The sequence below is a fragment of the Terrapene carolina genome, unplaced genomic scaffold (assembly GCF_002925995.2).
Source record: "Terrapene carolina triunguis isolate 2854851 unplaced genomic scaffold, T_m_triunguis-2.0 Scaffold211, whole genome shotgun sequence".
In the NCBI taxonomy this organism is placed as follows: domain Eukaryota; kingdom Metazoa; phylum Chordata; order Testudines; family Emydidae; genus Terrapene; species Terrapene triunguis.
This window is the reverse complement of record NW_020664562.1, coordinates 32160199-32287043: the sequence shown is the minus strand read 5'-3', so window position 1 is coordinate 32287043 and position 126845 is coordinate 32160199. Positions and strand designations below refer to the sequence as shown.

Here is a 126845-nt window from a genome sequence, read left to right as displayed (position 1 = left end):
CACACACACACACACACACACACACACACACACACACACACACACACTATTACATATGCCGATTTAGCATGACAGCTTGCTCAGGATGGAAGTATCTGAAGGGTCAAAAATAAGGCAGTGGTCCTACTTAATCTCGCTCTGAGCAATTGCGGGGAGTGAACAATAACAAGTGGAAATGAAACAGCCTTTCAAGTCATAGAAGGCTTAAGAACCATGGCCTATAAGCAGAAAACCTCAAAGCTGGAAGGGTAGGAAAAGGATAGTTCTACGCTGACTCTCCCATGGCTGGTGGATTGTGCCCCAGGAAAATGTATTTGAGAAGCCAGTTGTTTCAGATAGCACAATGTGTTACTGGGGATCAGTAAAGGCAACTGCTGTAGCAAAACTGTATGGGGAGCATTATAGCAATGTTAGGGGTAGCAGCTGAGGTTGTGCAAACCCGCTTCCCACTTGGTACTGGCAAAGGAGGTGATTTCCATGAGAAAATGAACCTGAAGTGGTAGGTGGTGTATGGAGATGGAGAATTGAGGAGGAGACAGTGGAGATAGCAAAGAAGTAGGAGATTCTTGCAGCAGCTGACAAACTTTCCCACTCTGTGTTGTGTGTTTGGTAGGGATGGAGATGAGGGCCCCAAATATTTTCTTCTGGTGGCCTCTTGGTCTCAGATGCATTTGGCTGTGTTCAGCTGGAGTTGATGGTAAGTCAGTAGAGGCTGGGAAGTTTTGAGACTCATTGTACCTGAAAATGTGCAGCTGTTACAAAAATATTTGCCCTGAAGCTTATTGGGATATCTGATGCTGCTCTAGTTATAAGAGGTAGTGTTTCATTGCCCATTCATTGAAGCTCTAATTTAACTTGAAAGGTTTTCTGCCTCTATTCTATCAGGCTGAAATGAGACACGTAGTCTGAACACAGGACTGAGAGCCAGTAACTTCTTCCTCTAAAAGTGAGTTGGGGCCTGATTTTCAAACCAGGTCTCTTGTTTTGGGTGCCCGACTTTAGTCTCTGAGGGCTTGACTGTCAGAGTTACTAAGTGGTCACAGCTCTAAGGCTTTGTCTATACTACACACCTGTTAGCGACACAGCTGTGCCGCTACAGCCGTGCCGCTAAAAAATGTGCAGTGTAGCTGCTGTTTGTCAGCAGGAGAGAGCTCTCCTGCCAACAAAAACTTCCACCCCCAACCAGTGGCAGCAGATTTGTCAGCTGTTCACACTGGCGCTTTTTGTCGGTAAAACTTTTGTTGTTCGGGGGGGGGGGTGTTTTTTTTAACACCCCTGAACGACAAAAGGTTTGCCACCAAAGTTCCAGTGTAGACAAAGCCTAAAAGAGATGTCAGCTAGAGTTGTGAGTGAGCGGGGTTTTCTGAAAATGTGGGCCTTACCTTCTCTGCCCAAGTTTCCACTCTGTAAAGTTGGGATCAAAACACACAACTTCTCTCATAGGGGTGCTGTGAGGATTAGTTAATGTTTAAACAGGACTTTGAAGATTACGAGTATTTGGAGTAAAATTATGTAAGAGTCTTAAGGCAAATTAGAAAATGTAGCAGTTTCTTTGATTAAGTGAGATTGATTAAGACACACAAACAGGAGTGGCAGCTGGTTCCATCTCCCTGCTTGAGGAAAAAACACCCTCCCACCAGCCGGATAGCAAGTTATAAATATGATATCTTCAGAACAAGCTCAGTGGCTGATCAAACATTGAGTGACTCAGAAGTCATTTTATACTAATGCTTCATGACAAGGTTAAAGGCTAGTTTAAATGCTGGAATCCTCACTCTCCTGGCCAGCCCTTATTCCTTTCCCAGTGTCTGTAAATCCTTCAGATATGTGCTTCTAGCCTCTCATCACACCAGCAACCTTGTTAACCAGCCAGTCACTCAGACTCCAAGCTTTGCACTCTCTCAAACTGACCTTACCAGGCTTCAGAGGAGCTCTTGTTTACCAGCAGACAGAAACTGAAACCAATCAAAATCCAACATATACATGTGAGGGTTGGTCCAGTGTGATTTGGGGTTGTAACGGAGATGACTCAGTGGAAGATTGAGCAAAGGAAACATATAAAACGAGCAACAAGTTGTCACACTAGCATCATTTCTCTCTCATCTGAATGTATGCTCTAAACCATGAATGGTCTAGAACCCCATTCATTTGAGTTTATACTGTCCTACTTCAAGTACTAATCAGAAGAAAAATTGAACAGACTCCACAGAATGTTGTTTGTGACTACTGGTAAATAAGGCATATATTACAACACAAATGTAAAATATTCCAGAGAAAACAAAGACTTCCAAACTGGCCCTTCTAAACTGAAACAAACAACCATAAGCAAAGAGGACAAAATAAAACAATTACATAAACATGACTACTTGATTATAATACTTTAGACTGAGGAGAGATTATGACTCTCCAAGCAAAGGGACAAAGAGAATTCTCACAAAGGAGACTATCAGAAGGAAATGCAAATTCTGTAGCAAAATTAGTGTTGGTGCATTCCAGGCAAAATGCTTCTGTTGTACTATGTATACAATAGATAAGTAATGGTCAACTTGAATAAAGTATTTAACAGTGACCAGGAAAAAGACCAGGATTTTGAAAGGGTTCCCATAGCTGAATGAAAAGCATGGCTGGGGGGAAAGGGGATGAGGGCAGAGATACCAAATAGGACAACTGCAGTTCAAAGAAAGGAAGGTGCCCGGTGATATACATTCCACATCAGGCAGGGGAGACTATCTAATTGCATGTTGATTTGAAAGTGATGAATAACAATAATCTGGCAGAAATGATTCAATAGGCTCATGGTAATTGACAAAAGAATTATACTACACAGAAAGAAGACAATCCATCTACCTTGATAGCTGGTTTGAGGGGGTTTGATTAGATTTGCATTGCAAGGAAGAAACTCTTCGACCAGTGTGGGGCCTGATCCTTACTCATCTAACTAGTGTTAATGTCTTCATAGGTCTGGTCAGGTGAGTAAGAAGTTAGGGTTTACAGAATCAGGCCAGGAAGAAGGAAATGGGTAAGGTGTTAATGTGATTCTGTAACCCCTCTAACATGATATTCTTAAGGCCACATTCTACTCCCAAATGTGGGTCAAATAAAAATATATAAAAATGGCTTCCTTCTCTATATCTTTGTACTATCACACTACATCGCTCATTCTCTATAATATTTCCTAGGATAAAGCTACCCTGGTGATTGGCTCTGGACTGTGGCACCCAACACTGTATCGCTAACGAGCACCCCGCTTTCATGCAAAAAAAAGCCCAATCCTGAAAAGCTGCTGAGTGACGTCAACTCCTGTTGACTTCTCTGAACACTGGTGCTCAGCACCTTGCAGGATCAAGACAATATCCCCAAGTACAGCCGCATCCATTGGGATAACTGTATTTGGTGTATGCTGGAGAAATACCATTTGAGATTTATGAACATATGGAAAAGACCACTAAATAATTTCAGCCTAACACTCTATGAATTAAATGTATTGTCTGCTTTATCTTATAAAGCTGAAATATGAAACATTAAATTACAGCGTAGCCTAGACTCTGAGCAGTACTGTCTTTAACCAGAGAGAAAAGGTGCGTGAGGTAATATCTTTTATTGGACCAACTTCTGTTGGTGAAAGAGACAAGCTTTAGAGCTTACACAGGGCAGTTCTTCAGGTCTGGGCAAACAAACAAACATAGCAGGGACATAAGTTATACTAAGGCTATTATCTACGAATACTAAGGACAGCTTGGATAAACCCTTAGTTAAGAATACTAGTTTTCTGCCAAAACACAAGACAGAGAAATCCAAAATTCAGGGACTTCTGTCGATTCACTGACATGTCCCTGTTTCAATTTCATAGTAACAGATCCACTTGTCATAGTTGTTGTTCAGCCTGTCACCATAAGTACCGATTGTGTTTTTGTAAGCAGCAGGAGGGTTCCAAGCTGACTGTCTAATAATACATGATGCACTGAAAACCAGACCATGATAAGTCCTTTTGCATTCTTTATTAATGCTTGATTCCTGGTTATTCATTAGGGCATCTTATTTTTTTAACTATTAAAAAAAGTTTAATATTTCCTCCCAGCTTAATGCTTAGCCTTCATACTGGTACAGAGAGTTCTGTGCACTGGTTCTAAGCAAAGGAAGACAAAATATACAAACATTGGATGTTACAATCTACCGGAAGAAGGCTAAAAATCTTATTGATATTGCAACTTCTGTATTAGATCAAAAAGCACACCCACAATATTCAGAAAACATTTATCCAATCTTTTACAAAACTCTAGTAATTAAACTAATTCCCCCAATTACTTTATTCCATATGTTAAAATTTGTGCTGTGTATAGAAAATTATGTATTTCTTCCTTCTCTTGCTTTTGTAGCAGACAGTAGCTCAAAAAGCCCTTGGAGTGTCTAGGCCTTGGAGTGTCTATTCTCTGCCAAAGCTGGTACTGTATACTGTACCTCAGTAATTTCGCCTCTTAATTTCGTCATGTCTAAAGAATATAAGACGAATATCAACCTCTAACAATTTACATGTATAAGCTATGTCATAAGCGACAAAGAGTCCTGTGGAACCTTATAGACTAACAGACGTATACTTGAAGCTATGTCATGTTCCTGTATCATTTTTTGTTCATCCTGTGTTGAGCCTTGTCTATTTCTACATTTTTAATTTTTTTTTCAAAGGTGATCAGAACTAAGCACAGTATTTCATATATGGCCTTATGACTAGTAAGTACCTTTTGTAGTGCTAGAAAGATTGGTTCTGAAATATCCATTACCTTTATTTATGCTTCCCAGATTGGGGAGAGAACCAAGAAATAGATATGAATAAAACAGCAGACTCAGCAGATCTTACCTCAGTATTTTCCCTTGTTTTCATATGCCCTTCTATTTCCATGCAATATTTCATTTTTGTATGCATCTGTCACTGTTTGCTTCTGTCAGAAGTTCAAAGGCAGCCCGATTTCATAAAAGGGAGATAGTATTGACTGATCCATAATATTGTTTCTATCTTTTGTTGTTGTTGTTGTTGTTTTGACCAATCCTTGATGCACATCTCCAGTTTTGAAAAGCATTTCATGACTCACTGGGCAGTTTGAAAAATCTATAGCATGAGCTCATTACCATGTTGGCTGTTGAGTATTTTCCATTGGTAGTGTTTGCAATGCAAAACTGGTTTCACCAGGCTCTTTTTCTCTATGGGGAAAAAAATGTTAAAAACTAATATATACATACATAATAAAACATATGGGAGGTGATATCAATGTGATGGATTACATTTATCATGCAGCTTTGACTACCCCTGTGCTCATTAATCCACTTCTCCCACCAACTTCCCACACTCAGAACACCTTCATACAGCCATAATGTTTAATCAACTCATCAGAAAAAGATTTTCTTCTTCCCCCTGAAATGTGGAATTCCCAATCATCCCCCAAAATCACACTGGCAATATTCTGTCCTGCACCAGTGACAAGCTCTTTAAAACATGATATCTCAAGAGCCTGCAGAACTAGATATAGAAGTTTTACACTCTTGGGGTGAAATCCTGCCCTTAATGAAGTGAATGGGAGTTTTACCGTTGACTTCAATGGGGCCAGGATTTTATCCCTGTAGAGGGAAAAATCCCAGCTTTCATAGAACCACATAATTTGCTTCTAGCCCTGGAAGTGCTCAAAATATGAAACTTTAAAGAAAACACAATTTTAGGTAATTTTTAAAGGTATTTTGCATGTTGAGCAAAAAAATTTCTCTTATTCTCAGCACCATATGGGACTTTAAGACTAAGGCACCTAGCTTTAGGGGCATAAAGATACAATTTTTAAAAACTATTGGGTCTGGTTTTGTATCTAAATCATTTTTGTGACTCATTTTTCTGTAGAATACATGGCACTTACAGAATGCATGATGGTGTGGTATAAAGGTGTTTTCAGCATTCATTTTGGATGACCTGTAGAACTCACCTAGAGCTTTCCCACTGATGATGTATTCTCTCCCTCTCTCATTCCCTTTCTCTCCTTTGCACATGATGCTAGACAAACAAGAACTTTACTTTCTTACTGCCCCTTAAACTGGGCGCACAGCAAGCAGAATTACTACTTCATCATAACACTCACTCTTTTACAGCAAAAGACCCACACTAGCAGCAAAAGAATATCACAGAGAGCCACAAAATAATTAAAGATTTAAGGCTAGGTTCTGGCTTTGATGAGATTGAGGCACATGTGAGCAGCTGGAGCAGCTGTGTGGCAATGGCTTGGAGGCATTCTCCTTACAGAGGGCAGACACAGACAGAATGCCTCCAGGGTATTGTGAGAGGGATGGAGGAGCTGCATGATCAGAAGTGGCATTGGCTATACCTACACAATGGGAGTAGCAGCTGCCCTTGCCAGTGCTGGCCTCCAGATACTAGGCAGTGTGCATACTGGCAATGTCATGGCCTCAGTCCATGAGGCATCCTTTTGGGCACCAGCAGCAATGCTAGCCATTGTCAACCCCCAAACTTGCACTCAGGGGGGCATGTGTGAACATTAGCATTTTGGATGTCTCCTACTGGGGTGCTCTTGGGGGGGGGGAAGGAAAAGAGGTTCTCCCTCGACAGCACCCACCCCAGGGCAGCCATAATGTGGCATTTGCTGTGTAACAAATTTATAGGCAATAGTTAATGCACTCATCTAAAAAGCTAAGTAAAGGTTACAATACGAGCAGAGTTTCTTTAGCTATCAGTGAGAGATCTCTGGCATTTCCAAGACTGTTATTGGGTTTTAGAAGTTTGCTTGTCTGAATCACTGCTACCTACACGTGTTTCTCAGTCTGTCTGTTTTCATGTGCCATTTTCGTTTTCTGCCTTGCCTGTAACCACTACATGCAGGTCAGGACATCATGCAACTTCTAACTCAGCCCACAGATAATACCAAGGTTTAAAGTAAAGAGGGTGTGTGTGGTGGGGGGTGGGGGAAGCTCCCCTTCCTCTCACAGGCCCGACTGAGCAGCATTTACCCTCCCTCTTTTTGTACTGTGGGGAGAGCACCCTCTTCTGTTTCAATCTACATTAACCCCTTGATCTCATAGTGATGGGGGTCATATGAGTACAGAAATAGAAACTCATAGAAAGAGACACGTGCAGGGTGATGACAAGAGGTATGTGTGACACTGGTCTAGCACTTCAGACTGAGCATTACTGACCTAGACCACGGTGAAACATGCCCTCTGAAAGCAGCAAACAAAATTGTTGATTGATAAAACACAGTTCCTGTAATGCTTGGTGTGAACAGGGGACTGTGGCAGAATTCAGAATGATCAGAAATCCATTTCAGTATCCCTTTCATTTAAAAAAGAAATGATGACCAGATAATTCACTTGCTATTGAATCAGGCGAGTCAGATGAACTTTAAAATGTTTTATTCCAAGTTGATTAAGTGTTTATGAACTCAGCCCATATTCTTCTACTTCTTGCTAGCCTAATTATTAAATTTAATGTGTGTGTGCATATAACTATATATCTATGCATTTAGGTAGACACAAATACATGCTCTTAAATAGAAAAACCCACAAAGCTAAAATGATTAATTTATGGAAACTTAAAATTAAATTAAGTATCTGGGCAGTTTTCCAGTTGATTTATAATTTTCCCTGGACAAACCATGCTTACACATAAAAACTACTGCAGAATTTACTTTACACTACACTATTTGTGTCGCTGCTCATTTGACTGCCAAGATTAGTGTTTATGACCAGGATGGCAATCTAATTAAATATCTAAGAATCAGAAAACTGGACAATATTCAAGGCCAACTCAGCATTAAATTAGAAAATTTAGCCTGGCTACTCTATCAATATATTCAGCTACCAGCCCAGCTACTATCCCAAACTATATGTTTAATGAATTTGGTCAGCATACTGTGTCACAGAGGTCTAACATACAGCCATGAACCTAAATCATCATAAATAAGATGCTTCAGTTGGGCATGGCAAAATATATTAGGCGAGCAACCTGCTTGCTGATGGTTGAGAAACAGTACTGTAAAATGCATGAGCTGCCTTTTGTAGTTTTTTGCAGGAAGCCTTGGAGAGCCGCAGATAATTTGCTTTCAATGATTCATCAAGTTGGCCCTTTGTTTCACTAATTTGAGTGTCAAGTGCAACCACATAATAAAGAATTACCAAGACCTGATAAGATTATTCTTATACTGCTGCTCCTGTCTTAACAACTGGTACTATTCTAACCTAAACCACAAATGGAATAAATAGCAAGTATACTTGCAATGCCAGCAATCTTCTTTGAAATGACAAAGCATGTTTACTGCCATCTCCACTGATGTAGCTTACATTTTTGTTTCTGCTAATAATTTCTACTTTCTTAAAAAGCATTAAATGCTGAATGCTGTGCCATAGCTAGAGATGACATTTGTTCCACTGTTAGTCTACCAATGAATTAGTAAAGATGAAAAATGGATTTCAGTGACAATTTCAGCCTTGAGAAAGATATTATTGTGAACATGGTTGAGTTAGCCTGATGAGCATTTTCTCCTTAATGTAGACTTTAATGTTATATTGGTATAGGTTAGATGTGAAATCATATATTAGAACTATTATTTTTGATGAATAATTTCAAGAGAAATATGTTCATAATTAAGATATAATTTTTTTCAAAATGCTATACTGTCATTTTAATAACTTCATGAGAAACCAACCTGAAAATGGGTTGTTTTGAAGGAGCGCATAGATAAATATGGAATTCCTAGAGCAAGAAATTCATGTAATTTAAGTTGCGTTATTAAAGTTTTCACAATTGAACTATGCATCATTAATATGGCAAAATCAAAGAAGGAAACAGTAAAGGACACCAGAGGACTGCTTATAAACTGAGAATAGAACGACTTTTATTTCCAGCAACCAGAAAGATGGCATTAGGAGCAAGAGTACAAGAAACTACAGCTCCACTTACTAGTGAGAACAGCGTGTGTTTACATTTTTTAAAACTTATTATGAAGGGTTGTTAGATAATAAGGAAGCAGGAGACTCTAAAAGTTTAGTTAATACTATACTAGAAATAGAGGGTGTTAAAATATTTGCAAAGAGAAAATGAAAATTATTTAGATGAAAAATTGTTGCCTCAAAACCACAAGGCTCAGAAAACCCAGTTAATGCTTAGAGAGTGTTGAATCTTCCTCTAGGCAAAATGGAAATAAGGTAAATTGAAGACTGTGTCTTGGTGTTAAAAGCAGGATTTAAAAAAAGGCAAAGCTAGCCTCAGCCTGCAGGGATATAATGCTGTTGTATTTTGAAAGCGTTTCATTTATGTTGATCAGAATCCCACTCACTGATTAAATATGACATTGTGCAGAAGACTGTAGAATTGTAGAGTGTGTTTCTATCCCTCTCTGCTGTTCTGTTTCAGAAGAGGGGAAAGTGGCTGCTGTGTGTGCTGAGATGAGGTTTCTTTCTGAGGAATAATACGACCTAACTTATGTCTTCCTTTAACTTCTACTTATCCTGAAACTGACTCTGTGTAGGAGACGAGGAAGGACCCGGAGTAGTTTAGGACCCAGCAGACAGTGGCAGGCGGCAGTTGTGTAGATCACTGAGAGACTAAGAGGGTCCAGTCCAGTTTTAATTCTGTCTCTAATCTCTGCCACAGCAGTGCTTTCCCCAACAGCCCCAGCTCGGGCTCGGGCGTCTCTCTCTTTCTCTCTCTCCACAGCAAAAACATGTCACTGGCTTCCTCACAATGGAAACCCTAGAGGGAAAAGTGGCCCCAGATGCGCAAGCCTGAGGATTCGGTACAAAGAGGTGCACAACATGAAGACCCTGATGGTAAGTCAATTGTTGGACCTAATTATCCCAGGTCACCCGGGGACCAAACGAAAGCAGCCCGGGTGGGGAAGAGGACGAGGGTAGTGGAGCGGGGCTGGCCAGGGCATCAGACATATGCTCCAGCCTTTCCAGGGCTGGTATCTTCTCTTTTGTTATATTTTACTAAAGGGAACAAAACGGAGGCGGAGGAGAACTTTCCACCTGCTTTTCTTTTATTCATGTGCAGGGTTATTGTTCAGAGCGTGTAGAAAACAGATCGGCTTAAAGGATGAGTCTGGCTGTAACTTGGCTAGTGCAACAATTCCTAACAGTCATTAAAATGCACGGATGGAATGGCTAAAGGGGAATGACTGCATGGGGAAGAGCGGAGGGAGAAGGGGAAGCCTGGGAAAGGGAAGGAAGGAGAAGGGAACAGGGAAAGAGGGGAAGGGCAGAGGCGGAAGGAAAAGAAGAAGGAAGGGATGAGAGATGAAGGGGTGGAGAAGAGAGGGAGGTGGCGGGGGGTAGAAGGGGGGGATTATTGGAGTTCTCTAGCCGCACTTTTGCCTGGTCTTAATTGGTGTCAAACTTGCAGGAGCTGCAAAGGGAAAGGCGCGGCGATTGCTGCCAAAATAGACACCTAACCCGAGCAGCTGCGCCCGCCCGCCCGCCAAGACACTGCCCCGAAAGTGAAACAAACTGGGAGCCCCACCTTGGCCGCTGGCCCCGGCGAGGTGTAGCCACCTGTAATGTGATGACAGGAAGAGAGGGGGGCAAATAGGTCGCGCTGCATGGTGTGTGTGTGTGTGTGTGTGTGTGTGCAGAGCAGGAGACCCAGACTTCAGCCGGTCTCCCCCGCTCAGGATTTGAACCATCCCCCTCCGCTCGCCTCCCTCCAGGATGTCCAGTCTTCTCCCACCCTGGGGGGAACTGCGCCCTCCCCCGTTAGGATCAGCCCCGTCCCTCTGTCCGTGGGTCTGTGCCCCTGGCCCTGCTCTTTGCTGTTGGCAGGGGGGCTCAGTGTCTCTTTGTCCCCTTTGCAGCGCCATGGGCTGGCGGGGTGTTTAGTGCTCACCACCATGGGCACCAGCTTGTTGCTCATGTACAGCAGCATCGGCGGCGGGGGCCAGAAAGAGCCGAGCCAGCGGCAGCAGCAGGTGGCGGTGGCGGCCAGTGGGAAGCCGGAGACCGAGCAGCAGCGCCAGAGGCTCCCTGTGGGGGCTGGGCTCCTAGAGGGCTACATCAGTGTCCTGGACCACAAGGTGAGGCGACGGGACCCCGGCCTGGACACGAGGGCAGGGGGGATGGAGCACCCCATGCAGGTGCAATGCCCTTTGGGGATCTATGGGTGCCTCCCACATGGTTCCTCCCAGCTCAGGGCCTGTTCTCAGAGACCCAGCAGAAGCTCTGGCAGGTCCTGAATGATTGGCTCAGACATGTAATTTGGCACCATTCCCCTTGGAGAGGGGTGGGGCAGGGGCCGTGGTACTCCTTGCCCATGGGGTAGCTGTGACTCCTGCACCCCTTGCCCTGGTGTGACTCTAGTACCCTTTGCTTAATGGGAGGCAGGGCTGTGACTCCTGGTGGCAGGAATGTCATTTTTGTTTTCTGCTTGTTCTATGTGTATGTGGCGGGTGGGCAATGACAGGTACCCTTAGCCATTTATTTGTGGTGGTACACCAGTGTTTTCATTGTTTCTGGACTGATGCCTGTCACCCTATTCTACTCTTCTCTGCTCTCGTTTGTATTCTGCACTCATTACTGTAGTATCCGAGCCCCTTCCAATAGGGCAGAAAGCAGTGTGGCTGCACATCTGTTATGTGTTTGTTCTTTCCTCTCCCCGACCAGTGTTTTATTTTGGATTTTTAAAAAATAATATACATACCCCTTGCTATATGTTTATGTTAGAGATGGCAAGGTCAAAGAACTGGGCCTTGACTTAGAGTGGAAGGTGGTGCGGCTTGCAATGGTCCTTAGTTCTTGTAAGAGTTCATGCCACAGTCTGGGACTGGCCCCCAAGAAAGCATAGATGAGCTTCACCTTTATTGTAGAAAGGTCCATAGTGCCAGAGGAGTGAAGTTGTCGACCACGGTCTTCATCTTGGAGGCATGCTGACTGTGGTGCATCTCTCTGATTATGTACATTGCTGCCCTTTGATCTCAGGTGAACAAACACTGGTGTTCTTCAGCCATTCTGGGTAAACTGTGGTATCCCTTCCCTCAAGTTCCGCCGACTGTGGTGCTCAAAACCCCAGAGTGGGCTGACTGGTAATACTTGCACCTGGGATCTCAGACTTCCGTATCCTTTGCTTAAGGGTGGACAGATTCTGGTATCCATCACCAGTGCTGTGCAATCTTGGCTGTCCCTCACGTAGGACAGATCTTAGTGCCCGTTGTTTGGTGTGGGTGGATCCTGGAGTCCCTCACAGAGGGCAGGGAGGTGGATGGACTCTAGTGGAATCAGGGCTCTCTTATATAGTATCTAGATTCTGGAGAAGAAATATACAAAAGAAATATATTGGCACATATAAAGGTTGTATTTTGTGGTTGTAGTGGCATTTCCCTTCAGGGATAAAATTTAACAATTATTCACAGTACTAAAATGTCACAGGCTACAGTATGTATGGCTACTGGCAGTAGTGGGCCAGTACTAGTTTACTACCGAAGTAAATCACCTTATGCTTGAGGAGAATATTTTCCAGAAAATCAAGGCATTGGGCCTTGTTGAGCAAAGTATCACATAGGGAATGTCTACACTGCAGTCGAAGGTGTGGTTGCAGCTTAGGTAGGCATACCTGCACTAGCTTCAAGCTAGCTAACACAGCTACAAATAGCAGTAAAGATGTGGTGGTAGAAGCATCAGCATGGGATGTAGGAGCCTGCCTGGAACCCTGGGTACGTACTCATATTGCTTGCGTGTATTGAAACCCCTGCCACCATCTCTGCATTGGTCTTGTTAACTGTGTTAGCTAGATTAAAGTTAGTCAGGTATGCCTATCTGAGCTTCAGTCACACCTCCAATCAGGGGCGGCACCAGAGCACCAAGCGCATGTCTGGGGCACCAAGCCGCGGGGGGCGGCCTGCCGGTCACCATGAGGGCGGCAGTGAGGCAACCTTCGGTGGCATGCCTGCGGGAGGTCCGCTGGTCCCGCGGCTTCGGCAGCAATTCGGCGGCGGGTACGCCGAAGGCGTGGGACCGGCGGACCTCCCGCAGGCATGCTGCCGAAGGCTGCCTCACTGCCATGCTTGGGGCGGCAAAATACATAGAGCCGCCCCTGCCTCCAATTGCAGCATAAACACACCCTACATTTCAATTATCACCTACTATGCTCAGATTACCTACTACATTCTTCTTTCATTTCATATACAGTCAGAATAGTAGTTCCAGGTCCACTCAGACATGATGGCCACACAGCTTCTGAGCATATGGCTAACATATCTAATTTCCTAGTCACTGTTGAAGAATGCTTTGCATGAGCCTCTCAGCACCTAGTGAGATTTGAAACTTTTTTCTTATTAGTCTTTGTTTTCATGCATTTTACCTTTATTCTGCATCACAGCCAATGTTCTTAGCTTCAGCAGCCTTTTGCACTTTAGAAGCTGTATAATAGTTTTTGTTGAACTGAGCTCTTAAAAATAGTGAAAAAGGCTGAATGGATCTGGATCTGGTTCTCAGCATTTCACCTTTAGCATCTCAGGCCAACAGTGGTTGAAAATCATTGCCACCTGATGACTGAAATGAGTGGGACATCTCCCTTTAGTTCCTAGTAGCCAGGTGTTTACATTATAAAAACTATCAGGAGTGGCACAGAATCACTGTTTGTTGATAGCTGCTGCTGAGAGGTCAAAGACTGAGGCAAATAGCAACCACCTTGCTACTCCTAGAAGCTCTTACTTCACAGCAAGACTGCGGCACATTGGCAGGCCAGCCTGGAGAAGCTTTCACTGCTTCTGTCTGTTCTGTACTTGTTCCATGACTAAAGAGAGGACACTGGTCTCACAGACTATCAAAGCAGCACCTTTCATGACTTCTGTAGTCGACAGGAATTTTCATATTGATTGCCATAGAAGCAGGCTCTCTACCTGCCTAGTCATCAGATAGGGGATGTAACTTTTTGTTAGTTTATCAAAATGATGAAATGTTAGCAATAAATGGCAGTGCTAATGTTTTATGAACAATTACTGCATGTGAGTAGGACAGAATTTATGAAAACAGAAAGGCTAGCAGTATTCTAAATCTTGCAAGAAATAAGTATTTAACCATCCGATTATTCTGAAGTGAACATGAGAACATGACTCTGGATAGTTAAAAAACTTTTTACCCAGTATTGACTCAACAGTGGTTACTACCAATAACACGTGAGAGTCCTGCCACAGATGTAATTGGAAAAAATTTCAGACCACCAAAGATTTTGCATTCCCTCTCCCCCCCAAAAAAGTACCATAACAAGACCAACCTTGCAAACAAAATGTATGAGTTCTTAGGCCTTTGTTGAAGCACTCAGAGAACTTGATGACCAACCCACTAATTTACATGGATCACAATGATATTTATATATATAATTAAACAGATCAGAGAGTAGTACAGTTAATCAAGTGTTTGAAGAACAGTCATTCTGCAAATAGTCTTATAGCTCCATAATCTCTCAGACCTTAGTGCTGGGACTTTACTCCTACATGGAAAAAATTATTCTGCTTTCTTCTTTACTCAGTCCACCTAAACAGGCAACAACTTTGACATGTTTGGGGTGAATGGCTCATAGCGTCATGACATTAACCATTCTTATCTGGAAAACTATGGGGATAAGGAAAATGAGTCTGAGGGTTCAGTCTATTCCATTTTGTTATATCACAAAATCATACAGCATTTTGGAACAGAGTAGTTAGTTGCTCCTGAGGAGATCAAGGAGAGTTGCTCCTGGTGAGAGGGGGATCAAACATTGAAGTTGAGCTGTAGTGGAGACTTTCGAGGCATGTTACTAGCAACATGAATGAAGTCCTCTCCCCGTACAAGTTCCACTGAGGAATGGAGGCTTTATTATGCAATAAGCATCTTGATGACGCCATTATGATGTAACAGATCCACCAGGGGGAGACTTTATTCTGGAATAACCTTGTCAGGGGAGAGTTTGTCGTGACGTAAATCTCAGCAGTATGTATTTATGTATGAGAGAGGGGTTCTGGCTTCTTTTCATGGCACTGCCCCTGTATTTTGAGATAGTGGAATTAGTCTATATATATAGCACATATAGTTATTAAACACTAATACAGTTAATAGATTAAAAAATGGAAAAAGTCTTTAATGTTTCCATCAAACTTTGAGGGAGAAGAAAGAGTACAATTGGATACAGTGTTTGATTTTAACAAGACTTGGAAAAGATTTAATTGGGTGAAAAAATATATACACATAGTAGAGAAATGTGTTTTACCAGGCTTACATTTGGAGCTGTTTGAAAGTGTTATAATTAATTGGATGCTGACTATCTTGTGTTTATATTTTGTTGCTTTTGTGCCACCAGCAGTGATCTCTATTTTTCTCATCTTAGCAAATCATAATACTGGTTCATTGCATTTTGATTATCCTTGTTTAAAGTTTTTAGCAGCTTCTGTGTGCAGTAAGTGATAACATTCAATTTGCATTACAGAGCATGCAACAGAGATAGAAAATGGTACCTTTCGCTGTATTCCAGATTGCAGGCACCTTTGCACACAGCCAGCAGTTCTGGCTTGGCACTGTTACCATCTGTAATCTCTCAAAGTACTGTACACATTACTGTTGCTGATTATGTATCAGACAGCTCAGCGTGTTATGCATTTACGGTTTTGACTTAAAAATACAGGGTCAGATTTGTGTTGTCCTTAATTGAGCAAACTTTCCATTGACTTTATTGGTAGTTTTGCTTGAATGTGTGGACAGCAGAATTTGGCAATAGAAAGTAAAAGATAGAGAGGGGAATGCAGCACAGGTAGCTGTGTGAAGTATAAGTCTTCATAATATAAGAGTTATCTAAGGTGGAATCTGGCTGATGGAGATACTGACTATGGATATGCGGTATAATTACACAGGCCAGGAATTTAGTTAATTGATAAAATACGTTAGCAGAACATTTTTATCAAAGCAGAAACACATTTAAAGAAATGTAGCTACCTGATAAGCCTGAGTATCTAGTGTAGCTGAAGAAACTTGGTCTCTGGTCTCTTATTTCATTATGCACCTAAGGTATGAAGTTGTTATACATAAACTCACACCATGCAATGTGTAAAACAGGGGTGGGCAAACTTTTTGGCCCGAGGGCCACATCTGGTTGGGGAAATTGTATGAAGGGCCATGAATGTAGGGCTGGGGCAGGGTGTTGGAGTACAGGAGAGAGTGCGGGGTGCAGGAAGGGGCTCAGAGCAAGGGGTTGGGGTGCAGGAGGCGTTCGGGGTGTACGAGGGGGCTCAGTGCAGGGGGTTGGGGTGCAGGAGGGGGGACAGGGGGGGGGGGGCGGGGGGCTCAGGGCAGGGGGTGTGGGGTGTAGGAGGGGTTCGGGGTGCAGGTTCCGGGGTGGCAGCAGCACGCAGTGGGGCTAAGGCAGGCTCCCTGCATGCTCTGGCCCCGCGCTGCTCCCAGAAGTGGCCAGCAACACGTCCCTGCGGCCCCTGGGGAGAGAGGGGGGCAGGGGCCCTGCGCTCTGCCCTCACCTGCGAGTACCTCCCCTGAAGCTCCCATTGGCGGCGGTGGTGTAAAAGCTTGTACTAACACACACACAAATAATGGGATTCTGATAACATCCCTGGTTACTGTGATCATAAATATCAAAGGCAGATCCTAAACTGGAGAAAATTGTCATAGCTTCAGTGAAGTCAATGAAGCTATGACAATTTACAGCATCTGAGGATCTGTCCCCAAGTAGTTTGGATGTCATCAGAACTCAGAAATGTGTGTGTAGCTTCATTCACTTTTTTTTGCTTGATGGATTTTATATATTTGAAGAATTTTAACAACTAAAACTAGTTTTTATTAAACTCATCTCTTTGCACTGAACTCATCCACATGTTCAGTGTTTTTAAAATGTTCTTTCATAGAAACCCAAACAACACGAAACTACTTTGGAGATAATTTTTTTTTAGTCCTACAGATTGATTTCAGTACAGTTATGAACAATGGGAGAGGTGGTCAGATTGAGACAGAGCTAACTCAGGCTAATTCAGCTAACAGTGGTTAATTTGCATATTGCAGTGCTTTTTGGTTTGAAAGCTGTAAAAGTATTTAGGCTTTTTCTCACACTTTCAAAATGTCACATTTCATGTGTATTATGTGACAGCCATGAAATGTGCCATAGTGCACTGATCCCTTCTTTACAACAGATTAAGGTAGGAAGTTCTTTTTCTTTACAGGCTTTGTGGAAAATAGCAGAACTCATAGGAGGACTCTAAAAATGCAGGATCCATTTTTTGTCTGTGGTTTCTCCATTGATCCTAGTTATGACCCTCACTCTGACTTGTGAACAGTGAAGCTACAGTAAATATCTCTCCACTGTGAATATTAAGATAATCATATATTAATAAATAATAGCAGCATCACACACACACACACCAGAAGGTTCACAAAATGCTTTGTTTTTCATCATTAGTTTCAGTCTTCTTATATGTATCTGTAGTATGAACTGTACTGAACTATTATATTGGATATCCTTTTAAATTTGCCATGTTGTACAGTTCTCACATGTTGAGTTTTACTTGTGGGCATTTTAGGCTATTTCATGTCTTTCAACAGAGGCAAACTGTCCTCTTAACAGACCCAATTCTGCTTCTATTGACTACAGTAGTAGCAAGGCTGAGCCAAAGGAGACTTGCCGTGAAGGAAACTGTAATGTTTGCCCACCTCTGCTTGATGACTTTCCATAAGGCACCTTAAGTTTTCCCCTTTAACCTGTACTGGAGCTTAAGTGGAAATTGGACGTCAGAACTTACAGGGATGTCTATAAATCTGTAGAACATCTGATTACAGGCGGAGCTTTCCTTTTGTTACTGACCTTCTACATTAATCCAACCTGCATTGCTCAGTACAGCACGGTGCGCCGTGCTCTTGATGCAGAGTTGGCATTGATAGTAAGGAATTCAGTGTATTAATTTCAGTTCTAATTAATGCAATTATGATCAAATCAGCAGAGCTTTGGTGCTGATATAAACTGACGTGACAGCCCAAAGGTCACTTTCAAGGTGAGATTAAACATCATAGTGTCTCACCTCATCCCTAAGTAATGTGTCTCCATTAGTCAGGGCTATTTTGTTCTAACAGTTAACACTAAGTGCTTTAAGACCAGGTTAATTAGTGAAGCTTCCTGTCAGCTAGAAAAGCAGATACTTTAAATTCAGAGACTCCTACTAACGGTTCTCAAATTCTCACTTTTGAAAATTTCCAAATGCCTGTGTAATTTAATTGTAGATAAGAGCCAGATTCTCCCCTGACCTCCATAAAACCCTATGGGCAATCTTACCCTTGCCTCATGCCCTCAGAGCCTCCTTGCAGCAGAACTGGTGGAGTTCCTTGGTGCTAATGGTGGGGTAGGGGCCACACAGAGGATATGTGCATTGTGGAGTTCCGTTCTGTTGAGAAAACCTACATGTTAGCACAGGGGATGGGACGGGTGAAGGTGGAGCTGGGATGGGGAACCTGCTACTGCTTAGAATGTACTCTGGAGGAGAGGGTTTGCCCCTATATGCATAAGAGAAGTGCATTCTATGTTTTAGGTATGTGTGTATTAAGTACAATCATAAATATTGACAGGTTTCAGAGTGGTAGCCGTGTTAGTCTGTATCAGCAAAAACAATGAGGAGTCCTTGTATGCCCAAATAAATTTGCTAGTCTCTAAGGTGCCATAAGTACTCCTCGTTGTTTTTTCATAAATATTGGATTCTCAAAGAAACATTTGTCAGTTATAATGTAGGACAAAATTAAATTATTTTATAAGTGAGTTGCAAATCAATTACATATAATTAGTAAACTTAAACATTCCACTGGTGTGTTTTGAACCCAAACACAACAGTATTGTGCTAGTGCATAAGAACCAGGAGTTGTAGCATCACTGTTTAAGAAAAGGGGACTGTAAAGGGTAAATCCACGGCATAAATGGTAAACAAGCGGCATAGGTTAATTTCAGTTTTAATAATCTAGAGTGTTGTTAATAACACGGGTTAGAAATTTCTAAAAAAAAACCCATGATTTATACTTACATGTGCCCCTTTAAAATACCATTGCAGTTATAGTCAAAAATAGCATCACAGAAGAGATACTTTGATAAGAAATAGTGTGGAATATTCAAAGGATAATGACTCTCAATTAGTAGTCTCTGAACTCTGAATTGGCTTTCCTTTTTAATTCCAGTATTTGATGTTTTGCTTTGCCAGCACTTCACAGTGTCATACCAAATAATATCATGTTTGTAGTTTAGTACATTATTAGCATCCTTAGATATTGCCATGGCTTTAATACTCAAGAACAAAATATTCTATAAAGTTCATATTATTAGCCAAAGTTAATGTAGAATATGTTTTGCCCTCAGCTGTGGGAGGTCAGGAGTAGAGAGAACAGTTATAGTAATAGTCAGCAGAGCATCCGTCCCAGTAGTTTTCTCTGAGGAAAAGAAAAATTCAGCAGTGAAGGTCTGTGCAAACATGTACATACACTTCGGGCACAGCATATAGGAAGCTTAAGGGAAACTGCTCTTCTTGGGAAACTGTTCACTGAGAAATAATCAGGAATAAAAGGACCAGGTCCTTCTGGGACTGCGTTCATCACCAAGAATGTGTTTCTCTCCACATAGTGATAAAACCTTTCCTTCTGGTTTGGAGGCTCCGGGATATGCCTCCTCTATAGTGACATGGGTTACACGCAGGCTCATTACTCTTCTGAACTTGTATTTTCTTTTCCTTGCATTACATTCTCTATGGACAGACACCTATTCCGTAATGATGAAATTTGCCCTCTAACCCTGCACAAAAACATAAGAAGACTATAGAGGCACAGAACGCACTTCTCCAGCCCACTGCCAGGAAAATGGACTGTGGTCATAGACTGTGGTAGTCACCAAAGCCCCTCCACACTCCTTAGGTGAGGGCTTTGGGCCGCTTATTATACGTAAGCACAGATCTCACGACCTGTTCCCATCCTGCAGCAGCCCCATACTTGCCACCCTATTCCGGGCCATACCCATTCCACATAACACAGAGGATCATAGGCACCAGGTGCAGCCATAGAACCTAGGACTTCTCATCTGAGCTCCACTGCAGAGTTTAAGGGGCACAGGGGGTCCTTGTGTGAGCCATCCACATTTGGCTGAACTCACCCTCAGAGATTATAACAATTACACCTGTACTTTTAAATATTGCTGTCCATTTTATTCCTAAGACTGCTGTAAAAGGGTTGGTTCCAGCTGTGTCGGCATATTGGTTGTCTCTAAAATAGGAAAATAAAAACTCAAAAGAGAGTCAGTGGTGTGACGGTAACTGGCAGGGAAATGCTGAATTAAAACTGCCACTCTTTTCTCAATTCATCTGCTTGTGCTCGGCTATTTGTTGGGATCCTTCTTAGGAAAAATCCCTCTTCCAGTGTTCAGATCATTTTGTTCATCATTTTTTAATTGATAATGATCCAAAATACATTTTAAAAATTAAAAACATGTAATAACTCCCTGCTCTGCTAGTTCCCCATCCACACGCACATTCTTTCTGATATTGCCTCACTTGCTCTGCCTTTGAATGGGACTGTCCAGTTTTGCCTTTCAACACTGTAATGTGTACTTTGCAACTAATACAAATAGTGGGCCAGTTTGTTGTAACCTTAGTTACATTGAATCGTAGACATTGACTACGAAGTCCCATTGAAGTCAATGGGACTGATTGTGGAGTAGGGTACTGCCAGATATGAGTAAGGGTCTTGCAGTCCTACCCAGTGTCAGCCTGAAAGAGTGTCAGTAAGGCTCTTCCTCCTCCATGCCACTGGGGGTTCCATGTATGTAGCGGTAGGAGAACGTGATGCAGTGCTCTAGCTCCATGCAGCATGCATACCGTGCAGCAATACATTATTCAGTTAGCTAGGATTTTACATATTACAAATGTTACTTGGCTCGGAGTAGTCGTATTAAACAAATCTTGGTAATGAGAACAGTGTGTCAGATGTTTGATAGACTTACTTAAAATACCGTCTGTCTAACTTTTGCATTTCTGTAACACCTAACGGATCTATCTACCTAATCGATTGAGACTGACAAATGGCATTGATGGCCACATTTTCAAACCTGAATGCCTAAAGATAGGCATCTAGATCAGAATTTAGGTATTTAAATCACTGTTAGAGACATTGACATCCTGATTTAGACACCTACATCTGCACATTTGTGTCTAAAACAGCTTTTTAGGTGTCTTCCTTTAAACACCCAAGTTTGAAATTCTGGCCGAGTATTGTCAGTATAGCTAGGTTATTACTCTACGTATTGACATGTCACTTCCTTTGCTGAAGTTTGCGATACACCTTATGGTGTTCTTACTACGTAAAATCCTTTTAAAAGGTTGACAACAACATGTAAGTCTTAGTTCACGAAGTCCCCCCCAAAACAATAGACGTTTTGGTAGTAGCCTTTCAGTCCATCTAATCGAGGCCTGCTAAGAAATATGTTAAATACTGTTAGGAAACATACATATTCACATGCATAATTAACCCCTAATTAGATTTAAATACCTCTTTTCTTTCAATCTGTACGAACACCCAAATAGCCACAGTTTGTAAAAAAAAAATTAGAGCCAGATTATTGACCTCACCTGTGTCTGCTTTGCACTTCTGCAGCAGCACAAAGCAGCTCAGGTTCCTGCAACTTGTAGCATTGTGGGCAGGCATGGCATTGATGAAGAGGGTTGGGGCCTGGAGTGGCTGCTGCTGTGTGCCTGATGCCCAGCCAGTGGATGACCCAGTGGGACTGCTGCAGTTGGTGCAGTTTGTAGCAGCCTGGTTCTAAATTATGCTGGGGACTACTTTGGCCCCAAGGGAGTGGAAAGATGCCTCAGAAACACCTTTCACTCCCCACTCATCTGAGTCTAAACTCATCGCAGCTGGGAATCCAGCTCTCAGTGTCTAGATCCTGCTCCTGTTCTCACTGAAGACAATGGCACAACATCCTTGGCCTTCAGTAGGAGCAGGCCCTGAATCTTTCCATCAATATGCTCACAAAGCTCATGTTGACTTCAGCATGGAATGATAACATGATATGTCTCCTGGCCTTTTTTTTTCCCGCTGGAGAATTGCAAAATGTGTTTGGAGCTAATGTAACCTCTTAACATTGCTAAAGATTTTGAAATGCAGTTTGTATAAAAGAAACTATGCAGACAAAGCTGTGTATTATACAAAAATTAAACTACAGGCCACTAAAATATTGTTTTTTTTCCTTCCACCATCTGTTTTTAATAGGGGGGGGGGAAAAGGCCATATCTCTTTACATCAAAATCTGGAAAGAAAATTCACACCTGAGCTGAAAACCTATCTTTATACTGTTGTGGAGTACAGTAAAAGTGCTGACTTAAAAGCATCTTAGAAATGGGATTTATGACAGAACACTGACAAAGCCCTAATACCTATAGTGGTACTCCCAGACACTTCTAGAATAAAGTGATGGATGATAAGGAGACTCAGCTCTCATTAAAGTTTCTCATAACTGATTTGTTATAATTATGCCTCTTCCTGGGTATTTTTTCAGTGTATGTGATGATGCCATATCTCATTTGGATTGCACAAAGGGAAAATATTGTTTTAAAAAGACAATATCCTAACTTCAGAACTTTCTGATATGATTATGTTGGAGAGTCTACCCAGATAGGAAAAGAGGATTAATGCCACTTGAAAGCAGCAGAGTTAAACAAGGCCACATTAAATATGGTCATGCAAGCCCTCGACAAAAATTGTTCAATGCAGTGATGACAGAAAATGCATGAAAACCTTGTGACTGCTAACTGGGTAATATCTTTATTATCAAGTAAGACTTTCGTCATGTACTGTAGCTTAAATTGTGTTTCCATATCCTGTCAAGTGCGGATGACAAGGATTGTGTGTGTCTTTCTTTTCTGTTACTGGAAGTGCTTTTTGTGTAGCAGTCTGTGCAAAGCACTGCATCTTTGGACTTCAAAATATAAAGTAATGCTTTGAAGACATGAATATTGTAATTTCTTTGTTTCTCTTATACAAATAGAGATCTGTGCTTTTTAAATTTCATAGCCCATATTTTGTCATCAATCAGAGTACTGAAAATTACATTTCTGTGTTTATTAAAGTTGTGTTTCTATATAGTAATACACATACAACGTCTTATACTGCCGTAAGGATAAAGTTAAGCTCCTTTGTCAAGCGTGTTGGTCTGGCAGGGGTGTTAATCTTCTACTGTCAGAGCCTGGTTAGATATGGCCTTGGTTTAAGCAGAATCTGTGTGCAAAGAAATTAAAGAATCAACCTTTCCTATATTTATGCCTTAGCTTATTTGCACAGAGCAAGGAATAAAAAGAGAAGTTGTGTTATACATACATTCCCCTATAAGAAGATTGCATTCGGAGCCCATATTTAGCTACATGATAACTTGCTTTATGTTTATGCTTCTAAAAGATGAGGCTGAAGTTGACAAAAATGTTCAAAATTTTAAATCCATGAAAATGAGATCTACACTTGGAGACAGCTTATTGAAAAGAGGACAGGGAAATCATAACACAGCCTACTTTTCCTAATTAAAATTCCATAGAGTTGTCTACAGTATGTTCATGTTTTATTGCATCAGTAATTACCCTTACATTTTCCTTTCAAATTACAACATTAAGTCACCAAGAAAGAATGTACTGTAGTTACAGCATATTTAGACAAGGCAAGACATTAAATATTCTTACAACAAAAACTGCATGAAAAAAATGGTGAGGTTGGGAGGCAAAGTCAAATCCACAGTTAAGGGATTAAAGCTCAATTTCTAGACACAACAGGGCATAATACAATAATATTAAGGGGCAGCTGTGTTATGCTTATAAGTATTAGAGGTTTAGATCTAATCTGTGAATGTCCTTACTGGTACTGGTCTGTTTAATGATTTTAATGTTGTCTTAATGGAAACTTCCATAGGTGTCTTTTAATCAGTTGTCGTCCGCTAATGTACAATTAGTGTAATTATGCAATTTGTGTAAATATACGTAATCACAGAATTGAAAGAGGTAATTGTCAAATGTGATGATACCATTTAAATGTTTAATGATGTATACTTTTTATGACTGACGAAAAATGCAATGCACCTGTGAAATAGAGGATATTAGGTGCAATAGCGTAGCTGTCTAAAAATATTATTTTTCTAAAATGTCAAAGCCAATCAGTCTACGATTTTTGAGTTAACAGGAACAGAGAAAGCCACTGAAGAATCATAAATTCTCTCTTTTGCTCTTCTTCAAGTATAATCAAAGGATGTATAAACAACGAGGAATCCTTGTGGCACCTTAGAGACTAACAAAGGATGTATGTTTTAGAAATGTTGCGCACGCAACCACCACAGTCTATAAAACAATCCATCTTCCTCCACAGCTCATTAAATAATAATAGTTTGCACTTACATATCCCTGTGCTTCTGAGGATCTCAAAGTGTTTTACAGATATTAAAAATTGAGCCTCACAGCATCTTGGTAACATAGGGAGGTATTATTATCTCCATATTACATAGTAGGAAACTGAAGCACAAAAAGGTTCAGGCCAAATTTTTCAGACTTGGATGCCTTGTTTGGCATCTAAGGGCAGGATTTTCTGATGCGCTGAAGTGATTTAGGAGCACAAGTCCCATGGAGATGCAATAGTGCTTGTGCTCCTCAGTCACTTAGGCACTTTTGAATATCCCACTCTAAACCCATATCCAGGCACTTAAATAAGTGGCCTGATTCTTGGAGGTGTTAAGCACATGCAGTTCCCAATGACTAAAGTGGCCTAGGGAAGACTAACCCCTTGAACACTGGCATTTGGTGTGCACTCAAGGACCACATAATTTACTACATTCTAATAAATGAAGCTTGAGAACACAGGTACTCACAAGCTTAAAGTAAGCAAGTGCAGACAACCAAAAAGGAAATAGGTCCTGATCCAAAGCCCAGTAACATCAATGGGAAGACTTCTATTGATTTGAGTGGGCTTTGGATCACGTCACTGTATTAGGACCATGTAGCAGGGTGATTACCACCCAAGCTCCTCCTCATGGCCAGAGGGTGCTCTGCAGTCCCTCCATTTCCTCTTCTTGGACTCCTGAAAACTCCAGAGCACAGTCCAAAGATAAATGAAACACTCCCCCTCGGGATCCAGTTTATTTAATCCTGACACCCATTGGCTTCCACGTCCCCGCCCCAGCTCAGTGTCTCTTTTCCTTTGGGTAGGGAGTCCCCAGCCCTCCTTCCTGGAGCTGGATTATAGTTGCTTTACTCTTCGCAGATGCCAAAACTCCCTCAATGTCAGGATCTTCCTTGCAAGAGCGTTCTTACTCTCTGTAGTTTCCTGAGGTCCCCATCCCTTCTCTGCAGAATCCTACTGCTCTTATAGCGGGATCATCTGACCTCACTCAGGTGTGCCTCTTCAGGAATCCGGGTTGGCTGACCCCAGGCCTCTAGCCCTTAAAGGGGCAAGTCACCCTTTTACAGACCAACTACCTATTCTTGTCAGACATTCACCAGCCCCTTACATGGTAATAGAAGTCTTTTTTATATATTTGGAGAAGCAAATAAGTGGACTCATGTGGAAGGGGGAAGAATGCATGATCTTGCATGGCAGATTATTGAATTATTTCCCCTTTTGCCTTGCAGACTTAACTAACCCCTTTATAATTTATCTTTAAAAATAAAAAACTATACACTACTCCAAAAGGAAAATACTGAAAATGAGCATGCAAAATAAATATGAATGTGTGATTGTGAAAGATATTGGCGTTCACAGCCCTGGAGATTGAAGTCCAACATCTTGCCATAGGACAGGGACAGCATGGGGAGTGGCAGTGCAAGCTTTGCTGCCAACATGTTCCAGCATTTTCCTGGAGGGACCACCTTAAAGAGTGTGACAGGGTAGCTCATTTTTCATGCCAGTTCAATTCTTGATCTCAGTGCAAAGTCCCAAAGATTTAATTATCACTCAGTTGTGGCCACCATTGTTTAATGGGAGCTGTTTTAGGATTTAAACCACCACATTAATTTCACATACTTTACCAGCCATTACGTGCTAACAAGTTTCAGTCAGTACTAAGATGGACTGCATTGGAAAGTGGCAAGCTTCTGCAGTCCTTAAAATTCTTAGGGCATTCAGTGCCTCACTAATGGGTTAATATTTGTGTGTAACCCTAACTTCCATTGACTGAAACTTGGAAACAGAGTGAGCAAATAAACATCTGTAAGAAGTTGCTCAATTTGTTGTTACATACTGTATGTGTTTCATTCCAAAAGACTACCAGATGTGGTGCACAGCAAGAATTCAATAGGAACGGTTCGTTTTTTTGGAAAACCAGGGTTTATGCAGTAATCTGCATTGAGGAAACTAAGGTCTTCTTCCAGTCTTAAAATGATGAAACTGAAATTTAAGGACTGATTTCAGTTTTATTTTCTGTGGACCAGGAGCAGGTACCTTTCTCATCCCTTCTCTCCATTGCAGGGAATGTAAATGAAGCTAAGATAAAATTGAAATTGTTTCATTTAAACCCAGATAGTTATAGGGAAGAAATGAGAAATAGCAAACTCTGGTTATCACAAATAGCAAAGCTGTAAACTCTGTAATACTGTCAATGGCTTTGCTGCATTGCCCAGCTTTTAGAATTAAGGGTGCATTCCCCCTCTGCAGCAAAACAGACCATTCTGATTACACCCTGGAAAACACATCTTTTAGATCTGCTGCAAGTGTTTGTGGCTTAAGCTAGATACATGATTCACAAATAGTGAACCCTGACAAATAATCCATCAGGTGATGCTGAGACTCTGTCATGAGAGCCTGCCTCCCACAGCTGTGTTTTTTTCTCTTATATTATGATCCATCACTTGTTGTGCATCGTCTAACAGCCTTATATTGGCAAAGACTCTTATAACCTTCTCTCTTTTTGTTTATCTTAGGAGAACAGAAGCATAGCATTGGAAGAATAATACCATTCACACATATTGCTTTTTTACAGCTAGAGATGCACAGATAATGTGGAAGCCCTCCTTAGCCTGAAAAAAAAATCACCCTTACCAAATGACCCAATCCTGGTTCTGCCATAGCCAGTGGCACATCTCTCCTGGATTTCAGTGGGAGCAGAAGCACAATCTGAGTTTGCAGCCTGATTTGATTAAATGCCATTAGGAAGGATTCTCAATGCTGAGTTCTCAATTCCGTGAGACATTCAACCCTGCCTGTAAAGTGCTGAGCACTCTCCACTCCTACATGAGCGTGTTGATCATTTCCCGACCTACATTGAGATCAGTAGGAGATCAAGTCCTCTCTCTGCTAAATTCATATAGCTTGATGAAAAGGTTGAGAACCACTGTAATAGGGTCCAGTCCTGTGAGATACTGAGCACTTTCAGCAACATGCTGAGAGCTCTCAGCTTCCTTCAAAGGGTCTCATTGTTAAAATAGAAGGGGAAGCCTAGTATACTGTAACAGAAATAGGGATTGCTATGCTGATGCATAATTGGAATGAAGGAAATCATTATGTTATTATTAATTTTGAAGCATTTTTATGGTCCCTGAGATAAGGGGCTGAGATTGTTGGAATATGATGCCGGCTTTTATAAACAGTTCCATATTTAAGGAAAGATACAAGCTCTGCATTGCTGGCTAACCCACATGCCCCTCATAATGTCTTCTCAGCCTTCACCTGTGAGGTTTGCCTGGTTGAGAGTTGATGCATCATTAGCTCTCAGTTCTGGCCTTTATTTAACAGCAGTACCATGTTATGAGTGGTGTCAGGATTATAGTCCAGTGCTGAGGGACCACTGAAACCCTGCCTTTTAATACTCAGGTTATTGCTGAGCTGAAGTCCCAGAGGTTCACTAAAAGGCCAGAACTTTCTTTCATAAGCCACTGACCTTTCTTCTTGATTATCTTGGTGAACTGGTGCTGTCTTTCAGTTAATAGAACTTTGTAATCAAGGAGCCAAGAGGGCTGAAGTGGAAGCGACAATTTTGCTGCCAGTTAGATGTTAATGTGAGTCCTGAACATCTTTTAAATGTGTTATTATAAATCCGCCGAAGGGAGAAGAGTGCTCACATTCAGGGATATATTAATAGAAGTGGAGGGAACAGAAAAGAATACATTTGTTGAATAAGGTGGAAAGACGTGTCACTTACCTTGAAACCTGAGACATTAGTACTAAAACCTTCCCTCTATAAATGCAAACATGTGTGGGATCATATATTACACATATTTAGTTTTCTGAGATTTTAATATTTCAGTGAATACAACCCCTACTAGTAAATATGGCTACACTAGGAATGATTCTATCCATTCCTGGGCTGGGACAGAGATGGAGGCGGGCAAGGAGCAAAGTATTCTTGGACCATGCGGAGCCCTGCTTGGCCCCAGATGTGGGTTAAAGCTGCCTCAGGGTTGCTCTCATTTATACTTTGCTTCCTGTAGCCTCCTGTGGTCCTTGGGAAGCAGAGAATAGCCACTGTGCTGTGCTGTCCTTTCCGACCTTGCCCAACACTAGGGTCTGAGAGAATGGTCGCTGTGAAGAATTCTTACTCCCAGGTCCTCTGTACAGGAGCAGTTTCTACCCATTTTCAGGCTGTTACACTGCTGGAGCGGTGTGAAAGGGCCTGAGCATAAATGACAACCGAGTTTATTGAATCTGTTTTTAGCTTGAAATTATCTTTAAATATTAAAAGAGAAAAATTTCAAACCCAATGCATTTGTTCCAAGACATAGCCACCTGCTTCAGAGACAGCTGTAAGAGTTTGTAGGGTTCCACTCCTTCAGGTATTACAAGTTGTTCCCAAGGAGAACAAGATGTGAAAACTTTCTAAAAATATAGGCACATGGAACCTTTCAATGTGTGTGCTAGAACAGGAGTTGTGAGTGTGGTATCCTCTAATCTTTGCTTCCGCTCCCACTTTTCAGCACTTAATTCTCATCCCTACAGGGACTATTGAGAAAGAGTCAGGAAACAGAACAAATACTATCAGCACCTACATCTAACCAGAAATGTAATAACCCGAGAGCCGAATACTCATTTTCCTGTCTTAAGCAATTTGTTCAAGCATTTCTCTAAACTCTCACTGGGGACATGTATTTGTAGGACTGATGTTTAGCGCAGGACACATCTCCATCAAACGCCACTTACCGCATATTAAAACCAAGCATTTAAAGAAGACCTGTTTTAATCTGTCTTTAGTGGCAAGGATTTTTTTAAATTTACAGGCAGTTTGTAAACAAATAGCATGGCAGTTTCCAAGTACCAGCTTCTGTACTTAGGGACCATAAAAGCAGGCAGGTTCCTGTTAGCAAACTTTGCTATTGAACTAGCAATGAACTAGTTGGCTTTGAGATACATATGAACACATCTCAAGAATATATTTTATATTCTATTAATTGTTTGTATAAAATAGTACTTGGCACTTACACAACACTTTTTATCTGAGATTCTCAAAGCCTTTTACAAGAGGTTCAGTTTTATTACCCCCATATCACAGCTAAAAGAATGAAATCAACATCACATTTCTGCAAGATTCACCTTAAATCTTTCTTTTTTGTTTTGTGGGAGATGAAAGTGTCAAAGAAACAGACCAACAGTCTGGCAAATCCTGGATCCCCCTCTTTCCTGTGTGCTTCTTGGAGAAGCCCCAAACCCCTTTTAATCTAACAGACAGAAGGACGGGGCAAAGGAAAGTAAACAGATACAACAAAAAACCCATAGTGGGGTTTATAAACCCCACTATCTAGACCTGATAGGGGGCTGTAGGGTGTGGGAAGAAAACAACTCTTTCATCCCAGCCACCATGAGATGGAGGTGGGAAAGGGTTTCTCTCATCCTACCAGTCCTTTGCAACATTTGCATTGTGAAGTTGTATAACTGTGGGAGGCTGCTGAATCAGGGCAAAGCATTCTCATCAGTTATGGATGATGAATGGTACAGTGCCAGCATTGCCGCACTGTGTCAGGCTATCACATATTATCTCGTATATCTGTGACACCATTCAGTGGTGATGATTCTTTGCATGTTGCCTTTGGCTCTGCTCAGTACTTTAGCTGTTGGGCTTTAGAGATAACCCTGTTTAGGTAAATGGGGCCATAGATACCTCTCAGAGATTACTGTTTCAGGTTTTCAGAAGACCAGTGTGTCACTGGTTCATATTTGGAAGTTTGTCTTTGAAGTCAGAAAGGCTAGAGACATAATCTTTCAGTAAAGGTTAAATTCTGAAGAAACTCATGCTCTCAATGAGTGCCAGTATACTGTAACACCATGTATCAACTCAATCCATCCTTAAATGGAAGCATACCGTTACTGAGTGACGGGTATATTTTTGTGATAAGGTCCTCTTTCCTGAGTGTCAGTTCCTCATTTTAGTGCATGTTCAGTGCAATATTCAGTTGGACTACACCAATATTGCACTACACCATGTAATACTGGAAACCTGTACTCCAAAATTCAGTGCAAAACATTCTTCCTTTAACTTGTCTATAGTGCTAATAATAGCCTTTAAACTAGAGCGGGGCAACATTTTGTGAATGAATAGTTAAATTTGCCAAAAAATGCAGTTTTGGTCAACACGGAACTGTTTGCGAATTTGTCATGAATTTGCCCAAATAGTTTCGGACCAAAAAAAAAAAAGGCTAGATTCCGTAGGGAACTTTGGTACCAGTTGTGAAATGAAGGCATGGTATGGTGCCCCTTCCTTATAATCTTTAGTCCAGTGGTTAGGGCACTCCCCTTGGGGAGAAGACCTTGTTCAAGTCCCTGTTCCAGAGTAGGAAGTTGAACCTGGGGTGTGGGAGGAGATGCATGTTGAACTCCCCACTGTGGACTGGCTTTGAGAGCCTGAGAAAGACCTACCTCTAGAACAGGGGTAGGCAACCTATGGCACGCATGCCAAAAGCAGCACGCAAGCTGATTTTCAGTGGCACTCACACTGCCCGGGTCCTGGCCACCGGTCCGGGTGGCTCTGCATTTTAATGTAATTTTAAATGAAGCTTCTTAAACATTTTAAAAACCTTATTTACTTTACATACAATAGTTTAGTTATATATTATAGACTTATAGAAAGAGACCTTCTAAAAACATTAAAATGTATTACTGTCACGCGAAACCTTAAATTAGAGTGAATAAATGAAGACTTGGCACACCACTTCTGAAAGGTTGCCAACCCCTGCTCTAGAATAATTCCTAGTCTGTTGGGTAGGGCACTGCCCTGAGAAGGAAGATGTGGGTTCAAGTCCCTGCTCCAGACTGGCACATCCCACGTGAGTGCCCTAACCACCAGGCTAACAGTTATAAGGGGGCTGGCGGCAGCAACTCCTTCTCAGGCTGTTTTGTGAATGTTGCCTTTTAAAAATGCCTAGAAACAAAACTAACCATTTTGTGTGACCTGAAATAGACTTTTTAAAATTTGCTTAAAATCCCAACAAGTTTCAGAATTGGTTAAAAGCAAATAGTTTAAAAAAAAATGTAAACTGTCAGTGAACCCCAAAAAACCCAGTTATTCATTCACACAGCTCTGCTCTAAACTCATTGACTCGCAAGACCCATCCAGTATTATTGAGGTGCTCTAAAAAAGCCAGAAGCAGAAGAGACATGATTAAGTATATGGGACTAATAAGGAAAAATGTTCCTTTAGAAGCAACAATAGATTTATGATGGTTCAATATTACTGTTGTGGAAGACCATGGGAAGAACTCAGATTTTTAAATTAAGACAAATCTTAAGCCTCTGTAGAGCACATGAAAAGCTGGACAAAATTCAAACTACTATTTTGTACTAGTACGTTCATACTATAACTCACAACAGGGCATATTGATATGTTTCACTCCTTATACTCTGCCTTTTTCTCATTTATTTTCATTTTCTTCATAATGATTGTTTTCCTCCCCCTTTCTGTGGATTGCACTGCCTCTTTTTTCTTTTGGGAACTACTATGTTTACAATTATACTCAACTTCATTTTGCTGGTTTTGGCAACTGTAGAATCTACCTGTTCTCTGTAGACATGTTTAATATGTAGCATTATTGCTTTATTCAAGCATTTACATTTGATTGATGAGTTTATCTATGCAGGTCTTACAGAAGTCTATTAAATTTGTTTATTTGTGATTCTGATATAATCATGCTTGCCAGTATTAATGCTGTTTTCCAGAAGATTAACCATATTTTAAGGACCCTAGATTTCAGTTTTTGAATGGAAAGTGGTGATGATTTCAGTGTTTGATTTATAGATTGAAAATTAAGCTTGATAGGGCACAATCAAGAAGTAAACAGTAAGAAATAAGTGCCACCTACATTCTTGTATCCTTTTATTTGTTTGAAAATATCCAAGAATAATTTATGCTATTAGATTTCTAAATCCATCTCGTATTTTTGGACAATGGCATACATTTTGTCATCTCTTTTTCCTCCTATCTTTAACTGTATTCTCATAAATTTCCTTGTCTTCCTTTTCTATTGAAAATTGTGAAGAAATACTGAAAGGTCACCATCTTTGTCTTTATCTGAATTTTATTTTCAATAATTGTATTTTCACCCTCATTGATTGTAATAGGATATGATGTATTCTATGTATCCTAAAATCGATACAACATATAAAATAGTATTTATGGAATTATGAACTTAAAAACAAATAAAAATATCCATTATTATTCACGTAATGCTGTATTCATGTAATGCTTCATCAGCTATATAATATAATTTATCAGGTATGGACCATTGAGTCCCATTGAAACCAATGAGAAATGGGTATATGACTATTCAACATGCTCATTTGCTGTAATGTTTTTGCTTATTTAGAGCTGGTGAGGGCTTTGTTGATTACTTGATATACATTTTTGAGATGTGCAGCAGTCACCCTTAAAACCTTGCCAGTTTTGCATTAGGTATATGGATATACTGTATTTCCCTCAGCATAGGTCTGATCCCAGGCCCTCTGAAATCATTTGGAATCTTACTAAAGTAGCATAATTTACTTATCTAAGGCAAGGTTACTACCTCTTGTCCTTTTTCTTTATGGTTGGGAAGGAGTCAAATTAATAGATGAGAGGAGAAGTGAGGAGAATCAGTAGTCTTATGGTTAGAGTCTAGTCAACTTGAATTTAAATAGCCAGGATTGACTAGGCACATTATGATTTTCATAAGGATGAAGTACTACTAACATACTTTTTTGGTCAAGGAGAAATATGACTCCAGTGGGAGTGAGATTAAATCCACTGCTTCCCCTGGCCCTTCTGTATGATCTTTACCTTCAGACCCTCTCAGAGACTGTTGGTACTTTAGTTGTTCACCACTCATGGCAGAAAAACACACAGGGCCATATCCAGCCCCCTTTGTGGTGCTCCTCTAAAACACTGGTGCCTTGCAAACATTATCGGCTGAAATTGTGGTGTCTGAGGAAACATCTTCCCTTGGCAGGATTGCCTCTTGGAATGTCAAATTCTCCCTTGGGGTGAGCTCTGTTTTTTGGCGGATTGTCAGATAGCCTAATGTGTGGAACGTAGTATCAAACAAATTAATATGTACATATTCATCTCATACATACACAGCCAGAATTTATTAAACAAAGACAACTCGTGTTAGGAAGTAAAATGTCAAGGGTGAAATCCTGACCTTATTGAAGTCAGTGACACGACTCCTATTGATTTTGATAGGACCAAGTTTTCACTATAATTGTTTAGATTTGTCCGGGATATATAATAAATGCTGAAATATATAATATGTTAGTTGTTTACTCTCTCTATTACTCACAAACAATTTTTGCATATATTTACTTAGGGGCAGAGGGCTCCTTTCTTTCAGAAAAAATGGCAGGAGGTTATCAGAGGTGAGGACAATTTTGTAAGTTTCCCTTGCAGAGTTTCTCCATATTCCCTCATGTTTGGCCCCTTCCCTGCCCCTGAAAATGAGCAGATACACCTTCTTCCCCTCGAACTCACTGATAGAGTTAGAAATTCAGGTTTCTATGTTGCAAACACATACAGATATGCTGAATATTTGTAGCCCCATTCGAGTCTAAAGGTTGCTCGATTCTAATATGTGTCTGTGTTTTATTTAGCTGTGTGTGTGAACATATGTATATGTGATGACCGCTATCTTGGCCAACACTAGGAATTGAAGCAGGGACTTCCAGTGCTCAAAGCACATGCTTGTGCAGCTTGAGCCAAATTTCTCTAGCTGGAATTATAACAGACTCACATCCTCAGCAGATCAGGCACAGAGGGGGATCTGTAATACATATTCACCAGCAGGTTACATATACATACATATATATTTACATACACATACTCCTGCAGTAGACTATTCCTAATTGCATGGTGACCATTTCAGTTCATAGTTGGTCTGAGCACAGTTCAGGCAAATATATTATACTGTCTTCCCACTGATGTTCTTTATTCAGGTAGTTTTTGTTTTCTGCCTATCAGTGGAGTTAATATAGCTCCCATTCATTTGCATGAGTTGTTGGGTCATCTGCTTTTTGTGTATGAAAAGTCCTTGTTATTTTTCCTACTTAGTCTATGCAAGATCTTCTGTTGTTGCCCTCTGTTTCTCATGCATGTTGTTATTTGATATTTTTACTTTCTTTGTACAGACATGTGTTGGGATAGCTCAGTGGTTTGAGCATTGGCCTGCTAAACCCAGGGTTGTGAGTTCAATCCTTGAGGGGGTCATTTAGGGAACTGGTGTAAAAATTTGTCTGGGGATTGGTCCTGCTTTGAGTAGGGGGTTGGACTAGTTGACCTCCTGAGGTCCCTTCTAACCCTGTGATTCTGTGTTGGAGGTCTAATTTTTATGTGCGTTTTCCAGGAACAAAATGTAACTTCTGTCTGTCCTTAGTACTCTTGAATCAAAAACTGTCTCATAGTCTCTATAGAATGATAGATTGCATGCATTCATCATCTCTAGTAACTCATTTACTGCCTGATGGTCTTTTGTAATAGAGGATCTTAATCAAAAGTTTTCTTGTTCTCTCTATAGGTTGAAATCCAGTGCAGCAGGTCAGCCTCTTAAGAAAAGCTTTGTGCTCATCAGATTGGAGGCTGTTAGCTTTGCAGTTTACTATTTCAGTTTTATTCTCTGGAATCATCCTTTGTGGGATTAATGTTGATCCATTCTCCCTTCCTCAGGCATTTTCTCTTCAATAATCATCTTTCACTGCTTGCTTTAGCTGGTCTATTGATATGTGGGGTGTGCCTTTGATCCCCTCTCTTTCTTAACCCGTTTTTGATGTCAGGAAAAAAAGTTAATGAGTGTCATCTCTTTTTCTGATCCTCTCTACCAGTCACGCATCGAAGTCATGTTTGAAAGAAGCACATGAGCCCCCTTATAGTCAACTTTTCCTTTCAAAACTACTCTGGATCATTCTCCATGGACTGTACTTTCTGAAGTCCTCTGTGACAGTTTTCTTAGAGACTTGCCTACCTTGAAGTCTTTTGTCATTTGCTTCTGTCACGTTGCAATTTAATTGCCAGGCTTTAAGTAAATTCCATGTTTTCTTGCCTGATGCCCTTTCTTGCTACTTACTTCCTCGGTCTGTCAATAATCATCTTACATTATTATTCCAGTCTTGGTGTTTTGATCTTTCTAAACCCCATCCTTACTTCTATCCTAAGTCCGATTTTGGAGGTTATGTGCTGCTTAGGATTAGTATTCATGGCCTGTAATAATTCACTTTTATCCATCGCTGATAATGAGGGTGCAAATATTTGGATGAGATTCAGACTTAGGCTAATATCTTCAACTGGGAAACAGAGCTTGACGTTCAGTAACTTTAGAGAATACACACCACATCTGTAATTAAAATACTGCCTCTGGCCTAAATTTTCAAAAGTGGCTAATAATTTGGGATGCCTCAATTTCTGGGTGCCCAACGTGAAGCCCCTTAAAGGGGCCTGATTCTCAGAGAGCCGGCCCCTTCTGTGTGTCTCATGTTGGGCACCCAAAAACTGAGGCTTGCAAAATCTTTAGTAGCTTTTGAACATTTAGGCCTATGTTCTTAATGCAAGTGCAGCTACAGTTGAATTTCTTTTGGCTTAGAAAACTTTAATTTTAAAAAAGGATGGTTTGAATTTGAATGGTGAACAAATTACCAGTTAACAATGGCATCTGCACTATAATAAAACTGGAGTTATATTTGACGTCAGACACCCAAACCCAGCCTTTGTCAGTAACATGCAGGAATAAATATTGTTTGATATTAAGTATGAGGTTTTGGGTTATTGGTACCAGTATAAATATGTTTGTTTGTAGAAAGTTGTAGATATTTTGTGACAGCTGGAAAGATTCCTGCTTCATATACAGGTAATTGCATGGAGAATAAGACTTGCATTCTAAAAATTGATGATGTGAAAAGTAGTGAAGGTCAGGGAATATTGTTTTTGCTATTAACAGGATAAACGAGCAGACTGCATTTTTGCAGTTTTTCATGGGGATTTATAAATAATATACCAGAAAGGGGTCAATCCCTCTTTTTGAACAATCTCTGTATGTTCCTCAATTGAGATTGTGGTTCAGGGACTTTGCTAGTAAGAAATAATGGTGCTGAATATGCAAAATGTTTTTCAAAAGTGTAATATATTCCTTGTATTTTGTAGATCATAGAGCCCATAATCAGGAAAACAAATGGGGTCCTATTTGCTTATTTCACTCTGAGATAAAATGATCCCCACATTAAATTCAGCATTGTTTAATTAGCAATTTAATATGAAGTAATTTGCATGCTAAGAGTGTGTCATCTATTTCTGTTTTAAGTGAAGCGACTGGAGCGTGTGTGCAAGATGCTGTCTGGATAGCCTAGGAGGCTGAATTTGTTAGTCTCTAAGGTGCCACAAGTACTCCTGTTCTTTTTGAAGTTCTTTGTGCGTCCACAAGACAGCTGTAGCATAGGTAGAGAGAGTGTGAGCTTCCCTCTCTCTTCTGGCTCTCTGCTTCAATCCGGATTGGGGAGGGACTAGCCTGAAGGGCTCAGAACATAAATCAGTTTCCATGTCCGAGAACATACATTCATTCTTTGATAGAACTGGTTAAAAAATGAAAACCCATTTTTGTGAAAAATGTCAACATTACAAAGTTATTTTCATTTCAAGGGATTGGAAACAAACCCCTCTCTCGTTTTTTAATCGTTTTCACAAATTTTTTACTAAAAACATAAAATGGTTTTCAACATTTTTCAAGTACCAAAACCACAGTTTTTGATAAATAAAAGTGTTGATGACCATTCTGAGAATGTTTTCAATTAAAACATTATAAAATATTGAAAGGGCACACTCTTTTTGAAAAAATAAAAACTTTTCTATAATGTTGATAATTTTTTACAAAAACATGTTTTATTAAAAAGGGCCATTTTTCTATTAAAAGACTTTGTTGAAAAAATGTTGAGCAGCTCTAGTCTGGCTTTTCTGTTTAGAGTGCAAACGAGGACTAATTGGTAAAAATTATGATGGAGAGTTAATGTGTGGTGTAAAGATCGAGAACTCAACTTACACTGCCACTGATCTTAAGTTGCCTGTCTAACTGCTGTCATATGGTCACAACTCTGGGTCACTACCAGTAAGACCTGGATTCACATCAGTCACCGACATCTGGAAGGTATAATGATCATTTTCAAAAACCATCTAGTGCCCCAAACTGTTTTTAAGCAATTATCCCTGAAGTGCACTAATACATCTCCCAAAAGACTAAGAACAATAACTAGTGATCTAGGAGTTTGGGTAGCACTGTAAGAGATTCAAGGGGGTTCAGTGGGTAATCAGGGAAAGTCAGATTACTCTGCATGTAAAATATTTGGTATTTTTAACTATGCTGAACTTTTCAAACTCTATATATGTTTAATAACTACCATACTTAACTATGTATTCAAGTTCCAAAGATTGTGTTTTTCATGAAATATTTATTGAAGCGCAAACCTTATTGGATTCCACAGTTGGAAACTTGAAGAAACGGCCTTCATCAGAATAGTTGTAATGCCCCAGTTTGGTTTTCTAGTGCCCCCTTCACTGTGCAAATATACACCTCAGCCAAGGAATGTGTGCTACTGTGCTTTGGAAACCATGCCTTCAGTAGGTATGCAGTGCTTCTCCATTCATCTGAGTAAACCTGAGCAGGAATCTGCATGATTTGGGAAATAGTGGCTATCTTTGATAAGTTATTGGATGATTCTCCCTTTCCCGTAGCCATTCTGGGCTTTATTGCATGAGCAGACCAGACACTTTGTGGACCTGAAACTAGCAACACTGCCATCAGATGCACCAAAAAGACACTGGCAGAAAGAATGGACTATAATTACAGCTGTAGTCTACAGTTCATAAAGGTACTTAAGCATGTGCCTAATTTTAAGCATGTGAGTACTCCAGTTGACTTCAGTGAGAATATTTATGTGCTTAAATTTAGACACATGGTTAAGAATCTTGCTGAATTGGTGACATGATGAGTGATGAGCTCTTTGTTGTCCCAGTCCAATGCCAGAATGGTTTTAACTTCCCCTGGTAGTATAGAGTACCTTGAACCATTTTAGAACAGAACATGGGTCTTTCAGGAAGTGATTCAGTTTCCTCTGGGAATAAGCAGCTATTGAGACTTGTGCATATGTGGACCTTTATTAGTTATTATCACTATGGTGAAATCCATAAAGCTAGTGATGGAGCCTGTGACAAGATGAAAACCCTTGACATAAAAAGCTCTTTTTCCCCCTGCTTTTCTCATTTCATACAGTAATAAGGTAATTTTCCAGCATGTAGAAACATTTGCATTTTTTGTGCAGTAATGATCAGAATCCATTTGTTTGAAAATACCTTTTTCAGCTCAGAGAGGAGGAATACAGTCTTTACTGTCTTGGGTGTTGGGTGTCTGCTGTCCTTTTGCTGAGTAAATCTGTGTCCACCAAGTGAAGTATAGATCCTGTAAACATTATAGAGATGTTTGGAAGAGTAATTTAATTCTGGTTATTACATTTCCGTTACATGGATGTAGTCTCACTGCTATTTTTTGTCCTTCATAGAATTAGTATTTTGATTATGGGTGAAAAGGAAAAGTTTTAATTGTTCTATACAGAGAATCAGAAACACAAAAGGGAGCTGCTGCATTGTAGACGAGTTGAATCAATAAGAAATTTTTATTGTCTATTGTTATCATTTATTTATTTTACTTTTTGCTAGGCCTTGTAAAACATATAACATTATAGGCAGTCCCTGCCTTTAAGAGTTGCAGCTTAAGTGTAATATGAGAGACAAGTGGATGGATCAAACAGACAGGGGGAGCACAAGGTAAAAAGGAGACTCTTGCGATCAGTGAGATAAACAGTGGTCACAGCACACCAGTTCCCTATTCATTATTGAGTTTTTTGGAAGCATCATGCAGAGGAGACTGTTATAATTAATTCCAACCTGATACTTGTATGTTCAAATAATGGGAAAAGCAGATAATTTGACTATATCATATACCAGCAAAAAGTCAAGGAGAAAGGTAGAGCATCACAGGATAGACTAGGTAACTGAATTACTGAAATATTCAGTGCTTCTTACAAGTGCATCTACAGAGGAAATCACTGACCATATGCTATTTCAGTGGTTGTAAACTCTAATTTCCCAGAGTGACTTCTGTGCCAGTAAAACTGAGGTTTTAATTAACAGTGCATTACTTGTGCATGTGTGTGCTCTCCTGTGTCAGTCCTTGTTGTGTCAAGTATGTCTTGGAAATGTGACAGAAAATGAAATGTTTTATAAGATATAAAAGCATAATAAAAAAAATTAAGAAACAAATGATATTAATGCTTTCAGATATGAACCAGTTACTGTGCTGTAGGAGAATGGAACAATGTTTCTGTGAAGCACCATTGTCAAAGTGACATACATATCTGAGGTCTGGGGAAGCACTTAATGGGGATTTTGCCCCATATCTCAGGTACATTATTCAGCACTCAGGTAGTTCATAGGTATGTGCCTTTCTCTGTCTCAGATCAAGTGTCAGCTCTCGTGTTGGTTCTTATACATTAAGAATGCAAAAAGTCATATTTGTCATCTTTCAATATATACAGATTCTGTCTCAGAACATTAATGCAAACCTACATGGTGGTATTATTTTTTTAAAGCACATAGGAATAATCCCGATAGTTAATAGTATATATTTAGAGAAGAAAGATCCTGCTTGTCTATCCGCTTTGCTCTATTGTTGTGACATTGTGCTCATCAACTAACACCGTAAAGTACTTTAACATCTGTCAGATTGTTGTAATCTGATGAGCTATAGTTGGAACAAACCTGAGTTGATGAAACAGTCATTGAGCCTTGGGCGCACTCAAAACTGATTAGTAAAAATCTAGCCAGTCTCTGGAACATGTGGAATGCTAGCACTGTGGAGCACATTCTAATCTTGGTTCCTGGAGCTTTACCCCCGTGACCACCACTTATACTAATGGGAGTTGAGAATGTGACTCCCCCATATAAAAAGATAAGAATGTATCCCTTTCACTCTTTGTGGACTAATGGCTGTGGAGCCACTTAGATATTCACTGAAAAGTAGACCTTTGTGCCTTTCTTTTTATTGATATTTCAAGAGCCTCAAAGAATAACTCTGGTCCTCTTACCATAGATATCAGTAATGTAGTGACTACTTAATGCACAGATATGATTCATTTAAATGTATGCATGTTAATTTTCAGACTTCTAACCCAGACTCCATAAAATGAACCAGCCATCCACTGAGATGTAACTGAATTTCAAGATATTTGCTTTTACTGCTTGACAAACCTCCCTGTTGACAGCACATAGGACATACCCAAACAAAAAGCAGTCGCTGCTTTCTACATAGCTGAGATATGTCAGATATAGTAGTGCACTCAGAACACAATATGCCATACATTCCACCTACAATAAATGTAGTTTTTTAAAATGTTTCAGTTTAACAGTTGTACATCTTATATTGGAAGGATTTGTACAAACTGATCAATATGTATATTGAGTGTATCAGATTATGGACTTGGTCCTGAACTCTTTTGGGAGTTTTGCTTGAATGTGCAGAGAAGGGCCATGATGACCTGTCAGCAAAAGAGAAAGAGTATTAAAAGTAAACTGAAGTATTCGGAGTGATGTGAACCAAAATCTGTCTAATAATAACTCAATGAAATTCAAGAATGGCTTTGACACTTTACATTAGTATCAAGTAATTATCTCCAGTTAGGTTGAAATGAGGGTCAAGACTGGTTCTAACTAATAGAGCTGGAGTGCTACTTGCTTTATTGAACATGCTAATGCAAAGCTGCATTTGAAAGAGATGAAGAGGGGAAAAAATCCTCCAACGCAAATTGCAAGATAGGTCATGAGTTGTTTTTAGAAGATGTTAAAGGGCTTAAATTGTTTGGAATTAACCCTTCATATGTTGAATTATCAAAGGTATCTCAAATTGATCCAGGTGACAACTTGGGCACTTGAACTTGATATCTCGTATATAAGTTCCTGAGAATTAAAGATTTAAGCTCCTTCAGTTGGTGTTATTATAAAACGGTGATCTCTAAACAAGACATCAGATTTATAATTCTGGTGTGTTATCAAACCCATCAGAATGTTGAAAAAGAAAAATGATAACTAGGTGCCCAATTCTAATCTGATTTACACTGGTGTAAAATAAGAAATAACTGAGGTCAGAGTCACACCACTATAAAACTAATGTAAAACAGCTCAAAATCAGACCCTAGGAGTACATATTAATTGTTTAAAAATTAATATGCCACTGTTTTGGAAATGTTTATCATTTTTAATAACAAGTTCTAAACCAAATTATTTCTGCTAATGAGGAATTTCCTAGTGACCTCTATTAGTGGATATTGTAATTGAATTTAAATACTGTATTTCATATCTAAATACTGACAATTAGAATGACACCGTGATATGGTGGCTGGGAGGCAACCACTCTGAGAAGCACAAAATACCTTAAAATCCACTACATTCAATAAAAATACTGGAAATTAACACCCATAAACCCTTACCTCTGTGCCTAAAGGAAACATATTGGTGAGCTGTTCACCACCTCTTTGGTTCTGAGCTGTCTCTTTAAATTAGTGTTTGTTTGGATGTGGGTTATGGCTAATCAGTTTTTTTATAATAGACTCAGTGAATCCAAATATAAAAATATATCCATTGTTATTTACATTCCTTTTTTTTTAGCACGCAAAGAGTGTTTTAAACACAAATTATGCATCAGAATAATTCATAGAACACAATTTAGTTCAGAGCTATTTATTTGCCAACAAGCCCTCTTCCAAAATAGCAGTAATAGAATTATGGATATTACAGTCTTTTTCCAGGTTGCCTGGTTTAGAGCAGAAGAGAGAAACTGTGGCTCAGGGGAGCAGGTTTGCATTGCAGGAGTCAGTGCTAAGGGTACAGCTAGGGATAACAATAGTCAATGCTAGGGACAGCACAAAAGCAAAGGTAAATTTCCAGTGTTTGTGCAGTCTTCTTTTTGAAAAAAATCCAATCAGACTATACAGTGAGTGTGTTGATCCTAACACCTCACACACTGGCTGGAAATGTACTCCTGCTAGGAGATCTTGGAGGAAAAGATCTTAACTATACATCAGTGTCAGGACAAATTAGTTTGATAGAATTTGGTATGGGGTGTTCGGAAGCCATGGAACAGAAACATCCAGTATTTTTTACATTAAACATTACAGTTTTTGGTGTACTCCAGAATAAGTCTGGCGTTTCAGGAGCACTTCTGGGCATGTAGGATAACTTGGTTTAAGCCTCTTTCAGATTGACTACCAGATACCCTTGTCTAAAAGCCTGCCCTATAGAGATCTGCTGCTTTGCTTCTTAGATAGTTTTACACAGGGCCGGCTCCAGGCACCAAGCACCCAAGCTGGTGCTTGGGGCGGCACCTGGAGGGGGGCGGCGCGGCGCTCTGGCCGCCGGGGGGAGAGCCGAGCCGAGCCGAGCCCCAGCTGGGGCTCGCCGCCCTCCCCCCGGCGCTCTGGCCGCCGGGGGAGGGGCGGGAGAGCCGAGCCCCCGCTGGGGCTCGCGGCCCTGCCCCCGGCGCTCTGGCCGCCGGGGGGGAGACCGGAGCCGCCGCCGGGGCTCGCCGCCCTCCCCCAGGGGCTCCGGCCGCCCCCCCCCCCGGCAAAAAAGCCAGAGCCGGCCCTGGTTTTACATTGTAAACATTTTGGCTCTTATCAGTGCTGGTGGGAAGGGAACAGGCTGCTACTCTGTCTATATTGTAAATTGTATTCTAAAAATGGAAGTATTTGGAATACACACATTCTGAATAAATATTCTAAACAGCACAGTGACACAAGGCAAAAATACAAATTTCAAACTCAGACCTGCCAGGTGCTGAACTCTGGTGGAACGGGGGTCCTCAGTACCTCCCGGGAAACTCTCAGCACCTCACCAGATCAGACCCTCCTCTGGTGTTCTGTAATAACATGTGGAGAACTATTAGTTGAATATCATAGGTGTGCAGATGCAGAAGGCCCTTACCAAGAAGAAATGTTCCCAGTGTGTTTGTAGTGGTTGTTCTAGTCCTGGATGTGCAAACGAAAGGTGTCAGTCTTTATTTTGTATTAAGACCTTGATGCTTGATTCTTGATACACTTGTGGTGTAATGCCTCCTCAGTGAGGATTCGTCTGCACACAATTTCTGTACCAATTTAACTATATTGGTTAGAGATGTGATTTTTCTACTGAAATAGTTAGAATCATAGAACCATAGGTTAGAAGGGATTGCAAGGGTCATTTATTCTACCCCCCTGCCAAGATGCAGGATTTGTTGTGTCTATACCATCTAAAACAGATGGCTTTCCAGCCTCCTTTGAAACCTCCAGTGAAGGTTCCAACTTCCACAACCTCCCGAGACAGTCTGTTCCAGTGTCCTACTGTTCTTACAGTTAGGAAGTTTTTCCTGAGATTTAATCTAAATCTACTATGCTGTAGTTTGAACCCAATGCTCTACCCTCTGTGGCAAGAGAGAACAACTTTTCTCCATCTTTTTTATGGCAGTCTTTCAAGTATTGAGACTGCTATTGTATCCCCCCTGAATCTCCTCTTTTCCAGACTAACAGTTCCTTCAGCCTTTGCTCATGGGACTTGCATTCCATCCCTTTGATCATCTTTGTTGCTCATCTTTGGATCCTTTCCAGTTTCTCTATGTCCTTTCTATACATTGGTGACCAAAACTGGACACAGTACTCCAGCTGAGGCCTAACCAGCGCCGAGTAGAGCAGTGCTATCACCTCCCGTGACTTGCATGCTATGCCTCTGTTAATGCATTTGCTTTTTTTGCAACAGCATCACATTGCTGACTCATGTTGAGGTTGTGATCCACCCCAACTCCCAGATGCTTCTCAGAAGTGCTGCTGCCACGCCAGTTTCCCCCCATTCTGTATCTGTGCATTTGATTTTTCTTCCCTAAGGGTAGCACCTCACATGTGTCTTTGTTGAATTTCATTTTGTTGTCTAGAGCCCAATTCTCCAGTTGATCAAGATCCCTCTGGATTTTAAATTCTGAGTTAAATTGGTGCAATCTCCTAGTGTAGGTGCAGATAAACTGGTGTAATGGTGCCTTATACCAGTAGACCTTATTACCCTTCCCTTATGAGAATAAGGTAGAAGTACCTTTATGCTGGTGTGACTGACTGGGTTCACTATGGGAGACTGGTATTACTTTAACTGTACTGGTAATGCACTATGACATTTGTGTGCAGATAAGTCCTTAGCTACATTTTAGGACGACACATTGCTTTTAAATTGTTTTAAAAGATACCCATCTCATTTCTTTCCTGCTCCTGCATAATGATACTATGCCCTAATAGTACTATGTTACATGCATATCAGTCTCTGATGGTGCATTGTATCCTCTAGTCATTTGGCCCTCCTTGTATTCATAACGATACCATTGTCCCCGCTGAGGCACTGCTTTGAAAGACATAACAGCTTTTCTCCTGCCCTTGACCAATGCACTAACTGTTATCTTCAGCCTTCCTGAGGACAGCATTTTGCTTCCCTCAGGAATGCCAGCAAGTAATTTCCTCTGATAAGAGCCAAAAACCCAATTAAGCTTAGATTAAAGAAAAGACAGATTTATTAGTGTTTTACAGGATGAGAGAAAACAGAAAATAAAAAATAGGTGATATTAAACCACCTGAAGTGGAAACACAGAATGTCCAGTATTACTAGCTAGCATTACTCTCCGGTTTACAGAATAATTGGTAGATTTTAGCTGGTTTACTACATAGCAGTAAAATCTTGGCTCTCCCACAGCCCAAAGCCATAGCTGTCTTTTTCTGTCAGAGCTGTGAGGAATGTGACATGTCTTCTTAGAAAGGCTGTGTATGTGCCCAGGAAACCCCCAACACCAGTGGCTGGGCCTTCTGACTTTGATGTGGAAGTGTCAGTAGTAACAAAACAGGTTTATTTCCCCAGTGTACCAAAATATGTACTGACTTTTGAGTAAGACATTCCTTCTTTGGGAGTTGGACCAAATATAACATATTATAACTTCCATGTGTTAAGAATGAAGCGAGAGTCTGCCAGGGCAGAGCAGGTGTGCCATTGAGCAGCTGGAGGAACATGACCAGAAGACTCCCTCTGTTGAACATTACTGACTTAACATAGGAGACATGCACAGAGCAGCCCAGGAAAGACAGAAATGACAGAGCCTTGTCTGTGCCTTAAGTGAGGTCTGACAGCATGAGAAATATTCAGATTCGGTTTATTTGCATCTCCCTGGTACATAGTGTATTGACATGATTATTTTACATCCTCCATTATAATTTATTTCCCATTTTACATGGGGCTCATCCATTGTGGGTTGATCACCTATTTAAACAGAACATTTGGACCTTCCAAACTTGAAACACTAGAAATCAAATTATTTTCATATCTCTAGTTAACCCTCTCTTTGTCTAGGTAAAGATTGCTTTTAGCAACTGTCAGGTTACTTGACCAGTTGAATTAATAGCTTCTTGCATGTATTTCAATTACCTGCCCTTTTGTATTGCTAATGAGGCTAGGCAACATCTTCTTGAAAGCAATCTCAGTTTAGCAGTTTCATTCAGTTTCACACAGGTATAGCATCCCAGCCATGCAATTAACAATGCAGTTTGAGGTCTAGAGATGAATAGAGAATTAAAAATCAGCACTACAAGTACATCAGATAAAATTAAAATTGGACTGTTATGTTATGACTTCTCAAGCACTTTTCATCTCGAAGGATCCCAAACTGCATTACAAACATCCATCCATCACAGCCACCTCTGTAATGGGAGGGCAGCAACCAGATAGCACACTGCCGAGAAGTGGGGAGAGTGGAGAGTTTGACCAAGAGTACAGGTCAAATTCCTGCTCTTGTGAAAAGTGGCGTGGGACCTTTGTTGTCCACAACAGACAGGAGCTGGGATTTTAAGATCTCATCTGAAAGAACCCCATGTAGTAAACCACGTGAAACTCAGAATGATGAAAGGCTGAATTTTACCTTTCCAGGTTTGACCTTGTTGTTCCAGGGATTCTTGGTACTTTATAACGGATATTTACACTTCTAAACCTTTCCCTCCACCTTACACTTCTAAACCATTCCCTCTATCTTTCAAGGATATCAGAATGCTTTTCACATAGGTAGATATTATTATACCCATTTTACATCTGAGGAAAGTGAAGGAGAGAGAGGTTGTGTCTAACAATGACAGGGTCCTTGCAAGTCAGAGTTTGTGCACAAATCTCATCTATTAAAAATTATCTTAATTCTGATAATAATGGCTACATCCTCTATGTCTATTTAGGCATTTATATTATACTCATCACTGTGGTATCTGAGTGCTTGAACATAAGCACCTATTTAAATAGTATTCATAATGTGGGCAAAATCCTTCCAAATGCCATGTTTACATGGATGGAATAAATATTCTGAAATCTCAATATACTGAATACTTGAACTGCAAAGCAGTGCTCCAAGTGACAGCTGCAAAATCAGAGGGAAGAAGTTACAGTAGGAAGGTTTGGAAATGGGGCTTGGGTGTTTAAGAAGGTGTTTTATAGCAAGAGAGAGGAAACATGATTATAAACAATGCCTGCTAAGTGTGGTGTTCAGTTTTGGTCACATTACGTGCAGGAAATACATTGTAGCTCTTGAACCAGGAAGGGCGACCAGAGGAATCCTAGTATCAAATGGTAAGCAGCATAAGGGAAAGTCAGAAACACACATTTGCAAGTCAAGAGGACATTGAAGGGGATCTAATTATAAGACACAGTATTAATCGCTGTAGTTAATGACAATTCATGCTACTATTTTTGAAGTATTCTGGATGATATAACTGAAGTCATCAAATTAAGGACCAGCAAATCCAGAGCATGCTTTAGAAAGCATGAAGTAATCCTAGCCCCATTAAAGTTAATGGAAGTTTTATCACTGGCTTCACTAGGGGTTGATTTCATCCTATGTGTATAGAAACCAAGGCTCTGATCCAACAAATGTCTCCAATGGGATTAATCATGTACTTAAAGTTATGCATGCATTTAAATGCTTTGCTGGATCAAGATCAAGGCAGTATGTTCTAGCTGCTAGAGCAGGGGGCAGGGAGCCAGGATGTTTTCCAAATCTCCCACTGGCTTGCAGTATGACTTTTGCTAAGTCACGTGTTAACCATTTATGCTTCTCTTTTCCTCTCTGTTCCTCATTCTCCCCACCTGTAAAATGGGGCTAATTCTCACTATCCATCTGTATAAAGTGCTGTAAAATTTATGTATGAAAGGTGCTTTGTAAGTGCAGTGATTAGCTATTTTTAGAAAAAAATGAAGTACGAGCGCCTGAAGGAGCAGACTGGGCTTGGTGAATGAAATTGCCTGCTTTTCATTCCCAGTTGTGCATATTTATAGTTGCTAATCATACTGGCATATCGACAAATCGATGTCCAGTAGCCTTTTGATGACATTCGTTGTGTTAATCAATAGCACGTAACAGGAGCACCACATGAAGGTTATAGTCTTGCCCTCTTGATTATCTTTCAGGAGTTCTCAAGGTGAATAACATTGCACTAATCTGGACTCGGTTATTTGAACATTGCTAATCACCTCTCTTGCCATACGAAAGGAGATGTATGCACTTTAGAAAAGCTGAAGCAATATGGTATTAATTCACGGTCTGTAAAACTAAATCATGCTTTTAGTCTTCCATTTCAGTCTCATTTTCATGAAAGATACAGAACTTCTGCTGTTGTGTTTCACTTTGTGATATATTTGGTTGTTTTTCAAAGTGACTGGAGATTTATAATTCCTTATTAGTAACTCAGGATTCGAAGGGAAAAACACAGTACTTATTTACTTTTCTAGGTCAGGCTTGTGATGAAGAAGTTTAATGAACTTCTGCTAAACAGGAATTGAAGTAGAATTAACATCTTGGAATGCATGTGCCAATAAGGTTATTTATCCTATTTTCTACCGCATAGATTTTTCCTCCTTGTGAAATAGTGTTTAGGGTGCATTTTATAAGTAATTAGGAAAGAATATGAGACTCATACATAGCAGGTAATTTTAGGTCACTGCATTGATGTGATTTTGCTCTGAAATTATATAATGTCAGTAAGCCATAGTTATGTATCTGTGTGCAGGGTGGTAAGAGCTCAGTTTCAAATGTGCTGAGTCAGTGTTTGTGACTCCTGTTAAGAGCTAAACTATTGCTGAAGTGTTGCCTTTCAGATAGTGCTTGGATCAATACAGTGGGTACTTCTCTGAGAGCAGTGCATTCAAATCTAGATTCAAGAAAAACAGGGACATATCAGTGCTGCCCTGTAGGTGTGAGTGGAATACTGTATTTCATATCTTCACTGGAGATGTGCTCTTGGACTTACTTGAAATTACAGAATTAGTGATGGAAATAAGGATGAGGTGGATGTAATGCAAGCAATATATACCAAATATTCTATAACGGCACCCATGATGTTCACGAGGCCTACATAGTAGTCAACAATGTTAGTTCTTTGTTGAAAAGAAGAATTTATGATACATTCAGCTACGTGTGTGAACCAAATATTTTCATAACACTTCCATTACTCTCGTTCATGATAAAAATATTTTTGGATGTCCCAAACATTTGACTGAATATTGCTTAGTACATGGAGATTGGTCATTGAAAATATTACTTAATGACAAATTGCCATGGTTTCAGCAATATATAATACATTCATATAAAATATAATACATTAATATAGCTTAAACCATTGAGATTTGTCCTTATGTATATTTAGGCTTGGCAGAATTCAGTTTTTATAATATCAGTGTTTATCTTTAAGCATTTTTTTCCAATTTTTATCAATTTACATTTTTACAGTTATGCAAAATTATGGGTTTTAAGCTTTTTCCCCCAGTTTTTATCAATTCTGAAATTTTCACAGTTGCAAGAAATTATGGGGACTCAGGCAGTTATTTGATGACAATAGATATTGGGATTCAAATAGTTAAGCTTTATAACTGTTAAAACACAAATTGTCCACATTACATGTCAAAATATACAAAGTAAAAATCTTTAAATCAAACTCTAATAAGTTCTCAAGCAACATTTTTCTTAGTTTATCTAGCTGTAAGTTTCTATCATCATCTATGGAAATATTTTTGTTGGGGTGTGTGTGTGTGTACACTGAAATCAAAATTTACAGTTAAAAATCTAATCCTTCCAAGCCTATATTACAAACAATATAATTATATATATTACAAAAATGAAAAAAGACAAAATTGTAAAGAAAGAACCTTTTGTGGAAATTGTAATACCCTGGTGATTAGGTTAGTAACTGTGGTGCTGATCTCGCTCTGTTGTGGAAGAGAGCTAATGCCTTGATCTCCAAGCTGACTTATCCATGGAACAAGCCTGTCATGACCAGGATGAGGGAGGTCAGACCTAGTGGTCGGAGCAGGAGTCGGCAGTCAGGCTGAGTCAAGCACTGGGAGGTCAGAGTCTGAGACAAGCCAGAGGATGAATCAAGAGTCAGACATCAGGAGGCAGGCAGGCTCAGGTTACCAGGAGATCGGGGTTGGGTACCAGGTTACAGATAGCAATCAAATAGCGAAGTTGAGGACAAACCAGGGTCGGGAGGTAGTCTAGGGTCTATCACAAGCAGGGTCTGCAGCAGAGATAGGGAGGTAGTCTGTATTGTTGCTCAGACAATTCCCCTTTGTAGCTCCCAGTTAAAGTACTGGTCTTGACCAATCGGAGGCTGTGAGGGGTCGCCACTCAGGTCCTGCTGTGCGGTACTTCCTGTTGAGCCAACCTTACAGGGTGCCCTCCTGGGAGCCCAACCTAAGCCTCCCATGGCTATGTGAAGGTGTCAGCATCCTCAAACCCCCATGGGCCCAGGTTCCAGCCCTGCGGGCTCTAACAAGGATTCAAGGACAGCTCCAAACATCTATATATCCTATGGGATTGCAGGAGGCAAGGTCATCCATATGGAGGTCCCGCACCTTTGTGCTGATTCTGGGCCCCTGGTGCTCTTTCCCCACTTCCTGCCAGCATGGCTCCAGAGCTTTCTCTGGCTGCAGCTGCACCCTGGACTTTCTCCCAACTACAGTGGTGAATTTAAGAGCAAAAGCACATAACTTTTATTAGTTTTCCTGCTGATCCATGGCAGGTCCTTTAGAGAGATGATGCATATTTGGTCCAGCATTGTCTTTAGCTTTTCAACTCCTCCCTTGTCTGGATCTTGTCCCCAGTGTGGATTCCCAGACCCACTGGGGAATAAACCAGGCCATGCAATGGAGAAATGCTGTAAAAAAATCTATATGGATGAGTATCAAGAAGGTGCTGTCCCATCCTTTGCCACCGGTGGCTATACTAAGCTCTGGATAATGTAGATACCAAAATGGTCTAAACCCCATCATCTATATTGACCATCAGAGATGGGCTAGTATAGCACACCAACATAAATTCCAGCTATAATCTCATGTAGAGGCCCCAGTCTGGGGAAATCCCATGCTAAAAATTGGGTGGGAAATGATAATCTGAAAAAACTGGATGGAATACAGCATATTATATATATCCCAGTTAAGGATACTGAGAACCAGATCATACATTTACTTCTCTCTAAATACAGTACAACCCACCAATTACTGCAATATGTCAGCCTATTCAAATCTGTCACCTGCTCAACTCAGGATTTGGTGTGAAAGCACTTGCACTGTCTGAAGTGCCAAAACAGCTTGAATTTCGTAGAAAACTTTACAGTTTCCCCAGACTGACAGCTACACTGTATGAGTTCTTAATGACCCACTGAAGAGTTAATACAGATGTAATGATGACAAAAATGAAACAAAGAATTGGCAATAAATATCTCACCCCTGCAACGGAGTAGAGCAATAAGAGAAAATAAGGAATTGACTGTGGACCTCTGGTTATATCTCTTTCAACAAAAAATCATATTTAAGTTGCACTGGTCACTACAAAGACTTTACAGAATTAAAACTACTCCGTGATCCATGTTGAAAGGGTGAGGGTGAAAGAGCCATGCCTGCACGTATGTTTCAATAATTCCCTGTTGTTTCAAGCTTCTGGGATCATATTAAAACCAGAATGAACATGATCCTAGAGACTTCTCTCAACTTTTGTTTCATATACCCAGCAAATGTAGGCTATTGCAATACTGAAGGAGATGACTACTTAAAGCTTTACTGGGTGCAAGACAGTTGGAAAAGTAAACCCCCTTCCCAATGCACAAAGGCTGGTATAATGGAATGACAGGCATGGCTGCAAAGGAAAGGATCCCATGCAATAGACGGCTAACCCTGGAAAAATTGGAGTTAATTTGGGACAGTTTCCTAAAACTGGTCAACTAAAGATCCTTGCAGGAGGCCTGGCTGAAAGGAGATAAATCCATATGCTCCCTCCTTGTCCCTTCTCCTCCCTGTCTTGCTGCTCTTTACCTCTTGATTTTGATTTCCTTAGCTTTGTTTAATATGTATTGTGACAGATAAGGCAATTTCCTGCAATATCCTTGAAAAACCTTATTGTATTTAGTTTATGTATTATTGTGGGCTGTGATTGTATGTATCTTCTCTGGCAGGGAGAGATGACAGATAAGAGACCTGGGAGTTCAGAAGCTGAAAATGTGCCAGACAAGTATGGGCTTTTGGGCCAATATGTGTGATGTAGATTTCCTGGGGAATTATTAGGGAGAGGTTAATGTAAATTCCCCAACTCTGGTTATGCAAGATCCCAACCTTTCGAAGCCATGTCCTGAGGAGAGGTTGTGTGCTGATTAAGGCCCTGTATAAATAAATGGCTGATCCATTGTATGGTTTTCAAGGACTAAAACCTACCAGAGCCCTAGGTTGGAGTTGGGGGGAGGTTGACCTCTGATAAGCTTGTTACCATGGTTGTAGGTTCTTTTATTGTTTTAACATGTTTTCTCTGTAATGCTTTTACCTTAAGAATAAATGTGCTTGCTTAGAAAGAGTTGTGCAGTAAGTTATAACTGTGGGCAATACACTGGTCATAGCTTTCAGAGAGAAACCAAAGAGCAGGTGCTGGCCTTTCTAGGCTGTCAATCTTGCTGGACATATCACAGTGTAAGGCACGAACCTGTGTACTTTTAAAATCCTCAATCAGGAGGGAATGAGATTGGGGGGGGGCTCTGCCCAACAGACGTGATGGCTGGGAACTGGAAGCCTAAAATTGGAGCCCCTGGTGGATCACGGAGGGGGAATGCACGTGCAGTTGCCCTGAAACTGTATGTCATAAAAATCCATGTGCTGGGAATATCACAGTTAATACATGGCAAGCCAAGCATTGTGTAATTATCTTGGTCTTTTTTTTTATGTGTAGTACTTTTGTACTTGATTTATATGTTGACATTTAGAGTTTGTTTGGTTTGTTAGAATAAAAAATAATAATGTTTAATACAAAATTAAATTTTAATGCGAGTTCTTTGCAGGGGGAGTGGAAGGGCTTCCAACGAAGTGGCTGACCCTCTCTTCTGTGTAGCATGAACAAATTGGCAGGGGGGAAAGGGCCATGACTTGGACCTTATTTTTCTTGAAGCAAGGCTATGGTCAGAAAAGTGACTTTGGAGAAGTAGAACCTGCTGTCTCCAGAGTGCTTCTCCCTGTGAATAGGCAGAGTCATATCTGCCAGGGTCATTGCCGAAAGCGACTTGTAACTACTGTTAGAAGTGCAGAGCTGATAGACTATGGAAGAGTGAGCAGAGGGGCCAAATGATCCCCTCCCATGGAAAACCTGTGGGAGGGAGAAGTAGGGTTGCCAGTTTTGGTGGGACAGATTCCTGGAGGTCTCATCACATGACAATCTTTAATTAAAGATTAATCTTTAATTCCTGGAGTCTCCAGGACAATCCTGGAGGCTTGGCAACCCTAGAGAGGGTTCCATGAATTTAAACTCCTGGAGATTCTCCTACATTCTGCCCTCAGGGCTAATAGACTAACGGTCACCTGGAGAAGGCCATGAAACCCCACAGAGCCCAAGGATTCAAAGTCAAATCCTGTAGATTCTAGTAACTATACATAGCCTATCAGAACTTCCACGCCACTGTCTGGACTCTTCTTTGCTCTTGGCAGCATGGCTCATTCAGGCATCCTGCTGCCCTTGGCTCCCTCCCCCCACAGCTGTGTACAATCCTCCATTTGAGAGGGGATTAGAACCCTGAGGGTGGAGTTAATGCAGTAGCAATGATTTCCACTGAAAATTTGCTGGCCTCTGGTCTGACATCCATGGAGCCCCAATCTCAGTGTTCATGCAGATCGGGTTCCTTAGTTTTGGGGAAGTATGTTATGGTGTAGCTGTTTACAGTTTCCATGGGTTATTTGCACTAGGACTTTTTCTTGTGCTGACTTTGCCACCAAGCAATGGAAAGGAGGTCTTGAACCTTGAGTGAACCTTGATTCTCAGTCCGCCTCATCATCCAGATGGTCAGCTGGCACTGATTGCAAAATCTTTATTTCTGGCAATGATCTAAGCGGGAGAAAGAACTTGGCATCATTTCCAGATCCCAGGTACTGAGATTTAGGGAAAAATATAATCTTTTCACTAAACAAATCTGACATGGAAATCATTGAGAGGGAAAGCCATCCATGTCAATTTTCCAGTCACTTCTCTGGTTTGACCACACAGAACTTGGTTAGAAAGAGATGAAATATTACAGTTCTCATTCTCATAGAAAGTACTTGGGAGTAGAGCTGTAACTGACAGGGTAGAATTGACATCAATACTAATCAGGCAGAACTGTGCCACCATAAAGTGTAAACAAAGAAGGAATTAAAAGAGAACTTCAAAATATCACTGGCCAATATAAAATTATTTTATAATTAGTGTTTGCAAATCAAAGGGATCGTACAGCACCAGACATGATTTCTCATTTGTGGAACAGGGAGACATAAGAAGCTGGAAGTTTTGTGCAGTTCAGAGTGGTTGATCCAGTCTGCACTGTTGAAATGGCAACGGAAATTGTCAGGCTCCCTTAGTACATGGCTGATTGAAATAACATTATTATCAGTGTAGCTATTGACTCTGGAGGGAGGGAATCTGAGAATGTCAAAGGCTGAAGATATGGGAATAGTCTGTCTTCCTCTTTCTCTGATCAGGGGTGAGTAAAGACTTTAATGTAATAAAGAGGTAATCCTTTCAGATTTATTTAGTGGTGTGTTTTGTTCTAGCCCGAAATCTGAGCTACTTTAGCAGCTGGGTCAACTCAAATGATATCTTGAGTGCCCATCATGAAGAGTATATCATTGAACACCTGTCACACTTGGAAGCTTGCATGAATTTCATAAGCCACTAAGAGTAAAAGGTGAAGCTCACCAGTATTATTGGTTTCAAAATGAATCATACTTGTGTACCTTGCTGTAGGTCTATGTCAGGGCTTCTCAAACTTCATTGCACTGCGACCCCCTTCTGACAATAAAATTACTACATGACCCGGGGTGGAAGAGGGGAGAGGGTGGTTTGGAGCCAGAGTCGGAGCCCTGCTGCCCTGAGGGGGGGTGGGTGGGAGGGGGCTACAGGCCAAGCCCTGCCACCCCAGGTGAGGGGAGAGGGGGCCGTAGTCAAAGCCCCATTGCCCCAGGTGGGGGTGGAGCTCAGGCATCAGCTTCAGCCCTGGGTCCCAGCAAGTCTAATGCTGGCCCTGGCGACACCATTAAAATGGGGTCATGACCCACGTTGGGGTCCCGACCCACAGTTTGAGAACCACTATATGAAAGAAAAGGCAGAACCACGTGTAACACACAAACTAAATATAAGACTTTCCCCTATTAAATTGACTATTGTATTATATAGTCAATATATTCACATACAAAAGTGAATACAATATTATTTTTAAGGAGGATTATTTCTCTAATCTTCCTTTGCTACTTAACAGACCAAGTTTATTGACAAAGGCACATCCAGACATAGAAATTTACTGGGAATTGCCTTAAATCCTTGAAAGATTGGAAGTTACTACAGTGGGGTTAAATGGCTTGTGTAAGAAAGGGATTGTTGGTGCTAACACTATCATGTATTTACTGCCTAGCAAAATAAAGCAAATGTTGCTCCCTGGAGGATAACGTTTCTTTTATGCCAAAATGAAGTTAGTTCTTTTGGTGGGTGTCAGACCGAGACCCAGGGTTCTCTGCTTGTTAATAGCACTGAGAGAGGCAAGGAAACTTCCCCAACTATCCCGCCAACATAGGTGGTGAGTTAGATGGGCCCGTGGTGCGCATGCTCCACCAATATTCAGGAATGTGGGCCTGGCTCCACCAATGTTTGGGCTTATATTTTCAGAGCCGTCCGTAGAGACGGGACAGCTCTGCTTGGACCCATTCTGCGCACCACCAAAAATTATACAAACCTGGCACCCATGCCCGTCAATGGGCTTCTATTCTGCTCACTCCTCTATAAGTATATAATCACTGCTGAATGAGCTCGGGTTTGTCTAGAGTCCCCATTGCAAAGCCTTACTCTTGCCAGAGAGGTAGAGGGCAAGAAAATACAGCCCAGGTGTGGGAAGGTGGTGGAGGACCCTCAGCAGACAGGCTTGATTATCCAGTGTCCTCACTGCAAAGTAGGAAGCAAAACCTGGGCTCAAGGCTTTAATCTCAGTTGTGTATGCTAGCCCAGGCTTAAAGCTACCTCAAGCCTAGGTGAGAGTTTTTTTCTGTTTGGACAGCAAGGGGTTAGACCTTGGGATAGACCTTGGGATAACGGGGCACTGAAGACATATCCTAGCAATGAGAGATTTTAATTAGCATCCTTATCCACTCAGTCCTTAGCCTCACCACTGAGGCTGCCATGAGTGATGCCAGAAGGCAGTGGTGGTTTTGTGCAGTCTTGCCAAGTCTCAGTGACTGAGAAGAAGGTGACTCACTCCTTTGGGATGAGTTTTTAAGGCAGCTTGTAATATCTGACATTTGGCATGAAGGGGGAGTATTTCAATAAAACACTTAAAATCTCATTCAATTTTTTAAAAAAACATCCTCTTGTTTATATTGTCACTTCCTGACTGCCCCAAGTGATCTCGAGGAACTGAACAGAGGCCAGGACTCAAAAAATCCTCTCACCCATGCTGAGCAGAAATTGTGCTGGAGGGAGTGAGCTGAGTTGGACTGGGAGCCACTGGCTTCTTCCCTGCAGGGGGCAGGTGGGAGGAAGGAAGAAAGGAGCAGAGTTGCTTCTCTAACAGGAGATGAGGGGAAAGCTGGAAGCAGAGAGACAGGCCCCTGCATTCCTTGCTCTGTTTCAGGGCAGAGCTGCAGAGGCAGAACAGCAGAACTGTGGATGGGGAGGAGTAAAGCAGGTACATAGGCTCAGGTGCACTGCTTCTCCGTAAGGGGGGAGAGGGTCTGGAGCTCTGGCAGCTGTTCCAGCAGTGCAGCGGAGGAAAATCAAGGAAAGCAGAGCGGTCATGTGGAGATGAGTTGCTGAGGATTTACTGTGTCCTCCAGGGTCCAGCAGCTCCAGACAAGCCCTGCAAAGAGGTGTGTATATGGGCAGCATTCATTTACCAGGGGGCAGAATTAATTCGGTTTGGGGAGATGGGAGCCCAAAGTTTATTAATTTAGGGTAGAGGAAGAGCCTAGATTTAATTAATTGGTGAGAGAGAGAGCCAGTGGTGAGGGACTGTTTTTCCAAAACCCCAGACAAAAGTCCTGGCACCAAACAGTTACATGAGGGTATGTGACTCCAGTATCACAGCTAGGACAATGCAAAATGCCTTACTACAACTGTGATAACAGCATTTCCAACCCAGATGCTCAAAAATCATGAGATTGGCTTAAAATCATTACATTTAAAAATAATTTGGGGTTCATTTTATTTGCCCTCTGGATTTTGAGTGTTTAGGGTGCACTGGGGTCACATTTTCCAGTTTTACTTTGCAAAAGGGATAGAAACGTACTTTTTTTTTTTTTAATGGGAGCTGAGATTCTCACATAAGTCTACAACTCTGGGGGCTGGGGATTAAAAAAAATATCAAATATCGTGAGACTTGTGGTAAAATCTACAAGAGCTGGCAACATTTAGAGCCAACCCTAGACTACAGTGTTACAGTAACCTAGATTCTCTAGCAGTGCTGCCTCAGGCAAGGAAGGCCTCATGCAAGTACCCAGAAAGAAAAAGGTCCAAAAAGTCCCTGAATTTTCAAGTCTTATTCCAGGAATTGCTTCCACCCTCTTTCTGAGAGAATCACGGCACCCTGACTGGATCATGCCCTCCTGTTATTTATTAAAGTTATACTCCTCCAAACAGGGAGCAGATAAAATACTATATGACTAGGATAGGTGACCGTCATGCAGTTGTCTTAACAAATAGTGAATATCTGTGGGAAACACAATTCAAACAATCCATAAGCTGAAATTGTTCATATAAGGCATTTGGCAGCTCATTACAAATAGCAAGCACATTTGTAATGAACTGTTGATGAATAATTTGGGAACAGGAGAAAGACTGAAGTTCACGGGATAAGTTGCACACTGTGAACAGTATGCCCACCTGCCTGCACTACCATCCTGAAATTTAAGGGATAGCCTGGATTTTCATGGATTTGTAACTCTCTTGTGTTCTATAAAATGACTTTCAAGAACATTTAAATGAATTTCACATTTACTAGATGTGCATCCTTATTTGCATCACTACTGAGGCAGAATCTGTGGCAGAGAGATTTTGCTCCCTAAAGGAAACGTACACTGGGAAGTTAGCAACCATGGAAGAAATGAATAAAACTTGGACCCAGGTGAGGGTACTGTCAAAGCAGACTGTCAGCCAAGAATCAGGAGAGAATAGTTCAGTCAGCCTGGCTTTGAATGCCTGATGAAGTGGGTTAGACAGTGAGAAACAGAGTAACCAGAGAGAAGAAATCTGATTTCCTCCTGGCTGAGGAGACAGCAAAATGTAGTTGGTGCTGGATAAAGAGGAACCTTCTCTTTCATTGTATTGTTAATTTTTGCAGAGAACATACAGTGCCTTTCCTTGGACTTTATAATTCTACACTTACCTATGTCTCGGCAAATGGAAATTGCTGCTTGAGAAAATCCATCTAGTAAATGTTATTTCTGAGGTTGCAGATTTCTTGTGAAATACTGGGATTTTCTTTATCCACTATATCCATTTTATCTGACCTGCTAAGCACTTGTCATTTTTCTTCATTTAAGAAGCTTTAGTTGAATGAAAAACTGTCAATAGTTAATAACACCATCAAATAAGAGAAGCCACGCTATTAGTTTCAAATGGTTACCGGTAACGTGGAAAACTATTCAAGATAGAAATATTCTGCCTACTTTCTATTTTATCTATGCATATATACTATATTATTACTGTACATGTATATAAGAATTATGTACCTCTATGCATTATACTGTACAGTATCTACCATGTCTTTACGGTGTAAATAATTTACATTTGTTACTGAGCAGAATCAGAATTTTACCATGTCAGAAAAAAATTATTTTGAAGTCTTGTCAGCTCATCATTTAGTCTATATTACTGAATGCCTAGTAACCATTTTCACCGGTGTAAAATTCTAGACAGCCTAGCTCTTCTGAGAGAAGATAAGTTGATTGATTCCTAGAGCCAATTTTGCTAAAGATGGAACTTTTTTATGTGAGCCTTATGTAGCATTTGCTCTGGCTAAGAACAACAAATAGAATTCTGGCAATCATTGTTGTGTTGGGCTAATCCAGGAGGGGTTGAATGTTTACAAACCCCATCAGTTGGTTACAACTCTCTCCTTAAGGACGCATTTTTCTAAAGATATAGCTATAGTTTATTAAATAATAATAAGTACATCAGCAGTATGATCAGCCCTGAACACAACATGAAGAAAGAGTTTAGTGCTTTTAGAGACAGATGGACAGATTATGCAGTATAGACACATTGCACTGGATAATCAGAGGAAGATTAGCAAAGAGGGCTGCAGTTTTTTGGTTTTGTATTTATTTTAAATAGGCATGGGTTAGCATTGGTAATCCTGTACTATTACTCAGCTGTGATAAGTGTTGTAATGAACTATTAATAATAGAGGACCAGATCCGCATCTAGGGTAAAGGGGTACCACTTAAAATATGTAAGGAAAAGCTATTTTAGTATTTAAAGTAAAATACACAGAACCAGATTCCTACTGACTATGTTCACCTGTACATAGTAAATATGTATATAATTCCCATATTCAAGTTTTTATAGTGCATATAGCTCATACGTGTAATTCAGCATTTTTACTTAAACAGTTCAGGATGGCTATCCATCCAACTTCTTTCACATTCCTTATTTGCAGTTCATGAATGTAACAGTGACAAAGAGTCCTGTGGCACCTTATAGATTAACAGACTAACAGACATCTGTTAGTCTATAAGGTGCCACAGGACTCTTTGTTGCTTTTTACGGATTCAGACTAACACGGCTACCCCTCCGATACATGAATATAACAATCTCCCTTTGGTGCACAGTTCCAAAAGGAGGCTGATTCTACATGAAAAAATATGCATTGAACTTGAACATATAGTTTACAAGTGCTGCCTCTGTCATACAGATTTCCTTTCTTAAGGAACATTCACTTCAAAGTGTTATGCAAACTACCGAACTAGAGCAGCAACCAAGGAAATACATTGTGGCATGTAGTGGCTGTTACACACACCTGCCAAGTGCAGGAATCAAAGGACAATCAGCCAGCAAGCACTTTCGCTTGGAACTCAATGGAACAATATTTTCTGACAATTTAAAAACAATGAGTTGAGGCAGGAATGGCATAATTGTCCAGAATGACACTTTCTGTCTGTGGGTCCAAAGCTATATCATCTACTTTAATCCGTTACCAACGCATCAGACAAATAAACCTGTTTTCTTTGGATTATCTCAGGTGCTGTTCGCTGACAAGCTAGAGCTCTCATCCAGTTTAGCATACTGAAGTTAGTACTAAGCAGGGCTTATCTTATTAAGTCTAAAAGATCTTCACTGTTCTTTGTGCTGGCAAAGGCTAAGATTTGTTACAACATAGCATGTGAAGGAATGAGGCACACCTTACTGATAGGTGGAATAAGATGGCTTCTTCATTGCTGCTCTGTGAAATACTGGCATTTTCCTGCAGATTAGTGGACATTTGCTTGCTGAAATTTTTAATCTTATTTTTCTCTTTTATGTTTGCTCTTCACTGGCTGTTAAGGAAGGGGTGGGGGTGGGGCGCGATAGGCAGGACTCCATGGCGACAATGAGGGAGTACTTGCAGGATAGATGGCCTTTTTAGACTCCTCCACCCTGCCAGGGTACTTGGCAATGAAAGACGTATGAAATCCAGGCATATGGACTCAGCATTTAAATTTTATTTGCAACACAAAGGGCCAAATTTTCAGCTCCAACTTAACCAGGCTTCCATTTTTTACACCAAAAAAATTATTGTGCTTAGAATTTAAGCCACTTCCATGTCCTAGTCTGTGAGTACGCGCACAGATTGCGGGGAGGGGACACTCGATATCTAAGTGACCTAAATGTTACTTGCAGTCAGGGCTGTCCTTACCCATACGCAAAGCACGCAGCTGCATTGGGCACCAGGAAATTTGGGGCACCAAATTTCCTGGTGCCCTATGCAGCTGTGTGCTGTTCCAGCCCCTACTCCTGGTCCGCTCCAGCCCCACCTCTTTCCAGCCCCTGCTCCGCCTCAGCCCCGCCCCCACTCCACTCCTTCCCCATGCCTCCCTGCTCCGCCCCTGCCCTGCCTCTTCCCGCCCCTGTTCTGCCCCGTCCCCAGCCCCGTCCCCACTCCACCCCTTCCCCTGAGGACTGCAGCAGGGATCGGGCCTGCCCTGCACTCACCGGGCGGTGGGAACTGGAGCGCCGCCGGTGAGTGCTGGGGGGCAGTTCCCCCCTGCCCTCCCAAGTCCCAAGGCTGGGAGCCAGGGGAGCAGAGTGGAGCGGGCTGGGGACTGGTCACTCCACCTCCCGCTACCCCGTGAGTGTGGGGTTGGGCCTGCCCTGCACTCACCGGGCGGCAGGAAGTGGAGCGACCTGGCCCCAACCCGCTCCTCTCTGGCACCTCATGCTGGGGGGCGGTTTCCCCCCTGACCCTCAAGCCTGCTCCTGCCCCCCCTACCCCCTGTGGAGGCCTGGGGCTGTGTAGAGCACCAAAATGGCTAGGGACGGCCCTGCTTGCAGTTATTTGTACCTTGAAAATAGAGACTCTTGTCTAGAAATCTGGCCCAGAGAGAAGATTTAGGACAGCTTTGCCTGGCAGTTGAATGACATTGCTGTGAGCACTGGTTAATCAGTAGTTCATTGATCATGTCTGAACTATGCCTTTCAAAGCATTACTTTTTATTTATAAACACATTAAAAAGACATGTAAAAAGCAACAGAGAGTCCTGTGGCACCTTTAAGATTAACAGATGTACTGGAGCATAAGCTTTCGTGGGTAAAAATCCACTTCTTCAGATGTGGGTTTTTACCCACGAAAGCTTATGCTCCAATACATCTGTTAGTCTTAAAGGTGCCACAGGACTCTCTGTTGCTTTTTACAGATCCAGACTAACACGGCTACCCCTCTGATAAAAAGACATGAACACACATGTTAAACCTTGAAAATATTTGAGGATAAGGGAAGAAGAGAGGACAAAAAAACCACTTTTTTCACACACAGTTATGTCAATATTCCACAAATCATTACGATTCCTTTTTGGGTCCATACATATCATATGTACTGACTGAAGAACAAAGAGAGAACATTCATTATATTTTTCTGGTAAAATTACAATTGGCAAACACTTTCTGGAGAGACTGGCCCAGATATGTCCCTCCTTTAGGGCCACATTGACTCAGCAAATCCAGCAGAACATACCATGCCATCATCACCTTAGTGTAGGAGGATCCTGTGGTGGTATTCAGCTGGTGTAGCAGCTCCTACATTTCATCTCCCCACACACAAGTGTCCCTACAGTGACTGTAGGGCGGATGGCCTGAGAAAATGTAGAAGAGTCACGTAGTTTTCCTGTTCCATAGCAATCTCTAGCTGGTATATCAAAAGGACTATTGGCTCCAGCGTAATTTAGAGCAGTTCCCAGGCTGCTCTGATATGCCAGTGGAATAACTTGGTGCATATCCAATTTGGGATTGGGTGAGCTTAGTTAACTACCTTTCCACCCTCACAACAGAAGATCTGAGCCATAAAGCTTTCCCATCCCAAAACACCACTAGGGTTTGGCTTCCTCTGTGAATCCCATGATTTGCTTTTTTGTTTTAAACAGTGGTTGCTATTAAAATGTCATTATTGCTGTCAGTTACCACACAGTATTTGGGATACCACTGTATCCTTGATACCCAGAATAGGAACTAGCTGTGTTACTTCTTTCTAATGAGGTTATCATCCATCCATAAGATGAAATCTATGTGTTCTATTACTTAAAGTTGCATTGACCTCTAGATTTTCATGCTTGGGTGTTTTACTTTCTCATCTCATGTACAATTATATTGTTTTTTGTATATTTTAAGCCTCTACGTCATCAAGTTATATAAGCAAAATTAAAAATAATCAGAATCACAGCTCTGTGGTGATTGTCCATTTTTGTCATGACATTAGGATTTTGCCTTGAGACCACTGTGCAAAATGTCTGATACTCATACCTTAACTAATTATTCAATCAAGGATTTGGCAGATCAGTCAAAGGGAAACCCATGTACAATGGACTGAAATTGATCACACTTCATTTCCCATCAACTGTCAGGCCAAATGGTGTCTGGAATGGTAAATTAGGATCTTTGCCAGTCATTCTTGGGCACACACCTCCCTTCTTTTTGTTGAGACCCCCCCCCAGACTAATCAATGAAAGCAAGTGTCCTTTGATGTTAGTGAATGAAGCAATACAGAATTATTGCAGTCTTTAAGGGAAGGAAGACTATTATCCATTCCATAATTGTTGCTGCATAGTCCCAGAATTGCCTACCCTTGTCAGATTGTCCCCACATGGAGGCTTGATTTCAAATATGGTGATCATTATGCATCATTTACTGTCACATAGACTACAAGTTCATCTGGAAAATGACAGAATTTTGCCCTCAGAGCTCTTTAATATGTTAGGCTTTTCACCTTGATTCCTTTTGCATAGGCTTGTGACACTCGCAACTTTGTACTAGCAATTAGTAGGGGTTCATGACAGATTTATTACAGTCTTTCAAAGAATGATTAAAACAATGTTTCCTATAATGATTCCTGAATATAGGAACATAGGAATTATCATGCCAACTCAGGCCAGTACTCTGTCTAGTTCACCATCCTGTGTATGGCAGGGACCAGCACCAGGTGCATCGGAGGAAGGTGCAAGAAACCCTGAAGTAGGCAGTTAAGGAATAATCTACCCCTTAGTAATGTTACTTTCTAACTCCCATCAGTTAGAGGTTGGTTTATGCCTTGAAGCATGGCTGTTTATGCATGAGGAGTAACTTTCTCTGATGCATTTATTTCTGACATGTCAGAAAGGTCATTTATTATTTAGAAAAATGTTGGTATTGTTCCTCTGATTACACTGGCCATTTGGGCCACTGCTCTGGGAATAGTGAACACTTCAAAAAATATCCATTGGTGGCTAAAATACTTTTGCATTAACAAACTTCCATGATGTACACTACCATTTCAGTGCCTTTTGAAAATATATCAACCTGTTATTGTTTTGCCAGACATCCAGTGCTTAATTCAGGATTCTGTTTAAACAAACCTGATTTCCAAACATTTAAAAAACAAAACAAAACCCTGCATGCAAACCAAATGCATGTTGCACTAAAATTAGCTGCTTCAGCAACTTGTTCAATGTTTTTTAATTGGATGAAAACAGTGTACCCATTGCAATCTCTTTCCCCTCCTTCCCCCCTCCCCCACACGTGCAGCGTGGTTAGCTTAGAAAAGGTAGATATGTCTTCTGTTCCAAAATGACATGTAATAATTTAAAATGAAATGTGAGATAAACCTACAGTACTTATGGCAGTCTCTGGAATACACCTTAATTGCTTTTTAATTATGCTAGAGGATGTCATCTGACTTGTTTTTCTAGGAACACCTACATTTTTCTTATTCTAGATCTTCTGGGAGACAGAAGAGATATGGCAGCAATGACAAGTTATGTCTAAATAACATCCCTAACATTAAACACTAGTCTCTGAGCAGAGTTTGGCTGATGGCATGTTTGAATGTGGAGTTCAAATGTTGATTGGGGGGTGGGGGGGAGAGACTTTCCCTGGCTATTCCTTAGCAACAGGAAAGTATCCTAGAAATATGCACCACTCTTTCTAGCCCTGGCCTATATGCACACCCCTTAGAAATAGCCAACAGGCCACAGGGAAAGGACAAGCTCCCAGTAAGGACTGTAGATGTCTCTCAGCACCAGGTAGTCAGTGGAATTGGTGCAACAGTAAGCAGGAGCCATTCCTGCTCCTGCTAATGCAGTATGAGGGATGAAGTGATTTTAAAAGTCTGCAGAGGACCTCAAGTGTCAGATCTTTCTTCAATGGAAGTAAGTCAATTTATACCAGTTGAGGACCTGGCCCCTCATTCTTAAGTTCTTGGCTGAAAGATCCACATAAAGTAAGCTCCATGCATCTCACTTTGTCTCCCTCAGAAGACTGAAAGGCTGCACTAGCCCTGCTTGAGTTTGAAGTTGTGGCTCTAGAGAGTCTAGGTTTGTCAAAGCTACTGTTTAGATGACTAAATCATCCCTTTTATTTGGAGCAATAAAGTTGGAAAGATGACCTACGTGCCTGATGCAGGAAAGCTACTTTCCGGTATGCCTACTGTACTGAAGAAACTGTTCAATATCCATGTGAAACTGGTTCTGGACTGTTGCCAGAATCAGGGAGAACTACTGTATGGTGATCCGATGAGGAAGTGCTGGTTATATAATTTAAAGCTTTCTGATGACAGATTTAAGTTAGGTGTCCAGATTTCCCATTTAAAAAAAACAAACCAAACTGCCTCTTGAATGGTGACCAAAACAAGAAGGTGTTAGATTCCCCCCACCCCCCAGACATCTGTAATGTAGAGCATCTTTCTCATTGTGAAAAATTCTCCAACTCATTCTGCTTTCTTCCCCTTGTCCTCTCCTAGCTCACGGGTTTTACATCAAATTCTAGGAGTGAAATTTGGAATTATTTAAATAAAAAATTAAGATGTAATGTCACTCTTCCCTTCAAACACACTGTACAAGGGGCATTTGAGGGCAGAATAGAATCCTGAAGCATTTCCAACTTTTACAGAGGGGGAATTGGCTGGCTTCAATGGCTTTATGAAGAAAAATACCAAACTCTTCAAGCACCTTGTCTAGAAACCCTTGGAATAACCTCTGTTTTTCTGAGACTTCAGCAATAACAATTTGCATGGTTAAGACACTGCATTTGTGGCTTTATTGCATTTCAATGCAAGTGTTCGAGCTAAAGAACAAAAGTAAAGCAGTTTGATGTAATATGGATGTCTATTTGCACTCCTTTTAAGATAAACATTAGGCAATAACCATTTCTTTAGAGCCTATATATTGTTCATGTGATTCTCTCTCTCTCTCGTATAACAGCTAGTGTTCATCAACATGATACATTTCTCCCTGATTTTCCAGTTCTGTCTTTCATTGTGGATATCCTTTTCTCTTCTTTGATTGCTTTTTCTTTTTAGACCATTACTCTAGTTGATAGCTTCAGGTTATCATTGTATCCTATCTCCCTCTCCAATAAGCCTATGATTGATACTAATCTTCCTCCTGGGACACATTTATAGGATACAGGATGGAAACTATTCTCTAAATCTCAGCTTTATATGTGTGGACAATTTACAAGGTTGCACCTTATATTCACTTCAGGTGGCTTAGGGGAAAGCATCCACACCTTGTAATCATACTTCCTAATAAGAACAGAAATTTGTTTCATATACTATTTCACTCAGGATCATGCGCTGTGCTGGCTTATATTTTAAGTGACTAGTAAGGGCCACTTTTATACAGCTGGTCAATTCCCAGGAACTAAACTCATGCATTTTTCTCTCCAGTGAGAGGAGCCATATTTTAATTATTCTAACGCAAGCTTTAACTAGCAGGCAGTCCCTTGAAAAAAGTTAATGTGGCGGAAAACGCTTTGCACAAGCAAAGGACTCATCATTGACTAAAGTGCTTAACAGTACTTTCTATAAGAAAATTATCCCATTGAAAGCTATATGGAGTGCATATGGTTTTATTTTCTCTTGACGTAGGCTCATGTTTTGAAATTGAATTATATTTGTGTAAAGACTATTCAGAACTAGCTCGGGTCTGCCCATCACTGTGACATTAGGCAGATACAGACTTTGAGAAATCAACTCAGTATTAAAAACCAAGAGAATAGTCACTGCTGTGGGTGAGTTTATTCACTACATTTTTATTTTCGCTGCTTGTCATATTTATCATTAGAAAAATGAAGACAGAGTCTAGCTATGTAATGAACTCATAGTTTACTCAATGGAAATTGAAGATACTTGTGTTTCTTTAACATTTGCATGTTTAAGCTATGCAGCACAAGAAACAAAGACAAATAATAAGTAGTTGGTTTCTTTTAGCTTTTATCTTTATAAACAGACCTATTTATCTTTAAAAATAGGCCTGCCAGACCTTTTTTGAATTGCAAAGTTTTGCTGCAAATGCTTTTTGTTTGGCTGTGCATAAGGATTAACACTATCAAGAGAAGTGGTATCTCCTAACCTTTGTCTCTTTGCTCAATGTCTGTCATTGGGTCTCTGTTTTGGTGTCAGTCACTGCTCTCTGTTTATTGGATAAACAATACAGCTTTTTATGGCAGACTTTCTGAGGTTCCAAAATCTAGTTCAACAACAAATAAAATTATATTTGCTCTTCTCTGCTTTTACACAGTAGACCTCACAATACTTATAAGCGTACTAGTTACAGAATGAAAGTTCAAGGGATAGTCTGAGTTAGTGTGCACAGCCTGTAAATTAAGCTATATGCCCTCCCTGGAACTAACATCCTCACAGAGAGTTGTGCAAAGCATAACAACTGTGTTGTCAAAGTGAAGCCATATACCAGTGTGAAACAGCCTCATACTGCTGAGATCAGAATTCACAACCGGAAAGCAATTCCGTCATATACCTAAGACTAGAGAGAGATGGGCATATATCTCAAAAGGTTGAACTTGGATCCACATCTAGACTTCCACAGAAATTTGTAAGTGTTCCAATCTGGAGTTTGGGTTGCAGTTTGTTATATGAAAAAAGGTTGGGTAAAAAATTCAAATCAGGATCTGAACTTTCTCACCACTCAGAGCTGCTTAGATCTGGTGCATCTTTTAACAGATATTCAGGTGGATGGAGGCTGAGAATTTTAAGGCAGAGTTTCTCTCTCTTTTCCCACTTACTCCCTCTTTCCATGTTATTGAGAGGACTGAACCAGCATCCCTATATTGCAAACCCAAATAAACAAATAGAGGTTTCCGGGTTATTCTTGCAAGCATTTTTGGGCACATAATTGGGTATTTTGGAAATAAATTCTAGAGTGGTAGAGAGGGCAGCTGTACTTAGCCAGTAGAAAAGACAAGTTAAGCAACATGACTTGCTACATTGACTCATAGAGCAGAAGAAAATGAACTTTAGAAAAATAAAGCTTTGAGGGCCAAATTCTGCTCTACGTTACATGACTCAGTGGGAGTTTTATCCATGTAACAGAGCAGAACTTTGCTCTAGAGTTAATTGATTAATCAGCTAGGAAAATGAAGGTCAGGGACATATTTTTAGGAGCAGTCTGGGATTATGTCCTTATGCAATCATTGAACAGCAAATAATGACAGAGGTTATTCTAGACCTAACAGCTGAGAGTAAACCAGGCATAATAAACTACACTGAACTTGGAGAGAACTTAGGAGCTACTGTCATCAAGCGTGAAATGCTGATGAGGTTCTGTGGAAAGGGCAATGATTAAAAAATACTGCACATTAGAAAGGTAGACATTGAAGTAATGTGCAGTGAGTTATAGAAAACTATGTGATATTCAGTAATGCTTAGGATGTTCACAGTGGGAAAAGAGGGAACTAGCTGGGATATATTTTGGAATGCTACAACAAAATTCATGCCAGTAAAATAGAATTTAAAATAGTCTGAAATGGCTAAGAAGGGAGATGAGACCTGAGGAGCAGGAGCTGAGGAGAGCACATCTACAATAGAACAGATTAGAAAATGGTTTTGGTTCCCTTTTTTCTCTGAAGAAAATTTTGAATTTTTTTCATCTGAAAACCAATGGGGCTGGGCATTTTCCAGCACTGTTTTGCCTGAATATATATATATTTGGCAGATAACAGCTGAAAATTTTATGTTGAGAACTTGTCCCAAAACTTTGTGATTTTGTCCAGCAATTTTCAAGTTGTGTGCTTTCTGTTTTCTGATGAGCTAATTCAAAATTTCTAGGAAAGCAGACATTAGCCAACTCCCAGGTGTCGGTGTAAAAAATAAAAAATGTATAAACATTTACAAAAATTGCAATGACACTGGGAAGGGAGGGTGTTACAGTTGCTGGTTGAGTTCCCCTTATGATTGGTCACCAGACTGCTGTAGTGGACCCAAACCTTGGATCCCAAGTGCTTTTAAGCTTATTGAGTGATCACTCACTGTCCCTATATCTGGCCTTTCAGGCACCCTCCCAGGGTACAGACTTCAATCTGGTGCCCCTTCTCTGGATGTGGGACCCTGTGGTTCAGCTTCACTAGCCTCCAAGCTCAGTGCTAACCCCCCACATCTCCCCAGTATATTATGCATGGCCTCTCCAGAGCTCCAGCCTCATGGTTACTCTGGATTACAGTTCCACCCTTCAGAGACTTCATGACAAAGCAAGGGACACACCAAGTTGCAAAGGAATTTCTAAACCAATCACACTTTACTCAGACAAAGCATGAGAGATGTACAGATTTACAGAAAAATAACAAACATCTGCATGCAAGACCCTGCCTCAGTTTCCTTAGCCGACCCCTCTCCCCCTGCCTCCTGCCCAGTCTTGTCTTCTGGTTCTGGTCTGCTCTTCCTTGCTAGCAGCTTGTTTAACAGCAGACTCTAAAACCCATGTTTCTTCCTGTATCTCCATTGGGGTTTTTCCATGATCCAAACCTTGTTCTTGTAACAGTGGATTACAGTCTTTAGTGTCAATTTTCTTCGGCCAGTCCTCTCCCCTTGGACAAATCAACAAAAGCTCTTGACACCTGTATTTTTTGTTTAAGTATCAGTGATTGGGCTATCTACACCCATTGTCTGCCTTTCTGCAGACATGTAAACCCCCAAGGACTAATTCTTTGCGCCAATGTAGTACTCTCATTATGAGAGTAATGAAATAGATGGAAATATCGCTATTCATAAAAATAATACTGCTATCTCCAACATTCTGTACAGAGGGAGACTGGGAAATTATGATGCCCCGATTTAAAAGGTAGGCATTTTTTGGCTTCTTTTAAATAATAGCTCTTATTTTTTATATTGCTCTTACTTTCCACCTTGATTTGGGTGCTTATGGAGAGCAGGCAGCTGATATGATTTTTCATAAGCAAAAAAGGTCAATCTTTGGGGTCAAGGATTCTTAAGGTTTTCATTCCAGTTAAGATCTGAGCCTCGTTTTTTTGTTTGTTTTAAACAAACACTGCCAGCACTGAGAAATACCACATATGTGGAAATACTGCAGTGCAAAAGGGAATACTGTCTGTCAAGAATTCCAGCTTTGACAATGTGCTGCTAGCAGAGACCACACCGCAGAGTCACTTGAGCAGTCTGTTGATATTTTGCCCTTACAATCTCAAATTTTTAGCTGAAGATGATTTGTCGAAAAGGGTTTGGGAAATTTTGTTTAACCCTTCTGTGCCTCACTAAATGGCCCCAATATGTCAGAAGTTGATATCTATTAGGGATGCTAATGATTCTGAACTGACATACTCCCTCTACTGAACGCAGTAATAAGCGACTCTTGACTCCAGAATATGTTTCAGTCTTTTTTTACAGGGCACCATTGTCAATATACAGAAATTAATTTTTCCCCGTAGGAAGAAAATGTTCACAGAGCTAGTAGCACTGTGATCTGCACCCAGGGCTTAACAAGCAGATTCAAACACCTATGTCTCTTCCTATGCCATTGGGTACAGTTACTGAGCACTGACCGTAGGTGCTTAGTAAATAACTGTAGTATTTCCTAGTGAAGTATAATTCCAATGTTAGTTTGTTTGCTTGCCTCCTATGTTGTTGAATTCGAGACCTTATGGATATCAGCATTATTAGATATTTTGATTTTTATCACAAGGTAACTAATTACATATAAAAGTCAAAAACTTTGAAACTTTACCCAATTCCTAGAGCTCCAGGCTCAAGGCCTAACCCTCTTAATTTAGGCATCCCCACCCTTTCCCAGTTCTTAGGGCTCCAGGCGAAAAGCACCTACCTTTACTCCTCCGTGGGCTCCAGGCTCTACTCCTCCGTGGGCTCCGGCCAAATACCCTTTCCCTGTGGACTCAGAGCAAACACCCTTTCCCTGTGGACTCAGGGCTTAATCTTTTGCGGGTTTATGGGGTCTTTTACCAGTGAAAGAGCCTTACACAGTAATACACTACATAACCTCTATTTATTAACAATCACCAAAAACAGACTACACACGCTACACATACAGTGCTCACCACTCCCCATAAGACAGATGAACTTTTTTTGATGGCCAGTCAGGATCAGGTCCATCCGGGGGAATCCAGTTTCTGCACGGTGTCATTGGCAGAGTGTTGAGGTCTGGCAGCTTTGATCTTTGGGGCTGTGTCTTGGGGTTGGTTCCCAAAGAAGTTCCTTTTGGACCCCAGTTTATATAGTGATATTTGAGTCCTTTTTAGCTATACCTTAACCAACCAGTATACTAAAATTTTACTAACCAATCCTAACATAGTGTAACAAAATTCTCTAACCAATCCTATCCCACCACCATAATTAATTTACGCCTAGAAAAATTAATTATATAACAGACAGAAACAATTAAAGAACCAGACAGCGATCGTACAGATAAACAATAGGGAAGTGGGGACCATAATGACAAAACAATAAAGAAATGAGGATTTCACAACTACAACTATTGATAAGTGATTTCTTGACAGACAGGATGCTATCAAACTAAGTTTTCTTTAACCATCTTTAGATCTATTTCTTTATCTGGTATGACTGTGAGTCATTCATAGTCTAAAAATGTCCTGTACGTTATTTATTTGTGTTGTGGAAGTGCTCAAATGCCCCAACCACATTGTGCTGGGTCTGCATATGCACATCGGAAGCCATGAAACATGACTGAAAAAGCCTTCTATCTAAGAAGACAGTTGAGGGAGAGGGATACAATTAAATATATACATTTTTAGTTATGCATTATATATATTCTTTCAAAATAATGAATAAAAATATCTCTTCTATCCCAACTGTCTGCCCTTTTTTTGTGGGCTTCTCAGAGGTGAGTCTTGAGATGAGGGTAATGGCCCTCCTAAAAAAAAAAAAAAATCCATATGTCAGGGTTTGCTTAGGTTTTTAGGATCTTCCATTTATAACAGCGATAATTACCTTAACAGAGAGCATTGCATGGAATTAATGACAGCCTAGGTTTAATGACCCTTGGTTATGTCTCAGTCCATCAGCTTTTCCCATCTGGCCATCAATCCCAAGGAAATGCCCTGCACCTCCATTATTATTGCTTAGGTAGATGACAGTTCTGCTGCAACCAATGCCTTATTTCTTCCAATGAGAGAATCTTACAGCTAATACTTTCTTTCTTCTCACTTTAGTTATCTGCAGTATTACCAAGACACTTTACACAACTGGTACCCCAAATGATGAGGCTGTTGGCTGTAGATTTGCCTAGGACTGCACCTTCAGGGTCCAAGACCCAGCTCCTCAAAGGTATTTAGGCACCTATCTGCTTCTTTAGGCACCCGAGTTTACCATTTAGGCACCAGTGCCACCTAATCCTGTAGGTGCCTAATTCCCACCAGCATTTGCAAAGCTGCCTAAGCCTGATGCCACTCCACAACTAATGAGCAGCTCAAGCCAAAGCCTCAGAGGCCTCAAAGCAGAATTCTCTGCAGAATTCTCAATTCTGTAAGGTCTCCAGTGTAGCCGCTCTCCTGCCGGCATAATTAAATGACCGCAATGAGTGGCGTTAATTATGTTGGCAGGAACATAGTGCTGTCCACACCAGCACTTTTGCCAGTGAAATTAATGTCGGTCAGGGGAGTATTTATTTTTCACACCCCTGACCAACAAGTTTTACTGACAAAAGTGGTAGTATAGACAAAGCCCTAGACAGGGGATCATCTGTCTCTCCAGCAAGGCCTGATCCCATAGGTGTGCTCTGAGCACGCCTAAGACAGGGTTGCCACCTGGCTGGTTTTGTACTGCCCTGCAACAAAAACAAAAAACAAACTTGGGACATGGTGGAGTGCTTTGCAATTCACACCCCCGGTAGTCCAGATGGTGGTGTCGTTTTAAGATAAGGTACAAAAAAAGATAAAATAATATTAAAAATACATAATCAGGAGTGGCCAAACTTACCGAACCTCTGAGCCACATACAATAATCTTCAGATGTTCAAGAACCGCAAGAGAGACACACCTGCCCCACGGGGCAGCTCCTACCAGGGTTTGCAGCTTCTGTCCTGATGCCCCCTCCCTTCCCCCTGCTGGGCTAAAACCCTTAGACCCCACCTCCCTGAAGAGCAGAAGCTCCTAGTCCCATGACCCCGCTGCAGGGCAGAAGCCCTGAGCTCCCCCCTGCCCAGTAGGTGGAGAATGGGTGGGGGACTGAGCGTGGGGGCCTCCGGGAGCCACACTTTAACTGTGAAAGAGCCACATGTGGCTCGAGCCACAGTTTGGCCACACCTGACATGTATTGTGGGCAGGTTGTGGTGTTGGGTGTTGGGAGAGGTTGTGTCTGGTGTGTGTGTATTTTGTTGGGTTTTTTTGTAACATGGTTCTCTATTACTAAAAAAAAATTTTAATTACCTAGTTTAGTAATAATTAATCGGCACTGGGTCCTTTCAGTTGGTTGGGGATGGAAGGCCAGTGGTGGCTGCTATTTGTTAGTGTGTGTGTGGGGGGGCAACCAGTGGCTGGGTTATATTGGGAGGGTGGGGGTGGCTGCCAGTGGCTGGGTTATATTGGGGGGGGTGGCCGGGTGTTGCGGGGCGGGGGCAGTTCCGAGTAAGAACTGATACTTGTCAGACCCTGCAGCAGTAGGGCCAGATGCAGGCCAGGTGAAGGGACAACACAACACCCACACAAGAGTTAGCCGGGGCACAGGGACATGTAGGGTGAATGTGAGAGAGGCAAGCAGCAGTGTCAGGGCAGGAAACTAGCGCAGAGGGGTGCCAGTGAGAGACATTAACTGAGCTTGGCCTGGAAGCCTGCAAGCATCAATTTGCTTGGAATACTGACTGGACTGGAGAGGCACTAGGCCCGTAGAGCCTTGTCTCTCAGCTGTCCTTCCACAGGAACCCAAACAATTACCACTGTCGCTCACTTTGAATTGTAACTGTTAAGCTTCTGTACTTAGAGTATCTGCAACCTTTGCCTTTCTTGCCAACCCTAGTAAAATACCCTTTCACTCAGCCATGAGTCTGAGTGGTTATTTGAGCCCACTAGGGCTAGTGCCTACAAGACCGAGCTGCTGAAGCACTTTCAGTGCTCGCCTCCAAGTCATGGTACTGCTGCCACGCTCCTGGCACCTTAGGGGTTTGGTGTACTCCAGCACTAAGCAGATATAATAATTAGAGAGCTTTCGAACATGAGCAGGGGCTGGAGAGAAAGAGCGATGGTTTCGACTGCTAGAGCACGGGCTACCTAAGCAGTTGACCTGGCTTCGGAGCCTGCCTCCAGGAGAGTGTTCACTGCTGAGGTTCCCAATTAGAGAGAGGCACTTACCTCAGGCACAAGGAAGGAGACCAGGTCAGCTGCTTAGGCACCTAAGCCCCTCTCCCTGTGACTCTTCTTGGCATTTCACTCCTGGTTAGCTTAGGTGTCACCCCATTCACCTTGTTGGCTTCTGAAAATCCCTTCCTTAGGCACCTAACTCTCACCATGCATTGTAAGGGAGCCCAGGTGGATTCCACTGGGCGGGAGACCACCTAGGAATTAAACATCATAACACTGACCGGAGCAATGCCTCAGTACCTTGGAGGTTCTGGGCCCCAGACTATAGCTGTAGTTTTGAGAGTAAATGAAACTCCCAGTAAAGTCAACGGGAGTCGCTTGCAAGGAGCAGCTGCAAAAAATCAGGTTACAAGTAGTGCTCAGGAAGTAAGTGGGAAATCACTGACACATTTTTCACAAAGGAAATAGTTGGGTGGGAGCAGGAACAAGAGGGCATGTTAACAGATATGTCAACATTCATGAAAATATATCTGTTTAAAAAAAAAAGGTTTTCATGGTTCCAATGATGGTTGTCCTTGTTTCCTTGCAATTGATGGGTTCTTTGGCAGGCTTTCTAAAGAAACAAATAAGTTGTAGCTCAGTAGGCAAGAAACCAGCAGAAATTGTTTTAGGTGAAAATGCCTTGCTATGTGGATATTTAAAAGTATGTGAGTTAACATTGGTGCTGACTATATTTCCTTTAACCTCATTAGCAGTTCATCTTGCTTTCCCATGCATGACGCTGGAGAAACTAGTTCACCTTAGTGCCTTCTGGTACGTAATTCATCAAAGTGGCAGACGAGTGCTTGAAGGAAAATGCATGTAAATACTCATTAGGAACCTGACTCACAAAGGCATGAATATTTCTACCCATATCATTAGGTCCCTCAGGATTATAGTAACGCATGTGTGTGAATGAAAATGGACTTAGCTCTGTGTGAAAAATGAGACTATAACACCCCTTGGAAATACCACTACACAAATTGTTTAATTTTTTTTAGTAATTCCATTGAAAAGATTGTTTTGTTTTTTTGTTAAGATTATCTTAATAAAAAAAAATCATTCTTCAGTGGCTGTTTCCACACACAAATCTTCATTAAGATGAAGCTGAGATTGCAGTCAGTTATATGCGGTTTCAGTGGATATTACCTTCCAAGAATGGAAGAGGAAATAAGTAAATAAATAAACCCTCAATTGTTAGAAACCTAGGATGTCCCAATCTATTCTAAGGGCTTGTCTACATTACCCACTGGATCGACAGGCAGCGATCGATCCAGCGGGGGTTGATTTATCACGTCTAGTCTAGACACAATAAATCGACCATCGAGCACTTGTCCATCGACTCTGGTACTCCACCAGGGCGAGAGGCACAGGCGGAGTTGACGGTAGAGTGTCATCTGTCGACTTACTGCAGTGAAGACACCACAGTAAATAGATCTAAGTACGAAGACTTCAGCTACGTTATTCATGTAGCTTAAGTTGTGTAACTTAGATTGATCGCCCCTGCCAGTGTAGACCAGGCCTAACTTTGCTCCATATTGATGCCTTCCTAGCCTGTACCATGTCAAAGATGTGCACCACAGAACATCGCTTTTATAATGTTTTTCATATGTACATGTCTCTGTATTAAGTGTAATGATAATGTCACCACACTAACTTCTGCTCTTTTTGTGCAAGTACGTTAATAGGAATATGAGATTTATGTATGGAGACGTGTGTAATGACATGGATAATTGGCTGCCACAGGGCCAAATCTCATGGGCGCTGAGCACTCCTGTGAGGCACTGAGGCCTAGATCCTCAAAGGTATTTAGGTGAGTTGGCTGCCTAAACACGTTTCAGTGTCTGGGCCTGAATTCCCTTAGTGGTTTGCAGGATCAGGCCCTTACTTCAGGCCCTTTAGCATGTTATGTTGGAGTTTGTAAATAATAATACAAGTGTCTGTGTGTGTGTTTGTGCACATTATAGGTGTCCATAAAGGAAGCTGTGAATTACCCCAGCCACCTTTACTTACATTGGTAGTATGTTGCTCCACAAATACAGTATATTCCTGATTATCCAAATAGTGTGGGGGAGATGGACATGGATTTTATTCGGATAATCAGGAGTTTGGATAATTGAGAGGACAGGAGCCATTCAGCCCCAGGATTTCCTCCCTTGCCTCCGGGAGCTTGATGTTGTTGTCCTCCTAGTAATGCCCCTCGGGGGTCTCTGTTATCCAAATTTCCACATTATCTGAGTCCCTTTCTTGTCCCCCACCATGAGAGAGCTGCCTTCTGCAGCATGTGTCCCCCTTGCTGAGGGACAAGTAAGGGATTCGGATGATGCAGAGTTTCAAATAATAGGATTTCAGATAAATGGGGATATACTATAGACCCATTGATTTCAGTGAGGCTACACATTGTGAGTAAGGGTGGCAGAATCTGGCTCTGTACAGTTACAATTAAAACAATCTAGCTTTTATGGTCTGTGATCAAAAGTAACTGGCTGGCTATGGTAGACCTGGATAGCTAAGGCTATCTATTAGGGCACTGCTGGGAGTGCAGGGTGCAGGTAGTTTGGGTGCCTGGCTTGAGAAGTGTAACTTTGACTTTGCAGTTCCTGGCATTCTAATCTTGGGGCAGTTTGTGCGGATGGTGGTGGGTTATTTTGTTTTTTCACTTTACCATTTTCGAAAAGCACTATTATATCAGACCACTGATACACGCCTGCAACCGTAACTCCATCTTAATAAGGGTTTTGAGGGAGATTTCCTTAGTTTGGTCATTGGACTGGGGAATGGAAGAGGCTAGGTAAGGGGGTGGGGGAGCTTTGTCACCCTGGCTTCCTGAAGCCAGCAGGAAGGGACTCTCACTAATCTACACCTTCTGTGAATCTTGGGAGGGGAGCCTCTCTCTTGTAGGCCTTATAAGATGCACAAGAGTATGGGAATCAACTGCTGGGAGAGCCATGTGGTCTGGTGAGGAATCTCACAAGCCTTTATAATCCTTATGATTGTTAGGGTCCCCAAACTTCCCCCCTCACAGGCCTTGAGGTTTGTGGTTCCCGCATGAGCCCTAAGACCTATGGGGTGACTGTAAGTCAGGGAGCGGGGCTACAGGGAGCTCTGGGGAGAGTGTATTTGTGCTCATGGCTTTTAGGGAGGGGGCTGCACGGAGCAGTGAGGGCAAGGCAGGAGAGCTTAGCACTGCAGAAGGAAGGAAGGGGAAAGTACCTTCCCTGGCTTATGCAACAGATGAATCTCCTGTTGTTTACAGCAATGGGATTCCCTGCTGATGAACCACAGGTGGCTTGTTGAAAAAGGTAGTGAAGTGCTAATTCTAATGCTTCCTGCTTGACTTCTCCCCCTGCTCCTGAGTATCCCTCTCCTCACCTGGATCCTGTGCTCCTGGCAGCACCCCCTCCCCCAAACATCCATGCCTCACCTAATCCTCATTTCTCCCCAAGGCCCTGTTCTCCCCCTCATTAGCCCCAGCCAGAGACTTGTTGCCTCTCAGGTCTTCATGCACCTGTGTCCTCTCTCCTACACTCCACCCCCTAGAAACCTCATGACTTGGGGGTGAAGCCTGCCAGTTGAAGGAGGAGTCCAGGTGTGGAAGGTGCTCATGAGCAGCTTGCATGTAGGAGTCATTGTGGGGTGCACCAGCATCTTTCCTCCCTGAGGAACCTCCTGTTGTTCATCAGAGAGGAACCACAGAGCATGATCAGAGAACCTCTTGAGGTCCACAAGGTGGGAGATGGATGGGAGTGGAGCTTGAGGGGCAGGGGAAGGAGATCAATGGGGGCATTTCCCACTTCCTGCAGGAAGGGAGAAGCCCCCATTGAGTCTCCTCAGCCCCAGCTCAGGAAGCTGACCAGGCTCTTTGAGTTCTCCCCCTTGCCTCCACAAACCTGTATGAGGATCCTCAGCCCCTTTGCAGGTTGGTTGTAAGGACAAAGTCTCATTTCCGTTGACAAGCCTTCCAAGTCATGGAGTTAGGCAGTGTGAGCTCTGTCTGTGTAAGGAAAGGGCTAGAGACAAATTTGTTAAACACGGCCAGCTTAGGTCTCCAGCATTTGTGTGATGAGCTGTGCACTAAGGTCACCAGAACTGATATTCCTTAGCAGTGTTACTAAAGCCAATGTTAATTGCTCTGGTAATTTGAATTTAATCATCTACATTTTGCTCCGGGGCTCTAGATCTCAGCTAAGGGAATCCATACAAGTCGGTTAACGTGCCTTTTTTGCTATAAAGTGGGAAACAGACAAATATCATTAGAATATGTCTGGACTTGTGCTTAACAGCTCTAGTTTAGGGTTTCATAGTTCAGGAACAAGTTGTTAGACTTGCTTCAGATTTTATAGGAAAAAAAGCTAATTTACATGTTTTGAGAACAATATAGATAAAAGGTGGGGCTGAAATCAGGTTTATAACAGAAACTCAGTTGCTCTCTTAACTATGACACAATGGCTGTCACTGTTAATGACTCAGTGCTTGGTGCATCTTCTCATGTACAGCTGTAAAATGTAACATTACAGTTAACAAAGTTATTATCATTTTATTGGCACCACTTACTATAGGAAATTTTGCTATCATGATTCAAAATTTCTTCATTTTCTGAGACATTTCTAATGTCACTGCACTTGTAACAGTGACTGTTGGAGATGGTGCTAATTGATAATTTAGTACATAGAGAATTTGCATATCTCTTGCAAAAATCAGGTATAGTTATTTAATAGAATTTATTTACTGATTTCTAGAATACTCATTTCTGAGTACAGAATCTGAGATGTGATACAAATTTTAAACAAAGTTTAAAACAAAACTGTGCCCAGTGCCCACAAGAACCAGAAGCTCTTACTAAGAAAAGAATTAAAACCAGAAAGGAAGAGCTGGTGCACCATAGACAGTACAATGTTGTGCTGACCTAAATAGAAAGACTTAGCATTGAACCTTGGGAATCTGATGGACATCATCAGAGACGATGATCCATAGACAAGCTCCCTGGTTAAAAACGGCCTTATCCCCAGAGGGGAACTTGGGATGGTGACCTCAGTTTTCTTGGAGAGACAGAGGGATATGCTAAAGTACTTCGGGCCAGCATTATGCTCTTTGGAAATGTAGGGTCAAATCCAGCCCAGGACAGCACAGCAAATGGAAGGAGACATGTAGGCTACTGCATTCTCCTTAATCGAGGAGAGACAATCTAGAACAGTTCAACAAATCGTGAATGATGCTGCAAGATATCATCATTCCACAGGAGCCTATTTAAGGGCCGCATCATGAAACAGTCCTGTCTTCTTAGTACAGTATATTATCACTGCACCTTGTTGCATACTGTGTATTTGATTATCTTTAGCTTTCCTTCTTTCTTTTTCTTAATTCTCCTGGTAAACAATGGGATAAGATGTATTTACAGATTGATAATGATGGTTTATACATCTTTTAATAACCTGGCTTATTTTCATGGAAGTTTGTGGTTTTCCTCTCTCTTCCATTGCCTTGTAAACACACATTGTATGGATGTACTCCATCTCCTGTTACTGTGTATCTTTTGAAGATGACTTGAAAGACAATCTAGAAAAAGTGCAAAGCACTAGTTATCAGTGCAATTGTAAAATATGTGTATGCATTAAAGACAAAGAAATGTATTAATAAAGCACTATGATAATCTTGACAGTGATTTTGTTTAAAACGAGTGTAGTTACATGCTGTACCTGTATAACATTAATGCTGCAGATGACAACCCAAGGGAGACAATTTGCTGACATTTGGCACCAGAGAAACCTGATTAAAATATTATTTCCATTCACCAAAGCAATGTTTTAAGTAACAGAATCTGTTATAACATATAAAAATGTTAATAGAAAACAATTACCTATCCGAGAGGGTGTTTGGAAAGCACTCTGAGATCCTTGTACTAAAAGGTGCAATGTATGAGTAAACTAATTAGTAATAATTATTTTATTGCCTAGTGGATGAAAAAGTGATTGCAGTTAATTTTGAAGTGTTTATTTCTTTGCAGCCTTTGAAAATGCACTGCAAGAGTTGTGCACTGGTAACCAGTTCTGGACACCTTTTGGGAAGCAAACAAGGCAACAGAATCGACCAGACTGAGTGTGTAATACGAATGAACGATGCACCCACTCGAGGTTATGGAAAAGATGTTGGAAACAAAACTAGCCTTCGAGTCATTGCACATTCTAGTATCCAGAGAATTCTGCGAAACCGCAATGAACTGTTAAATATGAGTCAAGGTACTGTGTTTATCTTCTGGGGTCCCAGCAGCTATATGAGAAGAGATGGAAAAGGTTTGGTTTATAATAATCTGCAATTGATGAATCAGATACTACCTCAATTAAAAGTATATATGGTTTCTCGGCACAAGATGCTTCAATTTGACGACCTCTTCAAACGGGAAACTGGCAAAGACAGGTGAGGAAATTTATGAGGGTACATTTGGGGAAATTTGCATAGCTGCAGAATAATGGCGTTTACACTCATCAGTTTCAGATTAACTCAGACGGAACATCATGCCCGTTAAATGTGCTTGTGGTTGTAATATGAATTTACATGCTAAATAACACTTAGCTTTTGTAACTTAAATCCAAAATGTGTATCAAAATCATGTGCATTGAATAGTTGTCCATTAACTCATAACACTAAAAACAGTGTGTTGTATACAATTAAGCAAGGGAATTGCAGAAAGAAACAGCCAGGAGATAGACACTGTGTTTTAAATCTCACTTTGGGCTAATAAACCTGAAAACAGTTTTTTACTGGTTTTGAAAAATCAGAATTGATAGGTTTTACTTTCATATGGAGGAAATGCTACTGTTCTGTGAATTATAATGGCTACTTACTGAATTTAAGCATTCTTGAACGTTGCTGCTGTAAAGTTTCCTGTAAAACAAATACTCACTTTTTTCATATATTAGTTGCTTCTGAACAGTTCATCTTCCATTTACAGCTTGGAAAAAAAGAAATTGTTATTATAGTTAGTCTCATAAAGATGTATCTGTAACTTATAGACTGATCTTCAAATGAAATTTTTAATAAGTGACCCACTGCAGGACTGGAGTATTTATATGCATAATGTAGGTAAATGGGCTTTTAAGCCAAGGACTTTCTCAAGAAAAATACATTTGTTTTTATTTCTATGAATTCATTATATTTGTACACACTAAATATGCAGCAGTAAAAATGGTACAAGGTCCCCACTTTGATACAAATGAAGAGGTGAGTACACAGTGCAGTAAGTCATTGTGAACAGTTTTCCTCACCTAGAAACTTACTGCAAAGTCCAGCCCATGCAGCTGGTCTTAGTACTGGGGCAACCACAGGGGATGTGGGGGATGTGTCCTGTCTTCCAGGCTGCAGGGCAGGGGCAGAGGCAGAGCCACTCCATGGCAGACTATTACACCCTATTGGCTGAAGGGACCGTCTTTTGGTTCTGTGTTTGTACAGCACCTAGTATAATGGGGGCATGGTCCATGACGGGGGCACCTAGGCGTTACCACAATACAGATAATAAATAATAATGATAGGTAGCTGTCCATGCCCTTTACAAGCCCACACTGTAAGGTAAAGGACCACTGCAACCAAGATACAATGTATCCTCTGGCCCCAGCCTACCTTGTGCATTGCTACCTAAGAGTCCCCCATAGGCTAGGGCTCTGCACAGGGGATGCAGTACTGCCCCCTAAATCTTGCCCCTCCTACACTGGCTCCACTGTCAGGGAATCCTCAGTGGCTCTGGAGGTGTGGACCGGCCTTGCCGGTATAAGCATAATGTAACTATGTCTAGGCCTACTTGTTAAAGATCCTCTCACGTTCACCTTAGAGGCCTCTCTTCATTCACTGTAATTGCAGTGGGAAACGACAGCTGGGGGGCGGCTCTACCAGCACAGAAAAAACTCTTCCCTTTCCTAGTTTGCTCAGCCAGAGCAGAGAAGAAGGGGAATCTGACAATCCCCAGGGAATTGTGCATTTAACACTTTTTTGGAGGATGTATGGAATTAGCTGCATCCCCAGTATTCAGGGGAGTGAAACTTAACAGCAAGTGTAATGAAGCATCACTGTGGGCTAGATGGGGCATTTAGGCTCACGCTCTGCCTATCGGGCAGTGCAGTGCTGTATCCTCCCAGTCACAATACCTCCCCTGACCCCCTCTTGCTCTAGAGAAAGTAAGATGTAGCACCCCTTTTTGAGATGCAGGATACGTCTTGCCCTGCTGTCTGGCCAGCTCTGCTGGCTACACACGGGGGAGGGTGGAATCATGCCTCCTCACTTGCAGTGGGGATATCCTGCACGCAGCAGGGATCTGAGCAGGCTCTTTGTGTGCACAGAGTGAGGGCTTTTTACACCTCTGCAGTCACATCTGATCAGAGCTCCGTCTTGTCCTGTAGGAGAAGTGAAAACCTCCTGAAGGAATTTTGTCCTTTAATTACCCTATAGCTGAGTTTATTGGGAGCCCAGTTCTGGGCACCCTCAGCTCCCAGTGGGAACCAAGGGCACTCGGATCCTTAGCATTCGGTCTTACAAACAGGTTCTGTTGGTAAGAAGAAGGTGCACACGCCACTGTACAAGAAATGCTCCTTTAGAGGACACCTCTGACCTACTTGAAGGACTAAGAAGATTAAAACAAGAGATGAAAATAAATGAAAAGGCAGCAGAAAGGAAGGAGGAAGGAAGATGAAAGGAAATATGGGCAGGAAGGAATTTGTAGAAAAAAAAGTCAATTACAGAGCTGTGGGTGCAGGGACAGAACATGGTGTAACCCAGAATGTTCTCTACTCAGTGTACTTTTTTTTTCTATTGAGTACTACTGAGTTATTGACTGCAAAAAACAAAGGGGGAGAAATCTGATTGCAAGGAAGCAATAATCAAGCCATCCATTTCTGTCTTTAGTGTTATGAGAAAAAGGATAATTGGATGTATTGTGCTTTATAAAAAAAGGACTGATTTTTAAAACTGAAGGAGAACCTTCAGAAAATGTCACCAATGAAATAGTATGGCAAATGACAGAGGCTGCAGAGCAATATACTTTGATATTACAAAGTAGCTGTACTTGAAAATAACTTTGTAATTGAATAAGGGTACATTAAGAAAATATGATTCAGAACCAATATTACAGTAATTAGATAAAGGAAGCGTAAATGAAATAACTTCAGGAAGAGTATTTCCATAGAGATTATAAATGAGATTTTGGTGGAGCAGAAAGGCCTTTAATTGTAATTTAGTGTGCACTACAGAATTATCAGCACAGTGTGTTAGTTCATCATATAAAAGAATATCTGATAATTCCCCCTAATAAGCACATGACAGCTCTTCGTATTCTTTCATTACAGCTGATTAGAAGTAAAAACAGTAGATATTCTTTTGTTGGACTCTTGTTAAAATCTTTTATGAAAAGGCAAGACAATGTAACCCTATTTCTATACTGTAATACTGCAGAGGTGGCATTTAGAGAGATGGAAGCATTAACAGTGGTACTTGAACAGGTTTTCAGATTTAAATTCTTTATGCTCATTGATTGTCTTTTATTTAAAGTTTGTTTAAATTCCTTTATTTTTCCTATTTATTGAAACCTCGAGAGTTACAGTAACTAACATAATAATTGTCTAACCTAAAAGGGCCAGACCCTTCTGACAAATGCCCTGGGTTTTCTGAGCTGTGCAAACCCTAGACGTTGGGGGAATCTTGTCTGTTGAGAACAATCTATTTCCCCCAAATCTCTCACTTCTGTGCCATGCAAACAAATTCTCCCCCTTGAGTCCTTATCCCTTCCTCCTCCACCTCTGAGCTGGAAAATTATTATTTGTATTGCAATAATGCCTACAGGCCCCAACTGAGATTAGGGCCCCATTGTGCTAGATGCTGCCTATACACATAGTGAGAAACCACTCCCTGCCCCAAAGCGCTTAAATAGACATGGCAGAACATAGGGTAGGAGAAAGGAAGTATTACTATCCCCATTTTACAGATGAGGACCCGAGGCACAGGAAATTAAAGGTCAGATTGAGGAACAATTCCTCATATGAGCAGTCCCATTGATTTTTGCACCAGTAAACTTTAATGTAAATCGGCCTACCAATATGAGTAAGGGGCTTGGAATCTTGCCTTAAGTGACTTGCCCAATGAGACACAAGAAGTCATTGGTAGAGCCAGGAATTTGACCCCAATCTCTTGAGTCCCCAGCCAGTGCCTTAACTAGAAGACTGTCCTCCTTCTGCGATAATCTTCATGATCAACTGCTGGTGGAGTGAGGTGTGGGATGGCACGGATGGACTCCAGCAGTCCCAACCTGATACACATCAGAGGTGGTGGTAAAGTGTTGTTTAAAACACTCCCCCTATGCTAGAAGCCATAGAATGCTAGAAAATGGGCCCTGATAGCTGTGGAATTTTAGCTGGAGAGAGATTGACTTTTCATGGCATGAAATTCTCTGCCCAAATACCATGATGATGGGAGCATACATGGATGGAAGGAAGGGCTGCTGTCTTTACTGTTCTCCCATAGTGGACAAGTCCATTCCTGAGGTGAGTCAAGTAGACTAATTTATGCTAGCCATTGGCCTCCTCATCAATAGTAAGGGGTTGAGGCTAATAGATGGCATAAATGGTTCCTTGGAAGCCTCAGTAATGAACCTGTAAGTCAAATAGACACCCAAGAGTGGAATCAGCTATGCCCCTTTTAAAGACTGTCCCCAGTTTACAGATGTTCAGTTAGCCAGGGAGGAGCCAGCCACATTAGGATATCTGGGTTACTCCTCAAATGGAATCCCACATTGTTGTTCAAAGATCCCAGATGCCATTAATGACACTCAGGCTAGGTGGAGTCAGAGTCTCTGATCTTGTGCAAGAGGTGTCATGTTATGGCTAATGGATGGCAATGGCTTTAGTCACTGAAGAAAGGAGATTCCCTGCTAAGAATCACAATTAAAATTCTCAGGCATGGAACACAGAGTGGCTGAGACATGTCCACAGACCAGCACTTGCAAAAGCTCATTTTGGCTGGATTGAGCTCCTGGGGGCAAATCCTGGTCCCACTGAAATTCTGTGCATGTCTACATAGCTCTTGGCAGCGAGCCTCTGGGGTCAACAGATCTGGGCTAGTGCTAAAAATAGCTGTGCAGAAAATACTTTGAAGTTGCTTGCAGGGCCGGCTCCAGGGTTTTGGCCGCCCCAAGCAGCCAAAACAAAACAAACAAACAAACAAACAAAAAAGCCGCAATCGCGATCTAAAAAAAGCCGCGATCGCGACCTGCCGCGGCAATTCGGCGGGAGGTCCTTCACTCCCAGGCGGAGTGAGGGACCGTCCGCCGAACTGCCGCCGAATACCTGGAACTGCCGCCCCTGTCCGGAACGGCCGCCCCAAGCACCTGCTTGAGAAGCTGGTGCCTGGAGCCGGCCCTGGTTGCTTGGGTGGGGACGTGCTCGGGTCCCACAGCCACAACTTCAAAGCACTGTCTACACAGCTATTTTTAGAGCACTAGTGCAAGCCCCGAGCTGGGAGACTTGCTGCCACAGGCTGTGTAGACATACATAATGGGACCAGCTCTAAATGGCATCCTGTGTCACCATGCATTTGGGTGATGGCTTCCATTAAGCAATTATCGATACAGGGTATTTTTCTGGTAGTTAACTAGTATCAGAATATAAACACAGGTTTGGAGGCTACAGTTGCTTAAGATAAATGTCACAAAAATATTAATGTTTCTGTGCCCAAAATTAATGACAGCAAAAGAGGTGTTGGTTGCCCAATTTTCATAACCTTTCACAAGAATGGAGAAAACTGCCCAGAAATTACTTTAGATATTTCAAGAATGATTTGTCACCCTGGAAACTTAATTATGTTTTTACTTTTAGGAAGATATCCAACACTTGGCTTAGCACAGGATGGTTCACAATGACTATCGCATTAGAACTCTGTGACAGGATAAATGTTTATGGCATGGTGCCACCAGATTTCTGCAGGTAAGATGTATTTTGGAAGCATTATTTGCTAGCCAGGTTGAACATTGGAGATAAATATTGAAATCTTTAATTTTGTTTCCAAGAAATATGTCTACAGTCCTCTTGAAGCAATTAATTAACATGTCCCAGGATCTGGTTCAAGAAACAACAAACAGCATTTAATTCTGGTATATAAAATATTAAATGTTTTTATTCTTACAGTGGGAGAATTAATCCATCTTGTTGGTGTCTTTTAGCCTTTGAATATTTATCAGCTAAAACTAATGCAATAATTGGCATGAAATTAATCTGGAAAATATTAGTTTCAATCCTCCTCTGAAGGGATTTTTCATTATAGAAGGAGGGAAGCTCTGACAGTTTGACTAGTTTCTAAACTGAACGATTTATGAAACCAAAATTAAGATCCCGGTTCCCCTGACATGTAAGCCCTACACATCTGGAACACTGGCCACCTACATTGCCCCCTCAAAATCTGAATTTGCACATGTAAAATGGATGATTACTCTTGCTATTAGCTATCTTGTGCATGCAAATGTGGTTTGCAGGTGAAAGAGGCAGCACTCAGATTTTTTCCAGTGAAACTGGCTAGTGTTAGAAAGTTTGGTACAGAACATAAAAACATAAAAACATAAGAACAGCCGTACTGGGTCAGACCAAAGGTCCATCTAGCCCAGTATCCTGTCTTCCAACAGTGCCCAATGCCAGGTGCCCCAGAGGGAGTGAACCTAACAGGTAATGATCAAGTGATCTCTCTCCTGCCATCCATCTCCACCCTTTGACAAACAGAGTCTAGGGACACCATTCCTTACCCATCGTGGCTAATAGCCATTAATGGACTTAACCTCCATGAATTTATCCAGTTCTCTTTTAAACACTGTTATAGTCCTAGCCTTCACAACCTCCTCAGGTAAGGAGTTCCACAAGTTGACTGTGCGGTAACAGGTGTAAGTTCAATGAGAGGTAACTTGCTACAAAAATCAATACTGAGCCATTTCACAACTACAGTTTATCTTGGGCCACATTCAGTGTTCATATGCAACAAGGGGAAGGGATTCAGTACAACTTTTCATCGCTCACTCCCCATTTGAACTAGTGGGTACTTCATTGAATTTTCTGCTGCAAACTCACTGACTTCACTGAAGTCAGGTTTATCAGTAAAATAACTTTCAGTGGCAAGGAAAGCAAGATTACAGAGCTGCGTTGGCTCATTGTATCATGGAGGTAGAGTTTCTTTTGTTTTAATTCTTTTGAGCATTAAAAATGACCATTCAAGACCTTGCATTTGTGCTGACCATGAAGAAGTAGCAGCTTATTGACAGGATCTTTACCATAGGCAATGTCAACACCAAATTGTATGTGGTGAGAATCTTTATGTATTTCTAACAGAACATTAATGACTGTAACTTGGGCTGTCCCTACCAGAGCTCCTAAATTTCACAAAGAGCTCTTCAAGGAAAGCATCAGACGAGATCAGATACTACGGATATCATAAACAACTTCCATTACACTCCGCCTACTTGAGCTCTCCTGCCAATTCAATTGGATAAGACCTTCTTCACTTCCTACTCTAAAACTGTAAAGTTCCTGGCACCATTATAATGGCTGCCATGTCCTATCCCAGAAGTGGTTGCATTCTGGCGGTAAGTGAAGCAATCCTTATGAATTTATAAGTCATAAATCTGCGTACTACTGTAATTCAGTGTAAAGCAAGGCAACCCCTTTGAAGGAAAGATTAAGTCTGCTTTGTTGGGGTACATGCATATAGGTAAAAAAAAAGGGGCAATCCCTGGTCCAGAGAGCTTAACATCTTCACTGTGACCGTGTGTAAAATGTTCATAAGAATTAATGTACTGTAACAAAGTGGCATAATATTAAATTATAAGATACTATAATATTGATATTTGATTTAGTTAGGGATTGGTTCTGCTTTAAGCAGGGGGTTGGACTAGATGACCTCCTGAGGTCCCTTCCAACCCTGATATTCTATGATTCTCTACTGTTTATATAAGAACATAAGAATGGCCATATTGGGTCAGACCAATGGCCCATCTATCCAGTATCCGGTCTTCTGGCAGTGGCTGGTGCCAGATGCTTCAAAGGGAATAAACAGAACAGGGCAATCATCAAATGATCCAGTCCCAGCTTCTGGCAGTCAGAGGTTTAGTCACACCAAGAGCAGGGGGTTATGTCCCTGACCATCATGGCTAATAGCCATTGATGGACCTATCGTCCATGAATTTATCTAATTCTTCTTTGAACCCAGTTATACTTTTGGCCTTCACAACATCCCCTGGCAACCTTTAACCTGTTACTGAGTGACCAGAGAGGTTGAAGTGTTCTCCTACTGGTTTTTGAATGTTACGATTCCTGATGTCAGATTTGTGTCCATTTATTCTTTTGCGTAGAGACTGTCCGGTTTGGCCAATGTACGTGGCAGTGGGGCATTGCTGGCACATGATGGCATATATCACATTGGTAGATGTGCAGGTGAATGAGCCCGCCACGCCATCAGGGCAACTCCCACCTTTTCATGTTCTCTGTATGTGTATATATATCTCCTTACTATTTGTTCTATTCTATGCATCCAATGAAGTGGGCTGTAGCCCACAAAAGCTTATGCTCAAATAAAATAAAAATAAATTTGTTAGTCTCTAAGGTGCCACAAGTACTCCTGTTCTCCTTGTCCACATGTGTGTTGACCCCCTCAAAGAATTCTAATAGATTGGTGAGGCATGATTTCCCTTTACAAAAGCCATGTGGACTCTTCCCCAATTTATCATGTTCATCTATGTGTCTGAAAATTCTGTTCTTTACTATAGTTTATTTTTTTTTTTTTTTTTTTTTACAAAATTGGTGTTACATTAGCTATTTTCCAGTTATCTGGTACAGAGGCTGATTTAAGTGACAGATTACATACCAAAGATTGTAGTTCTGCAGTGTCATATCTGAGTTTCTTTGGAACTCTTGGGGTGAATACCATCTGGTCCTGGTGACTTGTTACTGTTTAATGTATCAGTTTGTTCCAAAAACTCCTCTATTGACACCTCAAGCTGGGACAGTTCCTCAGATTTGTCACCTAAAAGCAATGATTCAGGTGTGGGACTCTTGCTCACATCCTCTGCAGTGAAGAGCAATACAAAGAATTCATTTAGCTTCTCCGCAATGGCCTTATCGTCCTTGAGTGCTCCGTTAGCACCTCAATCACTCAGTGGCCCCACTGATTGTTTGGCAGGCTCCCTGCTTCTGATGTACTTTAAAAACATTCGCTGTTTAGGTTTTGTTTCTTTTGCTAATTGCTCTTCAAATCCATTTTTTGGCTGCCTAATTATACTTTTACACTTGACTTGCCTGAGTTTATGCTCCTTTCTATTTTCCTCAGTAGGATTTGACTTCCAATTTTTAAAATATGTCTTTTTGTCTCTAACCGTCTCTTTTACTCTGTTTAACCACGGTGTCATTTTTTGGTCCTCTTACTTTTTTTTTTTTTTTTTATTTTGGGTTAATATAGTTTTAGCCTCTTTTATATACATGGTTAATATTTATAGTTCAGTGAACAAATTATGGTACAGCGGTTCATTTACCTGCTCATAAAGATGGGAAAAAGTAGTTTAATAAGCAGTAGAATTTAATCTATCCTTATTAAAGGGCACAGCCTACATCTGTGCTGTAGAGACTAACTCTGGGGAAGGTCATCTACAAAGGCCCTTGAGAAGAACCCAGTGCTCCCATAAATACAACCTGAACTGTCTGATTTGTCCTTAGTCTGCTCATTAAATAATAAAATATTGTAGCAAATAAAGCGTGATTCTTATTTTCCAATAAATGGTTACAAAATACAGTATAGTGCCATTAACTATTGTCTACTACTAGAAATGTGTACAAAAGGCTGGACTTTAGAGTTGTGTTCCTGTGGTACATTAGGAACAATGTATTTTAGGTCCAACACAGTATAAATTTGCAATAAAGTATGTTTTCATTATTTTCCAGATTAAAATCCTTCGAATGTATTGCTGATTATTTAGTTGAATAGCAAATACAAATATATTAAAATTGAATGTCTAATATTCATATTTATATTCAGAATTAAAATAAAACCAAATTTACAATTCCTCTTACCCATTTTTTAAAGTATTAATTAGCAGAGTAATGATCACTGTCATGGAACTAAATTAATATCACATCTGTAATGTGAAGGACATTTCAGAGGAATCATAAATATTACACAGTTGGTTCTATAAAAATTATTAGCTTAAGATAAGTAACCAAACTTCTTTCTACCAGGACAGAGGGAAACAAATTCTGTTTGAAGGAATTTTTCCTCAGAATGAGAAGATTTTCATTGTCAACATGAACAACACTTAGGTGTATAAATCATTTTGTACATTTACTAAATTTAATATTTACGTGTGTTGGTAGTTGCAATTGAAAGTGGAATGGTTGACCTGAGTATTGTGATTTTCTGGTGTTATGCAATAGATCCATATGTAAGATAGAATAGTTCACCTTAGTCATAATATTACTGGATTTTATCAAAAGCAAAGGGTGTGTCTACACTGCAATTAAACACCTGCCGCTGGCTCATGTCAGCTGACTTGGACAAAGGGGCTCGTGAGAAGGGGATGTTTAACTGCGATGTAGATGCTTGGGCTGGAGCCCGAGCTCTGAGATCCTCCTCTCTTGTGGAGTCCAAGAGCCCGGGCACCAGCCCAAGCCCGAACGTCTACATCACAGTTAAACATCCCCTTAACCCGACTCCCACAAGCCTGAGACAGCTGACAGGTGCCAGCTGTGGGATTTTAATTGCAGTGTAGACATACCCTAAGGTGCCCTGATGTTGCTCTTATGCCACTCTATGTGAGTATCTGACTTACAGATTGCTGCTTGGATAGGGATGTGCTGAAGTTATTGAGTATTCCAGTAGTAAGATGATAACCTGCTTAAGTCCCCATAGCAAAGGTTTAGCACAGAGAATACACTACTCTTGCCCCAAAAGAAAATTAAGGAGGAAGGTCACCTACTCTGATTTTGAGTGTTCAGGAAGCAAATTCCAGCCCATAATGGACTTGGGGTCAGATCTCCCGCTTCTGTAGAGAAGCCCTTGGAAGAAGTCAAAAGAGCAGAAATACACCACATTTCACAGTGCTTCCTTTAATTGTCCTTGCAAAGTGAGGGATTTGGGTTCCTGTAGAATTCACAAAAATGAGATCTACTAATTCCGTGATCCTGGGCACACAAGGAAGTGTCATTCTTCCCCAGAGACAGGAGGCATTCTGTGTGGATGTTCCTGTCTCTACTGGCTCCCATTGCAACCCAGTTCCAGGAGCTGCACTGCCATTTGCTGGGTCCCCTTGGGTATGTCTACACTGCACACTAAGCCCCGGTCTGTGGGACCCAAACTTGCAGACTCACAAGTGGAGTAGTGTTTCCTAGCCCATGCTTGAGCATCCGCACTGCATTGTAAACCTGTGTTTACAGTTGCTGGATCCGGGTTTCACAGCTGTGCTAATGCATCTCTTCTGCACTACACAGACCTTACACCTCAGGTCGGTGGTTTGACCTGCATCCACTCTGCAAAATGACAGGGTTTATCCCAAGTCACAGTAGGATTCAGGCTCTGAGAACCCTCCTAGCAGGGTCCTAGGCCTTGGCTCCTGAGTGTTTGCTGATGCAAGTCAGACTGATTTGTGTGTGGATACAGTGGGGCTTGGGCTTAAACCTGAGTCTCAGCCTGGTCTTAGTTTGCAGTGCAGACAGATATACCCAAGCGTCTGGCTGCCCAGTAGCATCTGCTGGAAGGACACAAGAGGGTTGATGTTATTTCTGGCAGCATTAACTCCTGATAGGAAATCTGAGACAATCTCGGAATGGTGCCAGAGAGAACCACCAGGCTCCTGCTCCACTTGCAACCCCACCAAACCTTTTCTGGTGAGGGAGGCTGGCACCATACACATTGCTGCTTTCCGCATTTTGGGAGGAGCTCTGCCTGAGGAGAGCCCCGGCATGGATCTGTGGAGATCTTCCCACACTAGAGCTTATTCTGACCACTGTTTTAATTGCACAACCAGAGGCATATACATAGAGGCCATTTAGAGTCAGGTAAAAAAATGATATTTTCCTATCAAGAATTCTCTTGTTTGGCTGTCAGGTCATTTCTCATTTGTGGAAATTTAGGCAAATTGATGTTTAAAGTTCTGTAATTTATTCCTTTGGCCACCACCTCTGACTCTGGCTTCTTACTCTGTCCCACCCCCAACTGCCTTAAATCAAGTAGCTATTGTTCCTAGTTATGTTGTCTAGAGTTATGCATTTTATTCCCAATTGTATGGCCACTATTCATAGTGGGTTATCTCCTTCAGTCCTTACTCACTGACCTCAGTGAGAGCACTGCCTCAGTAAGGGCTGCACAATTCCATCCTATATAATCAGGAGCAAAATGTATAAAGGTGTTTGGAACAATTTTAATAGACTAGAAATTAGATTCCAAAGGGGGCAGGGCACTGGCGAGAGGAGGCAAAATTGTCCAGAAAACTTAACAGCCGAAGCACAAAATCTGCTTGTCCATACTTCAACATGGTGATTGACGATGATAAAGAATAATGACATTTTATTCGCCCTTCAAAATATATATAGTACTCACCCCAAGTGAGCAAGTATAATTCTGCATGGCTGATTTACAGCCACTTTTAATTTGTAAAGGAAGAGATTGACTGGAGCGGGAGATGGGATGGCCTTGTTTTTCTGCTTCATTCCTTTCAATGCAAACACTGTTTGCTGTATTTTCAGGTACCAGTGTGGGTGGATACCATCTGTGGAAACATGTGCACTGAAGTGGCAAAAAGTAAATGATTGACGCCAGATACAAGTGCTTATTGTGTGTCAGCGCTGGCATGCTATGAGTGGAAAAGTATAGTATATTTTACAAACTGCCATCCAACAGCTCCCTCCCAGCTGTGATATTAATATGCATGCTAACTGACAAAATACTGATTAATGTCCAGTATCAGGCAGTGGTAAAATAGCATCTGTTTTAATATTAATAAATGAGATGACTAGCAATTTCCTGATAGAGATTACTCATGCATTTCATTTGCTGGTGACACAAGTTAATTGCAGTTAGGAGAGAACATGGTACAGTTAAGTTGGGTTACTGTGTAGTTACTCAAGCCACAGAGTTCAGATCCAAACTCAGCTCTCCTGAAGTTCAGGGGTCTTTGGAACTGGGATTTAGGTTTGGCTTCTATGAGAGAAGAAGAGACTAAACACAAAGGCCCAGGTGCTCAAATGTATTTAGGCACCTAACTCCCATTGGGGATCCCTTTGAAGATCTGGGCCAAAGTTGTTATGATACAAATCTGGATATTCCCTTCCCCTGAGTTTGGTGTGTTCCTATAACTGGTTTTGGTTCAGACCCATTTCTAGTAGTCACCATTGTATTAAATGGAATAACCTGGAATTTCTGGAACCCGATCCTGGAAGTGACTGCTCATGAATATACATCTGTACCTGTACAGAGTCCCACTGAAGCCAGTGTGGCTTTATTCACAGGATCTGGGTCTAAAATAACACATTGTTATGAGGTAACTATGGGCCCCATCCAGCACAAGATATAGGCCTACCTACATAGGAAAGATTGGCCTGCTATGGAAGCCATCAAACAAAGCAAAGAATAAGATCTATGGGAATTAAACTCAAGGTACAGGCACAAGGAGAGAGAGGGAAGATTCATACATTCATAGATTCTAGGACTGGAAAGGACCTCGAGAGGTCATCGAGTCCAGTCCCCTGCCCTCATGGCAGGACCAAATGCTGTCTAGACCATCCCTGATAGACATTTATCTAACCTACTCTTAAATATCTCCAGAGATGGAGATTCCACAACCTCCCTAGGCAGTTTATTCCAGTGTTTAACCAGCCTGACAGTTAAGAACTTTTTCCTAATGTCCAACCTAAACCTCCCTTGCTGCAGTTTAAGCCCATTGCTTCTTGTTATATCCTTAGAGGCTAAGGTGAACAAGTTTTCTCCCTCCTCCTTATGACACCCTTTTAGATACCTGAAAACTGCTATCATGTCCCCTCTCAGTCTTCTCTTTTCCAAACTAAACAAACCCAATTCTCTCAGCCTTCCTTCATAGGTCATGTTCTCAAGACCTTTAATCATTCTTGTTGCTCTTCTCTGGACCCTCTCCAATTTCTCCACATCTTTCTTGAAATGCGGTACCCAGAACTGGACACAATACTCCAGTTGAGGCCTAACCAGCGCAGAGTAGAGTGGAAGAATGACTTCTCGTGTCTTGCTCACAATACACCTGTTAATGCATCCCAGAATCATGTTTGCTTTTTTTACAACAACTTCACACTGTTGACTCATATTTAGCTTGTGGTCATCTATAACCCCTAGATCCCTTTCTGCCGTACTCCTTCCTAGACAATCTCTTCCCATTCTGTATGTGTGAAACTGATTGTTCCTTCCTAAGTGGAGCACTTTGCATTTGTCTTTGTTAAACTTCATCCTGTTTACCTCAGACCATTTCTCCAATTTGTCCCGATCATTTTGAATTATGACCCTGTCCTCCAAAGCAGTTGCAATCCCTCCCAGTTTGGTATCATCTGCAAACTTAATAAGCGTACTTTCTTTGCCAATATCTAAGTCATTAATGAAGATATTGAACAGAGCCGGTCCCAAAACAGACCCCTGCGGAACCCCACTCGTTATGCCTTTCCAGCAGGATTGGGAACCATTAATAACAACTCTCTGAGTACGGTTATCCAGCCAGTTATGCACCCACCTTATAGTAGCCCCATCTAAACTGTATTTGCCTAGTTTATCGATAAGAATATCATGCGAGACCGTATCAAATGCCTTACTAAAGTCTAGGTATACCATATCCACAGCTTCTCCCTTATCCACAAGACTAGTTATCCTATCAAAGAAAGCTATCAGATTGGTTTGACACGATTTGTTCTTTACAAATCCATGCTGGCTATTCCCTATCACCTTACCACCTTCCAAGTGTTTGCAGATGATTTCCTTAATTACTTGCTCCATTATCTTCCCTGGCACAGAAGTTAAACTAACTGGTCTGTAGTTTCCTGGGTTGTTTTTATTTCCCTTTTTATAGATGGACACTATATTTGCCCTTTTCCAGTCTTCTGGAATCTCTCCCATCTCCCATGATTTTCCAAAGATAATAGCTAGAGGCTCAGATACCTCCTCTATTAGCTCCTTGAGTATTCTAGGATGCATTTCATCAGGCCCTGGTGACTTGCAGGCATCTAACTTTTCTAAGTGATTTTTAACTTGTTCTTTTTTTATTTTATCTGCTAAACCTACCCCCTTCCCATTAGCATTCACTAGGTTAGGCATTCCTTCAGACTTCTCGGTGAAGACCGAAACAAAGAAGTCATTAAGCATCTCTGCCATTTCCAAGTTTCCTGTTACTGTTTCTCCCTCTTCACTGAGCAGAGGGCCTACCCTGTCTTTGGTCTTCCTCTTGCTTCTAATGTATTGATAAAAAGTCTTCTTGTTTCCCTTTATTCCCATAGCTAGTTTGAGCTCATTTTGTGCCTTTGCCTTTCTAATCTTGCTCCTGCATTCCTGTGTTGTTTGCCTATATTCATCCTTTGTAATCTGTCCTAGTTTCCATTTTTTATATGACTCCTTTTTATTTTTTAGATCATGCAAGATCTCGTGGTTAAGCCAAGGTGGTCTTTTGCCACGTTTTCTATCTTTCCTAACCAACGGAATAGCTTGCTTTTGGGCCCTTAATAATGTCCCTTTGAAAAACTGCCAACTCTCCTCAGTTGTTTTTCCCCTCAGTCTTGATTCCCATGGGACCTTACCTATCAGCTCTCTGAGCTTACCAAAATCCGCCTTCCTGAAATCCATTCTCTATTTTGCTGTACTCCCTTCTACCCTTCCTTAGAATTTCAAACTCTATGATTTCATGGTCACTTTCACCCAAGAGACATAATACAAATAATTTCTTTGTTTCATTTGCTCTTCTGTTCCAAGTTCTTGGGACCATCCAGGTCCCAACTCCAGACCCTGAAGTCTACATTTGTTTCTACAACTGTAGCTTTGAACTAACCTCTTTAAATAGGGGGTATCTTCCTAATAGGCTTTTATCTTTCCATATGATGAGAAAAAGGAATTCCTGTCTAATCCAAGATGCTGGATACCCATCCTTTTTAATATGATGCAGCCTCCAAGATGCTGTTTAAAAGCCTAGGAAGTGCCAGAGCCAGTAAACCTGGAAGCTTTATCAGGAGTGGACCCTAAGCAGTTAATTTGTTACCACAGTAAAAGTATTAACTAGATGGATAACATGGACCTGATTCTGATCTCACACACACTGATTTTACACCAGCGTATTTCCAGTGATTTAAACAGAGTAACTCCAGATTTACAGTAGAGAAAGTGTGTGTGGGGAGGGGAGGGTAAGAGAGAGGGGGATTACATGTAAAGGAGCAATAATCTAAATGATATGCACGTGCCTATGTACATAGTAGTTCTGATTTTCTTTTTGAATACCACATTAAAAATATACCCTGTTAGATTTATGGCAACAGTATAAACCACTCAGCTAGGAGATTTATTTTTCTTTTTAATACATTGGACCTTTTATAATAAACTTAGTGTGACATTCATTTGAAATAGAGATCTAGAAATCTACCTTGGTGATAGATGAAACCATCTATATTAAATAGATATATAAACACGGATTTTTAAAATTAAAAAAAATCGGGGTCTGTAGATGAAGTACTAATGGTTGGTGGGTTTTTTTTTTTAGTTCTCATACATATTCCAGTGAGGCTATGTACAATACGAACAGAATCAATCTTATTTTTAGAAATGTAATTTTATTGTTAGTGTGGTGCTGGAGGATTGATCTCAGTATTGTATTGTGTTATTAGAAAGCTAGACTGATTGAATTAAAATGTTAATCTAAGGGATAAATGGAAAGCAGCAGCAATTTTTTACATTACTGCTACACATACAATATGGAGAATGGTGAAATAAGGAAAATTAGCCAGAGGATTGTGCAGGTGACAGATGCTATACAATAGAAATAATGGGCAATACCAAAATACTTTAGATTTTTTTTTTTGTATATTTGATTGAAACTGCGATCAAACATTAAATAGTTCCTTTTTTAAAAATGGAAAGTAATAAGCTTGGTATTACAGCTACCAGCGCTGATTCTCCATTGGTCTCTTCATGTGCCATATCGGGGCCAGCTCAGCTTAGAGCCACTTCAGAGCTCCTCCGAGTTGCAACAACTTGGAACAACCTTGTGTGGACCATTATGCCAGTGCACAATAGTCAGAGTAGTGCATTCTGGCCAAGGCTGCGGGCAGGAAGGAGTGAGGCACAGAGGAATTATGGGGGCTCTGCATCAGCCAGAAAACAGCCCTACATTAGAGTTGTTTTGCATTGGTCATATACGCTCCATTTAAGCTCCAGTAGTAATACTGGCTTGGATATGTTTTCTTGTGAGATCAAATTAGCCTTGCCCATATTAAAGGCATTTCGGAGGGTAATATGTATATTTTTCAAAACAACATACTGGCTGATATAGAAAATCAAACAGGGCAACCAAAGTGTGGTGTGAGAATTAAAACCAAGCGCCTTTTCTGTAGCAGGTACCATCAGTGAGGTGAAAATTGTTAAAATGATCCATGTCTCATATAAATCTCTCTCTACTTAAAATGTTGTGCTCTGTGGCATCCCTGCAGGTTGATGTACATGGGGTTACAAGGTCTAAGAGATGCCCTGGGTGAATGGCTTTAATTTTTGCCCCCTACGTATATGAAAGTGGATACTATAATAGAAGGAACTCATTTGTGCATTGGTTCCATTTGATTAAAAAGTCAGCAAGAGAGGGTTGCATCATCAACCTAATATGCGTGGGAAGTGCTAATGAAATTGTGTGGTTATATCCCTGGCACCATGCTGGGAGAATATTCACACAAGCAGGTGTGAGAGAATGAAGTGACTGGGATCAACTCCTCCCCTTCCCCCAGTCCAATACAGTGTGCACCTCTCCTCTCGTGTTACAAACTGAATATAAATCTCTTTTAAGCACCATGCTTCAAATTTCAGTGCAGCAATGTGGCACTGCAGCGCGCAGACCCTCCCTTGTTTTTGAGCCAGGGGAGTCACTCTTTTAACAGGAAGGGAAAAGAAAACCACCTTTGCTTCATTCAGATACAGCTTAACTATGCTAGAAAAATACCACCTGCAGGAAATTCAGTTTAACTGGGACAAAAAATGATTTGCACCCACCAGCTTATTTAAGATAGCATCTTTTTTCAATCAGTACAAAGAACATCTTGGGCTTCCATCTATTTTCTTTTTTCCACAGGGATCCTAATCATTCTTCAGTACCTTATCATTATTATGAACCTTTGGGACCTGATGAATGTACAATGTACATTTCACACGAGCGGGGACGAAAGGGCAGCCATCATCGTTTTATCACAGAGAAACGAGTGTTTGAGAACTGGGCACGGACATTCAATATTCACTTTTTTCAACCAGACTGGAAACCAGAATCACTTACGATAAATCACCTGGAGATTAAACCCGTGTTCTGAGGAATGAATGCACAAGACTGCAATCACAATCACCTACTGTATCAGGCTTCAGGGTATTGAACCTCGCAGAAGAGCAAGGCAATCTAAAAAAGCAAGGTTAACAGGATTTGTGGGTGGAAACCGCTACAATATTCAGGAAGTTCTTGCGAAGGAATACATAAAAGGACATTTTGTATCCAATTGTATTATAATCCAATAATTAACATTGTCCAGCCAGCTCACCTCCTGTATAAGTATGTGATCTGTAAAAAGCAACATGACTATCATTAATGGGATGTTTAATTCATTATAGTTTTTTAAAGCACGTTGCCACTGAATTTTCATAGTGAAAACTTAAAATACTTATTTAATGGAGGTTTTTATGCAGGCTAGGCCAGTATTTTTCTAATTCACAATTATGTGATTATCTTTCATAAGCCTTCAAATCCAAAATGTATTGCTGGTCATATAGAAAGGCCTAACTTCTTGTTTATAAGTTTTCCCTTTGAAAAATATGATTCTATTGAGCATGTAATTAATATTTGATCTGGAAATGTTGTATTTCTTTTTAAAAGGCTGGGCTCCACTCCAAGGTAGAGTCTTTAACGGCAAGAGAATTCCCATGAGAAGATCGTGTGTGAGATGCTACAGTCTGACATTTCACATTAATATGAAAATGGCAAAGAAAATTCCTTTTGATGTAAATGTGCACTTGCAGCTATGATGTCAGGCTGCTCTTTCTTAATGGAGATGGGGTAGAGGGCAGGGCAAGGTTTACTAGATTGTATCCTGGGATATCGCCACCATCTGTGGCACTGTGCGTATAATTAAGACTGAGAAATAAGAGGGGCCACTTCAGGAGGTCAGAGGACTCTCACTAACTCCATTATTCTGTTTGGCCTTTTATACTTCCCACTAACTCTGTAATCCTCCCATTTCCAGCTGCAATCTGCAGACAGCCCGCAATGGATTAAGAGTATGAACTGATGCCTTCCCCTACGATAGGTACTTATGTGATGTTCCTAAGTCTACGCCAACCAGCAGAATACAAATCGTATGGCATCAATCACATGAGATATAACGTTGCCACTCCAAACTCTCTCCCATCCATTTCCCCAGTAACTTTCTTCTCATAGATCCTGGGTCACAGAGAGATTAGGAGCCTGAGTGGATTGAGTTCAGTGGTTCTGAGACTGTCCCCTTGAGGACAAAAAGTAGCAGAACATGGCAGGTTCTTCATGATGCACATGTGGCTAGTTCCTGTGAATTACAGGGATGGACACTAATATTTCGATATATGGAAATTCACAGTGGGTCTTATTGGGTTATAATGTCTTGTGCATAAAGACGGATTTCATTTCCAGTGTTATTTGTCCTTTTACCTCCCAACTACTAAAACTCAAACACTTCTTCGAAGTAATTGTGGGGAGTAATTTACTTATTACATGAATGCTATAATTCAGGCGATAAAGCTCCTTCATTGTACAAAAAGTGAAACCAAAGCTATTGTTAATGGTTGATCTTAAAATGTCAAAAGTCAGGAAGCTCAAAAGTGAGGTGGGATCACACTGGGTGTACACAATTTGCCCAAATTCACACCTGATGGGAGTAGCTGCACCTCCTGTGGAAGTCTGCATCGTACTCAGCCAGGACATAAACAGTGGTGGCATTTGGTTAGAAAATGGGTGTAATGGGTCATATAGCATAATTTGCACCAATTTATGATTCTGTGAGAATCTAAACTGTAACTGCAAAGAGGTGGAAGGGATGCAGCAAGTAGGATAGAGCAGTCCTTCTACTTTGTCTCAGTTGGTATTTTTTCCCCTGCTACTTACTCCTTCCGTCTGCAAACCCCTGAATGCAAAACTAGTACAAGTTACACTACTTGGCCAATTATTTACCCCCATGCTCTGGCCAATTTCCAGCTGATGTTTAATTTCCACCATTTAGGGAAGGAGTTCTCAAACTTCATTGCACCATGACCCTCTTCTGACAACAAAAATTACTACACAAGGGGGGGACCAAAGCTTGAGTCCTGCTGCCCCGGATGTGGGGGCCAAAGCCCAAGCCCCATCACCCAGGGTGGGGGGCAGGGTCAAAGCCGAGGCAAGGGGCTTGTAACCTGAGCCCTGCCACCCAGGGCTGATGCTCTCGGGCTTTAGCTTCCGTCCTAGGCCATGCGGCTCAGGCTTTGGCCTGGGGTGATGGGGCTCAGACTTCAGCTTCGGCCCTGGGCCCCAGCAAGTCTAAGACAGCCCTCATAACCCGATTAAAATGGGGTTGTGACCCACTTTGGGGTTCTGACTCCCAATTTGAGAACCGTGGATTTAGGGTGAGCTTCCCAGCCCAGGTAGACAGACACACACTAGCTCAAGTTGAGGTAGCTCGCTAACAATGAGCACCGAGGATGTTGTGGCACAAACAGTGCCATGGGTTAGCCACCTGAGTACAAGCCCTCTTGACACACACACACACCGGATCCCTAAACAGGTGACTAGCCTGTGTCATAATGTCCACACTGCTATTTTCAGCACAGTAGCTTGAGCAGAGGTAGCTTGTGTCTGTCTGCCTGGGCAGGCAGACATGGTTCCCAGCTGCCGTGAAGACATACCCTTAGTGACTGTGTTTTATTCCTCACGTGTTATGTCATGGCACCTTAGACAGAAAAGAATGGATTTTAAACTAATGATTATGTGAAGAGCCATTTCACCCTGGCTACTGGCGGCATATCCAGCACATAGTGAACTTTAGTCAACTTAAAATTGGTGAACTTTAGTCAAATTGATTTACAGAGCATGTTAATGGTCACTGTAAAAGATGTTGTTATAGATTACAATGGCTCCTAGGCTGCCATAGTGACCTGTCTTTTAGTTACTTTATTATTGGTTTAACGCTAAAAGGATTTTGGACGTGGTAAAATATAGCGCTGTTAGGATATGTCTACACTGCAAAAAGAAACTGGCAGCACACAGTCTCAGAGCCCGGGCCGTTGGCTGCGACTCAGGCTGTGGGACTAAAAATAGCAGTAGAGATGCTCAGGCTCGGGTAGGCGCCCAGGCTGTGAGCCCCTCGCTGCGTTTCAGCACCCAGGCTCCAGCCCAAGGCTGATCAGCTAAACTGCTATTTTTAGCCCCACAGCCTGAGCCCAAGTCAGCGGACCCAGGCCAGCCACAGCTGTGCTGCAGCTCTTTCGTTGCAGAGCCAATGTAGCCTGAGGTCTTCTATCACTGTGTGGCTGTCAGGCTTGCATGCGACATGCCGCCATAGTAAAAATCCCTAAGAAATTGTAGTTAAATATGGGTTAAACAGTGTACTGGTCCCTTTTCTATATTAACTAGGAATTGCCAGCCTGGATTAGAGGCAAGGTCCAGCTCATCTAGTGTCCTGTCACCAACAATGGCCAGTACCAGATACTTTGGGGTGGGGGTAGGAGAGGGGAACGAGAACCCTGCAGGAGGCAGTTGTGGGATAATCTCTAATAGCTAATAGTTAGAGATTGGATTTAGCCTTGAAGTAGGAGGTTTAATATCGTTACCAGTAACTATTCTATAATCTGGTGGCTGCTGTTATCCATTAAATGGCCAATGACTCCTCTAAGGTATTAGGTGGCTAGCTGCCTCATTAGATACCTAACACCTCCATTTAGGTGCCACTGACTTTTTTCAAAAGTGCCACTCTGCTGCTAGCTAACCCTAAGTCCTCTAGGTGCCTATGAGTCCTCCAATCAGCATTCACAAAGCCACCTCAGCCCACAGGCCACCCCCCCCCACCACAGCTAACACACAGTTTAGGCTGGGTGCCCACCCCCCCAGCAGGCTACCATCTATCTTGTCAGTGGGGCCTGGTCCCATAGGCATGCACTGAACATGCAGCTGGCGAGGGGGGGGGAAGAGGAGGGTTGTGGGGGCTGGATGCAGGCTACTAGTAGGTAGGGTTGCCAAGTTGCTAATGGAACAAAACTGAACACCCCTGCCCCCAAGGCCCTGCCCCTACCCTGCCCCTTCTTTGAGGCCCCGCCATCCCCACTTCCTCCGTCGCTTGCTCTTCCCCACCCTCACTCACTTTCACTGGGGGTGTGGGAGAGGGCTCCGGCCGGGGCACAAGATTGGGGCATGGGGGGTATGGGCTCTGGGTGGGGCCAGAACTGAGGGGTTCAGGGTGCAGGAGAGGGCTTCAAGCTGGGGCAGGGGTCCCTGGGGCACTTCCTGCGCCTCCCAGGAGGCGGCTGCCAGGTCCCTGCAGCCCTGGCCAATGGGAGTTGTAGAGCCTGCACTCGGGGCGGGGGAAAGCGCATGGAGATTCCCTGGCTTCCCATGCGCCTAGGGGCTGCAAGGACCTGGCGGCCACTTCCAGGAGCTGCACAGCACTAAGGTGGGCAGGGAGCCTGCCTTAGCCCTGGGCCCTCACTGTGCCGCTGACGAGACTTTTAACGGCCGGATTGGTGGTGCCAACCAGAGCCGCCAGGGTCTCTTTTCGACTGGGTATTCCGGTCAAAAAACTGGATGCCTGGCAAGCCTCCTTGTAGGCCCAGGAGCAGCACCCACCAGGGAAACAAGGTAAATGTGACAGAGCTCAAGAATGAGCAGGACCCAGAGAAAGCAAGCGATGCAGGTTTGGCTGCTGGGGCAGCCAAACGGATGGCCTGGCTTAGGTGCCTCATGCCAACAGAGGGTTCAGAGCTCAGGATCAAGAGTGGCGTGGGTGCCTGGCTCTGATCAGTAGCCAAGTGTACCAGGCCAGCCACTTAGATACTTAGGCAAAGACAGGAGATGGGCTTCTTTCTTGGGCATGTCCCTCCTAGCTTGCTGAGGTGGCTTCCTGCTCAGCTTGCTGGTTTCTGGAAAAGAAACAATATCCCTTAGGTGCCTGGGACTGGCACTACAAAGGGATTTAGGTGGTGCAAGTGGCATCCCCAGGTCCAAGTTAGGCATCCAGGCTCCTCCACATGCTGCGTGGGCAGAGTTAAACGTGTAAGGGAATGGCTATGCTGGAATCAGGGTGTCTGACCGCAGCACATGTAGCCAGACCTGAACCACCTTTACCCGAGCTGGCTTGGGGTGCAACAGCAGCGAAGCCATGGCAGCTCAGGCTGCAGATGTGCAGCCGGGCCCCCGAGCTAGCCCACGCTGACGTCTGTGTTGCCGCAGCTTCACCAAACAAGCTAGCGCAGCTATGTACATCCCTGTGCCATCACGCACATGCTAATTGCAGTGTAGACATACCTTAAAAAATGGGAGTCTCAGACGCCAACAAGCTAGCCAGCTAACCAAGCCCATAGGAAATGCTGAGGTGAGGGGTGTAGCCTTAGCTCTGCCCATAGGCAGCGGGTGAAGCTTCCCCTTGGGGAGGCGAGCCCCTGTCTGCCTTTTCTAGCCGAGGGCCCCTCCCCACTCTGTGCTGTCTGCCTCTCCCTGTGGCACGGGGGAGGAGGGCTGAGAGCCCAGCCCTGACCCCCCTCACAGCCCTGCGAGCTCTGTCAGGGCCACTGGGTGGGGGAGGAGCGCTGAGAGCCTTGTCAGGGCCACAGGGCTGAGCACGTGAGCACCTCCACCCCCCACGACCCTGGCCAGGCCCGGGGGTGGGGGTAAGAGGGGAGGCTGAGAGCTTGGTTGGGGCTATGGGAGGGTGGGTGTTGAAAGCTCGGCCCTGGCCCTATTCCACCCCTCCACTCCCCCATCTCCTGAGGCCAGAAAAGCTCTGTGCCCCTGCCGTGGCTGCAGCAGGGAGCGAGAATGCCTTCAGGCCTGGGGCCGTGGCAGGGGATTTTTTTCAGGGGGTCCAGGGCCCCAGAGCTATCACTCCCCACCCCCTCCACCCCCTGGCAGCACGAGGTTTGGGGAGTTAGGCACCAGGCTGGACCAGTGCCTCCCTACAATTGGCATTCACAGCCATGAACCCACTCCTGGCGTTAGGTGCCTGAGCCAGTCAGCCCTTTCTCAAGAAAAACCTCAGAGGTGGTGGTGGTGGTGGGGGTCTGCTTTTAACCGAAATCCAAGGGGCAAGAGCATTTACCCAGGATGTGAGAGTCAAATCCCACCCCCATGTGGACCAGCCACCCTCCCAGGAGAGTGCCCTAAGCACTGGGGTACTTGGGAAGCATGGGGGGGGGGTGTCTTGATCTCTCCTGTTGCTGCTCTTCCACTGTGTATAATTAAGTAGTTGGGAAATGGGGGCGGGGGCGGGGGAGAGAGAGGGGGGAAAAATATGAATGAATTGCTATTGGCCAGTGGGTAGGACATTCTCTGCTTCCCCACCTCCTAGGGGCTGCGGGGGAAGAAGGGGCAATCCCATAGGCCTTACTAGTCACAGAATTTGTCATGCCTCCCTCCCCTGCCCCCCCCCCCCCTTACATGTAATCTGATACCCTTTTTTTTTTTTTGGCAAGGGCTCTATCCTGCAGCAGGACTGGGATCCCCCTGCCATAATAGTGGGAGTGGGCTAAAAATTCAACAAACAATGCAGGAGCAAGTGGGTATCACAGGGTGGGATGGGAGGAGCAGTAAGAGAGGCATTGTCACTACGTACTGCTGCTGGCAGTGGTGCTGCCTTCAGAGCTAGGTGCTGGAGAGTGGCAGCTGGCGGGGGAGGAGGGGCATTTATGGTATTTGCGGGCTATTTGTTTAATACCGCTCCCATCCCACACTATAGACACTGTTGCATTTCTCCCCATCCCAAAAGCACACACCCCCCAGTTTACACACCACTGCCAAAAAGCATCTTCTGAGCCTAACTATGGGTTGGGCCCCACAGGTGAGATTGGTTGGGGCTGAGAATCCCACCAAGGCCCATGAGTTAGGCAGCAAGTCACTTGGTGGTGTCAGGACTGAGGCAGCTGCATGTCCACCACGTCAGCATCTCAATCTTTACCAATAGAAACGTATGTGCCTACAAGGCATTCGATCCACAAAGGAGGTTTTAGCTCAGCACTGCAATGTCTAATTTTAGTCACCGTGCTGCCTAATAAAATCCTTAGCCTTCAGTTGGGCATCCAGACTCCCTATGCAATGCAAAGGAAGAGTTGGGCACTTAAAGGTGGGATTCACAGCAGGAAGCAAGCTGAGCCAATAGGAAATGCCAAGGACAGGACTTATCTGTGAACTAGGGTTCTGGGCCACTCAGCAGCTCTGGAACAGCATCAGCACTCAGGCAGCTTTGCACATACCTAACTGGTGAAACTTAGGTGCCCACACTTAGGATTAGATGGCAGCTGAGTAGTGATTTTGAGCCTGTCAGTGGTGCCTAAATGTTGGACTTAGATGGCACAGTACCTTTGTAGATCAAGCCCCTAACTCTCCCCCTATGTTGTATGGGGAGCCTAAGTGCCAACCTTGGGGCTGAAAATTCCTGTGGGCGGCAGGGCAACTAAGGCTTAGGTATTGGAACGCTGATCCAATACCTAAGTAGCTTTAAGGATCTGGGTCTGAGTTCCCCCATCTAATTAAGCAGAATGTAGAAGTATTTCTTAAGGATGCTTCAGCGTTTAAGCCAAAAATTTCTAAGGAAATACTTTTCAGACAGTGTGTAATTAGAACTCTCTGCCACAGGATGGGGATGAGGCCAAGACCTTAGCAAAAGGGATTGGATATTTATAGGGAAATAAATCGTTTTTAATTTTCCCCCTCTAGTCCACACAGCAAAAATGACTGGAATACAAAATAAAACCTAGTGAAGTCATTAATTTTTAAAAATACTTTAATACTATTTATATTTACAAATGACCAAACTGCTTTTTTTCTACGTTTTGAAAAGTTGTAACTGTCTGCTACATTCCAGCCTGGTGTGGAGTTTTAGAGTATAGTTAAAAACATATCTTAAACTAAGGATTGGTAATGGTAAAGGCTGCCAGGCTTGAGATGTAGTGCTACTGGGCACCACTGTCCTTATCTGCTTTGTACTGTCATTCTAGACCTGTCACCATGATTGTATTGACTCATTAGCTTCAGTGTGCATCACCTCGGATATTAAAAAAACCATTGTAAAACAGTGTTTACAGATATCAGTAATTTTAAGATCTACTTAATCTTAAACTTGAACATCTAACATACTTTTTCTTCTCTGGCCAGCTTCACTACAGTGGTTGTTTTTCAGCTTTAAGAACTATAACTCTAGTGTGACATGTTCAACTGGAATTGAATATGACAAAGGGAATATCTCTGCAACTCTAGAAAAATATTGCTTTTGGTTTCTGTTTTTTTAGCACAAAGATGTCCAGCTAAAAGCATTATGATATAAAATAATAATTGTGTGCACTTCAAACAACCTTTCATCCAGGGATTTTTAGAGCACTTTATAAAGATGGATAAGTACTATTTATGCTCATTGTTACAGATGCGGAAATTGAAGTATAGCGGTTAAAGTCCAGATCCTCAAAGGTATTTAGGCACCTAATTCCCATGGGTTTCATCTAGGTAACCTGGCTTAAAGTCATGTTACAAGTTAGCACCACACTTGGGAATAGAACTCCTGTTAACTAGTCAATGCTCTAAGCATTCGTGTCAGGAACCATCACTTCACAGACAGCATCAGTCATTTCAAATGGCCTGTGCACAAAAAAAATCCCTCATTTCACAATATACTACATACAGTAAATATTCACCCAAGAACAATTAAAATAATAATTTGAGTCCACTCCTGCAGTCCTTTCTCAGGCAATCTTTCCATGGGCTTCAGTGAGCGTTTTACTCAAGTAAAGTGTGAGGACAGTGAGGCTTAGAGCTCCAGGAAAATGTTCAGAATGACGTACAGAAGATGAAGCAAGCAAATGAGAACTGTGCCACTAGATCCTGACCTAACCCTAAGGATAGTTATTCCTGCAGTTCTGGAGGAAACAGTAGTAAGTTAGGGAAGTTTTCTAAGTAATGTTTGTTCTGTTTCTTTGGCTCCCTGACATAAGTTGATTATAGCTGCCCAAGCACTTATATGGCACTCATCACCATAGAATCTGAGCAGCTAAGGTAATCTGGCCCCAAAAGAGTGGAAACCAGTGGTGGCATAATGGCAACCACATGGTACTAGCGGGGATTACTATGTGAATATTTCACACCTCTCCAGCATTTTGAATTCAGTAATGCTGCACATTGCATACAGCACCCTTCACCAACCATACTTAGGAAAAAAATATGATCATCACCCCTAACTGATGGAAATTAAATATTCAATTGGATATAATGAGTCCTATTTCTATTTCAATTAAATATCATAGCTGAAGGACAAGAAACCGTAACAGGTAAAAACACAATTAAACAGAAGTAGAGCATATTTGTACGATCAGCAAATTGTAACTAAAAAAATGGGATATTCCAGGAATCAGCATCTGAATCTTTACTGAAAGGAAGTTAAATTCAAATAGCTTTGAATTAACAGCTGTCTGTTACAGAGCAGAGCAGTGCAGCTAACGTATATGTCAAATGTAATACTGTCCAGGGAAAACATTCTGGAGTAACAGACTCCTTTAAAAATGTGTAGGAAATATAAAAGAACAACTGGAAAAGTCAATACGATGGGGAGACCTCCACTGAGCTGGGGCAGAACAATATAAACATGACGTGGTTGGGAAATGGCCACACTTGCAGCACAAAATATTGGTTCCCATCACGGAGTTCTTTAAAAATGTTGCTTTAACACATGTAAAGTAACAGAGAAAAGTGACTATAAAGGGCCAGGCAGCGCTTGCAAAGTGGAGTCTCAGTGCTCCAGGGGAAGCTCTGGATGACAGTGCCTCTGACCACATTTGTAGTGCAGCTGTTGTGCCATATCCCTTAGGAGAGTACTGGCTGAGATCCTGCTGACAACTGCAAGTTCTGTAGGGAAAACACTAGGAGCAGCCCAGTGCAGGAGAACCAGAAGGCTGAGTTGTTTTAGGTTTTGCTGTTGTTATAAAGGCAACCCCCCAACAGGGGGTAATAAAGAAAAAGTCAAAGGGATATATTTTCCTCACCTCCCACAGTGGTTGCACCAATGGTTTGGACCCTATTTAATGTGTGTGGATAGCATGTTACGGGACAGAAATGCCACTTTCTTACATGCAGATACTGAGATAACTGGTATATATGGTTACCAGTATTCAGAGGATTGCTGTATTTTATTTTTCAGTCTCATTACTGTATCTCCTTTATGACCATCTTTTATGTAAATCAATGCTATGGTCTCACCTGGAATCTTCTAATTCCTAGTTATTCCATCATAACAGTGATAATGCAGAAAATAGGAGGGGTACATAGATGGGCTATAAAAACACAGGCACGGAAAGGCTTCTGTATGAAGAGAGAATGCAAAGATCAGGACTACTTAGTTTAAAACAAAAACAACAAGGAGTCTTTAAAGTGCCACCGGACTCCTTGTTGTTTTTGTGGATACAGACTAACACGAACGACTACCCATGGCAGAGGGGAGGTGACAATAAAAATACAAAATAAGAAATGGTATAGCAAAGGTAAATTGGATGCTCCTATTTACCCTTTCATTGCAGTACAAGAGCATGGGGATAATCAGTGGAACCTGAAGACAATACAATCTAACCCATAAAAGGAAGTACTTTATTACATGATGCAACTGTAACCTGTGCAACTCCTTACCACAAAAATTACAAACTAACAAGTAATAAGATGGTTAATAAGCCCTCCTACCGCTACATTAAATAGGATAACAACTCTTCCTACAAGAATAACTAATAATCATAGAGCACTGTCAGCTGTAGATCTCAAAATGCTTTACAAAGGAGGACAGTATCATTTCCCCCATTGTAAAAATGGGGAAACACAGAGAGATGAAGTAATTTGCCCAAGCTCACAGCTGGGAATAGAAACTGGGTCTCTCAAGTCCCAGTCTAGCGCCCACCAGGGCCAATGCAACCACTAGGCGGCCAACTAGGGCGCCAAGTGTTGGGGGCGCCAAAAAGCGGTGCCCCCCCCAAAAAAAATTTTAAACAACGGAGCACCAGGCTGCCGCTGCTCCCTGCTTCCCAGTTCCAGAGGGGCCGCCAGCAGCGCGGCTAGTCCCTCCCCCTGCAACAACCCCGGGCACAGCACACCCCCGCCTGCCAGCCCCTTGCAACAACCCCCTCCTGCCCACTCCTCCCTTGTGCAAACCCCTCCGTGCCACTGCACCCTCTGCAACAACCCCGGGCACAGACACCCCCCCGCCTGCCAGCCCCTTGCAAGAACCCCCTCCTGCTCACTCCTCCCTTGTGCCACTCCCTCCCTGCCACTGCACCCCCTGCAACGAGCCCCTTTTGCCTCTGTGCAATCTCTTCCCTGCCACTACACCCCCGCCCCCTCCATCTCTTGGCCACCTCCACCCCCTGCAACAATCCCGTGCACCCCCCTCTGCCACCTTCACCCCCTAGAAGAGCCCCCATACGACCCCCCTCTTTGCAGCCCCCCACCATGCCCCTGCACTTTGTGAACATCTGGGCCCCTGGGGGGAACTTGGCCATAGGAAGGTGGGGGCTGGACATCGGAGCGGGGGCGCAAGGTGGAAGTTTCGACTAGGGCGCAAAATATCCTTGCACCGGCCCTAGTTCCCACCAGCTCCTTTCTGCAGCAGGGGACAATCTGGCTTTGGTTTTATACTTTTAATTCAAAAATAAAACTGTTTGATGTTACTACATGAGTCACTCTTCTTCCCAAGCACCCTGAAATGGTGGCTGTGTACATTATAACTATCTTCTTTATAGCCCTGCCCACCCCCAGTGCTATGGGCCTGATCAAACAGTAAATACATGGCAGTATTATTCCAGTAACCATTTGGTGATAGGAGAAGACAGTTGCTATTTTCATACAGTTTTAGAAAAAGGAAATAAGATGACATGTCAGAGAGAAAATGTATCTTCCCATCCCAACAGAACATAAAGCTCAGTTGACTGATCTACCCTTAAAAGTTTTGCTGGCATAGCAAAGTCAGTTAGGAATATGAAAAAAAATATCACCCCTTCCTACCACCACCACCCCCCACACCTGACACAGCTATGCCAGAAACAGCCCTAGTGTAGACATAGTTATACCAGCCAAAAAAATCCTTTTGGAAGCATAGGTTATTTGGGGGAGGGATAGCTCAGTGGTTTGAGCATTGGACTGCTAAACTCAGGGTTGTGAGCTCAATCCTTGAGGTGGCCACTTAAGGATCTGGGGAAAAATCAGTACTTGGTCCTGCTAGTGAAGGCAGGGGGCTGGACTCGATGACCTTTCAGGGTCCCTTCCAGCTCTATAAGATAGGTATATCTCCATATATTATTTAGAGTTCAGGGAACTGGTATAAGCTATATTGGCAAAAGAACATTTCTTTGCTGATGCAAACTGCATCTCCACTAGGCTATATCAACAAACCCTTTCTAGCATAGACAAGTCAGTGTCCCTCATATACAAACATTTTAAAATATATATATAATAGTATAGGGAGAGATGGAGTGGAGAGAAATTTAATATATATATGTACCTGTGTTAAAAAAACAAAAGTTGAAAGGCACACGCCAGTTTAACCATTTAGATGCGACACAAAACCACTTTAGGAAAAAACAAAAGCAAAAGACCCCACACTCTAATTTTGAAGAATTTGCAAGTGAGACAGGTGCTATGAAACACTGTTACTTTGGTAGCATATTATTTAGGATATAAAAAATTTTCATATTTAAGCACAAAGGCTTTCAAGATGTCTGACTTACAGTGTGCTATTTTTAAAAGTTTGCAGACAAATGCAAACCAGAGCTAATTAGGTGCAAACAGCAGAGGATATTATCTTCTAAGACAAACGTCTACCTGTTCTTTTTTACTTTGTCTTTCACCACTGTAAAAAACCCACTATTATGCTCTCTATTGCACAGCAGTGCTAAAATTATGGTTGAGGAGACACTTTCATTGTATACACTCCTATTTTCTGTCGCTTGTAACTTTCTGGAGGAATTACCCTTTCGGATGAAACTTCTCATGCTTGTCCTCAAAAGTGAATTCATTTGGAAAGTTTGATAAAATATTATTAAGTCATAGCTATGTGACACAGGCACAGCTGGAAGCCAACATTCAGAGAAAGTGGGACTTGGTGCTGCTGTGGCAGTACAGGGTGTTAGTGTAGAAGACCCTGTGGCTCTAGAGTGGCTTCGGTGAATGAACCTCTTCTGCTTCCGCAGGAAGAAAGGGGACGTTCCAACTGGCCCCATTCTGCAGCAGGGGACTATCTGGCTCTGGTTTTATACTTTGAATTTAAAAATAAAAAAAGAGTGCTATATGCGATATAAGCATGTTAATTTTACGTTAGTGACCTTACTCGAAACCCATAGGACACCAGCATTCAGCTGAAAGACGGGCTATGGGGTCTCTGTAACAAACACCTGCCATGCTAGGCAATTCAGTTCAGCCCCTGGAAGAAAACCTTCCGTTCCCTACTTCCATGGCAGCAGACTCCATCGCAGGGAAGGGGAAGTGCAAAACCAGTTTGAGCCAATCTTTTGGAAGGCTTTGATCATATTCTTTTGGGATCAGGATTGCCAAAACAGCAGACCTAGCCAGGCTACCAGCATGAGAGAATCAGCTTACACTATTACTTACGCCCTCGTTGGGCCATGACGCTTTCCAGGCCCCTCCATCACGTAGGTTAGCAGCCTGTCTCCCCCCACTATCAACACGTTTGAATTTGCTCCCTGCTCTCACCTTTTTGGCTTTTTTTCCACAGCTGGCTGGTCTAGTACCATGTCTGGAGTTCACTCTTCCTTACAGTATTTGAATCCTCAGTCCTAGCATCACCTACTGGGCCCATAAGCAGGCAATACTGTTTCCAATTCAGCTTTGTTTTATCCCCTGTGGATCCTTACTTGAAGAGGCATCAGGGCATGAGATGTGATCTGCTCAGTCCAAATACACAAGCTGAGGGAAAACACCGGTAGATGCAATTATCCAGCACTGTGGAAATGATTTGGTTCCTCGGCTGTTATCAGGCTATTGCAGTGGGTGAAACAAGACAAAAATCAGTCCAATAGTCCTGGCCACTCAATTTGCCAGGTTGGAGCTGCTGACCCTAAACATTTCAAGAGGGTGCCATCAAACGCCTCATGGCAAACAGGGCTAGGAAAGGGGTCAACAATAATGGAAGTAGTTTTATTTGCTGCACTGTCCACCAACCATTAGGAATAAGAGTTTTTCTTACAAGTGTCCTGGACTGCTTTGCCCAATTGCATGCAATTTTGTGATGTCAGCTCTGTTATCTTTAGTTTTAGGCTGCAGACCTGACTGAAGAGCAAGTGATTAAATGGAGGATGCCCGCTAAGCTTAGAGTTTAGCACCACCTGTAGTCTCTGGTCCCGAAGAGCAAAGATCCAGGCAAGGCTGTTTACGTAGGGGTAGGAATGTCTCTCAACTTCGCTGCAGTTTAGAGACGGGGGCATATGTCCTCCCTGCAGAACAGGTGTCAACACTTCCATAACCATAATCTGATGGAGGTTGGTCTTTACTCAGAGGGGCAGCTCTCTGAACAAAAGTGGGTGGCATTACTGGTGATAGTAGGGATAGCAGCAGCTTTGGTTTACCTATATTCCTTCATCATGTCAGGAAGACATAGCTTCCTGTTAGGTATTAAGATAACCAAGGAAAACAAGGATTGGCTTGTATGGTGAATTGAACCCTCCTATTTTCATAGCTGCCAGGACTTTCTGCCCTGGGGCTTAGGTAGGTTTGCTTGTCTATCTCTATTTTGCAGCCTTTTCTGACAGTCTGGAGTCATGTATTTGTGTAATCATTTGGGCATGCCTGGGAAAACAAAGTACTGCACATACATACAGGATATCGTTTTTTCTTATTAAAAGTAAAGCCACAGCCATGAATCAAGGTACACAGACATTTAGGCATGAATACCTGGCTATGTACATATGGAAAAGCTACCATTCCTTTAGTCAAATGATGGCAATACGCTTGAATAAGTGATCCTAAAGAAGTGAAAATGTTGAAATAAAGATGCTGATTTTAGAGTGATGATTATTCAGGTTTTTAAAAAAAGTTTTTACCATTCCTATAGCATCGTAATTTGTCCTAGGTACTATATAGTGAAACAATACAATACATCAGGGAAGTTATATGGTCAAGGATTTACAGACAAGAAGGTCAGCAATGCAATCTTGGCCACACTGTGGGCATGGGTGTACACACATACAGTATACATACAATGTGTACTTCTGCTCTGAAAAGTGTCTATTGAAAAAGTTATTTTTATACAAGTTCTACTCCTATCTATAGTCATTCATAGCTGCATACTTTAGTGACTAAAAAAAGATTTTACTGTTTTATATCCCCAAGAGGGAGAAAAAGCTGGATTCTATTCTGTGTGCATTATCATCAAAATTGTTTATTAAATTCCAAATGCAGGGCTAAAATATGCAACCTCAGAGAAAGCACTGAGATTGCACAAAGGGTATAATTTGCCCTGCAAAACATATATGATGTGACAGATGGAAAGTACTCAGTTTGACTCTTAGATCCCAGGTTGAGTTCACAGGGCTGGAAGTTGGGGGAGGGTGGGGGAAATTTCACTTGTAAACAGCACATTTACTCGGAACCTTACTGAGACGCATTTCTAGAGTCACTTTTCTGAGTGGTACTGTACTTAGGGACAAAAATTATAATCAAATACCTGAAAGAAAGACTGTCATATGAGCAAGATGGCTGACTTTTTGGGGTTCCGGGATTCAGCTTCCTTAACCATGGAATGTTTTTCTGGGAAGGACAACAGTTGAGAAGAGATGGAGTGCACCTGACCAAGAAGGGGAAGAACACCAACTCAACAACATAGTGAGGAGGGCTTTAAACTAGGTTCAAAGAGGACAGGTGACAAAAGCCCACAGGTAAACATTAACGAAGGCAACCTTAACAGAGGACTAGATTGGAGGGGAGGTGGGGGGGGGGCAATAGAAAATTACAATAGGGTCAGCAAGGAGCATCAAGAGGGATATCAATGGGGGAATCTGCTCAAGATCTTAGATGTCTATACACAAATGGAAGGAATATGGGGAATAAAAAAGAACTGGAAGTGTTAGTAGATAAGCTAAATTATGACTTAACTAGCATCACAAAGACTTGGTGCGATAAAATACATGACTAAAAAATTGCTATAGAGGGGTATAGCTTGTTCAGGAAGGGCAGGCAGGGAAAAAAGGAGGTGGTGTTGCATTATACATCAAGAATACATACACATGATCCAGAAAGCGGTGAGAGACAGATCAGTTGAAAATCTCTGGGTAAAGGTAAAAGGGGAAAAATAGGGTTAAAAAGTGGTGATGGATGCATTTCTAGAACAAATAAAAAAAAAATCCAAACACAGGACCTTCACTACCCATACATCTATTAGAAAAGTAATATGGCAAAACACAAAATTTCCAATAAGTCCTTGGAGAACTTTGTTTCAGAAATGAAGTGATCAGGGAGACAGCCATTTTAAACTTGATTCTGACCAACAGGGAGGAATTGCTTGTAAATTTAAAGGTTAAAGGCAATTTGGGTAAAAATGATCATGAAATGATAGATTCTACAGAAAGGAAGGAGAAAGAGCAGCAAAATAAGAACAACGGACTTTGAAAAAAGCAGACTTTAACAATCTCAGAGCACTGGTAAGTAAGGTCCCATGGGAAGAAAATGTAAGGGATAAATTTGTTCAGGACAGCTGGCAGTTTCTCAAAGAGACAACATTAAAGGCACAACAGCAAATTATCCTGATGTGAAAGAAACATAGGAAGACTAGTAACAGCCAATCTTGCTCTATCAAGAGCTCTTTAATTACCTGAAAATCAAAAAGGAATTCTACAAAAAGTGGAAACATGGACAAATTGCTAAGGAGGAGTACAAAAGTATAGTACAAGAATGTAAGGACAAAATCAGAAAGGCTAAGGCATAAAATGAGTTAAACCTAGCAAGGCATGTAAAAGGAAGAAGAGGTTCCATAAATACATTAGGAGCGAAGAAAGATGAAGAAAAGTGTAGGTCCTCTACTTAGTGTGGAAGGAGAGCTAATAACGTATGACATCAAGAAGGCTGAGGTGTTTAATGCCTGTGTTACTTCAGTCTTCACTAAAAACGTTAACACTGAACAGATACTCAGCTCAATTAACATTAACAAGAGAGAAGGAACACAAGCCAAAACAGGGCAAGAACAGGTTAAAGATAAGTTAGATGTATTCAAGTTGGCAGGACCTGATGAAATTCATCCTAGAGTACTTAAGGAACTAACTGAAGCGATCTCAGAAACATTAGCAATTATCTTCGAGAATTCATGGGGGACAGGTGAGATCCCAGAGGACTGGAGAAGGGTAAACATAGCACCTATCTTTAAAAAGAGGAACAAAGAGGAGCCAGGAAATTATAGACCAATCAGCCGAACTTAAATACCTGTAAAGATGCTGAAACAAATTATTAATCAAATCATAAGCACCTAGACGATACTAAGATAAAATATAGCTATCATGGATTTGTCATGAACAAATCATGCCAAACCAACTTAATTTTCTTCTTTGACAGGTTTATTGGCCTAGTGCAGTGGTTCCCAAACTTGTTCCGCTGCTTGTGCAGGGAAAGCCCCTGGCGGGCCGGGACAGTTTGTGTACCTGCCGCGTCCGCAGGTTCGGCTGATCGCAGCTCCCAGTGGCCGCGGTTCGCTGCTCCGGGCAAATGGGAGCTGCTGGAAGCGATGCGAGCCGAGGGACATACTGGCCGCCACTTCCAGCAGCTCCCATTGGCCTGGAGCAGCGAACCGCGGCCAGTGGAAGCTGCGATCGGCCGAACCTGCGGACGCGGCAGGTACACAAACCAGCCCGGCCCGCCAGGGGCTTTCCCTGCACAAGTGGCGGAACAAGTTTGGGAACCACTGGCCTAGTGGATGGAGGGGGAAGCTGTAGACATGATACTTCTTAATTTTAGTTAGGCTTTTGAACACCATCCCACATGACCTTCTCATAAGCCAACTAGGGAAATATGGTCTAGATGAAGTTACCATAAGGTGGGTGCACAACTTGTTGAAAGACCACAGTTCTGCTGTCAAACTGAGAGGATCTATCTAGTGGGGTCCTGTCCAATACTCTTCAATATTCTCTATTAATGACTTGGATGATAGAGAATATGCTTGTCAAATTTGCAGATGACACCAGACTGGGAGGGGTTGCAAGCACTTTGGAGGACAGGATTAGAATTCAAAATGACTTTGACAAATTGAAGAATTGGTCTGAAATCAAGAAGATGAAATTCAATAAAGACAAGTGCAAAGTATTATATTTGGAGGGGCGAATCAAATGCTCAACTACAAAATCGGACTAGGCAGTAGTACAGTTGAAAATGATCTAGGGGTTATAGTGGATCACAAATTGAATATGAGTCAACAATGTGACGCAGCTGCAAAAAAAGACTAGTATCATTCTGGGGTGCATTAACAGGAATGTTATACGTAAGACACAGGAGGTAATGGTCTTGCTCTACTTTAGGACTAGTTTACTCTAGTTTAGGCTTGAAATTAGACAAAGGTTTCTAACTATTAGAGGAGTAAAGGTCTGGAATAGCCTTCCAAAGGGAGCAGTGGGGGCAAAAAAAAAAAAACCTAACTGGCTTCAAGACTGAACATGATAAGTTTGGGGGGGATGATGATGAAACTGCCTACAATGGCATGTAGCCCATCTGTGACTGCTAGTAGCAAATATCCCCAATGGTCAGTGATAGGACACTAGATGGGGAGGGCTCTGAGTTACTAGAGAGAATTCTTTTCCAGCTGTCTGGCTGGTAGGTCTTGCCAAAATGCTCAGGGTACAACTGATCACCATATTTGGGGCCAGCAAGGAATTTCACCCCAAGTCAGATTGGCAGAGACCCTGGGGTTTTTTGCCTTCCTCTGCAATATGGGACACAGGTCAATTGCAATTTAAACTAGTGTAAAGGGTGGATTCTCTGTAACTTGAAGTCTTTAAATCATGATTTAAGGACTTCAGTAACTCAACCAGAGGTTAGGGGTCTATTACAGGAGTGGGTGGGTGAGGTTCTGTGGCCTGTGGTGTGCAGGAGGTCAGACTAGATGATTATGATGGCCCTTTCTGGCCTTAAAGTCTCTGAGTCAACTTGTGACTCGTGAGGCCTCAGCTGGAGTAGTGTGTCCAATTCTGGGCAGCACACTTTAAGAAAGATGTGGACAAATTGGAGAGAGTCTGAAGCAGAGCAACAAAAATGATAAAAGCTTTAGAAAACTTGACCTATGAGGAAAGGTTAAAAAAATTGGGCATGGTTAATCTTGAGATAAGGGGGGATTCAGCGGGGACCTAGTAACAGTCTTCAAAGACATTAAGGGCTGTTATAAAGATGATGGCGATCAGTTGTTTTCCATGTCCACAGACGGTAGGACAAGAAATAATGGGCTTAATCTGCAGCAAGGGAGATTTAGGTTAGATATTAGGAAAAACTTTATAACTATCAGGGTTGTTAAGTTCTGGAATTGGCTTCCAAGGGAAGTTGTGGAATCCCCATCATTGGAAGTTAAGAACATGTTGGACAAACACCTGTCAGGGGCCAGGGACGGTCTAGGTCAGTGGTTCTCAACCAGGGGTCTGAGGCCCCCTGGGGAGCTGCGAGCAGGTTTCAGGGGGGCCACCAAGCAGGGCCAGCATTAGAATCCCTGAGGCCTAGGGCAGAAAGCTGAAGCCCTGCTGCATGGGGTTGAAGCCAGGGCCCTGAGCCCCGCCACCCGATGCTGAAGCGGAAGCCTGAGCAATGTAGCTTTGTGGGGTCCCAGGCAATTGCCCAGCTTGCTACCCCCTAATGCCAGCCCTGGCTTTAATATGCAGAAAACCAGTCATTGTGACACAGGTGGGCCTTGGAGTTTTTATAGCATGTTGGGGTAAAGGGGGGGAGGGGGGGCTCAGAAAGAAAAAGTTGAGAACCCCTAGTCTAGGTTTACTTGAGTCCTGCCTCAGCACAGAGGGTTGAACTTGATGACCTCTTGAGGCCCCTTGCAGCCTTACATTTGTATTCTCTGATTTTAAATATCTCAACCATAAATGCATTAAGCATCGATTGTTGCATTCCATTCTAATTGTTTTTCTTACTTCATTTTAATCAGCTGTGTGGGTTTACTTACTGAGTTTTCCCTTCCGTAAATTACGTTTTAATAACCCACCTAACTGCCTCCTTTTCCCCAAGCAGATTCTCTTTTCAAAAGTACAGCATCACTGCCCCTCAAAATTCAGCCCAGCTCTGCTGATTCTCCTGCCTATCATTTCACTCAGACGAAGACAGTAAAAGGGTGGGGGGAAATGAATAAGGCCTAAGGAATCTGAATAAGAAAATTTAATTGCAGTTGAAACAGGGTCTGAAAGCTCTATTAATGTCACTTCAGCTGTCTTTTAAAATGTGACCAAATCTGCCTGTAAAGCCGATTTATCATTTGATAAAAATAATTATTTGAGAGAAAAAAGAAAAAAAATGTATCAGCAGCTGAATTGAGGAACAATAGGTAGACAGAGGTCCTTTAAGGACAAATTTAATTGACTCAATTTTCTAATGGGTGTCTACAATAGATACTATATTGATAGGTGCATTAGAAATAGCAGAGATAGATTGCACTTTTCATTTTAAATTCTTGTCAGTCTTATGCCATTTCATTTTTAAAACAAAAAATCCTATTCCTTACAGGTGTTATAATTATTGTGAGTGAATCTACTGCTTGTGAAAGGTGCTGGACTGAACGCCAGGGAGAAATGCACTCTTTGGCCACAGAACAGGTACAGCATGAAGTGCTAGCTTCTTACTGCTGTCCTGCCACTGTGTCCCACTCTGACTTGAAGAGGCCTCCTCTAGCAAAGAGAGGACAGTGTTTTCCAAGCTCAATCATTCACTGGCATCTCATCCACTTGGTGGCATGTGTGTGGGGCGTTTGGATGATGTAACGAGAGCAAGTTCCAATCTTAATCTTATTTCTCACAGTCTACCCTGTTGTTAGCCAGTAAGGTGCTTCGTGCAGGGAATCTCTTTGTTTCCAATTTAACATCAAACCACATCACCGGTGCTCAGAAAAAGAAAGTTTCAAGTGCTATGACCCACAGCTAGATTTGAATTAGGGTTCTAGAGGTGAAAGATTCTATATCCCAGTAGTAACCCCTCAGGCCATCCACTTTCCCTTAAAAATCTCTTATTTTTTTTAAAGGAATACAAAGGTACAGTCTGCCTCTATTTGCCCATTTCTCTCATTCATGGCAGTGCCAAGATGGAGATGCATGTGCAAATATGCAAGAAAAAGTCTACAGCTCCCTACCCCCACATTGTGACCATCACAGGTGCTGAGCACAACTTTGTGCTTATGGAGCAGGACGACTCTGTGGGACTAGTGCAGATGCTGCTAGTCTCTAGCACCAGCCAGTGGAACAGAGGTGGGGAACCTACGGCCCGGCCTGTTGCTTAATTTCATCCGGGCCACGGAACGGGGTTGGGGGCTCACCCCATTCCACCGGGTCCGGCGCTCACCCTGCACCGCCCGGCGCTCCAGCAACCCCCCATGCCCCGACCCCGCTCCCCGGCTGGAGCGCCGGGTCGGAACAGGTGGGCTCCCATTTTTCTGGGGCCCCCAAATTGGCTGGGGTTCCTGGACACGTCCCCTTGGCCCAGTGGCTAATCCGGCACTGGGAGGAGGGCGGCAGGCGAGCAAGTGGGCAGCCCAGGGGCGGCAGAGGAATACTCAAAAAAGAAAGGCCTGCTGCTTCAGGAGCCAGGCCCGGTGTGGGGAGGTGGGACAGGAGCCGTTGCTGCTGGAGAGCAGCGTCTCCTCTTGGAGTTGGATGTGAGCTCGGGGCCCCAGGCAACCCCTGGCCAGAGTGTCCATCGCCCCCCACAAGGCTGGTGGTGGGGGGGGGGAAATGGCCCCAATTTCTCCTGCTCCCACCTCCCCGCATCATTGCTCACACATCACCACCAGGGGATGGCAGGGCTGATTTACGGCGAGAACCTCATCACAGCATCTGATCCAAAGACCGGGGTAGTCAACAGCATGGGCTTTGGATCAGACCCTTGCTTTTTACGTGTGTGTGACCCTCAACTGATTTTTTCTGTGGGTCAATGGCCCTTGATAGAAAAAAGCTTCCCCACCCCTGCATTAGAAGTACCTGGGCAGACACCAGACCCTTTCCAGAAGCAGCACTAAGTTTGTGCTCACCAGAGCTGGGGGTGGGATTGTGCCTGTAGGACAGCGCACCTCAACACCACCCCTAACATGAGGCTGTAGCAAGATGCTACAATCAAGCCTAAAAATAACAATGATAAAAACATCTAATGTACATGTTCTATGCAATGTGGCAATGTTTAATGCTGTATTCTCTCCAACAAAATGATCCAGGTATCTATACATTAGTAATACAAATACAAAGAGTAGCTAATGATTTTTAGAGATTTATGCCGGATAGACTATTCCCTTCCTGTATATCTAATCTTTATATTTGGCATACAGAGCAGAACCCTTAGGCATTCAGGAATCATTTTCAGGAAACATTTTCAGAAATCTCTCTTCTGGCATTTGTTGTTCCTGTATATGAACAGATTTGGTCCTCCTGTCACCTAATATTGGTAAAATCTAAGAACAAAGCCCAATTAAGCATACATTAACCATTCATTCATAGAACCATTCATAGACCTGGCAACACTGTCTTTTTAAGGCTATGCAATCTGGATTAGAGGGGTTTCCAATGCGTTAGATACATTGGATCTTCTTTGCAGAGAGGAAAATTGACTCTGGTATCAGGGATTTAAAATAGTTGTAAAATTGTACTATTGTACTCAAGAGTTTCTGAGCTGCATTGTTTTAAGTCTTGTAAATTCTGTTTTGACATATCTATTGGTTTGTTCTTATTAGATATTTACTGATTTCTAATGGACAAGATGAAATAATGTTTTCAAACATTTTGGCAGCTTTTTATTCAACTAGATTCAATTAGGTCATTGTTTGGCCATATTTTTGTTTTCAATGGCTCATAGAATCCTAAACCCAAAATTGCCCTAGGTAAAAGTACTGATCTAAAGGATTGTATTTAACACCAAAAAAAAAAATCAATATTTTCTACAATATTTTTGTTTCTGTTGAGCAAGTTTTCAATATGTCATGCCTGAAGTCTGTAGAGTGACTTAAGTTTTTATTGATAAAATTACATCTTACTTAAATAAGGTTCTGCATACTTTCTAGACCTTTGTTCCAGTGATAGGATAACTTTTAAAAAAGATTTACTTAAAGGTGGAAGGGAAAGGATTCTCCCTTTTTACAATTCATAAACAGCCTTAACATTTTAAAGATTCAGCTGAGATCTTCAGTTTTCCTGCTCTCTCCGAAAACACAGGATGAAAAATTGTTCAGAAACAGCATTAATTTTATACTTTCTCATTTAAATACATTTTATCTAATAGTATAACCATTAGTTAGGCTTTTTACAGAAAGGAGGACAGATGACACAACATCAAAAGAGCATCTAGATGTGAGGTTTCAGCATTATTTGTCACTACAAACAGACATAATACACAAATAAAGAACCTTTGATAACACCAATTTTCATCCCATGTTGCAGTCAGTGCAATCATCTTGGTTGCTCAGAAAACCTAGAAGATGTATTTCATGTGCTTGATTCCATATGTTTTAAAGAAAACCATGATAATCAATGCCCAGAGTCCTAGAATAAAACCTCCTGGAGGATGCCAGTCTTTCTGTTTTGGTTTCTGTAAAATAAAAACGGTATCACTGTTAGTTCTTCATGCTAAATACTTATTGGATTTATCAACTGGAAAAAAAATCTTTGCACTTGAGCAAAATATTGACAATATGCACATCCTTTACAAAGCTGATATCCAGCGCCAAACATCTGTCCTTTTAATGAAGTTAAAAGTAACTGGCGTGAAGTGAGTTGACAGCCTGTTATACCTGCATCTTGGGAGTGACGCTATAGCTATGAGTGGGACACCACTTTCGTTGTACACTAATTGCAGGTGCACATAACTTTCCAGAAGAAAAATCCCTCACACATTTGTTTGGAGTGAAATCTCTCATGCTTGGGCTCAGGCGAACTGTGAAATTTTATGGGAGAATTTGGTAAAACTTTGTTGGGTATTAAAAATACACATTCTTAAGTGTGGTTTTTCATCATCTAAGAAATGGTCAGATGTTCCTTCTGTGCTGAGTTATTTAATGAATTAATAGTTATTTAAATATATAAATAATTATTAATAGTTAAATGACTATAATACACAGTATGATTGATTTGAACGCAGTAGTTTCCCCTAGGATTTGCACCTCAGGAAGCCAAGAGCCTGTGCTTGCCTGGTCCTCAATCAGTACTCCTCCCTTGAACAATCCTCTTATCTGCAGACAAGTGAACTATATCCAGGACAGCTACGCCCCTTCTGATACAAACTGAATGGTAAGATTCGTATCACTTCTGCTCTCTCCTCAGCACCATGAAAATTTCAGATCTTGTATGGTCTGTGGTGGGAAATGAACTCTGCCAGGTAGAGACCTAGAGTGCCCAAAATCTGTCTAAGATCTGTGTAATTCATGCTACGTACATGCAACATTTTGGCTGAGAATTTAAACATGCTGAAATCAGAGATATCAGAGTTGCAATTCTTATGAGAAGCATAACTCAACACCTCCTGCACACAATCTAACACCATAAACAGTAATGCAGAATCCTAGGTGTATGCAAAGGGTGGAGTTGCTTGAATGAAAATAAACACATGCGGCTAAAATAGAATTGCTAAAGAAATAGACCACGTCTAAATAGCACAAATACTGTACTGAAGTTCTTGCATAGTTTTTGTTCATTTTCTGAGGAGTGATTTGGCTTCTTGTTATTAGAAAAGCCATCAGTCATGCATAGAATATATACATTTTCTACCTAAAGCTTGAACCATATTCTCCTTCTATACCATGAGCATTCAAAGGTGTTCTGCTTTTGTAGCATGAAGTCAAATTAAAACAGTCATATTTCACTCAGGTAAATTATTACAAATACAAAACACTCTACAGTTCCAATTTCTGCATGAAACTGGTTATAGGATGCTTGCTGTTTCCCACTAAATGCACCAGGTGGCTGGGAACTTTAAAGCCATAGGTGCAGTTTGCAGCGTCTGTTCTTTCAAAACAGCTTTTCAATCAACAACAAAAGCCTTTGGATTTCTCTGCCTCCGTTTTCTAAAGCTGGATAGATCTGGATATTTTTATTTTTTTTTCCTAAATCAAGAGAAAATTTCTCTTTACGTATAATATTTGTTATGCATAAACAAAACAAATGGAAACAGGAGGGCCTGAGACACAAACCAGAAAAACAGGCCCATGAAATGTTATTGAATTTATTTTCCCTGCTGAACGAACCAAAAAACTCAGATTATAATTTACATTAATAACAACAAAGCAGAAGATTTAAAAGAAAGTAAATATATACATCCTTACATTTGCTAAAGAACTATCGTTAACTATAAAACGTATCTGCTGTTGATACCCCTTCATTAGTATTCACAACCACACAGCTCCATGTAAATATCTCAGGAAAATCAAGTCTAAATGTGCAAGCTGCCAATGTACCTCAGTTCTGAGAGTAACAGCTCCCAAACACTTCTCCATACAAAGGAACTTTCTTGTTTAAATTCTTCTAATTAACCCACAACTTCGTATGCATATTGCATTGCTCATTTCATCAATCTCTTTGTACTATCAATCTTTCTCTTCTTGGAGCTGAGACAAATCCTTACCACAAAGTGGCACCTGACCCTTCTAGACAAATGACTTCAATTTGCAGTCAGTGACACTAAAAGCCTCTCTTCTATTTTGTACAGAACACATAATTTAATTTCTTTAAAGAATTTATATGTATAAATATTTATAAGGTGACCTAGGAGTATAGTTTTACGTTTTGTCATGCCATGTACTGAAGCTTTCCCCATGAAATTCCAAGAGAAAATGGAGTCTGGTACAGTAATGCTTTTACATTTGAATTCAAGGACACAAAATAATCTGTTCAAAGCCAGGCAGCACAACTTTAAAATGTACTGGATATATTATTGATAGAAAGACTAAAGCAACATAAAGGAAAATAGTTGGGAGTAGTGAAGCTGCATGCTCAGTTATCTTAAACATAAATATATCTTGAGAAACAGGATTACAGATTTAGAAACTGAAAACTATATGTGAATATTAAACCATTGCTATGTTCAAGTCCAAGAGGTGCCTCTGTTGCATGCCTAAAACTGTCAATAATGCTGCTGAGTACATAATTATATTTAAATGTACCAACATTTTCAACTATGGTGTCACATAGACATCCCACAACTACTCAACACATAAAACGAGAGCACAGAAATAAATGGGTGAGATGACCTGAAACCGTTTTCTGAAACTCTCAAAACTTGTATGTAAGATTCCCAAAAGAGTTTATGACTGTCTTAAAACAATATAATTAGTGCTCTACTTTAACACATTTACCTCCCTAAGATCCTGAGAAATAATGATTTACAGACTTGCCGGTATTGAAGTCAATGGGAGTTGTGCCATTAATTTCAACCCGGTCAGGAGTTCACCCTTCCTTTCTATGCCAGAGAGTGAGATAAGACAAATACCGGAGACATAAGAGAAGGAATGAGGTTTATTATTATTAACTAATCAAGTTACCCGAGAACCTAAGAAAGCTAGTCATGGAGCAGGATCCCATCGTGCTAGGTGCTGTACAAACAGAACAAAAAGACAGTCCCTGCCCCAAGGAGCTTACAATCCAAGTGTAAGACAAGAGACAACAGATGGATACAGACAGACAGATGGAGGAGTACAAGGAAACAATACTGGGATGGATTTTTAAATAATTTAAATTTTGGTTTAATGTAATCAGGTACTTAGATGATGTTTTAGCCTTTTAAATACAGTAAAAATGATTTATTAAAAACCTCTTCTATTGCTTGATTTCCACTGCCCAAACATTATCAGGTGTGTGTTTTAAATCACTTTGACTTTAAAATTATTTTTTTGTACTAAAGTTTTAAAAGTTAAAAAGGCAACCACAAGAAAGAAAGAAAAAAACACCACCACAACACACACAAATTTCAAATAGAAACAATGAAAAAAACCCACATAGGCAAATGTTAGTCAAATCAGATTCTGTTATAAGCTTTATCCACTAATGTTTATTCATGAAACAAAACACATTATTATTCAGAGAAAGTGAGCATGCTCCTCAACTTGATGTATTTACATGGAGCCATATTTCCCAGTCTATGTAAAAACACACAATAAGATGGCTAAAAATTGCCTAAACAATCTTATAAGTAATCTTCATATGTACTGAAAGTACTAAGACAGAGACTAACAGGGTATAGCTTATAGACAAGAGGGTTGGTTTGTTTTTTTAAACACAGAACATTAAGAATTTCAGAGGTGTAGATACGCAAAACAATTTTCAGATGTCAGTGATTAGAATAATTATTTGAATTTTACAGTAACTAACATTTTGGTCTAAGCATTTCTGTTTCTTTTCAGTCACAAACGCTGCTGTTTTTTCAGTGAAGTGGGAAGGAGGTGTTAGAAGATGTTTTCAGAATGCAAATAGGTGCAGAGAGAGAAGGGGGCAATTATAAAGTGCCCCACCGCTGAGGGCCAAATTTTAAATCTTTAAATCAAAACTGGATTTACGTTCTAACTCAACCAGTATTTCTGAGCTTGCTGCAAGGATTATTGGGTGAAATTCTATGGTCAGGCTAGAATATTGTAATGGTCCTTTCTGGCCTTAAGAATATATTAAATCAAAGGGACTGCTTCAGGAGCAAAAATTTCATACTTATTTGTACCCACATAATGGGGGCATGTGTTTGTGCAATACCAGTACTTATGTGTGAATGTACCTTTTTTGAGTACACAAGTGCATACACAAATTTTGTGGAAACACGTTAAGAGATCTCTCTGACAAATCTGGCCCTGTATAGATATTAGTAAGAGGGCTGATCAGAAAGTAATTGCCAACACACAAATCTTCCCTCCTGAA

The 126845-nt window shown here is 41.7% G+C and overlaps 2 protein-coding genes across 2 annotated transcripts in view; one reads left to right on the top strand and one right to left on the bottom strand.

The window, feature by feature from the left end:
• Positions 1-9750: 9750 nt before the first annotated feature.
• On the top strand, positions 9751-98909 carry LOC113407471 (alpha-N-acetylgalactosaminide alpha-2,6-sialyltransferase 5-like). The gene is made up of 5 exons (XM_026656037.1): positions 9751-9816; positions 10839-11057; positions 80323-80732; positions 86168-86275; positions 98641-98909. The coding sequence occupies exons 1-5, from the start codon at positions 9802-9804 to the stop codon at positions 98870-98872; spliced, it is 984 nt and encodes a 327-aa protein (XP_026511822.1). The 5' UTR covers positions 9751-9801; the 3' UTR covers positions 98873-98909.
• A 22898-nt stretch (positions 98910-121807) lies between these two features.
• The window catches only part of LOC113407474 (GPI-anchor transamidase), a 116512-nt gene continuing 111474 nt past the window's right edge, over positions 121808-126845 (bottom strand). The window contains exon 11 of the mRNA XM_026656041.2: positions 121808-122541. Coding sequence (XP_026511826.1) covers positions 122425-122541 — 117 coding nt within the window. The 3' untranslated portion in view covers positions 121808-122424. The remainder of the gene's footprint in view (positions 122542-126845) is intronic.

Bases quoted from the DNA above. Each gene is read 5' to 3' on its own strand.
- LOC113407471 (XM_026656037.1), top strand. The intron at 11,058-80,322 runs GTGAGGCGACGG...ATTTCTTTGCAG, and splicing joins TCAGTGTCCTGGACCACAAG to CCTTTGAAAATGCACTGCAA. The intron at 86,276-98,640 runs GTAAGATGTATT...TTTTTTCCACAG, and splicing joins GTGCCACCAGATTTCTGCAG to GGATCCTAATCATTCTTCAG.